General features: G+C 39.8%; 1 protein-coding gene and 2 pseudogenes across 15 annotated transcripts; 1 reads left to right on the plus strand and 2 right to left on the minus strand.

Annotated features, from left to right (window-relative positions):
• Nucleotides 1–19624: 19624 nt before the first annotated feature.
• LOC115489305 lies at nucleotides 19625–19743 on the minus strand (annotated as a pseudogene).
• An 18813-nt stretch (nucleotides 19744–38556) lies between these two features.
• On the plus strand, nucleotides 38557–77129 carry Eif2s3y (eukaryotic translation initiation factor 2, subunit 3, structural gene Y-linked). 14 transcript variants are annotated; one of them, XR_879402.3, is made up of 13 exons: nucleotides 38563–38680; nucleotides 39255–39318; nucleotides 39835–39962; nucleotides 40043–40164; nucleotides 41374–41468; nucleotides 42629–42787; nucleotides 44052–44186; nucleotides 44585–44679; nucleotides 45359–45503; nucleotides 47981–48150; nucleotides 51297–51469; nucleotides 62957–63187; nucleotides 74767–77129. XR_879402.3 is itself a non-coding variant. In XM_011248593.2 (13 exons), the coding sequence occupies exons 1-12, from the start codon at nucleotides 38612–38614 to the stop codon at nucleotides 62991–62993; spliced, it is 1392 nt and encodes a 463-aa protein (XP_011246895.1). In that variant the 5' UTR covers nucleotides 38563–38611; the 3' UTR covers nucleotides 62994–63023; nucleotides 74767–77129. The 14 variants fall into 14 exon arrangements, 5 of the variants coding, with proteins under 5 accessions (XP_030107429.1, XP_011246895.1, NP_036141.1 ...); XR_001782885.2 differs by lacking the exons at nucleotides 62957–63187; nucleotides 74767–77129 and adding exons at nucleotides 44986–45097; nucleotides 56183–56589; XR_001782886.2 differs by lacking the exons at nucleotides 62957–63187; nucleotides 74767–77129 and adding exons at nucleotides 44986–45090; nucleotides 56183–56589.
• Nucleotides 77130–83758: 6629 nt separating this feature from the next.
• Nucleotides 83759–86863, minus strand: Tspy-ps (testis specific protein-Y encoded, pseudogene; annotated as a pseudogene). The gene is made up of 4 exons (NR_027507.1): nucleotides 86812–86863; nucleotides 85161–85256; nucleotides 84500–84585; nucleotides 83759–83845 (listed from the first exon to the last, which is right to left on the minus strand). The product of NR_027507.1 is annotated as a testis specific protein-Y encoded, pseudogene (transcript).
• Between the last annotated feature and the right edge of the window lie 25713 nt (nucleotides 86864–112576).

Consider the following 112576-nt stretch of genomic DNA (forward strand, 5'->3'; position numbering starts at 1 on the left):
TTAGATTTTGTCAAATACTTTTTTAGCATCTGAGGTAATGATGTGATTTCTTTTTTTGCTTGTTTCATCTGAGGTAATTATGTGATTTCTTTTTTTGCTTGTTTATGTAGCAGAATACATTGACAAATATTCATATGTTGAGGTATCCCTGCATCTGTAGAATGAGTTCACTTGATTATGATGGATGATCTTTTTCTTTCTCTTTGCTTTTTTGTTTTATACATTTATTTATTTTATGTATATGAGTACAGCATTGCTCTCTTCAGATACACCAGAAGAGGGCATCAGATCTCATTAGTGGTGGTTGTGAGTCACCATGTGGTTGCTGGGAATTGAACTCAGGGCCCCTGGAAGAACAGTCAGTGCTCTTAACTGCTGAACCATTTTTCCAGCTGACAGATGGTCTTTTTGATATGTTCTTTTATTCAAAGATTGTGAATAGTTTATTGAATATTTTTGCATTAATGTGTATGAGGTAAGAATGCAAATAGATATCTATCACCCTGTACAAAACTCAAGCCCAAGTGAATCAAAGACATCAACATAAAACTAGAAACACTGAACATGATAGAATATAAAGTGGAGAACTATCTTGAACTCATTGGCACAGGAGACAACTTTCAAAACAGAACACCAATGGCTCAGGCTCTAAGATCCACAATGGACAAAATTGAAAAGCTTCTGTAAGGCAAAGGACACTGTCAATAGGACAAATAGTCAACATACAAATTGGGAAAGGATCTTCAACCAATCCTACATCTGACAGAAGGCTAATATCCCAAGTATATAAATAATTCAAGAAACTAGACATCAACAAAATAAATAATCCAGTTTTTAAAATGAGATCTAAACAGAATTTTCAATAGAGAAGTCTCAAATGGCTAAGGAACACTTAGAGAATCCTAAGCTATGAGAGAAATATAAATCAAAATGACTGTGATATTTCTGTAGAGGGAGGGTTCCCTAATTGTTTCTCGATTTGTTAATAAAGAACGCTGGGAGCCAATTGCTGGCCAGAAGGAGGAAAGAAGGAAGAGAGGGGCTTTTCTGCCATGCTTTGGAACAAGAAGAAAGCAGTAGTCATATAAGGCCTTGGGGCAGCTAGGGTCTGTAGCCTCCACTACTGACCAGGGCCAATAAGGCTTGTGGGAATTAGCTGATACAGTCTAGCTGATAAGGTCAGGAGAAATTATCCTGAGGAATTGTGCCTAGCTGACAAGTTCTAAAATAATAAAGCTGCCTGTCTGACCTTTATCCATGGATTCTAAGGCCTTTGGAGTGGGCTGGTGGAGCAGTTGACCTCTGGAGCATAAGTCAGGCAGAGAGAGAGCCAGTTTGTTCCTGATTGTGATGGACCCAGGAGCTAAACCAGGTAGAACAAAGGGAGCCAGGAGGGGCCAGATTTAAACAGTTTCCAGGTAAGCCAGATTAGTGCTGATAGTAGCAGATCTAGAGCTAAGCCAGGAGGGGTTGGTAGTGCAGTAGTAGCTCCTGGGCAACGAGGTAGCATGTTTTTTAAAACGACATACAACAGATTCTAACTTGCACTGATCACAATTGCTACATCAAAAATCTCAATTGTCAGCAGGTACTGGTGAGGATGTGCCTCAAGGGTGAATACTCTTCCATTGCTGGTGGGAGGGCAAACTTGAACTGCCACTTTGGAAATCAATATGGCAGTTTCTCAAAGAACTGAAAATACACGTCAAGACTCGGTTATACAACTCCTGTACATATTCTCAAAAGACATTTTCCCCTCCTATTACAAGGACACCTATTCAACTATGTTCATAGCAGCTTCCTTCATATTAGCCAGAAATTGGGAACATTCTGGACATCCCTCAATTGAAAATGATAAAGAAAATGTGCTATATTTACACAATGGAGTATTACTCAATGTCTTAATTAGGACTTTACTGCTAGGAAGAGACACAATAACCAAGGCAACTCTTATAAGGACAACATTTAATTGGACCTGGTTTACAGGTTCAGAGGTTTAGTCCATTATATAATCAAGGCAAGAACATGGCAGTGTCCAGGCAGGCATGGCACAGGAAGAGTTGAGAGTTCTACATCTAAGAGAAGACTGTATCCCAGGCAGCTAGGACGAGGGTCTTTTTTTTTTTAAAGATTTATTTATGATATGTAAATACACTGTAGCTGTCTTCAGACACCTCAGAAGAGGGCATCAGATCGCATTGCGAACAGTTGTGAGCCACCATGTGGTTGCTGGGATTTGAACTTGGGACCTTCAGAAGAGCGGTCAGTGCTCTTAACTGCTGAGCCATCTCTCCAACCCTAGGGCAAGGGTCTTAAAACCATGCCCACAATGACACATTTCTTCCAACAAGGCTACACTTACTCCAACAAGGCCACATCTGATAGTGCCACTCCCTGGGCCAAGCATATTCAAGCCACTACATTCTACTCCCTGGTTCCCATAGAATTGTTCAAACACACAAGTCTATACCTAGCCACAGCATAATGAAGAATACATAAGTCCAACTTCCAAAGTCCCCATAGTATATAACAGTTTCAATACTGTTAAAAGTCTTAAGTTCAAAGTCTTTTCTGAGATTTATCCAATCACTTAACTGTAATTCCCAAAGCAAGACAGGAAACCAGATAGTCAAACTCTAAACTCTGTATCTCCATGTCTTGCTAGTTTGGCTATCCATAGAGATCTGCAAGGGCTCTGGGCAGGCTGGAGCAGTCAAGGAGTTGCACTCTCTGAAGCAGTAAGCTAGCGTGAACAGGGAGGAGTACGATTGCTTGCACTGGTGTTGGAATGAAGTAGTATGAAACTACTACTTCAGAGCCTGTGGGGGCAGAGGGAGGAGTTGGATACCCATTGAGGAACAGAGGTTAGGAAACAAAGTCAGGTGGACAGTGACTGAAGTAGGCCTGGGCAGCTTCCAGCTGTAGAAACTTCAGGAAAGAACTCTCTTCCCAAGAGTATTATAGCTCTTTTATAATAGACTCTCTCAGATGATCTTTGGTGAAACAATTTAATACCTTTATTCCTTCATATCAAGTGCTATATACTTTGTTGTGAGTTGTGGTCTGGCAGCAGATGCTTTCTATTAGTTTGGTCTGAGATATTGATGCATGTAGAGGGGCTTTGGGACACTGCCCCTACGTAATTGATTATCACACGTTCTCCATGGGGTGCCATGGTCACATGTCAGGGACCTGGTTGGGAATAGGTGAAATGCCTACTGTCCTCATGAGGTGCCAGGTTTCTGAACCTACTCAACCTAACCAAGTATCCTGGCAAGGTCCACCACCCCACAATGTCTGATGTCAATGGGGTCTTCAGATATTCAACTTCTTTTTCATCTTTATTGACTACAAAAATACTTCTTTCTCCCAGGCAGGTTCTATTCCCAGTTAGCAGCTTTCCTAGGAAGATAGCCCACAGCTCTGGCATCTCAAACATCTTGGAATCTCCAAGACAACTTCAATGTTACAGTTTCTCGTTTTAATGTCTGGGATTCACACATGATCTTCTGGGCTTCTCCAAAGGGGTTGGGTCACATCCTCTTCATGGCTTCCTTATAACTCTAGGCTCTGGTTGACTCCACTCCACTGTTGCTGTTATTCTTGGTGGTCATCCATTGTACTGGCATCTCTAATACACTGGGGTCTTTTGCTGCAACTAGGCTAAACAATAGCCTCTCATAGGCTCTCTTCATGATGCCAAACCTCAACTTCTCTGCATGATCCCTTCAATCCTGGGCCATCACTGCAACTGAGGCTGCACCTTCACCAATGGCCTTCCCTGACCTCTCATTGTGCCAAGCCTTGGGTGCTCTCCATGACCCCTTCATACCTTCAAAACTGGTACCACCTGAGTGATTCTTACAGATTACCTAGTCCAGCAGCAGCTTTTGAGGAACAAAACACTTCCAGAATATTTCACCTTGGTGATACTGGTTTCTTCTTAATCACTGATAATTTCTTAGTCTGAGATAACCAGCATCAATTGTCCCAGTAGTCTCTTCCCTATTTGACTCTAAAGTCAGAGCCACTTGAAGTTGCCAAGATCTGCTGCTTGTTGGGGCTGGAACATGTCCCCTTTATTCTATTACTAGGTTTTTGTTTATCAACTCCCTCACTGCCTAAGCTTAGCTGTCCTGGAATTTGCTCTGTAGATTGACCTCAAACTCAAGAAATATGCATGTCTCTGAATCCTGAGTTCTGGGATTAAAGGTATGTACCACTACACCTGAATTTAAGCGTTTCTTTACCTAGAATTTGGTCTGTCCCATTCTGGCCTTGAGCTCAGAGATCTGCTTGGATTTGTCTCCTGGGATTAAAGGTGTGTGCCACCATGCCAAGACCTAAATTTAGCTGGGTGTGATCTTGCCCCAAAGTCTCACTCCCTTAATCTACTTATCTCTTAGAACATTGGATTCAGCTCCATTCTACTTCCTGGTATCCCTTTAATACCTGAAAAATCAATTTTATATTTTTCCTTTCTCATCTTGCTCCTTTTCATTAAAATGCTCTTGATAGAGGACATCATCCAGAGTGAGGTAATACAATCACAAAAGAACTCAAATGATATGTACTCACTGATAAGTGGATATTAGCCCAGAAACTTAGTATACCCGAGATATAAGACACAATTTGCAAAACACATGAAACTAAAGAAGAACGAAGACCAAAGTGTGGACACTTTGCCCCTTCTTAGAATTGGAAACAATCACCCATGGAAGGAGTTACAGAGACAAAGTTTGGAGCTGAGACAAAAGGATGGACCATCTAGAGACTGCCTTATCCAGGGATCCATCCCATAATTAGCCTCCAAACGATGACACCATTGCATACACTAACAAGCGTTTGCTGAAAGGACCCAGATATAGCTCTCTCTTATGAGACTATGCCGGGGCCTAGCAAACACGTAAGTGGATGCTCACAGTCAGCTATTGGATGGATCACAGGGCCCCAAATGGAGGAGCTAGAGAAAGAATCCAAGGAGCTAAAGAGATCTGCAACCCTGTAGGTGCAACAACATTATGAACTAACCAGTACAGAGGAGCTCTTGACTCTAGCTGCATATGTACAAAAGATGTGATGGCTTAGTCGGCCATCACTGGAAAGAGAGGCCCATTGGACACGCAAACTTTATATGCCCCAGTACAGGGGAACGCCAGGGCCAAAAAGTGGGAATGGGTGGGTAGGGGAGTGGTGAGGAGGGTATGGGGGAACTTTTGGGATAGCATTGGAAATGTAATTGAGGAAAATACGTAATAAAAAAATATTTTTTAAAAAAAGTGAATTTTAGAGCTGGGCGTGGTGGCGCATGCCTTTAATCCCAGAGGGTCCGGGCCAGCCTGGTCTACAAAGTGAGTTCCAGGACAGCCAGGGCTATACAGAGAAACCCTGTCTTGAAAAAAAAAAAAAAAAAGAGTGACCTTTAGTAAACACACAACAGAATTTATAGGAGGCTGCTTTGAGACTTCTTTTTTTAAAGCAATTAATCTAAATCTATTCACCTTAGCCTCAGGCAGACTCTTTCAACATGGGGAAAAAAGCAGCCACATTCCTCACCAAATTGCCACAAAAACAATCTGTATGCCAAATACTGAAATTCCTCTCCATTAAAAACTCTTGAATCCAGGCAGTGGTAGTTCACGCCTTTAATCCCAGCACTTTGGAGGCAGAAGCAGGCTAATTTCTGAGTTCAAGACCAGCCTGGTTTACAAAGTGAGTTCCAGGACAGCCAGGGCTATATAGAGAAACCCTGTCTCGAAAGAAAAACCAAAAAAAAAAAAAAAAAAAAAGAAAGAAAAGAAAAGAAAAGGAAAAAAGAAAGAAAAGAAAAAAGAAAAGAAAAAAAGGAAAGAAAAGAAAGGAAAAGAAAAGAGAAAAGAAAAGAAAAGAAAAGAAAAGAAAAGAAAAGAAAAGAAAAGAAAAGAAAAGAAAACTCTTCTTGGACCAGCTGGTATACACAGTTCAAATCACCCCCAGCACCACCATCTTCCATATTCCCCCCAGGATGGCCCATTAAGCCCCACTTAAAGCATTTCACTGCTTTCCAAATTCAATGTCCCCAAATCCACATTCTTTCAAACAAAAGCATGGCAGGGCCTATTACAGCAATACCCCAGTCCCTGGTATCAACTTCTACCATCTCTCTCAGTTATTAACATATGAAATTTGCAGGAAAATGAGTGAAACTAGAAAAAGCCATCCTGAATGAGATAACCCAGATCTAGAGATATAAACAAGGCATGTTCTCACTGATAAGCAGTTATTCGCTGTTAAGTAAAAGATCCTAAATCATGGTACAATCTACAGACCCAAAGAAGCTAAGCAACAAGAAGGTCTTAAGAGGAATGAACACAAGGATCTCTTGGTGAAGGGGAAATGGAATTGTCTTTGAGAATAGACTGTGGACTGTGTAGTTGGAAATAGGAGGATTCTTATGGGAATGGGAGGGAGGGAAAAATAATGGGAGAACTAACTAGAATTGAAGGGCATTTTGAGGATCAGATAGAAACTTAGTATAATGGAAGCTCCATGGAATCTATAAGAGTAACCCTGGCAAACACTCATAGTAATGTGGGACACAGGGCCTAACTGGCCATCTTCTGTAACTAGACAAGGTCTAAAGTGGAGTAACTTGTACACCAACCCAGTCACAAAACCTTGTACACCAACCCAGTCACAAAACCTTGTACACCAACCCAGTCACAAAACCTATAAGATTGTCCTCCCTGCAGAGTGTTTTGGGACCAGAGCCTAGTAGAATCATCATTAAAGAGAAGTGAGAGTCTTCTCCCAGCAACTGATGGGAGCACAAGTAGAATCCCACTGCCAAACATTAAGTGACTTGGAGCTTGGGAGTCAAGTGGAGGAGGGGGAAGATTGATAGAGGAAACAAGATGGGTCAGGGATAAGAATATGGCCCACAGAATCAGCTCACTGGGATTCACTACTCACTTGTAGAGATCAGGGAGCCTGCAGAAGTCTGACCTAGGTCCTCTGTGTATATGTTATGGATGACTAGCTTGTGTCCTTTTGGGATTCCTAACAATGGGAGCAGAGGCTCTCTTTGACACTTTTATTTATTTCTGGGACCCTTTTCCTCCTACTAGATTGCCTTGTCCAGCCTTGATGTTATGTTATACTATGTTATGTGCTTGATTCTATTGTAGCTTGTTATGCCTTGATTGGTTCATGTGCCCAGAGGCCTACTCTTCCATGAGGGGTGGAGGAGGGGTTGTTGCTGGGAGCCTGCCCAATCACCAGGTCTTTCTGAAAGGCAGCACTGAAAGGAAGGGGGTTAGTAGGGGAAAAAGCATTGTAGATTTTCAGTTTTGTGAAAGTAAAAGTTGTTTACTATTAATAATATTTACTTTTCTTGACTCTAAGTTATTCTGAGGCCAGAAGCCACAGGTATCTGGCAGTTAACATCCAGTCAAGCAGTGGTATAAAGTAAAGAAGTGATTCTTCTTGTCTTTGTCTCCCCTACCCCTGTAAGTTAATTGTGCCCTTGGTGAGAGGCTAGTAGTTCATTAACTCCCTGTCAGCTATAGAAAGAAGCACTCACTTTAAAAGGGAGTGCCTTTCTTTCTTTCTTCTTTCTTTCTTTCTTTCTTTCTTTCTTTCTTTCTTTCTTTCTTCTTTCTTTCTTTCTTTCTTTCTTTCTTTCTTCCTTCCTTCCTTCCTTCTTTCCTTCCTTCCTTCCTTCCTTCCTCCCTCCCTCCCTCCCTCCCTCCCTCCCTCCTTTCTTTCTTTCTTTCTTTCTTTCTTTCTTTCTTTCTTTCTTTCTTTCTTTCTTTCTTTCTTTCTTTCTTTCTTTTATTTTGAGACAACAGGGTTTCTCTGTGTAGCCCTGGCAGTCCTGGAACTTACTCTCTAGATCAGGCTGGCCTCTAACTCAGAAATTAGCCTGCCTCTGCCTCCCAAGTGCTAGGATTAAAGGCATGTGCCACCATGCCCGATGAGTGTTTATTTCTAAGGGAAAGGAAAGGGGGAACTCTCCATTGTCATCCTTAATTCTTATATCTTTTCTGGATACATAATCACATGGTGTTCCAAGTATCTTTTTTTTTTTCAAAAGTTCACAAGTTTAAAACATAAATTGAAATCATAAATTGAATAAGAAGTTACAACAGAAATGTATACATGTGTTTTCATTAAGATTAATTGTTTAATTAAACATTTATTATCTGTCAATAGCTCCAAGGATTCATTAAGAGTTTAAAATAATAATTCTTTTTTAAAAGATTTGTTTGTTATGTATATGAGGTTTATTTATTGTTATATGTAAATGCACTGTAGCTGTCTTTAGACACACCAGAAGAGGGCATCAGATCCCACTACGGGTGGATGTGAGCCATCATGAGGTTGCTGGGATTTGAACTCAGGAACTTCGGAAGAACAGTCAGTGCTCTTAACCGCTGAGCCATCTCATCAGCACTAAAATAATAATTTTTATGTCTTAAGTTGGAACAGTTTTGTCAAGAGGCAAATCATCTGCCCTATGCCCCGTTATTTTGGGGTTTTGAATAGAAATGTCTCAATATTTTATCTTCTGTACTTGCACCTCCAATAAATTGTCTATTCCTAGTTTATGACCTTAGATCAGATAATGGTTTTACAACTAGCCTAGAAGGGATGATTTCCCAGATCATAAATTCGTTTCAAGCCTGCTTTCTATCTTAGTGCAATTAGCTTGTTAGCTTGAAGGTTTAGAGAGCCCTAATTGCAGTCTTTTCTATAGGGGCCTCAAAATTACTAGTATAAACTTTGGAATTCTATAGAATAATTTTTAGTAATTAAGAAATCATCTATTGTCTATATATCATTACTACAAGTGATTGAGGGTGGGCTAATGCCCAGGAATTATCCTATTTTAGTAATGACAGGAAAGGCATGTCAGCTACAAGAAGCAAGCCTGAGATGAATTCTTGTTGGGCCTTGCCTCTTAGAGTTCACCCATCTCAGACCATGCAATATGGGCCATCTCCAGAAAGATCACATGCATGTCTTTTAGCCTATTTTAGATGGCTCCTGACCATCTAGAATCTGAGGAAAAGGAGATGGGGAGCAGCTTGGAGGAGAGGAGGGAGGAGAAACTCTGGCCAGGTTGTAATATATGAGAGAAGAATACAAAAGGTTTGTTTGTTTGTTGTTTGTTTGTTTGTTTGTTTGTTTAAGAATTAAATCTGGAGCTGGTGAGATGGCTCAGTGGTTAAGAGTGCTGACTGCTCTTCCGAGGGTCCTGATTTCAAATCCCAGCAACCACATGGTGGTTCACAGCCATCCATAACAAAATGTGATACCCTCTTCTGGAGTATCTGAAGACAGCTACATAGTACTTACATATAATAAATAAATAAAATAAAATAAAATTTAAAAAACCCTTTGTAAGAATTAAATCTGGGGCTGGTGAGATGGCTCAGTGGGTAAGAGCACCCGACTGCTCTTCCGAAGGTCAGGAGTTCAAATCCCAGCAACCACATGGTGGCTCACAACCATCCGTAACAAGATCTGACTCCCTCTTCTGGAGTGTCTGAAGACAGCTACAGTGTACTTACATATAATAAATAAATAAATCTTTAAAAAAAAAAGAATTAAATCTGCTGGGGGCAGTGTGGCACACACCTTTAATCCCAGCACTTGGGAAGCAGACACAGGCAGATTTCTGAGTTCGAGGCCAGCCGAGTCTACAGAGTGAGTTCCAGGACAGTCAGGGCTACACAGAGAAACCCTGTCTTAAAAAAAAAAAAAGAATTAAATCCAAGTTACATGTATGGTATATTATAGCAAATTAAGGTTTGCTGTGTATATATTTTTAGTTCTCAATCAATCATTTTGTTGTGTTTAAGTTAACAATTTGTTTAGATTTTATAGATATTTAACCATACCTAATAAACTTGCAAATATTGAGATATAGAAAGTTTAACTAATAACTTTTACAAATCTTGAAATAAAGCTTATATTTTAACAAAAGCCTTAGAGAATTAAAGGAAACAATAGTCTATTTTTTTTCTGTTCTACTATTTTGCTCTCTTTTTCATGTAACAAATCTGCAGGAGAAGCCATAGCCCAACTTGTCAAGGCCTGTATGAGAGAAACATAAAATGGCTTTAGAAGTCATGGAACTCAACTCACTGGTAAGCACAACCAAGATAGGTGTGCCTTGGATGAGCAGAGCTCAGAGAACTACATGGTCTTAGGAATTTATCCTGTTATAGCACATCATTCTGCTTGTTGTTTTCCTGGTCTCCACATCCTTTCTTTCTTCCTTCCTTCCTTTCTTTCTTTCTTTCTTTCTTTTTTTTTTTTTTTTTTTTTTTTTTGGTTTTTCGAGACAGGGTTTCTCTGTATAGTCCTGGATGTCATGGAACTCACTTTGTAGACCAGGCTGGCCTCGAACTCAGAAATCCGCCTGCCTCTGCCTCCCGAGTGCTGGGATTAAAGGCGTGCACCTCCACACCCGGCTCTACATCCTTTCTAACTTATGTGTTGTGTGAAGACATATAAGGGGCTTCCAGCCCTGGAGTGGACACTCACAATAATAGTGTTTGATCATTTTCAAGCATTGCTGCTGGGCAGATTAGTTATTCAATCACCACACTTCGAAAGAACTTAGAAATGTAGATTGTTAGCAATGACCACTGCACTTAGAAAATTTTGAGAAGCAGATTGTTATTCAAGTTAGGTTAAGATGTTTTTTGTCAGTGGCTCTGATGTAGAACATCTTAGGGAACTATTTGAAATTCAAAGTGACACACTCTTAATAGTTTAGCTGGGGTTTGTTTTAAGGTCAAGAACAAGAACAATGGCAGACTGAATAACACTGGCTGACACTTTAGTTGAAGCTGACCTGTTAGTCAACGTGATGATTAATTTCTTGTACCCATTTTTTCCCTCAACTTCCTGATATAATTTAATAAAAACTTGTCTAGGAAAAAAAAAGTGGGGGAAGTGGATCTTAAGAACATGAAACTGAAAAGCTTCTGAAAGGCAAAAGAGATTGTCAATAAGACAAATTGGATATCCTATGAATTGGGAAAAAATTTTCACTAATCCCACATCCAATAAAGGGCTAATAGCCAATATAAACAAATAACTGAAGAAGTTAGACTCCAGAGAACCAAGCAACCCAATCAAAACATGGGGTATAGAGAACAGAGAGTCACAGCAGAGGAATCAAGAAGTGTGTAAAGAAATGTTCAAAGTCTGTAGTCATCAGGGAAATGCAAATCAAAATGACCCTGAGATTCTACCTTACACCAGTCAGAATGGCTAAAATAAAACAAAACAAAATAAAACAAAACAAAACACCAACAAACTTAACAGTACGTGCTGGTGAGCATGTGGAGAAAGAGAAACACTCCTCCATTGCTGGTGGGATTGCAAGCTGGTACAACCACTCTGGAAATCAATCTTGAGGTCCCTCAGAAAATTGGAAATACATTTACCAATTTTACCACTCTTGGGAATATACCCCAAAGATGCCCCATCATGCCACATGTACAAGTGTTCCACTATGTTAATAGAGGCCTTGTTTGTGATAGCCAGAAGCTGGAAACAACCCAGATGTCCCACAATAGAAGAATGGCAACAGAAAATGTGGTTCATTTATACAATGAAATGATATTTAGCTATTAAGAATGAGGACATCATGAGTTTTACAAACAAATGGCTGGAACTAGAAAATATCCTGAGTGAGGTAACACAGATGCAAAATTACATGCATGGTATGTATTCACTGATAAATGGGTATCAGTCAAAAAATACTGAATACCTAGGATACAATCAACAGGACTCAACAAGGTTAACAAGCAGAATCATCCTAGTGAGGATGCATCAATCCCACTTAGGAGAGAGAAAGAAAATAATCACAGGAAACGGGAAGGACCTGAGTGGGAGAGGAGATGGGGAAGGGAAAAAGGAACAAGATCAGTTATGGGAGAGGTGGGGCAGGAGAGAAGCCCTGAGGGCCAACAGAATGAATAGGAATGTGCAACTTGGGAGATAGGAGGTGGGGAGGGGGAACCCTCTAAAAAGAACCAGAGACCTGGGAAGCAAAAGAAGGGACTAATGCTCAACAGTAGGGAGTCCACCTCCACAGTAGAAAGACAGGGCATCAAGAGGAGGGATGGGGTTGCCCATCCCATAATCAAAGATTGATCAGAATTGTTCCTGTTTAAAGAACTGCAGGAACAAAAATGGAGACGAGACTGAGGGAGAAGAGATCCAGTGACAGGTTCAAATTGGGATCTAGCTCAAGGGGAGGCTCCAAAGCCTGACACTATTACTGATGTTATGGTATGCTTATGTAACAACCCCCACTCCTCACCCTCTGTCAGTGGTACTTACTTTGAGACATGTCCCCACCCCGACCCCAAGTGAGACACAGAGATGCAGATCGATGCAAAAGCAAGAGGTTTATTTTCTGGTTGACCTTCATTTAGTCCCTCAGAGACTAGAAGATGCTACGCTGATGGCTATTACAAGCAGTTTTTATACTTTTTAGGGGAGCAGGTTACATCAGCAAGGTTACAGTTCAAACTTATTGTCTAAGCATATTGACCTTTAAATCTACTGGCTAGCAAGCATGACACACATTTGAACTCTGCCTGGGACTTTCCAGAGGGTCAGGTACATTCTGAGAATTTTTTACTGAAGAATGTTCCTGTGGGTGCAGAATGGATATTGGTCTAGCCAAGGCAGGAGGGGGAAGCTGTAAGGAGGGCATGGAACTGAAAAAGGCCCTTAGGGTCCCTCACTTACAGTCAGGAGCCTATCATGGCTCAGAGAGACCCAAAAAGCAGCTGACTGAAACTGAGTTTATAGACTCTTAAGACCTTTCAGACATAAGCCTTTAATCCCAGCACTAGGGAGGCAGAGGCAGGCAGATTTCTGAGTTCGAGGTCAGCCTGGTCTACAGAGTGAGTTCCAGGACAGCCAGGGTTATACAGAGAAACCCTGCCTTAAAAAACCAAAAAAACTAAAAGAACCAAAAAAAAAAAAAAAAGACAGTTTATACCTTGTGCTGTGTAAGCCCTGCTCCAGCTATAGCTATCTCCGGGCTCCCTGTTTGGCCTTCTACCAGCTCTAGTTAAGCCTCTCCAACTTGCCCTGCTTGTTCACAGCTTAGGACTGCATCCATGGGTATCTCCCAGTAGCCTCTGGATCATGTGCCCCTGCCATCTTTGGTTGTGGGGGCACCTTTCACCAGACAATGGGCTATGGACTCAATGGACCCAAACTAACCTGCCATTTTTCTCCATGGGCCCCAGCATAAGCTGTGTTTTTCCACCAAGCAGAGTGGTGGCTTTCCAGAGCAGCATGCAGTTGTCATCAATTTTATTTAACTAATAATATTAAATCAAGGAACAAGGTTTGCACAACAAAAGCTTGTAAACATGAGAAGTCATTTGTAGGCCTATATCTTCAGGTATAGAATTTAGCAACAGCACAAAGAATTTAGCACAGCAACAGACCAAACCTCAACATTTATCTTGAATTTTGTTTTTAACTGATGATTAGTATTCCATTGTGTAAATATACCACATTTTCATTATGTTGATGGAGATATAGGTTCTTTTATATTTCTGGGTATTAGTAAAAACAATGATTAACAGAGATTAGCAAGTGTCTCTGTAGAGGGATGTGGAGGCTTTTGGGAAGTGTCTTACACGCTTTCTCACGACCGGCCAGGAAGAACACAACAAACCAGAATCTTCTGCGGCAAAACTTTATTGCTTACATCTTCAGGAGCAAGAGTGCAAGAAAAAAAACCCAAAACCAAAAGCGAAACCCCGTCCCTCTTAAGGAGAGTTATCCTTCGCCTAGGACGTATCACTCCCTGATTGGCTGCAGCCCATGGCCGAGTTGTCGTCACGGGGAAGGCAGGGCACATGGGGTGGAGGACTACCTTTGGCACATGCGCAGATTATTTGTTTACCACTTAGAACACAGCTGTCAGCGCCATCTTGTAACGGCGAATGTGGGGGCGGCTTCCCACAGTTCCCCCTTTTCTATTAATAAGAGCAATAGGCCACCCATATTAATGAGAGTGGAGATAGAGGTCAAATCCCCAGTGTGCAGGTAAAGGAGCCGTACACATAACCTCCTTCCAGGCTCATCACCTAGAGGGGTCCTGGTCTGGTCCCGTGTTGTTTTTCCTGGAGGAAGGACACTTGAACACTCAACCTTCTTGAAAGATGACATGTCTCCCTAGAATAGGCTCATATATGCCGCAGAGCCCTTCTACTGCAGTGCTTAGCCGTGCAACTCTCTCGGGCTGCTGAAGCACACTCACTCTATCCCGTGCAATGAGACTAGCCTCGTGGTGTGCAAGAGCTGAGTGGCCAGCGACCTATTGCTTAAGCATAGATAACTATATATCAGGGGAAGCACCATGTTCTAGAGCTGCAAGTGCCTGGGCAATAACCACCTTGTCTCTCCTAGTTTGGGCCTTAAGCTTACAGACCAACCAGAGAAGCAACACTAATCCACAGCAAAGTGTATCTCCAAATAATATCAATCCCACCCATTCTTTAAAGAAGGAAAATGCTGAGGAGATCCAATTGGGTAATCCTTTGGTCAGGGACAGGTCCAAGCGCGTGGAGTTGACCTGAAGTCTCAATTCCCGAAGGGTCTGTTCAAATTCAGCCGTCCAATTCTGTAACATATACTGAGAAAGACTTTTTGACAAATTAGCTGCCCTAGTAAATTTCTCATACTGAATGGAAGTAATGGACAATCCCGGAAACTTTTGTTCACATCCCAGCTGAGTTATTTGCCATAATACATCTAGTTGTATCTGGACAAGATCTATGAGTTGATTAACCAGCATGAGACCTCTCTGTATCTTGACATTAGCTGAGGCCTGTTTATCTATGACTGTAGTCACTGAGGCTGACAAAGTGTTAATGGTGTCAGTCGTCTGGACCTGTCCAGACAGAGCCAAGGCTGTCTGAATCAAGGCCAAACCCAGTCCCTAGTTAGTGGTAAAAAGCAGGGGAATACTTGAGCATTATACATCACCGGCATTGGGAGTGGAAATGTCGACATTATCTCCCAACGCTGCTCTCTCTTTGTTATTGACACCCTGGACATCACCAAGACGAGGGACATCAGTATTCCCTTGGTCAGTCTGGATTTTTCGGGTGAGTCTTTCTGGTATCCAAAATGGGTTGTCTTCATTCTGTGGGAAAACACAAATAGCTCCCCTGGATCTTATCAAAATAGGATCCGGGCCATACCATTTATTATCAAGGACATTTTTCCATTTAACCATCTCATTGGGCCTATCTGGCTCTGAACAATGACGTTCAGCCGCAGTATGGCCATGAGCATCAATATTTAAAAAATTGAGTGTAAAGAGTGCCATAGATACAGACACTCTTGGTACTCGGGGTAGAGTCTCGACTCCCCTCTTCTGTTTTATAAGATAGGCTTTGAGGGTGCGATGCGCACGCTCAACAATACCCTGTCCTTGAGGGTTGTATGGAAGTCCAGTCAGGTGGGTCACGTCCATCTGACGGCAGAACTGCTGGAATTTTTGAGATGTATAAGCTGGTCCATTATCAGTCTTAAGGAGTTTGGGTTTCCCCCAAGCACTCCATGCCTCAAGACAATGTTGAATCACATGTGAGGCTTTTTCTCCGGTTAACGGAGAAGCAAACATGATGCCAGAACATGTGTCAATGGACACATGGAGATATTGAAGTTTTCCAAAGGAAGAAACATGTGTAACATCCATTTGCCAGACCTGTAGAGGTCGAATACCGCGTGGGTTAATTCCCACATGAGGAACTGGCAAGAACTCACAGCAGCTTTGACATTGAGTAACAATGTCACGGGCTTCTTTTCTTGTCAAGGAGAAACGACTGCGTAATGTTTCAGCCGTCACATGAAAATTGTTATGAAAATTTCTTGCAGCCTCTACCGGGGATGATAGGGCAGCAGCCACCACTTTATTTTTTTTTTCTTTTTTTCCATTTTTTATTAGGTATTTAACTCATTTACATTTCCAATGCTATACCAAAAGTCCCCCATATCCACCCACCCCCACTCCCCTGCCCACCCACTCCCCCTTTTTGGCCCTGGTGTTCCCCTGTACTGGCAGCCACCACTTTAGTGGCCTTATCTGCCAAATCATTTCCCAGAGCCATGGGGCCAGGTAGGCCTGAATGGGCTCTAACATGAGTAATATAAACAGGAAATCTTCTAGATAACAAAACTAATTGTATCTGCTGAAAAATATTGGCAACTCTACTGGAAGGCTTAATCACTCCAGCCACTTCTAAAAGATTTACTGCATTAACCACATAACAGGAATCTGACACAATATTAAGGGGTTCTAAAAAGGTTTTTAAAACTTCTAAAACCACTAAACATTCTACCACTTTTCTTGGGGCTATGGCCACTCGGCACTCCTGTGTGGCTTGCTCATAATCTCCAAAAATACGCTCTGCTGCCTCTGTCATTCTGGCCACAAAATCTGAGAAGGACTCCTGAGGTCCCTGGACGATCTTTGTTAGTTGTCCAGTGGCTTCACCTGCTCGGGAGAGCGCCTTCCAGGCCCTAATAGCCGTGGAGGAAATTTGGGCATAAGCTCCCCAATGGTAGTTTGTTTGATCAGCAGAATAAGCTCCCTGACCCGTTAACAAGTCAAAAGTCCAATCTCTCTGCTCTGGAGTCAAAGCAGCTGCGTTTGCTCGGGCCTGCGCTTGTGCAGCCTCTTGCCATAGAGCTCTCCATTCCATATATTTGCCCATACTAGGGAGAGCGGCTTTTACAATCGTTTGCCAGTCGGCAGGAGTTAGTGCCATGCCGGCAAGCCTGTCTAACTGCACCAAGGTAAAATTAGCATTGGTTCCATATTTACGGACCGACTCGGCAAGCTCTTTAATCTGCACGTATTCTACCGGAGCGTGGACACGCCCACCCTCGGCTCCTTCAAAGACCGGAAATGCCTGTTGTATTTTCCTTTGTTCCTCTCTGGGAATGAATGAGTCTGCGCATTGCCTCTCTGCGCATTGTCTCTCTGCGCAGGGCTGACGCACTACGCAGGGCGGGGCTCCGCATAGGGCGGAAGTGCACCTTGAAGCCGACTGCCCGGAGGCCAAGCAGCAAACTGGCCTTCGCCAGCCGCTTTTGGCTTTTTCCTTAACTGATTAGCTAGCACTTTATCTGGCTGGTACCCTTTTCCCTCATAATGAGCTGCTTCTTCCTCCCAGTCTGTTTCTTCAGAGGAGAATTCGTCATCTGATTCAGAGCTACCAAGAGCTGGCTCCTTGAGCTCATCTAGTGATGAGTATAGGCTCCTTCTCCTAGAGACCTCCGCTAATTGATCTTTTTTCTTTTCTTTTTTCTTTTCCTTCCTTCTAATCTCTCCCCAGGTATTCTTACCTGACCTTAACTTTTCCTCGGGTTCAAGACCCTTGGAAAGGCCTGTATACTTAGTTTGTGTACCATATTTCCTCTTTGCTCCTACTCTCTCTCCCCGCTTTACTTCTGATAGATTGCCCTGAATTTCATCCAGAATTTTCAGCCCTATCTTAATCACTTGATAACATGTGAAAAAGAACAAAAGGGCTCCTAACACTAGAAAACGTTCAAGGCCAAACATACCTTGTAAAGCTATTTCCCACTTTACTTCTGATAGACTGTCTTGAATTTCGTTAGAAAGTTCAAGACCAGACTTACCTTGTAAAGCTATTTCCCACTTTACTTCTGATAGACTGTCTTGAATTTCGTTAGAAAGTTCAAGACCAGACCTACCTTGTAAAGCTATACTTACTGGTACCCCTGTTCCCCAGCTGAAGAGTTCTGAATTCATGCAGTTGAATCCTTCTCAACAGTCTGTTTTACGGGAACACTTCATTACCACCATTCCCCAGCTGAAGAGTTCTGAATTCACGCAGTTGAATCCTTCTCAACAGTCTGTTTTACGGGAACACTTCATTACCGTGACCCGCAGTTCTGGTTCCGGAATGAAGAATCTTCCTTGCGCCGGTGATGGTTAACTCCCGTCCCGAGTTTTCTTGTCCCGGGTTTTTTCGTCCCGGGTTCTTTCTTCCCGGGTTTTCGGCACCAACTCTTACACGCTTTCTCACGACCGGCCAGGAAGAACACAACAAACCAGAATCTTCTGCGGCAAAACTTTATTGCTTACATCTTCAGGAGCAAGAGTGCAAAAAAAAAAAAAACCCAAAACCAAAAGCGAAACCCCGTCCCTCTTAAGGAGAGTTATCCTTCGCCTAGGACGTATCACTCCCTGATTGGCTGCAGCCCATGGCCGAGTTGTCGTCACGGGGAAGGCAGGGCACATGGGGTGGAGGACTACCTTTGGCACATGCGCAGATTATTTGTTTACCACTTAGAACACAGCTGTCAGCGCCATCTTGTAACGGCGAATGTGGGGGCGGCTTCCCACAGAAGTGTTGCCTTTATAGTGGCTGTACAAGTTTGAATTCCAATCTGCAATTAATAGGGTGTTTTCTGTGGAGAGCCGTGCCGAGAGCAATCGCCATTATAAGATGGCACGGGCCTCCGCTGTGCCTAACTAGTAAACAAGCCTTGTATGCAGGTGCGAGAGTGAACTCACTCCTAGTCACTCCCATTCTCAGGGTGTAATAGTGGGGTGATGGGCGAGCAACAAATCAGGAGCTGTCATGCCATATCAGGTGCTGAAACGTCACGCTGCGGGCTATAAAAGTGGCGCCATTTTCCCAGTTTCGGGGTCTTCCTGAAGAAGTAAGCAATAAAGCTTTTGCCACGGAAGATTCCAGTTTGTTGCGTCTTTCTTGCTGGTCGAGTGGGACGCAATAGTTTTCTTTTTCCAAATTCTTACCATCATGAGCTGTCATTTGTTTTATTGATCTTAGTCATCAGGAATAAGTAGGAATCTCAAAGTAGTTTTAATTCACATTTCATTGATGACTAAAGTGTTTGTGTGGGTGCTCTCTTCAGAGGAATCTTATGCTTGAAAATTGGAAAGAGATAGCCTTTTAGGTCTTTAAAGGACGACTTTCTATAATGTCAATAGAGCAGTTTCATATTAGGACAGTATTCATGGCTGCTAGACAATATTCCTGGATGATGCTTTTGCCTGCATCACTGAGGTTTTTGATTAGTTGTTAGGACTGTAGTCCTTTCTTTCCTCCTCATGCCTTACATCGCCTGCCCTTGATGTGAACTGGCAGAACAACACTACCTTTGCTCCCAGTGCAGGCTTAGATTTTTTTTTTTACGATTTATTTATTTTATGTATATGAGTACATTGTAGCTGTACATATGGTTGTGGGCCTTCATGTGGTTGTTGGGTATTGAATTTAGGACCTCTGCTCACTGCGGTCAACCCTGCTCACTCAGGCCCAAAGATTTTTTTATTATTATATCTAAGTACATTGTAACTGTCTTCAGATCTCATTATGGGTGGTTGTGAGCCACCATGTAATTGCTGGGTTTTGAACTCAGGAACTTCATAGGAGCAGTCAGTGCTTTTACCTGCTGAGCCATCTCTCCAGCCCCTCTTCTTCTTCTTTCTTCTTCTTCTTCTTCTTCTTCTTCTTCTTCTTCTTCTTCTTCTTCTTCTTCTTCTTCTTCTTCTTCTTCTTCTTCTTCTTCTTTTTAATTTTAAAGTATACAGCACCCTGTATTCCCAGGCAGTCTCCCATCCAAGTACTAACCAGGCCCGACCCTGCTTAGCTTCCGAGATCAGATGAGATGGGGCGCGTTCAGGGTGTTATGGCCGTAGACAGGCTTAGATATTTCTACCAAGTAAAACCTTCTGAGAACATATTGTAAGTGGTTGTTCTGAAGTTTAGGAATGGGGGTTGTGAGAGTGTCATTTGAGAGCCATCTTATCAGGATCTGTTGTGCTTTGCTGCTGAAGAGCCTCTGTGGCTGGTGAGCTTCTGTGATAGAATTAACCTGGGTTAATAAGGAATGCAATTAACCAAGCTGTGGTGTCAATAGTCCTGGGAATACCTCTCTCACACTTTGCCTCCTGGTTCCATAAGTGATTTTCACTGAAGCTGATTTCTCTGAACAGAGGTCTACCTACATTGCTTTAAACAGGCTCCTTCCTGAGACCTGTGTATATGTTCTGGTTGCTTCCCTGGAATTTTGACTTGAGGTTCAGAAAGATTCTCAAGAGAGAAATGTCTGCTCACAGAAATGAATTTGTGTCTCCACAGAGAACTGCAGATGAGTCAGCTGGGGAAAGACAAGTAAGTCATGGATAAGACTACTTATGATTTTTCTCTACAGATGCAGTTGAAGACATGTACACTACCTCATTTACATTTGAGCTCACAAATAGGCACACACTGACAATACACAATCTATGCTCTGTAATCATGCCCTTTGTTATCTCTCTGGTCTGGTCACAGAGAACCCTGCTCCTTGGATTCCCAGCTTCTTCCAGTTTCACACCCTTTGAAATGTGTCTCCTTGCAAAGGAGAATCACAACATTTAGAAATGTGAAATTATTTAGAAAATAATCCAATTTGTGAAATTGTATGTTAGCCAAGAAGTTGTTTGTTAGGCTGGCTTGGTACAGGGGGCAATAAATGGCAGTGGTATCTGCAAAATTCCTTAGAAGACCCTAGTAAATTCCTCCACCTTTCCATCTTCCCCTTACTCTTCACACTGTATTTGTCTCATGATAGAGCTGCAGGTAGCCCTTTATATAAACATGTCCCTTCTCCCTTCTGCATCAGAAGCTTTTCTCCTCCAGGTTGGGATCTCTGGTCCTCAGGAAGCAAGTAAATTGAGCAGCTCTTCCTTGATGTATGGCCCTCTGAGCCATCCCATTGAAACTATCATCTTGTAACACATTTTATGGTTAGATGTTTACACTGGTTTGCAAAATGTTGTGTGACAGACTTTTCCCGGGGAAATGTGAATGGAATAATACTAATGACAGAGTTATTCACACTGATTAAGCCAGTTACATTTTTGAGTCCTTTAATTTCTGGCCAGAACAAGAGCAGGCTCATGCCTCTAAAAAGTCTTTTGGTGCCCAAGATAAGCAGCACAACATTTAAAAAAACACAAATCCACAATAACATAGGCCTCAAAGTAGAGGTATGTTAGTGAGGGATTTAGGTAGCTTAGTAAAATCTGCTTTCTTTGTAAAGCTCAGTGGTTTCCAGACAATGAATAATATTTTTTGGACCATACTCATGGTCTTAGGCATTCCCAGAAGTATTGCCAAGGTGATAGTGGCTATTGGAGGATGTAAGACTGAGAAGTGACCAGAGAAGCATCAAATAACATTAGGACAGGATATATTAGTTACTTTATTATCCCATTTTTTGGTAACTTTTAAATCTTTGATTTTAGCTAAGGAGTAAATACTGAGTCTTCAAGATGATTAGCATAACCAAGGCATTTTTTTTTTTGTCCAGTGAACTTTAAAAGGCTGTTCTCTATACAAGATCCACATCAAGTCCTTGAAAATGGAGGAGTAAGGGGCTGGCCTGGCCTGTGAGGAGGCTTGTGAGCCATGAATTTTAATTACACATTTTATGTTATTAGGAAATATATGACTCATGCTCTTGTTGATTTTTATCTAGTTTATTTTGTATCTTTTATAAAGGTCTTTCTTAATGTTTTTACAGTTCTGTTGGAAGTTAGAATACATTTCCTATATTGTAACTTCTTGTCTAAAGATATATTTTAGCATTGGTAGTGGGAAAGTTTAAAAGTCTTCCAATATCAATTTTAGACTTAAAAGTTATTTGACCCTTTAGTGTAGTTAGTGTCTGGCAGGATTTTTTCCAGTGTGGAAGGAGGTGAAAGTAAAGGAATAGGTAGACAGTGTAACCATACTAACAGGAAATAAAGAGGAGTTCATATTTATGAAAAAGTCTGTGCCTGCATGGATCTGGTCCAGATGAGACAGTTTATTTCTTATCCTAATTTGGAACAAACTTGGAGTGGGAATGATGAATACAGATAGGATCCCACCACACTTGAATGCACTCAACAAATGACAAATTATCAAAATGACATCATGGACTCCTTTATTGACAGGTATCATTTCTTCTTTCTGAAATGTAATGATGTACACTTAGTCTCTCCTTGGAATGAATAACAAGGTACTACGGAGGGAAAAGGGACTGCAGTCTGGTTCTGATTAAAGAGGTTGGAGATACTTTAAAAGAATCTGACTGGTAATTTTCTCAATGATAGGGTCTCTTAAATGAAACAATATGGAAGATGACCTTTAAACACAATTTCTTTTTTTTTAAAAGATTGATTGATTGATTGATTACATGTACGTACATTGTAGCTGTCATACAGAAGAGGGCATCAGATCTCATTACAGATGGTTTTGAGTCACCATGGGGTGGCTGGGATTTGAACTCAGGACCTTTGGAAGAACAGTCAGTGCCCTTAACCACTGAGGCACCTCTCCAGCCCTTAAACACAACTTCATTTGGATGAATCTAGTCTTTAAAGGACACATCTTTCCCTAAGAAGAACCAGGAGTAAAAGATTGAGGTTGGGCCAGTTTTCACAAATTTGTAAAATGTATTTAGAGAGGGTGGACTCAATAGTATGGTTTATGTATTTGACATATCCTGATTGCTGAACTTGGTATGTATAGTGGAGTTTCCAATTTACCTTTAAGGCTAGGATATCTTAGCTATTGGTGAGGTGAAAGTACATCCCTTGTTTGATAAGATTGACAATGGATTGCTCTAACCTAGAAACAATCTTGTGTAAAAGAGACTTTGGGTCTCTCTTTAGTTGACAAATTTTCTTTCTACCCATGCTGACAAAGTGTCCACAAACATTAACATATATTTATACTCAGCATGATGAAGCTTTAATTTTGGAAAGTCGACTTTCTGTTTCCAAAAGTGTCACGGCTCCTCAGACAAATGCAAGTCCCTTTCCTTGGGTTGACATGTATAGAATATGGTATATGGAAGATAATAATTTAGTCATCCAGGTGTGATCCAGATAAGTAGTTGATGTACAAAAATGCAAAGGCCTCATGGGAGATAATTCTTGAGTCTGGCAAGATCCACCATCCATTCAGATCCTATTTTGAATCCTAGGAGCAGTCCTTGTTCTCCTGGAATCTGGTGGGCTGGAGAGAGAACTGCCCATCAGGAAAAGCAATGGGCAACACACTGTCTTATCAAAAAATAAGTCCCTTATCAAAGAGTTGGACAAGTTTTAAACCCTGGGGCAACCTGGTCCAGTCTACTGTAACCTCCTTCTGTACCTGTCTATTCAAAAGCAAAGATGAGTTAACTCACCTCTGCCAATGGGTGACTGAAGAATATATGGAAGAGGTTTCAGGTCCAAGACAGTGTACACCTGTTTCTCTGGAACCGTCAGATTCATAAAAATCCCTGTTCCAGGTTTCTTCAAGATGTCTTTTCAACTCAGGTGATATGGACTATAATTTCCTGCCATGCACTCCGGTGGAGTCAGTTTGACAAGTTGCTCATGAAGCAAAAAGAGTTTCACAGAAACTCACTCCTGGAGTCTGGCATTCTCTCTAACCTCTCTAACCCATACATTAATTTTTCATTCCTGCGTTAGTCTAGTGTATGGATCCACGTGCTCTCTATTAGTAATTACCCTATTATAAGTGCCTTTTAAGATTGAATTCTGACATAGCTAAACCCAGTGTTCCAAGATCCCAGAAAGCAGCAAGGAAGTTTAACCTAATCAGTAACTAATTAAGCATTACAATAAGACGGAGCCAGTGGCTCAACTGGTCTGCAGAAAGAGCCTGGGAATCTTACTGAGATAGAAATCTTTAGTACAGGCTACATTCCATACCTATAGCAAGTTGATATACTCTCCTGACAAATGGAGATTCTCCAGACAAGATAAGAATTAGCAAGGCCTAGGAATTTAGGGGTCCATGACACTACATTATTCTTGAGGCCTGCCAAGAGTGAAAACCCCCTGGTGCTATTAACACTAAAGTGTGAAATTCTTGCCTGTCACTAGGCTGATCCTAGGCAGGACTGCTAATCTCTATTGTAAACATTTATTTAGTCCCTACAATTCCTTTCACAGTCATTCCCTTGTATCTGGAAAACTTCAATGTACCTTGCCAGATGTGACTGCAATCCCTGGTATTTTCTGTATTATAAAAAAGTCCGATGCTCGACCTGACATTACATTCAGATTCAACACCTTTCTTGTGTGCATCTGTTTGTCAATTCATTTGACGCTTTGCCCACCTGCCCGAGAGACCCGTTCCACGTAGACACAGGGACCCAGAGGGTCTGCTGCAATTTCCCCTTTTCCACAGATATCTTTGCTGCTTGTTGGGCTAACTTATCTGCCTTTGGGCTTCAGGTGTGTGGGCTGTTTGATACTCCTTACAATGGATAACAGACTTGGAATGACAAACCACTTTGAAGAGAGTAAAAATTGTTTGAAACAGGTTTTTTCTTCAGCCGCTAAGGGGCTTCTCTCCTTATAAATCATGGGATGCACATGAAAGGTAGGAAAAGCAAACTGACTGTATAAATGTTTACTTGTCTGTCTGTCCTTTCCTCAGTGTAGGACTTGAATGAGAGCAACTAGTCTGTCTTTTGGGCCAAGATGCCCTGTTGCCCATATCTTAGTTAGGGTTTTACTGCTGTGAACAGACACCATGATCAATGCAACTCTTATAAGGGCAACATTTAATAGTCTTGGCTTATAGGTTCAGAGATTCAATCCATTATCATCAAGGTGGGAGTATGGCAGCAGCATCTAGGCAGACATGGTACAGGTAGAGCTGAGAGTTCTACATCTTCATCTGAATGAAGGTTGTTAGTAGACTGGCTTCCAGGAAACTAGGATGAGGGTCTTAAGCCCACACCAACAATGACACACCTACTCCAACAGAACCATACCTTTGAATAGTGCCATGCCCTGGGTCAAGAATATACAAACCATCACACCATTTTGGTAACCCATTGGTTAGGTACAGCTGATCCAGCTCTCCTGACTCCATTGGTAACTAGGCTGCTTCCATGACCAAGCTGAAACAGCTTCTGTCTAAAGCAGTTGAGTGTCCTGGAGGTCTGGGAACCTGGCCTGAGAAATATATAATAAATCCTCACACTCATGAAGGAGAGGATCTCGGAATCATACTCAGGCATCAGGGTCACAGGACTGAGACTGTACAGCAGCAAAAGTCAGACAGAGCTGATAAAACAACAGAGTCTGACCTTGAGTGATACAGACATTTGATGTCTGTCTGTTATTTGTTCCTTAGGAGTGTTTTCACAGTCCAAGGAGCTGTAGAAATCAGATTCTGGTGGAGGGTGAGCTGATCAGCTTCCCTTACTATTATAGCATTTGCAGCTATGGCACACAATCAGGATGGCCAACTGAAGGTCACTGAATAGGTGACTCCAGCCTGTATGAGGATCTGAGTGAAAACCTCCTTTGCCACCATGCTCATTGTGTCATGAATGAGAAGTGGGGGATGGTTAAGTAATATCTGGTAGGATCCAGTAATAACTGGGACTCCAGTTAGAAACTGCTTTAGTTACTGGATTTTTTCCCCCTCTGTTTCAGTGCATTTTAAAGACTATTCTCTCCCTCAGTTTGAAAAAAGGGGCTGGGCTATTTCAGCAAACCCAAAAATCCACATTCTGCAATATTCCAGAGATTCCTGGAATTCTCAAACCTGCTTCTTGGTTTGGAGAGCGTGGATGCTGAGGATAGCTTATGTCTAGGCAAGTCTGTGAGGTTAAGGTTTTATCTCAGAGTCTTCTATTCAGGAGAGCTAGTCCTTTTTTTTGTGTGTGCAGACATTCTACCCCATAGACTGGAGCAGCTAGAACAAGGTATTTTTATCTTTCAAATTGCTGTGTTAACTGCTGCCAGTGAAGAACATCTGCTATTGGAGAAGAAAAGAAGCATTTTTATGACACTCTGAATCCTGACAAATCTTTTTTGTAATGTTTCCTCCAAAGAACATCTCTGGGGAGATTTTGAACCCTGGACAGAACCTAGTCCTGTCCAGGATAGCTGGGTAGTTTCAAAGGGCATTGATAGTCTATTGTAAAGCAAATGTGAGTTGACTCACTCATGCCACTGAACAGAGAAGAAAGCATCCTTAAAGTTGAGACTTGTATACCCCTGGTGCTCTGGTGAATGGAGACTAAGCAAAGTATATGGATTTGAAACAGTAAAATGAATGGGTTTCCATATATTCATTTACTTCTCAGAGATCCAGAAATTCCCAGTTATCTGTTCCTGGCTTATACACAAGCAAAAAGAAAAAAATATTTCAAACTAAGTGGCATGGGTTAGCCAGGGCTATTCAGAGAAACCATGTCTCAAAAAACCAACCCAAACAAAAATAAAGAAAGAAAGAAAGAAAGAAAGGAAGGAAGGAAGGAAGGAAGGAAGGAAGGAAGGAAGGAAGAAAGAAAGAAAGAAAGAAAGAAAGAAAGAAAGAAAGAAAGAAAGAAAGAAAGAAAGGAAAAGGAAAAGGAAAAGGAAAAGGAAAAGGAAAAGAAAAAGAAAAAAAGAAAAAGAAAAAGAAAAAGGAGAGAACCGGACAGCTTCTGGGACGGGCAGAAGCACAGAGCCGCTGAGGCAGCAGCCTGGGCGTGCCGCAGACAACCGGCCACCATCCGGACCAGAGGACAGGTGTCCGCCTGGCTTGGGAGGCGGCCTCAGCCTCAGCAGCAGCGGTCGCCATCTTGGTTCCGGGACTCCGCGGGACCTAGGAAATTAGTCTGAACAGGTTAGAGGGTGCGCCAGAGAACCGGACAGCTTCTGGGACGGGCAGAAGCACAGAGCCGCTGAGGCAGCAGCCTGGGTGTGCCGCAGACAACCAGCCACCATCCGGACCAGAGGACAGGTGTCCGCCTGGCTTGGGAGGCGGCCTCAGCCTCAGCAGCAGCGGTCGCCATCTTGGTTCCGGGACTCCGCGGGACCTAGGAAATTAGTCTGAACAGGTTAGAGGGTGCGCCAGAGAACCGGACAGCTTCTGGGACGGGCAGAAGCACAGAGCCGCTGAGGCAGCAGCCTGGGCAGGCCGCAGACAACCGGCCACCATCCGGACCAGAGGACAGGTGTCCGCCTGGCTTGGGAGGCGGCCTCAGCCTCAGCAGCAGCGGTCGCCATCTGGGTTCCGGGACTCCGCGGGACCTAGGAAATTAGTCTGAACAGGTTAGAGGGTGCACCAGAGAACTGGACAGCTTCTGGGACGGGCAGAAGCACAGAGCCGCTGAGGCAGCAGCCTGGGCGGGCCGCAGACAGCCGGCCACCGTCCGGACCAGAGGACAGGTGTCCGCCTGGCTCGGGAGACGGCCTCAGCCTCAGGAGCAGCGGTCACCATCTTGGTTCCAGGACCCCCTGGAACTTAGGATTTTAGTCTGCACAGGTGAGAGTCTGCACCACAGAAGCTGACAGCTTCTGGGAACTGCCAAAGCAACACAGCTTCTGAGAGAGGCCCTGTTTTGGGCCTTCTTCTTCGACCAGGAGGAGGTCCAAAAACAAGATATCTGCGCACCTTCCCTGTAAGAGAGCTTACCAGCAGAGAGTGCTCTGAGCACTGAAACTCAGAGGAGAGAATCTGTCTCCCAGGTCTGCTGAGAGACGGTAACAGAATCACCAGAAGAACAATCTCTAAACAGAGTCAACTATAACTACTAACTCAAGAGATTACCAGATGGCGAAAGGTAAACGTAGGAATCCTACTAACAGGAACCAAGACCACTCATCATCATCAGAACCCAGCACTCCCACTTCGCCCAGTCCAGGGCACCCTAACACACCCGAAAACCTAGACATAGATTTAAAAGCATATCTCATGATGATGGTAGAGGACATCAAGAAGGACTTTAATAAATCACTTAAAGAAATACAGGAGAACACTGCTAAAGAGTTACAAGTCCTTAAAGAAAAACAGGAAAACACAATCAAACAGGTAGAAGTCCTTACAGAAAAAGAGGAAAAAAAATACAAACAGGTGATGGAAATGAACAAAACCATACTAGACCTAAAAAGGGAAGTAGAAACAATAAAGAAAACTCAAAGTGAGGCAACACTGGAGATAGAAACCCTAGGAAAGAAATCTGGAACCATAGATTTGAGCATCAGCAACAGAATACAAGAGATGGAAGAGAGAATCTCAGGTGCAGAAGATTCCATAGAGAACATCGGCACAACAATCAAAGAAAATGGAAAATGCAAAAAGATCCTAACTCAAAATATCCAGGAAATCCAGGACACAATGAGAAGACCAAACCTACGGATAATAGGAGTGGATGAGAATGAAGATTTTCAACTCAAAGGACCAGCAAACATCTTCAACAAAATTATTGAAGAAAACTTCCCAAATATAAAGAAAGAGATACCTATGAACATACAAGAAGCCTACAGAACTCCAAATAGACTGGACCAGAAAAGAAATTCCTCCCGACACATAATAATCAGAACAACAAATGCACTAAATAAAGATAGAATACTAAAAGCGGTAAGGGAAAAAGGTCAAGTAACATACAAAGGCAAGCCTATCAGAATTACACCAGATTTTTCACCAGAGACTATGAAAGCCAGAAGAGCCTGGACAGATGTTATACAGACACTAAGAGAACACAAATTCCAGCCCAGGCTACTATACCCAGCCAAACTCTCAATTACCATAGATGGAGAAACCAAAGTATTCCACGACAAAAACAAATTCACACAATATCTTTCCACAAATCCAGCCCTTCAAAGGATAATAACAGAAAAGAAGCAATACAAGGACGGAAATCACGCCCTAGAACAACCAAGAAAGTAATCATTCAACAAACCAAAAAGAAGACAGCCACAAGAACAGAATGCCAACTTTAACAACAAAAATAACAGGAAGCAACAATTACTTTTCCTTAATATCTCTTAACATCAATGGTCTCAACTCCCCAATAAAAAGACATAGACTAACAAACTGGCTACACAAACAAGACCCAACATTTTGCTGTTTACAGGAGACACATCTCAGAGAAAAAGATAGACACTACCTCAGAATAAAAGGCTGGAAAACAATTTTCCAAGCAAATGGTATGAAGAAACAAGCTGGAGTAGCCATCCTAATATCTGATAAGATTGACTTCCAACCCAAAGTCATCAAAAAAGACAAGGAGGGGCACTTTGTTCTCATCAAAGGTAAAATCCTCCAAGAGGAACTCTCAATTCTGAATATCTATGCGCCAAATACAAGGGCAGCCACATTCATTAAAGAAACTTTAGTAAAGCTCAAAGCACACATTGCACCTCACACAATAATAGTGGGAGACTTCAACACACCACTTTCACCAATGGACAGATCATGGAAACAGAAACTAAACAGGGACACACTAAAACTAACAGAAGTGATGAAACAAATGGATCTGACAGATATCTACAGAACATTTTATCCTAAAACAAAAGGATATACCTTCTTCTCAGCACCTCATGGTACCTTCTCCAAAATTGACCACATAATAGGTCACAAAACAGGCCTCAACAGATTCAAAAATATTGAAATTGTCCCATGTATCCTATCAGATCACCATGCACTAAGGCTGATCTTCAATAACAAAAAAAATAACAGAAAGCCAACACTCACGTGGAAACTGAACAACACTCTTCTCAATGATACCTTGGTCAAGGAAGGAATAAAGAAAGAAATTAAAGACTTTTTAGAGTTTAATGAAAATGAAGCCACAACGTACCCAAACCTTTGGGACACAATGAAAGCATTTCTAAGAGGGAAACTCATAGCTCTGAGTGCCTCCATGAAGAAACGGGAGAGAGCACATACTAGCAGCTTGACAACACATCTAAAATCTCTAGAAAAAAAGGAAGCAAATTCACCCAAGAGGAGTAGATGGCAGGAAATAATCAAACTCAGGGGTGAAATCAACCAAGTGCAAACAAGAAGAACTATTCAAAGAATTAACCAAACGAGGAGTTGGTTCTTTGAGAAAATCAACAAGATAGATAAACCCTTAGCTAGACTCACTAGAGGGCACAGAGACAAAATCCTAATTAACAAAATCAGAACTGAAAAGGGAGACATAACAACAGATCCTGAAGAAATCCAAAACACCATCAGATCCTTCTACAAAAGGCTATACTCAACAAAACTGGAAAACCTGGACGAAATGGACAAATTTCTGGACAGATACCAGGTACCAAAGTTGAATCAGGATCAAGTTGACCTTCTAAACAGTCCCATATCCCCTAAAGAAATAGAAGCAGTTATAAATAGTCTCCCAGCCAAAAAAAGCCCAGGACCAGACGGGTTTAGTGCAGAGTTCTATCAGACCTTCAAAGAAGATCTAATTCCAGTTCTGCACAAACTTTTTCACAAGATAGAAGTAGAAAGTACTCTACCCAACTCATTTTATGAAGCCACTATTACTCTGATACCTAAACCACAGAAAGATCCAACAAAGATAGAGAACTTCAGACCAATTTCTCTTATGAATATCGATGCAAAAATCCTCAATAAAATTCTCGCTAACCGAATCCAAGAACACATTAAAGCAATCATCCATCCTGACCAAGTAGGTTTTATTCCAGGAATGCAGGGATGGTTTAATATACGAAAATCCATCAATGTAATCCACTATATAAACAAACTCAAAGACAAAAACCACATGATCATCTCGTTGGATGCAGAAAAAGCATTTGACAAGATCCAACACCCATTCATGATAAAAGTTCTGGAAAGATCAGGAATTCAAGGCCCATACCTAAACATGATAAAAGCAATCTACAGCAAACCAGTAGCCAACATCAAAGTAAATGGAGAGAAGCTGGAAGCAATCCCACTAAAATCAGGGACTAGACAAGGCTGCCCACTTTCTCCCTACCTTTTCAACATAGTACTTGAAGTATTAGCCAGAGCAATTCGACAACAAAAGGAGATCAAGGGGATACAAATTGGAAAGGAGGAAGTCAAAATATCACTTTTTGCAGATGATATGATAGTATATATAAGTGACCCTAAAAATTCCACCAGAGAACTCCTAAACCTGATAAACAGCTTCGGTGAAGTAGCTGGATATAAAATTAACTCAAACAAGTCAATGGCCTTTCTCTACACAAAGAATAAACAGGCTGAGAAAGAAATTAGGGAAACAACACCCTTCTCAATAGTCACAAATAATATAAAATATCTCGGCGTGACTCTAACTAAGGAAGTGAAAGATCTGTATGATAAAAACTTCAAGTCTCTGAAGAAAGAAATTAAAGAAGATCTCAGAAGATGGAAAGATCTCCCATGTTCATGGATTGGCAGGATCAATATTGTAAAAATGGCTATCTTGCCAAAAGCAATCTACAGATTCAATGCAATCCCCATCAAAATTCCAACTCAATTCTTCAACGAATTAGAAGGAGCAATTTGCAAATTCATCTGGAATAACAAAAAACCTAGGATAGCAAAAACTCTTCTCAAGGATAAAAGAACCTCCGGTGGAATCACCATGCCTGACCTAAAGCTTTACTACAGAGCAATTGTGGTAAAAACTGCATGGTACTGGTATAGAGACAGACAAGTAGACCAATGGAATAGAATTGAAGACCCAGAAATGAACCCACACACCTATGGTCACTTGATCTTCGACAAGGGAGCTAAAACCATCCAGTGGAAGAAAGACAGCATTTTCAACAAATGGTGCTGGCACAACTGGTTGTTATCATGTAGAAGAATGCGAATCGATCCATACTTATCTCCTTGTACTAAGGTCAAATCTAAATGGATCAAAGAACTTCACATAAAACCAGAGACACTGAAACTTATAGAGGAGAAAGTAGGGAAAAGCCTTGAAGATATGGGCACAGGGGAAAAATTCCTGAACAGAACAGCAATGGCTTGTGCTGTAAGATCGAGAATTGACAAATGGGACCTAATGAAACTCCAAAGTTTCTGCAAGGCAAAAGACACCGTCAATAAGACAAAAAGACCACCAACAGATTGGGAAAGGATCTTTACCTATCCTAAATCAGATAGGGGACTAATATCCAACATATATAAAGAACTCAAGAAGGTGGACTTCAGAAAATCAAACAACCCCATTAAAAAATGGGGCTCAGAACTGAACAAAGAATTCTCACCTGAGGAATACCGAATGGCAGAGAAGCACCTGAAAAAATGTTCAACATCCTTAATCATCAGGGAAATGCAAATCAAAACAACCCTGAGATTCCACCTCACACCAGTCAGAATGTCTAAGATCAAAAATTCAGGTGACAGCAGATGCTGGCGAGGATGTGGAGAAAGAGGAACACTCCTCCATTGTTGGTGGGATTGCAGGCTTGTACAACCACTCTGGAAATCAGTCTGGCGGTTCCTCAGAAAATTGGACATAGTACTACCGGAGGATCCAGCAATACCTCTCCTGGGCATATATCCAGAAGATGCCCCAACTGGTAAGAAGGACACATGCTCCACTATGTTCATAGCAGCCTTATTTATAATAGCCAGAAGCTGGAAAGAACCCAGATGCCCCTCAACAGAGGAATGGATACAGAAAATGTGGTACATCTACACAATGGAGTACTACACAGCTATTAAAAAGAATGAATTTATGAAATTCCTAGGCAAATGGATGGACCTGGAGGGCATCATCCTGAGTGAGGTAACACATTCACAAAGGAACTCACACAACATGTACTCACTGATAAGTGGATATTAGCCCAAAACCTAGGATACCCAAGATATAAGATACAATTTCCTAAACACATGAAACTCAAGAAAAATGAAGACTGAAGTGTGGACACTATGCCCCTCCTTAGAAGTGGGAACAAAACACCCTTGGAAGGAGTTACAGAGACAAAGTTTGGAGCTGAGATGAAAGGATGGACCATGTAGAGACTGCCTTATCCAGGGATCTACCCCATAATCAGCATTCAAACGCTGACACCATTGCATACACTAGCAAGATTTTATCGAAAGGACCCAGATGTAGCTGTCTCTTGTGAGACTATGCCGGGGCCTAGCAAACACAGAAGTGGATGCCCACAGTCAGCTAATGGATGGATCACAGGGCTCCCAATGGAGGAGCTAGAGAAAGTACCCAAGGAGCTAAAGGGATCTGCAACCCTATAGGTGGATCAACATTATGAACTAACCAGTACCCCGGAGCTCTTGACTCTAGCTGCATATGTATCAAAAGATGGCCTAGTCGGCCATCACTGGAAAGAGAGGCCCATTGGACACACAAACTTTATATGCCCCAGAACAGGGGAACGCCAGGGCCAAAAAGGGGGAGTGGGCGGGTAGGGGAGTGGGGGTTTGTGGGTATGGGGGACGTTTGGTATAGCATTGGAAATGTAAATGAGCTAAATACCTAATAAAAAATGGAAAGAAAAAAAAAGGAAAAAAAAAAGAAAGAAAAAGAAAAAGAAAAAGAAAAAGAAAAAGAAAAAGAAAAAGAAAAAGAAAAAGAATGTTAGGTCCTAACAGCATCTTCATATAAGTAACAAATATCTAGTCTAGTCATTTGGGTCATTGGATATTGCTGGACACTTACAGATGTGACTCTAAGCCAAGAGACTAAGTTGGGTAGTGTGCTATATGAGTATATGTGTGTATGTGTCTTTCCACATTTTAGAAAACTGTTCTTATGTAAGTATCGGAGCAGGATTTCTGGATTTGGATTTGTTTTTGTTTTACAGTATAAAAGGTAGAAGTTATTCTTCAGCCAGAGGGCAGTTAAAATATCTTAATATGCAGATATATAAGAACTTTCAATTTCTTGAGGAGTAAAGGTGATGGTTCTAAAATATGTCCATGTCTCCCCAAAGTGTCATCTCAGATTTTTTTAACTGGCCCTATTGGAGTTTTTAAAACATAAAAGTTTGTACAACAACTTAACTAGATAGCCCCCTATTAATACTGAGATCATGGGTACTTGGAAGTCTAAGATGTTGAAACCCTATCCACTTTTTTTTTTTGTTTCCTATCCTTTCTTTTTATGGTCAGGAGGACCATTGCTTTTCTGGCTTTGGAATGATCTGGACATTCGTTCCTTTAATGTCTTTTTTTTTTTCTTAAAATATGTTCATTGGCCCCTTTCTAGTTAAGAAGTTTCTTATGTAATAGTTGTAATGGTGTCTCGTCATATTAAGAGAATAGTAAGATTACAGAGCTCATTGGGGCATAAATAAAAGCAAATAGCAAGCATGAAGCAAATGAATATCAAGAAAGAAATAAAAATACTTTTATTCAAGGAAACTTGGAGACATCTGGCAGAAACAGTTCACATTATGATCCTGTAGAACTTGCATCTCCAGCCTCCTGCCCAAGCAATATGATTTGTGTCCATCTGTTATAGCTGGTCACTGTTAGCCAGTTGTCTAGCATCTGAAAATCTATTTTATTAGGTTCTCCTTGGGATGTGTGATTTGTACCTGGGTTGATGCCAATTCGCAAGAGTTTTCCAGGTCCAGCCATTTCAAAGTATTAGCTCCCTCTAGTAAATTGATTTGGGTATGCTAAGAAGGACTTTGGCTATAGAATCCAAAACTACAGGTTAGGAAATAAGTATTGTGGTTGTATAGCTTCAGTAATCTCAGCACCTAGAAGGCTGAGGTAGGATATTTGTCAGCATCATAATAGTGTAGAATTTATATATAATTTGGAGCTATCATGCCAATGTGATGAGAGCCTGTGTAAACAAACAAAAAGTCAAGTTTGGAGAAATAAATTTTCATGATTCAGTAATATAAAAAGATGTTCATAAAAATAAAGATGTTCATAGAGTATAAACATAAGAAAAAGTAGAACGCATGAACTTTTATATATGCCAACATTAAACAATAATTTGGGGGATATAGTCTAAAACAAAAAAAAAAAACAAAAAGTCAACTTACAAACCCTAGAAATTAAGATCCAGTATGCAAGAAGGTAGAAAAAGGTTTCAAGTTGCTTAGCTTAGACCTATTATTTTAAAGGGCTGTTATCCATATAACTATAAAAATGTGGATGATATTTACTTGTAAGTAATTAAAAATAAACAAATTTAAACAAAATAATTTCTAGAAAATTAGGGTAAAACTAAAATATACAAACTTTTTTTCATTTTTATTGTTGTTTTGTTTTGTTTTTCAAACAGCATCACTTTTTATAGCTGTGGTCTCCATAGAACTCATAGATATATATACACCTATTTCTGCCTTCAGAGTACTTGAAGGCATATGATACTTTGTCTGGAAAACAGTTTCAAACTTTTAAATGTTTGTGTCCTAAGATGTGAGAACTGTTGTATAGAATAAATGGGAAAAAAATTAGTAATTGTTACAAGGAAACTTGATGCTAAGTAATATGATAGTAATTTAGGCTTAGTGATAAATTGTCTCCAAAAAATGTGAGTGATTAATATAAGAAACAATCTCTCACTGTAAAGGAGATAAAAGATAGTTTAATCTAGAGCTAAATATTTTATAGGAATGGTGCAGTAAAGAAATCTTTGAGACAGTCACCCCATGATTAGAAAAGGTTTTTGTTAGGATAAGAAAGAGAGAACATCCATAGCCATCTGGGAGAAATCAAAGCTGAGAGAAAAAGAAGCAGAGTAGACATGGCCAGAACTATTTGTAAGAGAAGAGGGAATAGAAGAGAATAACAGATAATACTGATAATATCAGGAAAGAAAATAGTAGAAGATAGTCAGAGCAAGGGAAAACCTTGCTATTACAAAGAGAACAGGGATCTGGAACAGCCTGCGTCCTAGCATCATGTAGAAGGAGTGGGGGAGGTGAGAAGAGCCTGAGAGCTTTGAGATGTAACCATTGATATAACAATGGAGAGCCATGTCCTTTTTGCTAGTCAAAACAAACAAACAAACACTCCTTTAGGTGGACAGGAACTACTTGGTATTGCATAAGCAAATTTGTTATGCTTTTTTTCTAGGGAAGACTATTTCTTTCACTCTCTGCCTAATTTGCCTGTAGTTCTTATGCAAAGTTTAGGCTTCATGAGCTTTTTCTCCTCCTTGTTCAGGTCTTATTTGGGTACCTATATTGGAGAGATTTCATGGGTGTCTTATCTGACATTTCTAGGAGAAAATCTCATAGAAAAAAAATCTGCTATAAAGCTCACCTGCTATTAGATGACTCAGCTTTTGAGTTGGTAGACAAGGAATGACTAACAGCTCAAAAAATAGGAGTAGGTGCAATTCAAGAAGTCAAATGACTTTGAGTTTACACAAGATTATTTTGATAGGTTATCAAAATGCTAATGCAACTAAAGCAATACAGTACACTTCACCTATATCTTCAAAAAAATAATTGACTGTATTATCAATATTTATAAAGTATACTGAGACAATAGTCAGTTATATTTCTTAATTTTCCAAAAAAATCTGTAAAATGCAAAAATATTGATTAATAACACTATCATAAAATAAGATCAAATAAGGTTTCTCTCTCTCTCTCTTTTCTTTTAGGATTTCATATATTCAAGGATGTCTCCATGTGACCACAAGTACTACCTTAAACTTCTGATCCTCCTGCCTCTACTTTTCTTGATGTTAACATCACTAGGAAACTAAAACTGCAAACAAAGCAAAGCACTTTAACCACTGAGGTATATTTTTAGTTCCAAGTATTCTTTTTTTTTAACATTTATTTATTATTATGTCTAAGTACACTGTAGCTTTCTTTAGATGCATCAGAAGAGGGCATCAGATCTCATTATGGATGGTTGTGAGCCACCATGTGGTTGTGGGATTTGAACTCAGGACCTTTGGAAGAGCAGTCAGTGTTCTTAACCACTGAGCCATCTCCCCAGCCAGCTTCAAGTATTCTTAAGCATAAATTTGCCTCTACCTTGTGTTTTGTTTCCTTGCTTTTTGCTATTTAGTTTTTTGAAATCATGTTTATAAAGTTCATGTTGCCCTGAAACTTGCTATGCAGATCAAGTTTGCCATGAACAAATAAATTCCCAGGACCCTGTATTAGGATTAAAACCATATTTACTTTAAAAAAAAAAAGGTTTACTTATTATTATAAATAAGTACACTGTTGCTGTCTTTAGACACACCAGATGAAGGAGTCAGATCTCATTACAGATGGTTGTGAGCCACCATGTGGTTGCTAGGATTTGAACTCAAGACCTTCAGAAGAGCAGTCAGAGCTCTTACCCAATGAGCCATTTCACAACCCTCATATTTACTTTTAAACAGATATTTGCCTCCTAAATTATTTCACCAAAATTAAATATCAAATATAGATGTATAAATATAGTTATTTCTATTAAAGCAGTTTTTTATTGTTGTTTTGTTTTTGTTTTTGTTTGTTTGTTTGGTTGGTTTTGGTTTTTCGAGACAGGGTTTCTCTGTATAGCCCTGGAACTCACTCTGTAGACCAAAAATCCGCCTGCCTCTGCCTCCCAAGTGCTGCGTGTGCCACCACGCCAGGCTCTTTTGTTTTGTTTGTTTGTTTTGTTAGTTGTTGTTGTTGGGTTTGTTTGTTATGTTTCCTTGTCCTCTCTCTCCCTCTTGACGCCTGCCTACCCTCCCCTTTTCTCGGTCTCTCTCTCTCTCTCTCCGTCTCTCTCTCTCTCTCTCTGTCTCTGTCTCTCTCTCTCTGTCTCTCTCGGTCTCTCTGTCTCTCTCTCTGTCTCTCTCGGTCTCTCTGTCTCTCCCTCCCTCCCTCCCTCCCTCCCTCCCTCGCTCTCTCTCTCCCTCCCTCTCTCCCTCTCTCTCTCTCTCTCTCTCTCTCTCTCTCTCTCTCTCTCTCTCTCTCTCTGTCTCTCTCTCGGTCTCTCTCCGTCTCTCTCTCCGTCTCTCCCTCCGTCCCTCCGTGTCTCTCTCTCTCTCTCTCTCTCTCTCTCTCGGTCTCTCTCCGTCTCTCTCTCCGTCCCTCCGTGTCTCTCTCTCTCTCTCTCTCTCTCTCTCTCTCTCTCTCTCTCTCTCTCTCTCTCTCTCTCGCTCGCTCGCTCGCTCGCTCGCTCGCCAGTTTTTGGATTTGTTTTTACAAGTTCTTTTTGTTATTATTCTTTGTCTTAAACGATGTAAATAACTTCTACCGTGTTGCATATTAATTGCAAGCTCTCCAGTTTTGGTATTTTCCCTGCTCTGCAGGTACCTAACTCTTCACCAAAAATCCACCAGCCGTCTTGTGTCCAGAAAGACCACAAAATACCCTTCAGTCAATCTAGATGTATTAAACTAAATTATCATCTGAGCAAATAAATTAGGGTTAGGGTTAGTAAAAGAAATCAGAAAGTAATCTGATCGCTCACATTAAAATTCAAGTGTCTGAGACACTAATGGAACCTAAAACAAGAGGCTACCTTTAATCCCGCCCCGTAGTTGGGGGTGAGGGTAGGGGTTGGGATGGAGGTTAGGATGGGGTGGGGCTTTCACTGGGGCTGCCCTTGACGTTGCCTGCACTAATAGTTATGAAGTCCATGGCAAGTAGCTGTTGAACTTTATATATTGTTTTTTAGTAAGTTTCGTACAACTCAATATACAAAGTCAGTCAGAGTAAAGTCCTCGTAATAAGGCTACACCTATGTTTACTGCCCGTTCTTCCAGGCCAGATTCTTAGTCAGCCTTTAATCCGCCATTTTACAGCCCCGCCCATAGGCTTGTGCGTTTTGTGACGCGACAGCGGAGGCCACAGCCACTTCCTTCTTTCGTGAGCAAGATGGCGGGCGGAGAAGCCGGTGTCACTCTCGGGCAGCCGCATCTTTCTCGTCAGGATCTTGCCACTTTGGTGAGATTTTCCTTCCTGAACTGCTATGTAAAGTCCATAGTGGGGAAAGCGTTGGGTTTAGGTTGTCCTGGCAGTTTTGGGGCGCGAGAAAGGAGACCGGTGATACCGACTGTATTTCAGTCAGTGACCAAACCCTGGAACCGAGAGCTTGTCGTTGAGGCTTTATTAATGTGGCTTTTTTTTTTTTTTAAACCTCAGACGGTTTGAGAGGGGATCATATGATAAACAGTTTAAACGTTAATCTTGTTATAAATACGTGAAAAAAAGTTTTTACCTTCGTCGAAGTCCGCGAGCTCTGATGTAGTGAAACTGAATTGATTTTGTACGGAGAATAATGTTCTTTTTTTAGTTTTCTCGACCGCTAAAATCCTTTAAAGATTGCTACGAAAATGTACCTCCAGAACATCTGTTTCTCTCCGTACATTTCTAAAAATAATTTAAAAAGTAAGATAGAGACAGGAAAAACCCCTTTAAAAATAGGATCAGGAAGGAGATGTGTATTGTAAACCCATGGGTTATAGGAAAACGTTGGTTTCTCCTGAAAGGCAATGGTCTTAAAAATGTCTCCTTGCAGGATGTTACCAAGTTGACTCCGCTTTCACGTGAAATTATCAGCAGACAAGCCACAATTAATATAGGTAAGAACAACTGTTAATTGGTAGTTGAAACTATTCTGATCTAATTGTTGATTATGGCAATAGATAATTCTGTATTTTCTTTGAAGTTATCAGACTCCAATTGTCCCAGTTAGAATGCTACAGATCTTGTAAAAGTAGTTACCTAAAGAATTCCCATCAGATATTCCAGAAATCACAGGAATCTGGAAGCTGACATCCTCGAGACTTGGGTGTTTTAAAAGGGAACTTTTGGAAGATAGATAGGATCTCACTTTGTAGTCTTGCTTTGTAGATTAAGTGAGTGTCTCAGGCTCACAGAGGTCTACCCGTCTGTGCCTCCAAAGTGCTGGTATTAAATGCTTGCATTTAAGTTTAACCAATAGTAAAAAAGTACTTTTCAGTTATATTTGAAAACAGGGTTTGTGAAAAGGTGAAATTAACATTATATCATTGTACGTTATATTTATATAAATGCATAATATAAAGTCTAAAGTACTTGCTGTAGTTATGTGCATAACAGCTTTTTGTTTTTTGTAGGCACAATTGGTCATGTTGCTCATGGAAAATCTACAGTTGTAAAAGCCATTTCTGGTGTTCACACTGTCCGATTCAAAAATGAACTAGAAAGGAATATTACCATAAAACTTGGATATGCTAATGCCAAAGTACGTAATATACTGTGGAAGTAGGAACTATTTAATTAGTAATTATTACAAAAATTCATTATTGTCTTTGAAATTTTCAGATTTATAAGCTTGATGACTCAAGTTGTCCTCGACCAGAATGTTACAGATCTTGTGGAAGTAGTACACCTGATGAGTTTCCTTCAGATATTCCAGGGACCAAAGGAAACTTCAGACTAGTCAGGTGATTATTTCAATGCTTAATGAAATAATTAGAATTATTAAGTAATTAATTAAAGGTCAGATTGATACAAATTTCTATTTTAGTAAACTGTGGGTTAAAAAAAAAAAAAACAACTTAACTAATATCTTTTCTCTAGGAGATGTGACAGTTGCTTAGTAGCCTAAATTTTTTTTAAGGGCTGCATCAACCATCTATAAACCACTTCAAAAAAAAAATTACTTATCTGTAAATATAATTTTAAAACCATTTGTTCAAATCTCCAAAACTAGTTTGTACAAATCATAAGATTTGCTATATAGGGATGAAGTCATTAGATAAAATTTTCTTTTTTCCAGATATCTCATGTTTTCCCCCTCAAACTTGATAGATTTAATAGCAGACAATAAAACAAATTACAAAGTCAAAGATGAAAGTGAAAATTGGGGCCATTGTTTAGTGGTGAATGTTTTAATCCCAATATTTGGGAGATAGAGGCAGATAAACCTCTCTGAGTTTGTGGCCAGCCTGGTCTACATAGTGAAACCTTTTATTAAAAAGAAAGAAATAGAAAATTAAGGCAGGTACCTCTGAAACAGTACTGTACAATTAGTGAAAATAAATACTTTGATTATTCAAGAAGCTAAAACTGTCAAAGACTATACAATATGAAAGAAATAATATGATAGACCTGTAACTATTAAATTAATTTGGCTGGGCCTGGTACTAGGGCATGTAATTCCCATTTGGGGGAGGCTAAATTAGTAGGTCCACAAGTTTAAGACCTTACAAGCTGCTTAGGTTTTTCATTTTGAAGTTCTGAAAGCATCCAAATTCTTAGCTACTCCTTTGCAGCAGAATTATTCCCAGTATGATTTAAATCTATATGTGGAGGGAGGTCCACACAGACATACATAAAAATGTGGAAGTTACAGGTGCCTATTATGTGTCTTTCTGTTATTGTGCTCTATTGTAATTTTGAGACTGTTTATTACTGAACCTAGAGCTTATTAGTCAGCCTGACAGGTCCAGTAAGCTTCAGAGATCATCCCCTTTCCACCTCTATGCTGGAATTACAGACTCAAGGTATAGGTCTTTTTATGGGTGCTGGTACCAAGGTCTTCCCATATGTATAAGTACTTTACTTACTAAGCCATTTCTCTAGCAAAAATCTAAAGAGTGTGTAATCTTTTTATTGGTTGATTTGAAGACTGATGATTATCTCTCCATTAGACATGTTTCCTTTGTTGATTGTCCTGGTCATGATATTTTGATGGCAACTATGCTGAATGGGGCAGCAGTGATGGATGCAGCTCTTCTGTTGATAGGTAAAGTCAGAATTGGTTTAGTTAAGTCAGTGTAAGTCTAAGAACTTTTAGAGTTGTTAAGGACCATAAGATAATATAAATGGAAAATTTCCAACAAGAAAACCAAAAATACTAATTCTAATCAGCTATCAAAAAAACAAACAAACAAAAAACACTTATAGTGAATACGCATAGACTTTTCCAGAAGCATTGAACTTGGTTATACTGCTAGATAAATTAATATCCCAACCTAGGGAGTATGATCCTAATTGTGCAAAACAAATTCTTCTTAATAGTACATTGTTATGTTTGTGTTTATTTTTGAAGGTGATTTTTTAAAAAAAATTTACTTATTTATTCATTAATTATGTGAGTACACTGTAGCTGTACAGATGGTTGTGAACCTTCATGTGGTTGTAGGGAATTGAATTTTTTAGGACCTCTACTCGCTCTGGTCAACTCCACTCGTCGCTCAGTTCCTGCTTGCTCAAGCCCAAAGATTTATTTATTATTATGCATAAGTACACTGTAGCTGATTTCAGACACACCAGGAGAGGGAATGAGTTCTCATTATGGGTGGTTGTGAGCCACCATGTGGTTGCTGGGATTTGAACTCAGGACCTTCAGAAGAGTAGTCAGTACTCTTACCTGCTAAGCTGTCTCACCAGCCCTTGAATGTGATATTTTTCCATTTTGTTGATACTTAATATTTTTGTTTGTTGCTATGTGTAGGAAAGTACTTCAAATCAAAATGTATTAATTGGAACTACAAATATAAAGTTTCTTTTGTTCAGGAATTTGACATCTTTGCCTCAAGACTTTTTCAGACTAAAGAACAGTACAAACAGAAAGTTATATTTATACAGGGTAAGAGCCCATAATACCTAAGAATCACCTTGATAGACAGTAGATGTACATTAAATATGGTACTGAGAGTTGCCGTTATCCTAAGATTTATGTGCATCAGGGTAAGTTTTTAAGACCTCTTGGGTCTTGGTTTCACCTCTGCTGAAGTAACTTAAATGTTTTTTGTTTTTAATGACAAATTCTGTTTTGAGGCATTATATCCTAGAATTGGTCATGAGTAAAGCAATTTAGTCTATTTTTATTAGGAAATTAAGTCTTAATACTTGGTTTCTTTCAATTGTTTAAAACATTTTTTTCCTTTTAAATCAATTTAGCTGGTAATGAATCTTGTCCTCAACCTCAGACTTCTGAACACCTGGCTGCCATTGAAATTATGAAGCTAAAACATATTTTGATTCTGCAAAATAAAATTGATTTGGTGAAAGAAAGCCAGGCTAAAGAACAGTATGAACAGATACTTGCATTTGTACAGGGTAAGATCTCATAATACTTGAATGTTTGAGTCACTTTGGTAGACATTTAATTTAGTATCTTACTCAATGTACTAGATCATCCAAACACAGAATTTATGGTGTTAGTCCACTATCTTTTCATACTTCATAAAACTTATTTTTAAGCTTGATGTATTGTTTCTGACTTAGATGTAATGTACATACATTTAGTCAAAACATTATATTCTAGAATCATCAGTTTTAAAAGATTTTTTAATTTGATTGTAAATGTGGTGAGGGGTGGTATGTACCACATTGTGCATGAGAAGCAAGCTGATTGTATTTTCCACCATGGGGTTTAAATGCATATCATCAGGCTTGGCAGCAAGTGCTCTTAGCCACTGAGCATATTGAATGCATACAAACCAGACTTTTTATTTATATATATAAACAACAACCAAGAGTACAGTGAATGAAAGTATTGTCAGAATTTTTCTTTAATGTCTTTTTGAAGTTTCCATTCTTTTTATTAAATACTTATCAAAGTAGCACCTGACAATGTTTTTTCCCTTTAAAAAGTATAGTAACAGGGATTACATTTGGGGGAGAAAAGTATTAAATTTTTATATGTGAAATATGATTTCTTTTTTTGTTACTTAGTAAGATGTTGGCTAAAAAACCCTGTTACCTGGTAAATAAAAGAATAAATCGTGGTCCTCAAATCTCACTTTGTTTACTACAGGCCATTTATCAGTCAACTTAACATTCAGTTAATAAGCAAGTACTGCCAATAGTCTTTGATAAATAATGCTTGTAATTTTTATTTACTAAATGGATAAATTGTGATTTTTGAAAGCTTTTACAATTATCAGTGTTTCCTTGCTTGCAGTACATATATTTAATCACTTTTATTGGTAGTATTTAACATATCTTAATAACATTTTTACCTAAAAGGACTTGTTATTTAAAGGTGAAAATGTCATAAAGAGTAATCATTTCTATTTGTTGGCTAACATGTGTGGGAGTACATAAGAATATATTTTTAGTATATTTAAGTTTTTTTAAAAATGTATTCATTTGTATTTTATGTGCATTGGTGTTTTGCCTGCATCCATGTCTGTGTGAGGGTGTCAGATCTTGGAGTTAGTTATGAGACCCCATGTGGAAGCTGGGAATTGAACCAGGTTTCTCTGGAAGTGCAGTCAGTGCACTCAACCCTCAAGCCATCTCTACTTCCTAGCCATGTCTCCTGCCCTACTTAATTGTTTTATGAAGTACATAAACATGTCTGAATTTTGCCATGTAGGTACAGTAGCCGAAGGAGCTCCTATTATTCCAATTTCTGCTCAGTTAAAATACAATATTGAAGTTGTATGTGAGTATATAGTAAAGAAAATTCCAGTACCTCTAAGAGACTTTACTTCAGAACCCCGACTTATTGGTAAGGACTTCACCTTTTGGCCCTTGATTGAGTTTTTATTGTTGGTTTTTGTTCTCTCTTTTTCTTTTTCTTTTCTTTTTCTCTCTCTTTCTCTTTCCTTTTCTCCTTCTCTTTCTCTCTTGGTTTTTTGGTTTTTTGAGACAGGGATTCTCTGTGTAGTCCTGGCTGTCCTGGAACTTACTTTCTAGACGAGGCTGGCCTCAAACTCTGAAATTTCCTCTGCCTCTGCTTCCTGAGATCTGGGATTAAAGGCATGCACCACCACACCCTGCCAAACAGAAGGAAGATTTTTTTTTTTTTCCTGTTTTTTGTTTTGTTTAGTTTTTCTTAATACATTCATTTCTCTTCATTGATATTTGTTGTTTGTTCAAGGACTAATTCTTCTCTTTCTTGGCTAGTTATTCGGTCTTTTGATGTTAACAAACCTGGCTGTGAAGTTGATGACCTTAAAGGGGGTGTAGCTGGTGGTAGTATTTTAAAAGGCGTATTAAAGGTAAATTATATTCTAAACTTTTTATTGCAACTCCTATTTCCCATAAAGTAAGTTAAAATCTATAGGTTTTTTTTTTTAAGGAAAAATTTTACTGTATATTGTGTTCTTTATTTTTAAGAAGTTTTAATGGATATTTTTGTATTTATGAATGTTTGTATGTATATATGAATACCATACGTGTACCTGGTACCAGAAGTTGGATCTCTCTGGAATTTGAGTTAGTCTGTTATGAACTGCCATGAAAATGATGGGAACTATATTCTGGCCCTCTGCAAGAGCAGTAAAATCTACTGTTTTTTGTGACAGGGTCTCTGGTAGCCCTGGCTGTCCTGGAACCCAAAGAGACCTGCCTGCTCTGCCTCTGCCTCTAAGTGCTGGGATTAAAGGCTTGTGCACCAATACCATCACTAGGCAAGCTGTGAGGACTTTTAACCACTGTCTAGTGCTATGTATTGTCTTTTAAATGTTGCATATATATTTTGATAAATTGGTTAAAAGTAATTGTGTAAATTGAGTTGTCATTTCAAAAATCTGTTTATGTTCATTTTATTATTTTTAGAATGTACAAAATTATTTTTGCAAATGGGATAGATAATAGTTTAGTAGTCTTCCTTTTGGTACATACTACATTAAAAGGCTATTGCTAATCTCAAGAATGTCATTTATTTGTTTGTTTTAGGTGGGACAAGAGATAGAAGTGAGACCTGGTATTGTTTCTAAAGACGGAGAAGGGAAGCTTATGTGTAAACCAATCTTTTCCAAGATTGTATCCCTTTTTGCAGAACACAATGATCTTCAGTATGCTGCTCCAGGTGGTCTTATTGGTAAGAATTTTATACTCATTGATAAATATTTGTTCTTGGGTATTTGATTACTTTCATGGAAGGTTAAAATGTATTCAAAGGGCTATTTGTCCATATAATTAGATAATCTTACTCAGTATGGAAAAGTGTGACATGCAAATAAATAGTTGGTTAAGATTTTGGTTTTATAATATATGATATATGAATATGAGTATATTCATAAAGCAGAAGGCATTTTGCTTATGCATGGGTTGACTTTTCTAATCTGTGGATATGCTTGTATATATATTGTGTGTTTGTGATATAAACAGAAGTACTGTGGCATGCATATAGAAAACAGAAGATAACCTTGGGTGTTGGTCTTTAACTTTCATCTTGTCTGAGACAAGAAATCCTTTTATTTACTGCTCTACATACCAGGATAATTGGCCCACAAGCTTCTGGGGATTCTACATCTGACTTTCATCTTGAAATAGGACTACTGTAATGACAGATATCTACTACTGTCCCCAACATGATATGTATTCTGGTTTTCTCAAGTTTGCAGTATTTCCTCTGCCCACATAGTATAATTTTTCAGCAATAACAAGTGTAATGGCTTAGCAATTTAAATGTATTGTTATATTTTTAATTTTTTAATTTGGGCTTATATATAGTCAGGGTTTTTAAGGATGTTTTAAAAAATATATAGACAGGTATGAGTATTTCTTTGCATGTATTTATATGTACCACTGTATGCTTGATATCTTCAGAGGCCAATAGAGGGCTTTTGGATCACTGTCTTTTCCTTTAAAGTGGTATCTTTCTTTAAGGTTTATTAAAAAATATATAGACAACAGAAAGATGCTTTATCTTAGTTTTATGTTTTAATCTATCCATTCAGCTTATATCTAGTGGTTTGCAGTGTTATAATTGTTATTGAAAAGAATGTAGGTTGCAGTTTTTTTGGTTTTGTTTTATGTTTCAATTTATTATAGTTTACTTGTATTTCTTCTATATTGTCTATTTATGTATGTTGCATTCATTCATTCATTCATTCATTCATTCATTCATTTTTCGAGACAGGGTGTCTCTTTGTAGCTCTGGCTGTCCTGGAACTCACTCTGTAGACCAGGTTGGCCTTGAACTCAGAAATCTGCCTGCCTTTGCCTTCCAAGTGCTGGGATTAAAGGTGTGCATCACCACCACCCGGATATATTGTCTTCACTTCAGTCCTAGCTATTGCTTTCCTGTTCTGTTCAAGGGTTGATCTGTTGGATAAACGTTTTTAAAATCTGTTTGTATTGTGAAAAGTTTTTTTTTCCTTCAATTAGTTTTGCTGGATATATTACTTTAGGTGACTGTCATAGTCTTTTAGGACTTGGAATGCATTACTCCAGGCTTTTATAGTTTCCTTTAAGAAGTCACCTTATATTCTGATAAGCTTTCCTTGAGTATGACTTTAATTCTCTTGCAGCTATCAATACATTTACTTTGTAAATATTTTTAGTGTTTTAACTCTGATTTGCCAGAGTTTCCTCTCAAGTCTTATCTGTTTAGTGTTCTCTGTGTAGCTTATATTTGTATGAATGTGGCTTTACATGGTTTGGAAATTTTTCATTTGTGATCTCTCAGTTTATGCTGTTGACCTGGATTTTTTTCTTTCCCAGCTCTTCCTGATTTCCAGGGATTGTTCTTTTTGCATTTCTTACGTGTTCTTGTATTTTAATTTTCTTGCCATATTCATTGCTTATTTTGTCTAGATTCTCTACTTTATCTTTGATTTTTGTTTGTATCACCAGGGCTAGCCCTGGAGGACAGATGGATATTAATATCTATATATGTATATAGGGAATGAAGTTTTCCTAGAGTCAAGAAGGCTCATCAGGTTAGGCTGTTATACAGGGTGTAGGATGTGACCAATACTAGGAGAGTGGGAGTAGTGGAGATTGGTTAGGTTTGAACTACAAGGAGAGGGTGCAGCTTGGGCTATAAACACTGGAAGAAGATACAAGTAGATTATGATCTAGGAAATTCACAGAGTGTGGGTTCTAGACAGGGCCTGGAGGTTGTATATGACATTGACAACTAGGGGGAAGAGTAAGAGAGTGTAGTTGTCCTGTCTGCCTATATGTTGTGGCTATGGGGTCTCTGGTAGGAAGCTAGACTTGAGACTGCTTTAAGTCCCAGAGGAAAGGAGGTTAGCTGGTGGGAGGGGATGTGCTGAAGTATATGGTGACAGAACTAGAGGGACTCAAAGAGTGCAGGTAGTATACTTGGGTCAGCACTACATGTGATAGCTGTGGATTTATTGGTAGGAAGTGAGTTTGAAATCTACAGGGGACCAAATGAGTTAGTTTTAGAGATCTTTGGAGATATTAGTTTTATTTAGGTAAAAGGCAAATAAAAATGTATGTATTACTATGTAGGATTTATGTTAGTCTATATAGAATTATTGCTTCAGTTTTTTTATGAGTTTTAAACAAAATATAAAGTTATGAATACCTACATTTTATTAGGAGTTGGAACAAAAATTGACCCAACGTTATGCCGAGCAGATAGAATGGTTGGGCAGGTCCTTGGTGCTGTTGGAGCATTACCTGAGATATTCACAGAGTTAGAAATTTCCTACTTCCTACTGAGACGGCTCCTAGGTGTACGTACAGAAGGAGACAAGAAAGCAGCAAAAGTGAGTTCATTTTATAGTAACTGTTTCAAAGCAATGAAATATTTTGTTTAGTGTTTCAATCTTTTTTAGTTAAAATGGAATTGTAAAAGAAGTAAATAAATTGGAACTTTCTATAAGGAATATGCTGGGAATTGAACTCAGGACCTTTGGAAGAACAGTCGGTGCTCTTAACAGCTGTGGTATCTCTCTAGCCCCTCGATCAAGATTCTTTTTGGTTTTTTGCTTTTTAAATAATTACTATAATTTATTTATTATTATACTTCAGACGCACCAGAAGAGGGCGTCAGATCTCATTATGGGTGGTTGTGAGCTACCATGTGGTTGCTGAGATTTTTAACTCTGAAGCTTCAGAAGAGCAGTCAGTGCTCTTACCCACTGAGCCATCTCACCAGCCCCAGATCAACATTCTTAAAGTCTTTATGTTTTGTAAAATGTCATGTGAGTGTGAATAAATAATATTCCTACCTCTGGATTAAATCCTTGACAACAACGTCAACAAAGTGGCACAGTAAGAAGTCTGTATTAAAGCTCAAGTTCTAGTACCCACAAAAGGTCACTCACAACCACCTGTTACCTTAACTCAAAGGGACTTGAACTCTCTTTTAGCCTTCATTAGCATCTGGAAACGTAAACACACATAATAAAGGAGGAAAACATAGCATAAATGGGTATTTTACTGAGCTTCTGGGCAACATAAGACTCCTTTTCACAAAGGCCAACAGTTTATACAGAAACTCATATGTGGTCAAAGTGATAAAACTTAAAACACTTGAGTGCTTCTGCCTTCTAAATGTTCTTAGCCAAGTTCCCATCTCACAGAAGAAATGAGAATTTAAAAATGGTCTATAGGGAGAAGTGCTACAAACATCAAAATGCAGAGGCACAGTATTTGCAATCCTGAAAACACGGCAGCAACAGATACTTGCACAAACTGAGACATTCAAAAGTCAGTTGTGGATAAAAGAAGTGTCCATTGGATCCCATCACTTTCTAAGGAGCTAATGACTTAATTCCTGTAGAAAGGGGTGTCATTCTCTACACCAGTGAAGAGTCATATTGCACTAGTTGGGTAGAATGTGTTCAGGAGGAAAAAGAAGGGTGAGGGAAATAGGAGAGGAATAGGGGGGAAATAATATGTTGAATACATGCACAAAACTGTCAAAAAAAAAAAAAAGAAAATACCTAGACTAAAATTCACAATTTACTCTTTCCTTGCTTTTTTTCATTTAATTTTAAAAATACAGGTGACAGCTTATGGCCATATTAAAATTACTACTACTGCTGCTAATATATTCATTCACAGGTTACAAAAATAACAAGACAGAAAAATTTTTAAGCTCCAAAGCAACTAATAGTAAACAAAGATCAAAATCTGGAGAACAGAATTTGGTGGGGATTATGTTACAGAAAGACTTACCTATGTTCTACTAATAAAAACGTTGGATATAGTGGCTCTCAAAAATGCTAAAAACCAGCAGTGTACCCTTACTCAGTGAAATACCTCATCAGTCCTAAATTACAAAACAGAAGGGGTTCTGAGGTGGTGTCCTAGAACAAGTACTTGTCATGCAGCATTAGGAACTAGACTTTAGATCCCTAGCACCCATGTAAAAGCTAAATCTAAAACTACCTTAAGATAAAGTCGTGGGTTACAGTTCTAACTGAAATATGGTGTTAGACACTGTCTATAAATGAGTGAATAAATGGATGGATAGACAGATGGATGAAATAAAAGAAGTCTAGGGGTTGAGGTGGAGATGTAGCTCAATGATTATGGTGATTTATTTAAATACTTGGTTCCCAGATCATAATCTGTATTATCTGAAGAGGTTAATATGTGGTCTTGCTGCAAGTAGTATGTCATTGTGAGGGTAGGTTTTAGGTTTTAAGGCAACATGCCATTCCCAGTTATCTGTTTCATTCCTGCAGTTCAAGGTCTGAACCCTCAGTTTCTGTTTCTACCATCATTCAATGATTTCACCATTATAGACTAAGCCACTACAATTATAAACAAACTCTTTCTACAATTTCTCTTGGTTGTACTATAGCAATAGAATAGTAGCTAATACAACAATACTTACTTGCTGTTCAGGCGCCAATTCTGCCGCAGACCCTCTGGGTCCTTTTGTCCGTGTGGAACTGGTCTCTAGTTGCAGGTGGGCAAAGAGTCGGCGGAAATGACAGACAGATGCACACAGGAGATTGTGAAGAATTTGAATGTATTGTCACAAAGTGAACACCAGTCTTATATAGTACAGAAAATAAAAGGGGTAGGGAGTCACAGCAGGCAAAGTACATTGAAGTTGCCTGACCAAAAAAAAAAAAAAAAAAAACAAAGGAATGACTTCAAAAGGACTTACAGGAACCAGGTAATAATTACAGTAAAGATAAAACAGCTCTGCCTAATGACAGGTAAGGATTTCACCCTAGTCAAAATTAGTGTTACTCCTTTGAGCCTTGTGAAAGCTAGCACCAGGGGGTTCTGCTCTAGCAGACCTTCTCATGAATAACGGAATACCACAACCCCCCTATTTCCTAGGCCTTGATAAATTCTTGTATGAGTGTAACTTTTAAGTATCTGGAGAATCTCCATTTGTCAGAATAATTCACCAACTTGCTTCTAATATGCAATGTAGCCTGTACTGAAGATCTCAGTGGGATTCCCTAGCTCTTTCATGGTAAACCCACCTATTAGGCCATTATGTTTGGGTAAGACTGGCTAGTGCCTCAAGTAAACACTGCGGACCAGCCCTGAGCTATTCTGGCTTGGTTCTTTTGTAATGCCTAATTAGTTTCACTGTCTCTACTAAGCTCTTCGGCTTCAAGCACTTTCTAGGACATTGGAACATTGGCAAAGGCTTAGCTATGTCAGAATTCAGTCTTAAAAGGCACTTATAAAAAGATAATACTAAAAGAGAACACGTGGATCCATACACCAGACTAACACGGGATAGGGTATGAATATATGGGTTATGAGAACACCAAAGGTCCAGGAGGTGAGTTTCTGTGAAACTCTGCCTAGTGAGTGCTTCCAGGTCTCTTGGCCTGCCAAGCAAACTTCACTGGAGTGTGTGTAGCAACTTGCCTATCAATCATCACCTTGGGAAACTTTTCAGTTAATTTTTTTTTTTTTATAATTTTCCTAGGTTCAAAAGCTATCCAAGAATGAAGTACTCATGGTGAACATAGGGTCCTTGTCTACAGGAGGCAGAGTTAGTGCAGTCAAGGCAGATTTGGGTAAAATTGTTCTAACCAATCCAGTATGCACAGAAGTAGGAGAAAAAATTGCTCTAAGCCGACGAGTTGAGAAACACTGGCGGTAAGTTTCTTGTTCAATCAAGAAAAAACAGCATATATGTTTTCATGTGGGACTTTGCTGGTTTTATTTTAGTTTAGTTTTTATTAATCCTCTGGTCTTACATTTTGTCTGAGTACTGTACTACTTAGCAACTTCTATAGCTTTCTTTTTACTTTTTATTTTGGGACAGGTCTTCACTTTGCAATCTGGTCTAGAATTTGTGATCCTCTTCTGCCTCCTGCACTATCTATCACACATAGCTTTAACATCATTCAGTTTCATAGCTTTAATTTTCAGCTGTATATTCATTTACATAGTGTTAAAACTGTGACAGCGATTTTAAATTGTATAGTTTATTGGTAATAAATCCATTCACATTTACTGTACTCTTACTAATCATTCTTTATGAAGCCTCAAAAACAAATATTAATTATCAACCATAACTGAATGTTACATTTTTAGTTCAGTCTTTGTTATATGTTTGAATGTCCTAATATCCTAAATAGCCTTTTATTTTTTTTTACAAATTATATAATTTAGTTTTTTTCTAATACTTTTCTTGGTGTAGGGTTCTTGAGATTAATCTATTTATAGTATGTATCAGAATTACTATTGAATATGTAACTAATGAGCTTTTTTCCACCTGTCAATGGACATGGGCTACTTCCATTTATGGTCTGTATTCAGAAAGCTGTGAATGTTACTCTCTATCTTTTTCTTGCAAAACTACACTTTCAGTTATTTAGGTTACTATAAAAGGAGTAGTTTATATGTGTGTATATTTAATGTGTATATAGACTCTGTGTTCTAAACAAACAAAACCAGCCAATGTTAAAAAGAAATTGAGACTTCTAATTGGTCTTTTCTGACTTGTATATTCTAGATTATTGTTTCTTTTAAGATATCTTTTGTGTTTTAATCTCCTATTTTTACTCTAGTGGGTTTTTGTTTTTAATACTTATTTAAAAAGGACAGCTTTTTGGAAAGTAAAAGGACAACTTTTCACTCACTGGGTACTGAGATGTCAAACTCAGGTCAGGTTTGGTGGTAAGAGCCATTTCACTAGCTTAATGAAAGTTCTCTTAAATAAGCAAACAACTTTAACCAAATTGCTGGAGATAGTTATAACTCTACACATCAAAATACTTACTTTGTACCACCATTACCTGAATAAGCTATTGGTAATTCATAGTTGCTGGAAGAGGGAGAGATGGTTTTCTTTAAATGTGTAGCCTGCTGATAACATTAATATGCTTCAGTAAATGGCCCCACACCTGTGAACATATAGGTAACAATAATTGGGTTGGATGGGATTTTTTAAAAGTGGCGTACATAAGACACAAAGCTCACTGGGTAAGGAGGCAGGGGATAGATCCGGCAGAAGACAAAGAATGGATGAAAAAAAAAACTTACTTTGTTCTCATTGTGCAATGCTTTCTCCTAAAGCACTTGTATTGGCTGGTTCTCTTTTTAGCATTATATTACATGTACCATTGCCCTCTGTTTCTTGCTTTGCTTAAGGACTTTCCTCTTTTTCAACTACCTTACCAGTTTTACAATTTTAAGTTACATATTCATAAAATTCATGTATGTGTGTATTCCTTTTAAGAGTTGCAGTATTGATCTATATCATGTTTGTAATTGTCTCTTCCTGTTGAATCATTACACAACACACTATGATAGTTTCTTGATACTTTAATATGAAAATACAGCTACCAATGTCTCAGGTGCCTTTACAGTACATGTATTTTCCTATCATTTATTTGATCAGTGCATTTTTAGATTTAAATTGAGTCTCTTAGGAAGGAGAAAAGTTAAAAACAAACAGAAAAATACTGGTATAAATATTTCTGTGGTGTCATTTATGTTCTGTATGTATACAAGTTTTCCCTTATGATTTTTTTTGTTTGTTTTTTGGTGCCATATTTTAAATTAAAAAAGAAAAATTGTTAGTTTAGTGGGCAACCCTATGGAGTTTGTACTGAGTTCTATTACGGGTCTCAGGAGTGGAATTTGTGTTACAGAGTTTTAACTTTTCGATAGAGGGTTGTGATTTGCTGTGTTTATTTTATAGACATCTAATTATAGTTTTTGTATACAACATCTTAAAATTGTGAAACCTATATTAAAATGAAAGCTTTTTAGGAGCTGAGGATGTAGCTTTGTCACAATTCTTTTGAAAATTGATCTATTCTTCTACCTCGTTGAGGCAGGGTTTCTCTCATTTTGCTGCTGTGTTGTTTACTTTTACATTAGTTGGCCTGTGAATGGCTAACCAATTTTTCTGGCTCTTACTGTAGGAGTGCCAGCTTTAATTATTTTTATTCTATGTGTATGAGTGGTTTGCCTATATGGTTGTCCACCACAAGCATGAGCAGAGGGCAGAAGATAGAATCTGATTTTCTAGAACCAAAGTTACAGATAATCTTGGGAACAAAACCTAGCTCCACTACAAGAAATAATCATTGAGAGACTGCCCAAGCCCCTCTTTTTAGTATTTTTAGATGAGCAGGTCCAGTCATAATAGACTTCTTTTGCTTTAATTTATTGGGAAACTTTCAAGTTACTTTTTTATTTTATGTTTGAATAAAATTTATTTTCATTTTGTGTATGTGTGTTTTGTCTACATGTATGTCTGTGCAGTGCCTTCAGGAGAGAATATTAGATGCCCTAGGGCTGCTGTTACAGAAGGTTGTGCCAACCGTGCAAGGGCGGGAAATAGAACCCTATTTCTCTACAAGAGATTTATTGCTCTTAGTTGTTGTACCTTCTTTCCATCTCTAAATTTTCATTTTTGAAAGATAGTTTTATCAGATACTGCAATCAGTTTGCTAGGATTTTGCTTTTGGGTTTTTTTTAGCACTTTAATTATTTTACCCTACTTCCTTCTGGCTTCCAGAATGTTTTCAAACATGAATAAAAGAATAATGTCTGTAGGTACAGTCTTCTCTACCTAGCTTTTAAAGATATTTTTATTTTCCCAGGAGCCTTACTTTGTTTTTTGAACCTAGGCAAAATCAGTGCCTTAGATACAAGATCTCTTGCAGATTGTTTTATCTTCCAGCTTCTGACACAACTCCTAGGTCAGGCAAGATAGAAATTAGTCCTTTGGGTAACTTATAAGTCAGAACTTTGAAAATAATTTTCATCCTTCTTATTCAAAACCTGCAATTTGGTTGACATTCACTATATATAGAGAGAGAACCCTACATCTAGGGATGGAATTCACTTAGAAAAAGTAAGAATCTTGACATTTCCTATGATTTTTGAGAACAAAGTTTTAAAATTTTATTTATTTGTTTATTTTAAATATTCCCCTGATCCTTTGACTTGGTGTCAAGGATCTTTATAACTTTGGTTTTCTACTAAACTTGTTTAGTCAGTATGCTTTTAGGTATTTGGTATTTATATAGGGGCAACAAATTTCTCCTGAAGCTTTCATATTGTGGATTTTCTTCTTTAATAGTCTTGTAATTGTAGACTTGAAAACTACTTAACTCTTGACTAAGTGAGAAGCTCAACATCAAAAAGAGCAAACTTTAAAAAACAAAGCAGTGATTCCCTGACGTGTTACGAAAATCTTTTCCACGAGTTTGATCAGCATTAAAAGCATGCAGGAAGCCAGGCGTGGTGGCGCACGCCTTTTATCCCAGCACTTGGAAGGCAGAGGCAGGCAGATTTCTGAGTTCAAGGCCAGCGTGGTCTACAGAGTGAGTTCCAGGACAGCCAGGGCTACACAGAGAAACCGTGTCTCGATAAAAACAAAACAAAAACAAACAAACAAGACACACAGGAAAGAAAGGAGAGAGTGAGTCAGGCACAAAAGAAAAGCCAGTGGTGGTGTTGGCGGTGGTGGTGGTGGTGGTGGTGGTGGTGGTGGTGGTGGTGGTGGTGGTGCAGGAATGAAATTTAACTTGTTTTTATTTAAAACCATTATCATGTATTTGTTGAGATGCAAACAAAATTTTTAAAGGACTTTGAGGAGAAAATATTTTGTTATTTTTTTAGTCTACTGAACTCAAGGAATCTACTGGATTCCTTTAATCCCAGTACTTGGGAGGCATTGGCAGGAGGATCTCTGTAAGTTCCAAGACAGGCAGGACTACATAAAGGCTCTCTGTCTCAAAATGAAATAAAAGCTACCATATTTTCATTTATTAGCATGCTTCTCAGAGTATTTTGATCACCTTTACAAACTCTTTTGGATAGGTAGGCATATTAACTCTGGAAGAATATTTACATTTGAGTTCTAGAATTGTATTGTTTTTTGTTTGTTTGTTTGTTTGTTTGTTTGTTTTTTCCCTTGTTTCTGAAGAGTTGCTCTGTTACTCAACAGTACTTTGTCTACTTTTACTTAAAAAAGCGGGCAGGGAGATAACTGGAGAGGTAGGTGGCTTGATGATTACAAGCAATGGCTGCTTTAGAAGATCCAAGTTCCATTCCCAGAACTTACTTAGTGGCTGATAATTGTCTGCAACTAGTCTAATACCTTCTTCTGGCCTCTACCGGGATTGCCTAGACCTGATAGCCAGACATAGATACACTCATACACTTAAATAACTCGTTAAGGCTATAGGAATCAAAGGAAATTAGGCATTCCTTTATAGAGAAGTGTACTATAAGAGCCTGCTTGAACTTAGAATTAGGTAAAGTAAAACTGTTGTAAAGTGATTATGTGATAATGCTGATGAAATGGATTTAAATACATGATTTCCTTCTATTTTAATTTTGCAGTTTAATTGGTTGGGGCCAGATAAGAAGAGGCGTGACTATCAAGCCAACAATAGATGATGAATGAGATGATACATTTGGATGAAACCAGGAATTTTTTCATAACAGTCTTAGAGATATTTTCAAATCTAAAAAGTAGGACATCTAAAGAAGGAAATAAATTTCACAGCTTATTATTATATTAGTAAAAATTGCCAGGTTATTTTCATTTTCAGTAGAAAAAAATTGATGTCTGTAAAAAAAAATGACAAACTTCTTGATACATTTAATCTGCAATTCAACAAATAGTATTATTGTTGTAGCTTGATAGTTAACAACTGTTGCTGTGCACCACTGAACTTACAGTAAAGAAAGTTTTTCTTATGTTTGAAGGATTGTTACTCTAATAAAAACTTGAAGGCTGGATTCAATTTTGCCTCATATTTTACAGTGCTTTAAACTTAACACAAATTAATTGGTTCAAAATTGTATTTTTGAGCATTGAGCTCATTTACATGGAAAATGTCTCTGTAATTTTTCCTCCTCTATTCCTACAAAACAGTTCTGTATTTTGTCCCAATTATTACTCCTAAAAACTAACAAGTCTCGAATGTGCAATTACATGAAATGCTTTTAAACACGTATGAATGTACATACACACAAAATTAAAGAATAGCAAAAGGCTTAATATGTTGATATTCTTAAAACAAAGACTCTACTTAGGTTTTTCCCAAATATGACTTATAGCAAGGATTAAATAAAGACAAAAAGGCAAAGCAGAAGAACCCATTTTTAAAAAAAAAGGCTGTTGTTTGTAATAAGTAAGAAGTAAGATATTTATTTGACCTGGACCAGTGCTTTTAGTAGCAGGGTCCTAAAAGGGAGGATAGGATCAGTTTTAGGTTACTTTGGGTTTTGTTTAGGAAGTCCTGCATCTCATAAAGTTTAAGGGAGTAATGAATGAAGCCAGCAGAAAACTTAATTGCTTAGTGCAGTGTTGTGCAAGAGGAACACAGTATCTCAAGGGCAGCTAAGACCATACATCATACTAAGTAGCCTTGGAACTGGTAAGTCCAGACTGGTAACTCCAGACCTAGGAGTTTGCTCCCTGGTTTCCAAGAACCAAAACTTAAATTCGTTTGAAGCCTTGGGAAGGGCATACTAGGTTCCCATAGTCCTTTATACGAGCTCTTTAAAGAACTAGTATTAAACTGATTCTCAACATTTATTGACTCATTTTATAGTCAAAGTTGGAAAGTTGGTTAAAAACATTGTGACTTACATTTAAACTCTAGGTAATGTCATGCTGAAGAATAACACTAAATGTTCTTTTAAAGGAAAAACGTCAGTTTTTAACATTCACATGACATTTAACAACCTTCTGTGACTCCAATTTCATAGGATTTGATGCCCCTTTCAAGCATGTACAGCTACTGCATAAACTTAATACAGCATCAATACACATCAAATAATTAAATTGTGGAAGGCTGGGAAGCTGGCACATACATTTAATCCTAGCCTTTGGGAAGCAGAGACAGGCTGATTGTGAGTTTGATGCCAGTTTTGTTCACCTAGTTCTGGGCTTCTAGGGATGCCTAGGTACTGTCATCAAAATGTGTAAAGTATTTTGCAGTGTGATAACGATTTGTGCAAGCATGAATAGTGTACATATGAACATATGTAATAGTGAACATTTAGGCTTTTGTATCACAGTTAACAATGCTTTTCTTGTCAGGTAAGTACATTAAAGCAGCATTACTTAAGTATCAGCACATGTGACTCTGAATCCTCCCATATAATTTAGTTATTTCATCATAGAGATACCAAAATGTCATTTAAAGATGTGGAGTTTAACCTGTGAACAACATAATTTTAAGTCTCCCTGAAATCCAAACATTACTACTTTCCCTCTCAATCCCCCAATAATTTTAATTTTTATTCACTTCACATGATCACATCCCCACTGCCTCTCAGTTCCACCCTTACAAATCCCTCCCTCCATTGCCCTTCCCTCAGAGAAGGGAACCACCCCATCCTGGAACATCTTGTCCCAGTAGGACTAGGCTATCCTCTCTCACTTGAGGCCAAACCAGGTGGTACAGGTAGAGGGAAGGGGATCTAATGGGCAGGAACAGAGACTGAGACAGCTCCCACTCTACTTGTTAGGGGAAGCACATGAAAACCAAGCTGCATATTACTACAGATGTGTTGGGGGTTACCACATCTATTCCAGTGGAGTTTGCATGACAAGTCTAAAAGCTTGGCCTCAGTCTTTTTTTATTTTTTTAATTAGATATTTTCTTCATTTACATTTCAAAGCCCCCTATACCCTCCCCCGCCCTGCTCCCCAACCCACCCACTCCCTCTTGGCCCTGGCATTCCCCTGTACTGGGGCATATGATCTTCCACAAGACCTCCTTCCATTGATGGTGAGGCTTCAGTCTTGAGACACAAATTTTTATGGAAACTGGTCTATATTACTCTATTGCTTCAAGTTTGGGATGGTGATTTCCTCCAGAAGTTCTTTTATTGTACAGGATTGTTTTAGCTATTTGTTTTTCCATGTGAAGTTGCTTTTTGTTTTTCCATGTGAAGTTGAGAATTGCTGTTTCACTGTTGGTTACAAAATATGTTAGAATTTTGATGGGGATTGCATTAAATCTGTAGATTGCTTTTGGTGAGATGACCATTTCCATTATGTTATGATTCCATTACGCTATTAAGATCTTTGCATCTTCTGATAATTTCTCCATTTTTGCAGGGTCTTTAAGTTCTCATATAGATCATTTCCTTGCTTGGTTAGAGTTACACCAAGATATTTCATATATTTGGGGTTGTGACTATTTTGAAAGGAGTTGTTTTCTTTCTTTGCCAGTTTATCATTTATTTCAAGGAGAGCTAATGATTTATTTGAGTTAATCTTATATCCAGCCACTTTATTGAAGGTGTTTACCAGCTGTAGGATTCCCTAGTAGAATTTTTGGGAACACATACATACACACACATTTATATATAATAATATAAATATTATCATCTGCAAATAACGATACTTGAACTTCTTCCTTTCCAATTTGTATTCCCTTGATCTCCTTTAGTTGTTTAATTTTTCTATCGAAAATTTCAAGTACTATATTGAATAAATAGAGGGAAAATCTACAGCCTTGTCTTCTCCCTGATTTTAGTGGTATTGCTTTAATTTTCTCACTGCTTAATTTGATATTGGCTATTGGCTTGCTGCCTGTTGCTTTCATTATATTTAGGTGTGTATCTTGTATCAGTGATCTCTCAAAGACTTTTACCATAAAGTGGTGGTGGATTTTGTCAAAGGCTTTCTCAGCATCTAATGATGTGGATGGGGTTTTCTTTCAATTTGTTTATATGGTGGATTACATTGGTAGATTTTTGTATATTAAGCCATCCCAGCATTTCTAAAATGAAGGTTACTTGATCCCGGTGGATGATTGTTGTTGATGTGTTTTTGATTTTGGTTTGCAAGTATTTTATTGAGTATTTTTATATCAATGTTCATAAGAGAAATTGGTCTGAAATTACCTTTGTTGAGTCTTGTATGACTTAGATTTTTGGGTGTCTGTAGCCTCATAGCATAAGTTTAGCACTGTTCCTTCTGTTTCTATTTTATGGAATAATTTGAGGAGTATTGGTATTAGCTCTTTTTTGAAAGTCTGGTAGTAAGAAATCTGTGATAAAATGACCCTGGACTTTTTTTTTTAAATAGTAAAAGCACATGTTTATTAACAGATAGGTAGAAAACCAGGACCTTTACTTAGTAAGCATTAGGAAATGTGAAGAGGAAAAAATGCAGATGCTCAGAACCCATCCAAAACCTAGGGTCAGGGATTACAATTTTAACAAGTCCCCAAATATAAAGCTGACCCACAATAATTTGAGAACCCATTCATCATACCTGGGCAAGTAAACTGTGGGCAGGATAATGCAGACCTAGCAGAGGAAGGTTCAAAGATAAAACTAGAACAATCCTTAAAGGGCCTGTAAGATGTGGAAGATGAGGGAAAACTGCCATGTGTCCTAAGGGATTCCTAACAGCTAGCTGCATTTTTGCATATTATCTTACTTAAGATAAGTTTATTATCTGGGAAACTTGGCCTCAGAGGTGTGAAATAATTTTTCTGAGGTCACAAAACTAGTTAAATGACAGAACTGGAATTAGCAGATATTTTCATTTTCTAGATGAAATCAAGTTTAGTATTTGGTCTGGAGTAAGTGGCCCAGGTGAATAAGTTTCAACTTTATTTCATTTATTCATTTACTGTTACTTACATATTTTTCTTGGTGATTTCCTGTTTTAAATTTCCTGGCTAAACAAAATGAACTCTTGGAAAGTCAGACGATCTTCTTCTAATAGCTCTAAATTCAGTCCAGTATTTTTAATTGAGTAACTTTTTTTAAAGTAGAGAACTCTTGATTGCTAATCAGCAAGCTGCGTGATTACTTTCAGTAAGGACCTGTTGTATGCTGTCTTCTCACTGAAGTATGCAGGGCTCATTTTTGAAGCCCAGGCTGATTCAGTCTAAGCTCTCAGCCCTCTTACAATAGAAAGCTCAGCTCTGAGGGTGGGTAGTAGGCTGGGGGAAAAAAAAAAGCTCTGATTTGAAGTTAGAGGATGCAGCCTTCAGTCTCAGGTCTGACAGTTTAATGTGCAAATTTAGATACACTGTTTCCTTCTGGCTTAGTTTTCTGTCTCAGAAATATTCAGGAATACTCAGGAGAGGTGGCTCAGCGGTTTAGAACTTGAACAGCTCTGGCAGAGGATAGCAGGTCAGTTACTAACACCCACATGAGCTGCTTTACCACTTCCTTAAACTCCCTGGAATTCCAGCTCAAGGGAATCCAAAATCTCTTCAATCCTCAGGCATCTGCATTTCTCCCCCAACCCTGTACCAACACACACATCATTATAATAATAAAAATAAATCTTTAATAAAGTGACAATACAAAGAAGCTGCATGTTAAATCAAACTACACGTGTAGAGCAAGACTGTTAAAAGAAAATTTCAGAAAGAACTCAAGAAGGTGGACTCCAGAAAATCAAATAACCCCATTAAAAAATGGGGCTCAGAGCTAAACAAAGAATTCTCACCTGAGGAATACCGAATGGCTGAGAAGCACCTGAAAAAATGTTCAACAGCCTTAATCATCAGGGAAATGTAAATCAAAACAACCCTGAGATTCCACCTCACACCAGTCAGAATGGCTAAGATCAAAAATTCAGGTGACAGCAGATGCTGGCGCGGATGTGGAGAAAGAGGAACACTCCCATTGGTGGGATTGCAAGCTTGTACTCTGGAAATCAGTCTGGTGGTTCCTCAGAAAATTGGACATAGTACTACCGGAGAGTCCCGCAATACTTCTCCTGGGCATATATATGCAGAAGATGTTCCAACCGGTAAGAAGGACACATGCTCCACTATGTTCATAGCAGCCTTATTTATAATAGCCAGAAGCTGGAAAGAACCCAGATGCCCCTCAACAGAGGAATGGATACAGAAAATGTGGTACATTTACACAGTGGAGTACTACTCAGCTTTTAAAAAGAATGAATTTATGAAATTCCTAGGCAAATGGATGGACCTGAAGGGCATCATCCTGAGTGAGGTAACCCAATCACAAAAGAACTCACACAATATGTACTCACTGATAAGTGGATATTAGCCCAGAAATTTAGAATACCCAAGATATAAGATACAATTTGCTAAACGCATGAAACTCAAGAAGATCAAAGACCAAAGTGTGGACACTTTGCCCCTTCTTAGAATTGGGAACAAAACACCCATATAAGGAGTTACAGAGACAAAGTTTGGAGGTGAGACGAAAGGATTGACCATCTAGAGACTGCCATATCCTGGGATCCATCCCAGAATCAGCTTCCAAACGCTGACACCATTGCATACACTAGCAAGATTTTGCTGAAAGGATCCAGATATAGCTGTCCCTTGTGAGACTATGCCAGGGCCTAGCAAACACAGAAGTGGATGCTCACAGTCAGCTATTGGATGGATCACAGGGCTCCCAATGGAGGAGCTAGAGAAAGTACCCAAGGAGCTAAAGGGAACTGCAACCCTATAGTTGGAACAACATTATGAACTAACAAGGAGCACTTGACTCTAGCTGCATATGTATGAAAAGATGGCCTAATCGGCCATCAGTGGAAAAAGAGGCCCATTGGACTTGCAAACTTTATATGCCCCAGTACAGGGGAACTCCAGGGCCAAGAAGTGGGTGGGAGTGGGTGGGGGAGCGTGTGGGGGACTTTTGGGGTAGCATTGGAAATGTAAATGAAATAAATACCCAATTTAAAAAAAAAAGCAAAATTCAGTTTAAATAGCATTTGATGAGCATGCTCTTAAAAGGCCTGGTCCGATGCTCATCGTCACCATCACACGCTCACCGTCACACACTCACTGTCACTCTTGCTGTGCTGCATGAAGGTGATGTTCAAAGATATGTAAGTTGTCTGGGTCAAGGTCCCTAAACACAGCTCTTTCTTCCTCTGGTTTCAAATGAAGACGCCACTCAGGTGATGTGATTAATCAATTTTGTTTAGAGTCAGGGATGATATTAACACCACTCTCCCACCCTCATGACGCAGGCACAGGGCATGTATGAGCCATAGCAGACAGAAGTAGCTATGTTACTGTTTAGGACACACAGAGATTCACATGTGTGAGAAATGATGAGTATATCATTTATTGTACAATGCTTTACATTTTTATTCCACTTTAATCTATCTACTTAGCTCTTTGCTTCTTGACTATGCAGGACTGTGACCAGCGACTTCAAGCCCCTGCTGCAGTGACGTCCCCAGGAGATGTACTAACCTTAAACTGTGAGTCACAATAAACCCATTCTTCCCTGCACTGCCATTATCAGGGCATTTTGTTACAGCAACAAGAAAAGTAACCAAGACAGATTCTGAAAGAAACCTAAGCATCCCAAATCCGAAGCGGACTGACACCGTGACAGAAAGCCACCTCTGAGACAAGTGAACATGTAAGGCAAACAGGGGCATACTATGCAACACTCTTATTAAAAGGCAGGACACAAACCACATCCTAATAGCACTTTACTTGCCTCTATATGCATGCACCGCCCCCTCAGCTTTTATTGATCCTAGGCAGGGTGACTGAGAGACAGGTATAGCATGAAGACTCATTGTGCCAAGTCTGAGCTATGTACTACTCAATTTAAGCAGTGACTTTTGACCAGCAAGACAGCAGTGTAGGTTGAGATGGACGATGTCCTTAGTGGTAGTCTGAAGAAAGTATCTGCAGGTGATGTCCCAACTATAAGGGACTTTCCTCGAGCTATTTATCTGCTCCAAACTTGTCACTGTATAGATGTTCCCAGGGCACCAAATTTAAACAACTTGTATGAAGTACACAGCAAAAGAGACAGAATTAGATATCAGATACTCCAGTATCTACTCAGTGACTCTTATTTTATTTGCTCATTTGGGAAAAAGGAACCAGGTAAGTGTGGATGCATTATGAGATATCAGCTGTCTTAGGGTTTTACTGCTGTGAACAGACACCATGACCAAGGCAAGTCTTATAAAATCCCCAAAGCAAGGCAGGAAACCAGCTGGGCAAACTCCAAACTCTGCATCTTCATGACTGATGTCAAAGCGGTCTTCAGCTCTCCACTCCTTTCTCATCTTTGTTGACTGCAACAAACTGCTTTCTCCTGGGCTGGTTCCACTCCCTGTTAGCAGCTTTCCTCAGTGTGTATCCCATGGCTCTGGCATCTTTAACATCTTTGAGTCTACAAGGCAATTTCAATGTTTTAGTGTCTGGGATTCCACTTGATCTTTTGGGCCCCTCCTAAGAGCTGGCATCACTTCTCCAGCTCTGCCTTCTGTAGTTAAGCTCAGGTTGATCCACTCCACTACGGTTTCTGTTCTTGGTGATGTTCATGGTACTCTCATCTTTAATACACTGGGGTGTTCCACTCCAACTAGGCTTCACCAATATCCTCTCATAGCCTCTCTTCATGGTGGCAAGCCTCAAATCCTTTGCATGACCCCTTCAGTCCTGGGCCATCAACTTCAACTGAGGCTGCACCTTCACCAATGGCCTTCCAAGGCTTCTCACAGTGCCAAACTCTTCATAACCCCTTCATGCTTTCAAAACCAGTACCACCTTAGTGACTCTTACACATTACCAAGTCCAGCTGCAGCATGAGGTACAACCTTGGCTATCTCTGGATCACAGCTTCTTTGTGCTCCCAGAAAACACTTCCCAGATTTCAACTCAGTAATGCTGGTCTCTTCTTAATCATTGCTAATTTCTTAGCTCCAGCTAGCCAGTATCAGTTGTCCCAGTAGTCTCTTCTATTCTGGATTCTAAAGCCAGATCCACATGACCAAAGCTGCTCACTTCTGCTGTTTGCTGGGGCTGGAACATGCCCCCCTTGATCTATTACATTATCACCAGTTTTGTGTTTTCCAACTCCATCACTGTCTAAGCTTGGCTGTCCTGGAACTTGCTTCTGTAGATTGACCTTGAATGCAGAGATCGGCATACCTATCTCCTGGGATTAAAGGTGTGTACCACCATGCCTGGATCTTAATTCAGCTGGGTAGGATCTTGCCCCAAGGTCCCACTCCCTTAATCTGTTATTTCCTAGAATGCAGGATTTTGCTCCATTTCACTTCCTAGTACTCCTTTAATACTGGAACCATATATTTTATATTTTTCCTTGCTATATTTGCTCAAACTTCTCTTCATAAGACTTAACCAGAGAACAAAGCCTCTGCTGGGCTTTCTTGAAATTTCCTTTGACAATGCAATTAATGTGAGTCTGTTTACCTTAGCCTCAGGCAGACTTCAGACAAGTGTAAAAAGTAGCCACATTCTTCACCAAAATATCACAAAAACAGTCTTCATGCCACATTCTGAAATTCTTCTCCTTTGAAATCTCTTGGGCCAGGTCAACACAGTTCAAATTGCTCCCAGCAACTAAGTCTTCCATATTTCTACTAGGATGACCCATTAAGCCCCATTTAAAGCATTCCACTGCTTTCCAAATCCAAAGTCCCAAAATCCACATTCTTTTAAATAAAAGCATAGTCAGGCCTATCACAGCAATACCTCAGTCCCTGGTACCAACTTATGTATTAGTCAGGGTTCTCTAGAGTCACAGAACTTACAGATAGTCTATTAGTAAAGGAATTCATTGATGACTTAACAGTCTGTAGTCCAGTTCCCAACAATGGTTCAGCAGCAGCTGTGAATGGTAGTCCAAGGATCTAGCAGTTGTTCAGTCCCACATGGCAAGCAGGCTAAAGAGCAAGACTCCCTTCTTCCAATGTCCTTATATGGTCTCCTGCAGAAGGTGTAGCCCAGATTAAAAGGGTGTGTCAGTGTGAGTGCCACCACACCTTTAATCCCAGATGATCTTGAACTCTGAGATCTTCCTGTCTTCAAGATCCAGAACTTCTATCTCCCAGCCTCCAGATTAGGGTCACTGGTGAGCATTCCAATTCTGGATTGTAGTTCATTTCAAATATAGTCAAGTTGACAACCAGGAATAGCCAGTACATCATGTAAGTTTATTTAAAAGTTTTGAGTACAAAACAATTCCTTGGAACATACAGTCTTTGGCTCTGCATATCCCAATAATTATACATAAGAAGCATGTTACCCACATTTAACTCACCTGAATTCACTGAGAACAAATAATGCCTCAACTTAATTTAAACAAATGCCTTGCACAAGAGGACTTGCCAAATATAAATATAAGCTGATAATTATTTTACTAAAAATCCGAGTTGGGAATGTAAAAACTTACAGTGGGGCCTGGTAGAACAGGACTTTAATATCAGTTACTCAGTGCTGGTGACACCCCATATTAAACTCATTATGCCTGGGACTCCTAATGACAAGGAAAAAAACCTGCCGGAGGTACTGTGTTTCAGAATGTGAGACACTGTCCTCTTGTGGACCCAGTATGAGTACTGAGAGGACCCAAGGCCTGCTTCGTTGGTGCAAGCACCTTGTGATGTCATTTTTGCCAGTGTTCTTAGTACTTATCATTCTTATCTATTTGCTGCTCCTTCTCTTTCCTTCTTCCTTGATTAAACCAGTATTTGGTGACCTGTCAAGACCTAGTAGGAGACAGCTTAATATCCAGATATTAGATGTTGCCAATAATATTAAAGTGAAGGCTGCCCATGAATTCAAGAGAAATATATGTTATGGTCACTCCACCCTAGGTAGAAAAGAAAGTAGCCTAGCGACACATGCAGAGATGACTTAATCTACAGCTGTTTCCCCAGTCTTAGCTTCAATTCTGTATAATAAAAATGTGACATTTTTATTATAAAAGTGAGGATGTAATAATATACCAATATTTCCCAGAAAGTCAGCAATGGGTTCCTTGGGTTCAGGGACGATGGTGCCAGCCCTCTAGGAATTCTTACAGAAAAAGTGAGGATGTATTTGTAGACAGACAAATGGGGTCCTGGATGTTTGAACCAGATTGGAGATGCAAAGACTGCAAGGTTAGCAATATGATCTCATGTTTGCCCTTTTATGAAACCATTAAGTCTTACACATGTCTGAAAGGTAATGACTTTGTAATTGCAATACTGCTGTCCCTGATCTCACAGGATACTGGTAGTCAGGAGATATTAAAAAGTTGTGCTTGCTGTAAAACTTTTACTCTTGAGACGGTATAGTTCCCCCCCCCCTTTTTTTTTTCTGTTCTTAATCTGTACTACTCTGAATCACAAGAAAATGTTGGCAAAGGAAAATAGGAGAAGCATTTACCCATCCCCCTATGAACTTTGTAACCCAGCTTCCTTGTATGATTTCAATAAAAGACTGGGACTGAGTCAAGTCTATATGAGCATTCTGACCTGAGTTCAGAAAGCTCTCATGGCATGAACAAGCTTGTCAGTTTCCTCAATTGATCTGTTTTTCTTAAATTAAAAAAAAAATTATTGGTTATTTTTACATTTCAAATGCTATCCTCTTTCCTGATTCCCCCTCTGAAAACTCCCTATCCCCTCCCTTCTCCTCCTGCTCAGCAGCCTGCCCATTCCTTGTCCTGGCATTCCCCTACACTAGGGCATCAAGCCTAACAGGACCCAGAACCTCTCCTCCCATTGATATCCAAAGGCCATCCTCTGCTACTTATGCAGGTGGAGCCGTGGGTCCTTTCATGTGTAGCACTCTTTGGTTTGTGGTTTAGTCCCTGGGAGCTGGGGGATGAGGGTGGTGTTTCTTGTTGGTTGATATTGTTGTTCTTCCTATGGGGTTGCTCCTTCAGTTCTTTCTCTAACTCCTCAATTGGAGACTCCGTGCTCATTCCAATGGTTGTCTGTGAGCCAACCATTTGTTAGGCTCTGGCAGAGTCTCTCAGGAGACAGCTATACCAGGTTCCTGTCTGCAAAGCACTTCTTGGCATCAGCAATAGTGACTGGGTTTGATGGCTACATATGAGATGGATCCTCCAGGAGAGCAGGTCTTTCAGGAGTGCTCGCCTACCAGGTATCCCTAATCCTTGATGACCCCCAACTAACCACCAACTATTGACACTAATGATCTTCCTTTTATTTTTTTCTGCCTCATTTTTTGGTGTCAGGGTCTCTAACTGAATCCAGGCCACACAGATTTAGCTAGGCTAAGTGATTAGTGAGCCTCTGGGATCCACATATCTGCACCTTCCCAAAGTGGGACACTAGGTACTTTTCTGCAGTCCAGTAAGTTTTTAATGAGACCAGAATACACAATCACAGCACGGTTTGATTTTAAGGCAAGTCTCAAATCCGAAGGGGCTCATTTGTTATATAGCCCAAGCTGGCTTCCACCCAAGGTCCCCCTGAGTGCTGGGATTACAGCGGTGTGCACCATACCTGGCTTAGAGGTAGCATTTATATCCCAGGTTGATGCTAAAGGTTTGTTTTTGAAAAACCCCGAGAGGAGCCCCTCACTCAAGCCTCAGGACAATAGCGAACCCCCAAGAACTCACGAGAGACTAAGCTTGATGCAAACCAAGGATTTATTTGGGGAAAGCCAGACCTCTGGGGACGACTCATATCCCACGACCTCAAGGGGAAAGAAGTCCCAGTTTTTATAGGCCCTCAGGGGAGAAAGGAGAAGGGGGGCGGGGGGAATCAAGGATTTCCAGATCTAAACAATGTCTATTCTCAAGAAATGGGTATGGGAGGGGTACAAGGAAAGAGTCCGGTGCAGGTGCAACAACTCTGGATTGGCCCGGCTGTAGTTGCTGGGGAGATTTTTCGACTCTATCCCAGTAACCAATATCACAAACACCTGGCAATGAGGTGCAGCAGTGGGCACACACTTGGGTTCAAGGAACAGTCAGAACATTGGCAGACACACGGGTTCAAGGAGTGGCCAAACCATTGTGCACCTCTATTTTTCTAAATCAGTAAAGATAATTCTGCTAACAATGAAATCTATTTTGCCAATTTCAGGGCTTCTGTGACCTTTTACATTCTGTCATGATCTTTCATTTTCAGTTAAGAAATACAACAGAAAAAAGAACAAGAGCTCACAAAATGATCTGCAGAGCACTGTATTCCTATTACAGCTTAATTATTAACTAAATAAAAGCTTCCACCTGAATATGAATTTCTAAGTGGAAATAGATAAATGTGGCCTGGAGAGATGGCTCAGTGGTTAAGAACACAGGCTGCTCTTCCACAGGTCCTGAGTTCAAATCCCAGCAACCACATGGTGGCTCACAACCATCCATAATAAGATCTGATGCCCTCTTCTGGTGTGTCTGAAGACAGCTACAGTGTACTTACATATAATAAAGAAATAAATCCTCTTTTTTTTAAAAAAAAGGAGAAATAGATAAATATACTTTAACCTGCTGAGGGTAATTATACTTTCTTTGAGACCGATTTATATAAAAACAGGCACTCTGAATACAGTAGAAGGAATACACAGAAATGCATGGTAACTTCTCACCTGGGGACTATTAACCTGAAGTAAATAGGGAATTTTCTTTTTTCCCTCCATATTCCATCTTTATTTTGTTTTTCACTATTAAATTTTTCTGACCAAAAAATTTGTTTTAATAAAATTTTCATTAAAGACAGTAATAGTCAATTTTTATTTAATTCTAGTAGTTTGTGGATGATGCTTTACACCTCAAAAGTCTGGTTACATTTTAACTGAACCAATTAGATTGTTCACTTTATGAGTTGACATTCAGCAACTGTTTTTTGGGAGGGGAAGTGTACTACACTCTAAAAATGGAAATAGTATGTTGAATAAGAAAACAAGTGATTAATCTTGGCTACTATTTCAAGAAGAAATACTTTCTCCAAACTCCATAATCCATACAAAAAGAAATCTAATTAGTTTGACCTTACAACAAATATACCAGTACACTATGTAGTGTAAATGCAAATATAAATTAAATTTAAAAAGCAAAATCTAATAAGTCTATTCTCATCCTGAGGGAGAAAAAAAACCCTAACAAAGTCTCTGTTGGCCCACTCAGTGATTTCAATTTCTAAGTACCACAAACTGAAATTCTTTTACTGAATAATTTCTCCCTATAGTGGACTTGTTTTCCCTATAGCAGGATACCAAATTTATCAGTATTCTGCCAGAACACAGTCGTTTAAGTCCACTAATGAAACCATACAGAACTGCAATCCAAAATGCCAGTCATGATTCCTATAATGTCCAGAAAAATCCCAAATTGTAGTCCCAGGCCATGGAAACAGTCCATGCAAAGGACTCCAAGAATAGGATGTACTCATGGACACGGTCAGTCACGACCTCCCTGACACCACATGACCTTTCTACGAAGGCAGTTATTAAAACTTAGCAACTGATCTCTCCCCTCTCTCTGAAGTTAAAGGAGGCAGGGTGGCTGCTGAGATGCGCATGTCGGCTGCTCGGTGCCGCCCAGAGTCAAGTACTTATCTTTCGATACACCCCTTACCATGAGCAGATCAGAGAGGGAAGAAAAGGTAAAGTGGCCTCCAAGGATGGGTTTGGGGAAGAAGGGAGGGGCAGATGCAGGACGAGTTAAATAGTTTGCTTGACCTTGATTTAAAGTGGTATCTGTCTAGAAAAATCATCGATTTCCTTTAGATTTTCCAATTTTGTAGAGTAAAGGCTTTTGTGGAGTAAGACCTAATCATTCTTTGATTTATTTTCCTCATTATCTGTTGTAATATCTCTTTTCATTTCTGATTTTCTTTATTTGAATACTTGCTTGGCACCAGCATTGGCAGAGTGCCTGCAGGGTCTGGAAAAGAGCTTCGAAGAGAAAGAAAGATCAGAAAAGGGACTGCATTCGCTTTATGAGAGACAGGACAGATAGGAAGCACATCTCCATATGGCTTCTCTTACTCTGACAACTTTTGTCTCTTTCAAACTTTATTTATACACAAAATCATTTCCTCAGACATTATGTACACAGCTTTTCAAAGTACATTTACTTCTAAAATCTTCCTTGAGTATAATAAGAGTATTGAATAAGAGTATTGAAAAAGGAACAAAGTGAGCAAATAGCAATTTTATGACAGAAAAATAACATAAAATCAATTTTCTTAAACTCAGTATCTTCTTCCTTAAGATTAGTGTCATATAGTAGCCTTTCAATTACAGACATGCTAGACAGGATTGCTCTATTTGAATTTGATTCTGTTTTAGTTTGGCATAAGATTAATAGATCTGTATAGCCCTGGCTGTCCTGGAACTCACTCTGTAGAACAGGCTGGCCTTGAGCTCAGAAATCTACCTGCCTCTGCCTCCTCCCATGTGCTGGGATTAAAGGCGTGTGCCACCACCGCTCAGCCCAATTTCTTTATGAAGGCACTTAGTGCTGTTAACTTTCCTCTTAGCACAGCTTTCATTGTGCCCCATAAGTTTGGGAATGTTGTGCCTTCATTTTCATTGTATTCTAGAAAGTCTTTAGTTTCTTTCCTTATTTCTTCCTTGACCTAGAGATCATTGAGTACAGAGTTGTTCAGTTTCCTGAGTGTCTGAAATCCAGCTTTAATCCATGGTTGTAAAAGATATGACTCATTAGGATCAACATGAAGATCAAGTTGCACATCTGTTACATATATGCAAGGAGGCCTAGGTCCATCCCATGAATATTTTCTGGTTGCTAGTTCAGTCTCTGAGAGACCCAAGGGCTCTCTGAGTTGACTCTTACTTTATCTTGGTTTTCCTGTGGAGTTTATAGAAGTTATCGGAGGGAACTGGGTGGGAGAGGGGATGGGGAGGGGAATGAAGAGAATTCAGGAACATGTATTTTATTTCACCTTCTAAGTGAGATTCAAGCTTCCTTGCTTCAGTTTTCCTTTAGCTTCTTGGGAACTGCAGAGCAAAACATGGTTATCCTGTATTATATGGCCAATATCCACTTATATGTAAGTACATAGCATGCATGTCCTTTTGGGACTGGTTTACCTCACTCTGCATATTCTCAAGATCCATCCGTTTGCCTGCAAAATTCATTTTGTTTTTGTTTTTAAGAGCTGGATAGTATTTCCATTGTGTAGATATACCACAATTTTTTTGTCCATTCCTCAGTTGAGGGATATCTAGGTTGTTACCAGTTTCTGGTTATTGTGAATAAAGCTGCTACAAACATACTTGTCTTTGTGCGATAGAGCATCTTTTGGGTATATGCCCAGTTGAATAGCTGGGTCTTGATGCAGAACTATTTCTCCTTTTCTGAGAAAATGCCATAGTAATTTCCAAAGCAGTTGTACATGTTTGCACTCTCACCAGCAATGTAGATGTGTTCCCCTTGCTCCACAGCCTCACCAGCATGTGCTATCAGTTGAGCTTGTTTTTTATTTTAACCATTTTGACTGACGTAAGATGAACTATCATAGTTGTTTTGGACTTTGAACATTTCTTTAAGTGCTTTTTGGTCATTTGAGATTCCTTTGTTAAGAATTTTCTGTAGCTCTGTGCCTTATTTTTGTGTTGGGTTACTTCGGTTGTTGGTATTTAACTGATTGAGTTCCTCACAACTTTTGGATATTAGCCTTCTAGCAAATGGAGAGTTGATGAAGATTTTTCCCAATGTATAGGCTGCCATTTTGTTCTTATGACACCGATCTCTGTCTTACAGAAGCTTCTCAGTTTCATGAGGTCTCATTTATTAATTGTTTATTTTAGAGCCTGATGCAACAAGCTATTTCCCACTTTTTCTTCTATTAGATTTAGTCTATTTGGTTTTATGTTGAGGTTCATGATCCACTTAGACTTGAGTTTTGTGCAGGGTGATAAATAGGAATCTATTTTTATTCTTCTTTATGTAGACATCCTGTTAGCATCATTTGTTGAAGATGTTTGCTTTTTTTCCATTGTATGGTTTTAGCTTCTTTATCAAAATCAAGTATCCATGAATGTTTAGTCAGGGTTTCCATTGCTGTGAAGAGACACCACTGACCAAGCCAACTCTTATAAGGGCAATATTTAATTGAGGGTGGCTTACAGGTTCAGGGGTTCAGCCCATTATCAGCAAGGTGGGAACACGGTGGTGTCCAGACACATGGAGCTGGAGGAGCTGAGAGTACCCCATCATGTTCCAAAGGTAGCTAGGAGAAGACTGGGTTCCAGACAGCTAGAATGTCTTAAGTTCTTAAAAGCCATGTTCAGAGTGACATACCTAATCCATCAAGGCCACAATTCCTAATAGTGTCATTTCCTGTTCCAAGCATATACAAACCATCACAATGAGTCTGTTGGTTTATTTCTGGATCTTCAATTCCATTCCACTCATCAATGTGTTTGTTTCTATTTTAATACCATGTAGGTTTTATTACTATTGCTCTGTAGTACAGCTTGAAGTCAGGGATAATACCTCCAGAGATTCTTTTATTGTTTAGGATTGTTTTAGATATCCTAGGTTTTTGTTTTTCCATATGAAGTTGAGGATTGCTTTTTCAAGATCTGTTAAAAAATGTGTTGAAATTTTGCTGGAGATTGCATTAAATCTGTAGATTGCATTTTTGTAAAATGGCTATTTCCACTATGTTAATTCTAGTGATCCAAGAGCATGGGAGATCTTTCCATCTTTTTATGTCTTCTTCAATTTCTTTCTTTCTTCAGGGACTTGACACTCTTGTCATACAGGTCCTTAACTTGCTTGCTTAGAGTTACATCAAGATATTTTATATTATTTATGGCTACTCTGAAGGGTGTTGTTTCCCAAATTTCTTTTGTGTCTCATTTTATTCCTCTCACTATTTCATATATTCCCTATTTGACCTAAAAAGCATAAATGCAATAACCTCCCATCTCTCCTTATCCATTTCTTTTTCTTCCCAGAAAGCATGCTTTCCACACACCCCCTTTCTTCCATATCTTTCTCCAGTCCTTTTCTAATAAATATCTGTTTATCTTCCCAAGCACAACTTAAGTAGTTTCTTCTCTATGTATTTTTCCTTACTATTTGGTCAGAATAAATCCCTTCTTCAGGGGGCTGGAGAGATGGCTCAGAGGTTAAGAGCACTGACTGCTCTTCCAGAGGTCCTGAGCTCAATTTGCAGCTACCACATGGTAGCTCACAACCATCTGTAATGTGATCTGATACCCTCTTCTGGTGTCTCTGAAGACAATGACAGTGTACTAACATAAAATAAATATAATCTTTAAAAAAAACTCTCTCAATTCTTCTGCTAGCAGTTTGAATTTCTAATCAGTACAAACAATATTCTACTTTGCTTGATGGAATCTTGTTTACTCATCTTCTTCCTCACTGCCTGGTTTAACCTCCTTAGTGTCTTATCAACCACCTGTCACACAGTGCCTGGCACCAATGTCAATGTCATGTTTACTTCGCATATGAATGGATCCATTACCTTTTCCCAATTACTACTGAAGGCTCATAAGAACTCCTGGTTCCTATGTTGCAAATTTTCTTTACTCTTCATTCTACAGCTGCAGCCTTGTATTTATGTCCTGACCCTTGTGCTTCTTTCTCTATTCATCTTATATATGGCCCAAAGGTATGAAATTGTATGTACCACATGTATGGAGGTTGTCAATTGTATGCTCATATTTTCACAGGATCTTGAAACTGAAAAATAACTTAGTGAATTACATCTGTCTCTTCCTTAATAAAGAATTGATGCCTACAAAAGTAAAGGGTTTAAGCATTTGTATCATGTACTAGTCAGAAATAGAATTCAGGAACTTCTGGAATAATAATCACTCCTAACCTCAAGATGTACTATGGAGCAATAGTGACAAAAAAACAAACAAACAAAAAACCAGCCCAGTATTTGTATAGAAACAGACAGTTTGATCAATGGAATAGAATTCAAGATCCCAAAATAAACTCACACATTTATGAACACTTGATTTTTGACAAAGAAGCCAAAACCATGTCTTAGCCAGGGATTGTATTCCTGCACAAACATCATGAACAAGAAGCAAGTTGGGGAGGAAAGGGTTTATTCAATGTATACTGCCCACACTTCTGCTCATCACCAAGGAAGTCAGGTCTGGAACTCAAGCAGGTCAGGAAGCAGGAGCTGATGCAGGGTCCATGGAGGGATGTTTCTTACTGGCTTGCTTCCCCTGACTTGCTCAGCTTCTTTCTTACAGATCCCAAAACTACCAGCCCAGGGATGGTACCACCCACAATGAGCCTTCTCTGCCTTGATCACTAATTGAGAAAATACTTTACAGCTGGATCTTATGAAGGCATTTCCTCAGCTGAGACTCCTTTTTTCTGTAATAACTCCAGCTTGTGTCAAGTTGACACACAAAAAACCAGCCAGTACACCATGCAATGGAAAGAAGGAAGCATCTTCAACATATGGTGCTGGTTTAACTGGATGTCTGCATGTGGAAGAATGCAAATTGCTCCATTTTTATCACCCTGCACAAAGCTCAAGTCCAAGTGGATCAAGGACCTCAACATAAAACCAGATACACTGAAACCTGTAGAGAGAAAGTGGGAAAGAGCCTTGAACTCATTGGCACAGGAGAAAATTTCCTGAACAGAACACCAATAACTCAGGCTCTAAGATCAACAATTGATAAATGGGATTTCATAAAACTGAAAAGCTTCTGTAATGAAAAAGACAATGTTAATAGGACAGAATGGCAGCTTACAGATTGGGAAAAGATCTTTACTAGCCTTAAACAGAGAGCTAATATACAAACAACAAATTAGGTTCAAAAAACAAAACAAAAACACAACCCAAAACAAAACAAATCTCAAATAACCTATTTAAAAAATGGAGTACTGAGCTAAACAGAGAGTTCTCAATAAAGGAATATCAAATGACTGAGAACCACTTAAAGATATGTTCAAGAAGTACTTAAAGATATAGTCAACATCCTAGGTCAAATCAGGAAAATGTAAATCAAAGTGACCAGGAAATTCCACTTTACAGCCTTATTCATAACAGCCAGAAACTTGGAAACAACACAGATGTCCTTCAACCAAAGAATGAATACAGAAGATGTGATTCATTTACACAATGGAATACTTTCAGGTATTAAAAACAAGGACATCATGAATTTTGCAGGCAAATGGTTGAACTAGAAAATATTCTGAGGTAAACCAGATCCAAAATGACATGTATGGTATATTTTCACTGTTAATTGAATATTAGCCAATCGGTACAGAATATCTATGATAAGCCCACAAACCCAAAGAAGTAAATTAGAAGGAGGTCTGAAGTCTAAGTGAGGATGCTTAAATCCCACTTGGGGACAAAATAGTCATGGTAGGCAGAGGTGGGGGGGAGGGATTTGGATGGGAGTTTGGAATGGGATGGCAAAAAGGGGACAGGAACAATATGGGGAAAGATAGGAGAGAGATCCAGAGGGTCAGGAGAATGAATGGAAATGTGTGAGTGCCAGGGTCACGGGTAGGAAGTCCAGAGACCTGGGATAGGGAAGACTCCTAGGAATCAATGCAGGTGACTTTAGCTGAAATGCCCAACAGTGAGGATATGGCACCTAAAGAGACAACCTCCAGTGGAGGGACCAACCCACCTACAAAACTTTTGATCCAAAATTGTTCCTGTCTAAAAGAATTCTAGGGACAAAAATGGAGTAGAGTCAGAAGGAATGGCTGACCAATGACTGGCCCAACTTGGGATCAATCCTATGGGCCGGCACCAATTCCTAACACTATTACTGATGCTATGTTGTGCTTGCAGTTAGGAGCCTAGATGTCTGTCCTCTGAGAAGCCCAAGAAGCAGTTAACTGAGACAGATGCAGATACCCACATCCAAGCACTTGAGGTGGTCAGGGACACTTTTATGCAAGAGTTGGGGGAAGGACTGAAGGTCCTGAAAGGGATGGTAACCCCACAGGAAGACCAACAGTCTCAACTAACCTGGTCTCCCTGAGAGCTCCCCGAAACTAAGCCACCAACCAAAGGACATACAGGAGTGAATTGGAGTCACCGGGCACATATATAGTGGAAGTCTACCTTGTCTTGCCTCAGTGGGAGAGGATGTGCCTAAATCCTCCTTGATTTGGAGGGTATACAGGGTGGGCAGGGTAGACACCCTCTCAGAGATGAAGGGGTAGAGGGATATGGAGACAAACTCTGCAAGGGGGGAATGAGAGTGGGGCAGCATTTCAGATGCAAATAAAATCGTTTTTAAAAATTATCTTATTTAGTTACATCCTCAAAACTGCCCCCTCCCAGTCTCCCCCTTAAAGAGTCCCTCTCCCATAACTCCCTCCCCTTTTTCTCTGAGAGGGTGGTACCCCCTCCCACCAGGCACATCAAGTCTCTGCAGGGATATACACATCTTCTCCCACTGAGACCAGATAAGACTCTGTTGTCTGCTACAAATGTGCTGGAGCCTCGCTCCAGCCCATGTATGCTCTTTGGGGGTTCAGTCTCTGAGAGCTCCCAGGTGTCCTTTCTTTCTAATGCATCTGTTTTGTGCAGATGATCGTCTATGGAATAAAGTAGTGTACTAATATTATTCATTGATATTGGCTTGGTGTCTAATTTCTTTTTTTTTTTTTTTTTTTTGGTTTTTTGAGACAGGTTTTCTCTATATATAGCCCTGGCTGTCCTGGAACTCACTCTGTAGACCAGGCTGGCCTCGAACTCAGAAATCTGCCTGCCTCTGCCTCCCGAGTGCTGGGATTAAAGGCTTGCGCCACCACACCCGGCCTAATTTCATTTTATGATGATGCTGTTTGTGAATAGTTACAGCTCTCTAGAGTCACAGAATTTATAGAATGAATTAGCAACAACATTGGGATGATTTACAGGCTGTAGTCTAGTTAAACTAATACCCGTTAGCTGTGCACAGAGTCTAGATAACTAGTATTTATTCAGTTTCACAATTCCAGAAGTCTCAAATGGTCTTCCTAAAGAAGTAAATTCCAATGCCAGTAATGGAATGGAAGTGCTAACAAGGTAAGGGCAAGCAAAAAAAAGCAAAAACTTTCTTCTTCCATGTCCTTATATGGCCAGCAGAACACGTGGCCCAGATTAAAAGAGTGTCTATCTTCCTACCACAAGATCTGAATTAAACCTATGCGTTTTCCCACCTTAAGATCCAAATCAAAAGTCTGTGTGTTCCCCCCTTAAACGTCTGAACTAGAAGTGGATTTACCCACTTTATCCCAAGCAGGTATCAGTTTCAACACTCTCTCTCTCTCTCTCTCTCTCTCTCTCACACACACACACACACACACACACATACACACACACACACACACACACACATGTAAGAAGCCACCCTCACATTCGCCGTTGCAAGATGGCGCTGACATCCTGTGTTCTAAGTGGTAGACAAATAATCTGCGCATGTGCCAAGGGTAGTTCTCCACCCCATGTGCTCTGCCTTCCCCGTGACGACAACTCGGCCGATGGGCTGCAGCCAATCAGGGAGTGACACGTCCTAGGCGGAGGATAATTCTCCTTAAAAAGGGACGGGGTTTCGCCATTCTCTCTCTTGCACTCTTGCTCTCTTGTGCTCTGGCTCCTAAAGATGTAAGCAATAGAGCTCTTGCTCTCTGGCTCCTGAAGATGTAAGCAATAAAGCTTTTGCCGCAGAAGATTCCGGTTTGTTGCGTCTTTCCTGGCCGGTCGCGAACGCATGTAAGACACACACACACACACACACACACACACACACAGATGATGGCTATTACAGCCACATCCCTATAAATAATCCCAATAAAACTAACTGCTTCACCAAGCTGCAATTTGGCTGTATTCATTCTTTTGTCTGTTGTGGGTTCACTATTTTGGGAATATAGAAGGGTGTGTTGAATTTCTTTGGGAAATGTCTTGTCACACAACACAATTGGTGACTGAACATTTAAATGAATTAAAGATGAGTCGAGAAGAAGTAAATGCATAATCATGGATAAGGATAGCAAAACATGCAACTGTGACTAAGCAACCCAAGGAAGAAACATCTGCAGAGAAAATTTTGATACAAAATTTTCATTTTCTTTGTGGTATAGTGTCCCTTTGTTTTATAACAGCAGTTGCACAGATCATGCTCTGGGTAGTACCACATAAAACTAAGACTGAGCCATCAGAATTAGGAGTGCCTATAGGAGATGCATTTCTAACTGCACACAGTAGTGATGTGCAGTTAGGCTAGAAGTTATTTATGTAAAGGAGAAATTACAGGCTGGAGAGATTGCTCAGTGGTTAAGAGCATTGACTGCTCTTCCAGAGGTCCTGAGTTCAAATCCCAGCAACTGCATGGTGGCTCACAACCATCCATAATGGGGTTTGGTGCCTTCTTCTGGAGTGTCTGAAGACAACACCAGTGTACTTACATATAATAAATAAATCTTTAAAAGAAAAAAGAAATTACAACAATAAAGGAAGATGCAGTAGCATCCTCCATGTTAGCCTCTGATTTGACAAGTAAATGAGAGAATATAAGAGGTGGTAAAAGCAGTAAAAGATACTCTCCAACTTTGATCTTTGGTGGGAATAGAGGGGAAATCTGTGACTCAGAATACAGATAGCAGCGTTTAAAAGGTCCAGTACAAGAAACTATGGTAGTCAGGGAATGTTCAGTACCTGAGCTGCTGGAATTGAAGAAGACTTTTAAACAAGCAAAGAAAGAGCTCATCTCAGCCTGGCTTGTGAAGCTGTGGGGCATGGGAGCAGGTGTGGGGACAGAAAAATTGGGTGATGTAACTTCCCATCCATCCTAAAGGCTTCAAAAACCTAAGTTGATATTAGTGAAATCAATTCCTCCCTGATGGACTGTTTTTTCAGAGCCATTAGGAACACTTGGTTATACAAATCTGAAATCCCCATAAATGTCTGGGTATGGAAAACAATAGATGGGGAATATACACTATCAAAGGCATTAGAACAAGTGAATCCATGTTTGAAGCCCAGATCACTGTACCAGATAAAACCATGTTCTTGATTCTGCAGCTTGCCTCTGTATTTTCCCTCAGAAGCTCTTCTTTCTCCTACCCTTACACCCACAACCTCCCCACCCCTGACTTGCAGCAAACTCTAGGGTTCTTTCTACCTCCCTGGTCACTCCAAGAGGATTCAAGGAGTCACAGGTGTCAGCATGAGTAAGACAAATCACAAAAACTCCCCAGATTCAGTGGCACTGAGACTAGCACTCTCCCAGATAACCAGGTGCAGCTCTATAAGGATCAAATGCATACTTACATCAATGAGCTGAGGCATTTGTAGCCCCATCACCAATATTATGCTGGCTGACCTAGGACTAGTGTATTTAAATCACTGAATACCCCCCCACTCCCAGCAATTGAACTGGATAAAGTACTGGAAGAGATACCATAAATCCCCATAGATGACTGATCCACATATAGTATGAATTAGGCACACCAACCAAGAATTGGTAGCATAGTAATACAAATGAGTATAAACATCAAGAGACTATAAGGAAAAAGTAGGAAATGGGATGAGTTAAGGACAAGATGAATAGCAGTAAGTGATGAGACTTGTCCTGTGAAAATTTTGACTATATTAGAGGCCTCACTTTAAATAGGGTCCAGTGGAAACGGAAGACTGGCTGGTACTGGGATGGCTACTAGGGAGCAAGAAATGTAGAAAGAAATATATAACAGAGTTCAACAGAAATCCAAATCATTTGTAGTTTTCCATATGGCAGCCCACATCCACTAAGCCCATATGGAAATCAGGAAGCAAATACTTTTACTAAGGTAGACGCCATTTCTCCCCCTCAGGTATTCTTGGAAGCTGCCCACTGAATTCACATACAATCTGGAGAGCCAAAATATGTTGTCATTCCTATAAAATGCATTGATATCTTTGCATTCTGTCCAAAAGTGAGGCCTGCTCCCAATTACAGTCTTAAATTGATAAGACATGAAAATAAATCAACCTGCCCCATGAAAGATTAGCAGGACTTTTTTTCCTATGCCTGTGAGTGAGGGATGCAAATATGACCTACCCTGTTTGGATACTGCCACAAGTCTCTTACAAGCATTAATATGCAAGTGAGCCATAGGTGAAGCCATTCAGGGTCTTATCCAATTAAATTCTGTATATGAGCATCCACAAAGAATCAATAGGGGGTGGGTGGCTATGGGGGACTTTTGGTATAGCATTGGAAATGTAAATGAGCTAAATACCTAATTAAAAATAGAAAAAAAAAGAATCAATACTGACAGTACCTTTTACTAGTATTGATGTGAAGAACTAGACTGAAAATAACAATATGAAGAGCTGTCATCAATATTCCTGCTCAAGAAAAGAACCTACATGCTAAAAGACTGACATGCTAGGCAAAGATGTGCATGTATTACAATAATGGATTGCCTTTGAATAAAATTTAAGGCCTGCTCCAAAAGAGGCGAGTTCACATCTAGTATCAGGACAAAAACCTGTAGAGATTTTTGATCCCAATGTGGAAGCAACTTCTTTTTTTTTTTTTTTTTTTAACTAGATGGCTATGAAATATTTTTCTAAATATATATTCTTGCACCTTTAGATAACTGTTGTCATTCTCAAAAACTAATCACAGATTTAAACTCTTGAAACAAATGATTGTTGTGGTGGCATGATGGTCTGATTCATAGTCCATAGGTGAACATCTATAGTCATCTCTCTGAGTTTCTGGGATCATTGAAAAAGAGGGGGTAGAAATAATGTTAAGAGCCAGAAGAAGCAGTGCAATATTGTGTAGCAGGTTTCTTTGGGGCTAAAACATCCATCTCCCAGTGAAGCTTCTTAAGACAACACTCAATACAACAACTCAAAACAGCTTTAGAAAGTCCCTGAAACTGACCAGATTCACTAGGCCCCTTCTCTCCAAGAATAAGTAATACAGACTGCCGAGAGAGTCAAATTTAGATAAGCCAAGCTACAAAAAAGCCTCTCAGACCAGACTTGAAATATACATCCTGTCTCTGTCTCTGTCTCTGTCTCTGTCTCTCTCTCTCCCTCACACACACACACATACACACGCACAGGCATACTCACATGCACATACACACACACATACACACACCCTGAAAGAATCACATGAAATGGATATTTTCCAACCTGTTGAGTTACCTGCAAGATTTGCAGTGTGCTACAGTTCCCAGGTTTGTGAGCTGACACAATTCTGGGCTGGGCTTATGTGACACAGATTTCTGCTCTTGAAGGTTATCACTCACACATAGTCCTGAATCAATCACAATCAAATTATTGGTTCGTTAAGTTAGACTTTCATAGTAGTTTGATTTTGGTCAGTTGTAGGCTGAAGTGCATAGATGCATGAATAGCATCCACATCTAGACAATGTAAAGAAGTTGAGATCCCTCCAGGATCAGGATTTTATATGGAGTAGGATGATTTTTAAAAAAGAGTTCAATGTAGGGCATGACTCCAATAGAATAGCATCTTTACCTCACAATGGGAGTTATATACATATAAACTCAGAGTTTATGATAATACCCAGAAACCAGTTCAAAATTCCAACATTGTAAAGGGAAAGTAGACACAAACCCCAAAAGTTATTTGCAATTAATATTTCTGGAAAAGGATAAAATCAGTTTTCTGCATTGTACTGTCACTGGGTCTATCAACAACAACCCAGGGCAGAAGATGTCCTTCTGGAGAAGATGGAAAACATAAACCAGCCTCCATGGTTTTTGTACACAAATTTTTCTTGTTGCTTCTTTTTTTTTTTTTAAAGATTTATTTATTTATTATATGTAAGTACACTGTAGCTGTTTTCAGACACTCCAGAAGAGGGAGTCAGATTTTGTTACAGATGGTTGTGAGCCACCATATGGTTGCTGGGATTTGAACTCCAGACCTTTGGAAGAGCCGTCGGGTGCTCTTACCCACTGAGCCATCTCACCAGCCCCTTGTTGCTTCTTTTTAAGTTTGTCAGAGAGGACAGGAAGATTCACGTAACCAGCAGTTCATGTTCCTGCTACTTTTCAGATTTGCAAGGGAGCTGTATAATAACTGAGTCTCCTAAGTAGGAGTGCAGAGACCATCATCCTGCTTTGATGTGAAGTCAGTATTGTAAGAAAAAATACTATCCCCATTCTTCCTACATAAAGGCCATCTCTTCTCCAGGCCAGATGTTTCAAATACATGACACCTCATGCCCCTAGGAACTTGGGAGAGGGATTACCTTTGCACTGTAACAGCCCTTAATATGAAAACTGTAGTGTCACTGCTGATATCAAGTCCCACTCAGTTTTGAGCTGATGTTTGAAGTGGAGGGTTGCTGGAAGTTACTGTAAGTGTTGGAGACAGCATCTCCAAGGGATCTGTTCAATGCATGGGCATCTCAAACAAAAACATGGAGACACTCAATGTAATACCTACCCACTGAATCTGAAGCTTGGGGAAAAGAAACCCACTCACTGGTGAAAGGTGCTTCAAGAAAGAGCATCTGTACTTTCTAGAAAGATCTCTCCTTCAATACTTCCTCAAGGCAAAGCTAGGCTTTGGGCCCTAATGAGTCTTTCCACACATCTGCAACATAACAATCTCAGAATGAATCAACACAGGAAGGGATCTGTTTCAAGAGACTGGGGGTCCTGGGGGGCACCCATCTTGCCAGTGGTGACATTACATGACAATTCCCTCAGACAGAAATTGAGTTGTACTAATAGTTTCATACTCCTTTAAGGCACTGTCACCCTGTACTGGCTGACATACAAGCCCTAAACTATCTATCTGAGAGTTAATGAAGTCATTTAGTGCAATTCTTATAGAACTGGGGAAATGATGAGTATGAAAGGGGTACATTTGCAAAATATATTTTACCCGTGTTCCTACTTTCCTAACAAACTTGCTGTTTAACCGGATACATGTAAAGCTATACCAACACAAAGACCAAGGAACTCACTGGGGACAGGGTCTACTTTGTCCAACAATGTCTACTCTTGCCTTAGGGGATCTCTCTGTTCCTGAAAGACATGTTTAGTACTATCTTAGTGGAAATTGGCCCTATGTTTGTGAGGAATGTGGCCAATGCAATGTATCCATCTCCTGTTCAACCCTTATTCTTCAAGTCCTTAGTCTGGTCAGAGAATCTGAATGAAGAGAATTTAGCTCCAGGGGCTTGGATATTACTTCCTGTGAATAGCCACACTCCACAAATAATCAACAGAAAATGAGAAGACCTTTGCCAGTATTTATCTCAGTCAATTCCACATGTGGTGTATGGTCATTAATGGCCTACAGTCAGAAATGCTCTGCTCTGTATCCTGTAAAAAAACATGAGAAACATGGTAAATATTCACCATCTTTGCTTCCTAAAAACTTCCTAGTTTTTGGTGAATGTTGCCCCAATTCTGGTGATTCTCAAAATTCTACAGCACTTGGGTTTAAACATCTATACACACTGACAAGACACATACATATGAATCTACATCTACATATGAATACACACTGGGACATGTGGAAGTGGTCCCAGATCTTTTAAAAGGCAGATTTCCTTTTTGTGATGCTTTTTTTTTTGACTATCTAATATTATTTCCCTGTATCTCCAAGGTATTTATTTAAACAGTCAGGTTTGCTAGGTTTGGATTAGTAGAAACTCCTGGAGGACACTTGGGATGTCACCACAAAGGAGCACACTGGAGAGAACCACGTTGGTTTGAGATGGAGAAGTGTGAAGTTGAAGGCAAAAACCTGGGTAAGCCACTCTGATCCAGGATTGTTAAGAATAATGAAGAGCCCAAGGAAGTTCTCTTTAATCCATCACCAAATCACATAGTAGGGGTGGAATTATCACCTCCAGAGGTATGTAAAGTCTACTCGTACTTACAACTTTCCCTCACACTTAAATGTTCATGGTCATTCTCTCATTGTCCACTGAGGCCCCAGAACACCCTTTCAGGATATAATTGTCTGCTCACCTGACAAGGTCCTAATTCTCCCTTCATGAGTGCTCTTCCTTATGTTAACAGTAAAGAGGATTTGGCCACAGGTCATCCATGATTACCTGTGATTGGAAGCGGGGCAGAAGATGGAAATCTCATTCCCAGGACTAACCTACCTAGGCCTTGAGGATAATGGATGGTCAGAGAAAGCCAACCTCAGCAATCCTGTTGGAGCCAGGGAATTTGTGTGCACACAACCAGTTGAAGAAAGTGAGTCTAGTAGTTTCTTGCATGCAGTTAGCATAACCATGCTCTGCCTGTCCAATCAACTCTATTATACTGGAATCTGACTCTTTGTATACTGCAGAAAAGGAGTGTGGAATAGCACAGGGATCACCATACCCCTGCCCATGCAACACCCCATAACCTATGACCATACATTCCAACCATGCTGAGCTGATAGTCCTTCGTGACAATATCATTCTGGAAGTATGGGTTTTCACTAAAGAAAAACATTATCCTGCACATCCTCAGCCCAGTGTTGTACTCTTCCACCTATCAAGATGTGGAGGAAATAAAAGGGAAATCTCTATGTGTGTTATTAGGGCCCACACATGATAATAAAATGTAATACTTGCCCACATTTGTTTTTCCAGAAAACACCCTTATGCTCTGCCCAGACACAATTCCAACTCACCTCAAGCTCAACATGTAGTTCAGTAAGTCTTCATCTTGGTTGCTGATGATGGACGACATCTGTGGATGGAACATTGCTATACTATGGGAAGAGGAGCTAGAAGCAAATGAGCCACTGTGTAATGAGAGCAGTCCTTGGAGTGGGACCCCACATAGACACATGGACATAAGGTCTTTCCTTTGTTGCCCTATGTCCTTTCCTATACTAAGATGAGTAAGATGTTCTAAGTCTCCTGTTATGTGAAAATCTGAACCTCTGTAGGAGGAGGAAATTACAATCTTTGGAATATGGGAATATACTGACACCCTGGAAGATGATGGGTAGTCAGAGAAAATCAATATAAGCAGTCCAGGTGGAGTCAGGAAACTTTTATGCACAGTTGAAGAAAGCAAGCTAAGTACCTGATAAAGTGGCTGTTGATCTAATATTCCCCAGCTACTAAAGGCCAATGTATACACAAAGGATGACAAGAACTGGGCTGTATCTGCCTCTCCTGACCTTGTGCAAGAAATGTGTATGCATGCCTGTGTGTTAGACTGGCATGCTTTTCACATGCAGGCAGCATCTATATCAATAGGAAGAGAATAGTGGAGAAAAGGGATTGGCAGTGCCTGGGAGACTGATGCTATCATATTGCCTCAAAAGTCACAGAATATTTCTTCAGTAAATATGCATCCAAATGCACAATCTAAAGCTTCTGAATTATCATGAAACTGAGATCAACAGTGGTTGGTACTAAAGGGGACCACTTTGTTTCCCATACAAAAGGGCAGGCAAATCATAGACTTTATATAAAATGTTCCTGTAACTATCCCATGACAGGGTACTCACAGTAGTGATTGGTGTCCCTGGCCAAAGTCTTCTTTCCTGATCACACATTCCCTGCTGCACAAGGGTCCCACTTACTTTCTGGACATAACACCATGAGATTGGTCTCCATTGTCTAAACTTCAGAGTTCTTTCCCCAAACCACCCCACAGTTCTCCATAACCAATTCACCCTCTTTGCTACCAGTGCTCAGAGAGAACACTTAAGTATACAACTTTAGCCCAGAAGCCTGGGATGCCCTGGATTATGGTCTTTCTGCACTTAAAGTGAGATTTGCGCATTTTGGCCACCTTTGCTTTAATCCAGGCAAAAGCTCCACTACAGCGGCCGTTCACAAAGCTGAGCTCCTGTTGAAGAAGTTCCAGCTTCTCCATTTTAGATCTGCATTCCACAGGCCTACCATCTGACTGTGGCAGCCTTTTTATCCCATACTGGTCTTTAGAATCACAGGCCTGCTCTGGGTCTTTTTCCAGATTAGCCTGCTGATCTTGTTCACCTTTCTGCTTATGCTCCTTTACATTGTCACTCTCATTTTTGACATCCACCACCTCTGTAACTTTAAATAGCAGCCTTGTCCCCCTCCTCACACATATCAGGGTGATGTAGCACCTCTGCAATGGGTACCCAGTCTTCCACAGGACCACCTATTACCAAAAGCCTTCACCATCTGATTGTTCCCAGCAGGAGTACCTGGGCTCTGCTCTGATGCCTATATTGGGGCCTCTCCCTCCAGAAGGCTGCTTTCCAGGAGGACCAGGTCCCAGAATTCCTGAGGGGCCATGCCCACACTCTCCTCCTCTAGAGTCTCCATAGGATACTCAACCTGTACAAGGATGCCTGAGCCACAAGTCAGCAGGACCTGACAATCTTCTGAGTCGCAAACCAGCCTCTGAGTTTTTCTGGCAGCTCCTGGTAGCAGACTCTGTTGCTATTGGGACTGAGTGGGCTATTGTGATGTCAGCAGGACACAGGACTCAAACTGTCTTACATTAAGAAGTACATAGATAATCACATAGATAATCTTGCTCACCTCTAACCAGCCTACCTCCGACCAGTCTGGTGATCACAAGCACAACCGTCACCTAGTCCTGTGGTTCTGGTCCTGTGCCACTTGTCCAGGTGGCCTAAAGCTTGTGCTTGTGACCCTAAAGAGGTCACAGCTTCTTTAGGAGAGTGGGTAGAATGGAAAATCCAAACACCCACAGAACCCATTCCGTTGTGTCATTTCTCCTTAAAACATACAGGTTTGCAATACTTGGAGTGCCGTTGTACTTTACTATCACTGATGCACTTTTACTTATTGGTCAGATGAACAAGTAAGTGCTCTTCTACAAGTATATCTATCTATCTATCTATCTATCTATCTATCTATCTATCTATCTATCTATCTATCTATCTATCTATCTACCTACCTACCTACCTACCTACCTACCTACCTACCTACCTACCTACCTACCTACCTACCTTTGGTTTTTTGAAACAGGATTTCTCTGTGTTGCCCTGGCTGTCCTGGAACTCATTCTGTAGACCAGGCTGGCCTCAAACTCAGAAATCTGCCTTCCAAGTGCTGGGATTAAAGGCATGTGCCACCACTGCCCAGCAGGATTATTTTTATTAACAGTTATTTTGTTTCCACAGACACATTCTTGAATGCCTGACACTTTAACTGAGATCCCAATATCACAGGCTATGTATCAAGGAAACAAACTATAGTCATAATCAGCCAAGGAGTTAGTGGATGAGTGTCTTGAGGTCAAGTGGGAAGTAATGTTGCCTGAGTTGGAAGTCCAATAATTGCTGTTCTTGCTCTTCCTTCAATTGCTGTGCCTTAAACCCATAAAAGTAAGATTAGAATAGATGATCGTTCCCACCCATACTTCTTTCCTGCCAATCAGGAGAAATATTAATGATTTAAAAGGATAAAGGATTTGCTTCTTTTCTTGATTAGAAATTGAAATACATTCTGATAAATGAAACAAATAAATTGATAATCAATTTTACCCTTTATGTGTATTGCAGGATAAGTGTGTTTGTGGACTTAACTCTCCCATCAGGGATACAGCCCATGAGTGTTCATTACTTAACATTTCAGTGATTTTTTTTAAAGATAGGCATATTTAGGAATGAAGATGTTATTGTCATGATTATGTCATAAATATGTATCCAGTTTGGGTGTTTCCTGATGGAAATTTTTAATTCTTATTTTTCTTATAAGACTCTTGCTAGTTTAGTTTCACAGTGTTATTTTGAAGAGGTCCAGGCCATTTTGGAGGTACGTTAAGGTACACAGCTTGTTGAACAATACGATACAAAGGTGCATTTGACCCACGGTTTTCAGAGTACATACATAGTATGAGACTACTGGGTTTAAGCATACTATGATGATATCTATTGTAACAGAGCTGTACAGTTACTAATGCTGCTCTGCCAATGAAAGGAGTGAAAAGAAGAAAAGAGATGTTAGGCATGAAAAGCTCTGCAATATATCCTGGCACTGCTGTCTATAACATTTAAGGGAATTCAGTAATTGTCAAGTCCCTTGATAATGACAGGTATGACAAACATATGGGCAGCAACAAGTATTCAAATTAAGTCACCAGTAATAAAATTCATCCAAATTAGGAGTTTTAGAACCATTCCTCTTATGTCAACTTAAGCATCAATTCACAGGTCTCAGAATCTGTGAGTTGAAGTCTTTGTTGGGAACCATGAAAAAATAAATGAAATGAATATCTGTGTGGAAATGCTCACCAAACATTATACTGAACTTATGAGAGAGGGTTAAATGAGGTGTAGTGACAAACAGATTTACTCCTGGCACTCAAGAAGCAGAGTCTCTGTGACTCTGAGACTAGCATGATCTATATAATGAGATTTAGCACATCCAGGGACATATATCTAGTACTACATCTATCTCACTTTTAGAACCAAGGATAGTAATCTCAGAGAGGTAAGAAGGCCAGGAAGAAACTGCAGGTTATTCACTCCCATTTCATATCTTTCTGCTAAACTGTACCTGCTTTTAAAAGGCCTGCAGTTGATGTCAGTTTGTAAATCTCCTGAAGGGCCACAGCTAATCTCCACAGCATTTTGCTGGGGTTCTTGACACATTTCATGGGTCACCCAGAACCAACTGACCAAGTTGGTATGGAGAGTCAGGACTCAAACCCAATCACAAAAGAACACACATGGTATGTATTTACTGATAAGTGGATATTATCCCAGAAGCTCAAATACCCAAGTTTCAACTCACAAGCCATGTGAAACTCAAGAAGAAGGAAGACCACAGTGTCTTCACTGTGATACATTCAGTCCTTCTTAGAGGGTGGATCAAAATACCCATGGGAGGAGATAGAGAGACAAAATTTGGAGCAGGAGCTTGGCCACCATTACAAAAGATATTAGCCTCCATCCCTTAGGTCAATGAGACTTGACAACATTTTGTGGACATACCAACTAGAGTAATGTATCTTGCAAACTCTTTAAACACTCTTTCAGTTCAGCTTCCTTTATTTTGTTTTTGAATTCTTACACACACAAGAATTATGAGAATTTCTCACAATTTTCTGCTTTTCCTGTATAGATACCACCTTTTTCTGTGAGTTGAACAGAAGGAGCTAGAGGGGGGACCGGAGATGGGAACAAGAAATGGTAAACTGATCTTTAAATTTTTGACAAATCTAAGAAAAGATCCTAAGAATTGTACTAGTCATGATAGCAAATACCTCTATTACAAGCATTTGTCAGGGGTGGGGGGTGGGAAGTGGGGGATGGTAGGAAGGTAGGTGGTAGGGCCAAGTAGTTCTTTGTGAGTTTGAGGCTGACCATGTAGATAAAGTCCACTTGGTAAGTCTTAGCCCAACTGAGCCTAGTGAATACTAACTTGTATCGATAACAACAAAAGTGAAATGTAAAATAAAAGCAAACGAAAATTTGTTTCTGAGATTTGGTTCACTCTTCTTGTTTGAGCCTCTGGGTGGTGTCCTGCATATTGTGTATGAACTATAAGCTACAGGAAGCCAGTATGAATGGAACTCAATGTTACCCAATCCATACAAAACAGGATAGTCCCAAGGAAAAGAGTTCTCATGTTTCCTCACTAGGGAGATAAAGACTACAAGAGGCCAGAGAACTATACATAAAGAGTATTGTGTGAACTATAATTGGGAAAGAAATGGTTTTTAAAGGCATGAAGATGACATTATAATTGTCTTTCCAAATAAGAAACTTCTGGGACTGAATTTGCCTTGTGGTCTTGTTCGTACAACAATAAAATAGAAGTTATAGTGTCTAACTATGATCTGTTTTAGAAGTATGACATTTGTGAAGATTGATGATTGGATTTTAGAAGGCATCACTATGCTTAGTTCTAAGGATTCCTATTTAGCCACATAGACCAAGTGAAGGGAATGGTGCAAAGGCAAAGCCACTCAAGGTTAAATCTTTCTACGCTTTGTTAAAACTTGTCAGATTTCTATGTAGATTTATAACCAATTTTCAAATTGGGTTATTTGATTTTTTTATATCTAGTTTCTTGAGTTCTTTATAGATTTTGAATATCAGCCTTCTGTCAGGCATTTTAGATATTAATCACCTATCATATATGTAGTTGGTTAAAATCTTTTCCCATTCTGTAGGCTGCTGCCTTGTCTAAATGATGTTCAAAAGCCTTATTGAAGCTTTTTAGTTTCATAAGGTCCCAAGTATTGTTAAAGGACAAAATTCACAAATCTTAGTCCATGTGCTAATGGTGTTCTCTTCAGGATGTCTTTTTCAGTGCCAGTGAGTTCAAAGCTGTTGTCCACTTTCTTTTCCAATAGTTTCAGTATATCTGGTTTAACATAAAGTCTGAGTCATTTGGAATTTTTTCAGGATAAGTGCGGCTCTATTTGGATTCTTCTACATGTAGCCATCTGGTTTGACCATGACTCTTCACTATCTCCTCCCCCACCCCCCACCCCAGTTTGTTTTTCTGTATTCGCTATGAAAAAGTCAGGTGTTTATGTGTATGTGGCTTTATGTTTGGGTCTTCAATTCAAATTCACGAAGATCAGGCACTATTAACAGATTTCTATTATGTAGAATTTTTTTCTTAGTATTCCTAATTATCATTCTTATAGTTGTCCAATCTCTCTTTCCCTTAGTAGTTTGGAAATTTTTTATATTTGATGTTAGAAAAGTTTGGTATAGAACTCTTGCCCTATGGCATGGAACACTCAATATGCATTAAATAGTGTATTTGTGAAGGAATGCTGTACGATTTATATATGGGATTCAAGAGATGAAGATCTATACAAAGGACAAAATGTAGGACTTTTATGCTAAACAAACACCAATTACTATGTACTTTCATGTTGGCTACTTGGGAATTAATTCTAGCTTCATTTTTTTTTCTTTGCACCCTCACTCCTTTAGGGTACCTATGCTGCTCCTATGATTCCACATGGACTAAGATTTGTAAATTTTGTCCTTTAACAATACTTGGGACCTCATGAAACTAAAAAGCTTCAATAAGGCTTTTGAACATCATTTAGACAAGGCAGCAGCCTACAGAATGGGAAAAGATTTTAACCAACTACATATATGATAGGTGATTAATATCTAAAATGCCTGACAGAAGGCTGATATTCAAAATCTATAAAGAACTCAAGAAACTAGATATAAAAAAATCAAATAACCCAATTTGAAAATTGGTTATAAATCTACATAGAAATCTCAACAAAGGAAACCCAAATAACTGAGAAACACTTAAAAGAAATGTTCAACACCATGAGTCATCATAGAAATGCAAGTCAAAACTACTTTACGATGTCATCTTTGTAGCTGTCTAGCAGCATGGAGAACTGGGTTAACTGAAAGAAGGGCTGGAAATGAAAAGGACAGGGCTCCAGAGAAGGGTGAAGCCAAGACAAAAGTTCTGATCAAGGCTCAAAGTTTAATTCTGCAGTTCTAGCTTATAAAGGGAAAACCATAAAACCTATCCTTTGTTTCAACTGGATTATGTTCCAAAGCAAGTTCAGTGGGCAGTCTATTCTTCTAAGTTCCTATAGGAAATTCCAGGGGCAGCAAGGCGGAAGACTCCACCAAAGTCTTTAAGCCCACAAGTGGCAAGCACTCAAGGTCTGTTTAGCCTGCTTAAGGCTTGGATCTTACATGCATCACATGCATCTTACACACTTCAGAATGCCTAAGATAAGTAACACAAATAATAGCTCATAATGGTTAGGGCATGAGGCCAGGAGGCCAGGAGGACACTCTTACACTTCTGGTGGGAGTGCAAACTTTTATGGCCACTCTGGAAATCAATTTGGTGGTTTCTCAGGAAGTCAGGATCTATCTCCATCAACTACATTCATAGAAGCTTTATTCATAATACTCAGAAACTGAAAACAACCTAGATGCCCCTTAACTGAAGACGGATACAGAAAATGTGGTTCATTTGCACAATGGAATGCTACTCAGCTATTAAAACCAAGGACATAATGAACTTTGCAGGAAAATGGATGAAACTAGAAAATATCAACCTGAGTGAGAGAACTCAGACTTAAAAGGAAATGCATAGTATGTACTCACTGGTCAGTGGATTTTAGCTATTAAGTCAATGATAATGAATCTACAATTCATAGAACCACGGAGATCAGGTATATAGTAGGAGAATGGAGGAGTCAGATTTCATTAGGAAAGAGAAATAAAATAAATATTTAAAAATAAATCAAGTGGGGACTTGAACTGGAGGATCAAGTTGAGAGGAAGAAGGGAAAGAAGGATGAGGAATGGAACACTGTGAAAGAACTAAAATTAAGGGCAATTAAGGGGAGGTATGGAAACCTAAAACAGTAGAAGCTTCCAAAAATATGGATATATCCAAAAATATGGATATATGAAGGTGATCTAAGTGAAACTTCCTAAAAAATTTACATACACACACACACACACACACACACACACACACACACACACAGACACACACACACACACACACACAGACACACACACACACGATTTAATGAAATCACCAATTAATCAATTAATGAGGGAGACATAGTCCCCCCACTGGCCATCTCTTCTCAACAAAGGAAGCCTCCTTTACTGGGACTGGGTTCTATCTAATTGAGTTACAGCTCTAAGGAGTCCCATGAAAATCCTCAAATAACCAAGGCTGTTGCAAAGACTATAGACTGGGGGGAGGGGGGGGCTGAAGAGATGGCTCAGTGGTTATGAGCACTGACTGCTCTTCTGAAGGTCCTGCATTCAAATCCCAGCAACCACATGGTGGCTCATAACCATCCGTAATGATATCTGACACCCTCTTCTGGAGTGTCTAAAGACAGCTACAGTGTACTTACATAAAATAATAAATAAATCTTTTTTAAAAAAAAGACTATAGACTGCTCTCCACAAACTGACAGCAACCCCATAGCTGAAGACCATATCTACACAACTCACTGAACAGGCAGAAGTTGATCTGTGGGGTGGTGGGCTGTGCACAGATAGCCTGATCCCCAGCCGAGCAAAGGTCTGGAACCCTGGAGCCTTGCCAGGTTGTGATTTCCACCTGCACGGTTGGCCATGCATTCTGGGAACCTGGCTCCTGTCACGTGCCCACTACAGCCTCCCACCCCCCCCCCACCCCACCCCCACCCCCACCCCCCTTTCAGAGAGGTATACATATATCACTAAGTAGCTGCACCAAGCCCTCCCACATGCAAATAAGGTTTCCCCAATCTCTCAGTTCGAGCCAATGAGAAGTACCTGCTGTCAAACCCTGAATATCCCCTAAACTGTATATAAGTCCTATCCAGGGAATAAAAGGTGTGAGAGAACTATTCCCTTGTCCAAGCCTTTTGTCCTAAGAGCTGTAGCACCTGGGAGAGATGGGCTCTGCCTAAGCTCTCCCCTGAGGGCCTGCCACACTCCTCACTAGCTTGTTGGATCCTTCTTGGATCCTCATTGGCCCAGCCCTATCCAACTCAGTGCAGGGTGGGACAGACAGAGGTGGAGCCTACTGGTGTAGCAGAAGCTTTCCTGCCAGCATTCCCTTCCCTTCACCAGAACCCTCACACCAGGCCTGGCCAGAGATTTCTGTAGAAAGCCTCTGATAGTCAAGCCCACATTGATCTGGTACCAAAAGGAAGTCTTCACTGCTATATTCTAGTTTTGTTTGTTTGTTTTTTACTACAGGAATGTAGTAATATTTTATTAATAAATCCAGATTGTTTCCCATCTCAATGGTTTATGTTCCCAGATAAAAGACACACATACTGCCTTTCTAATTTATAATGCCTAAATTTTTTAATTAATTAATTAATTTTTGGTTTTTGTTTTTTAACTCTTGAAGTTAGGATAGATGATAGAATACTTAATCTAAATTGCCAAATATGATAGACTGGATGTTATTAGTGTATATCATACTTTACAATTTACATAATTGTTACAATTATGGTCAATGGATATCTGGAGAAAAGAGCTTTTTTACTTGGAAAAAAAGGGGGAATTGAATAATGAATGCTAATTCTCATTTCAAAGGCAAACAGGAGAAGACTGTTTATTTAATAATTATTATAACACAGGAAGGTACTCAGCATACTGCCAAAAGAAAATATATAACAAACAAAGCACAAATCCTTTGATTTGCAATGCTAACGTGCCTGAAAGCTATGCTAGAACAGTGTTGAGGTGTAAACAACCATTATCAGATTTGACTTAAGGCCTACAACAGGATATTGAATCTATACCTGATACTGATTGGGTTACCAAGAACCAGATACTAGATAACCTAGGAACCTATGGTAAAACCAAATACTACTTTTGTTTAAAAAAAAAAAAAGCAATAAAATGACTCCTAATGACATTCAGGTATATTCATAGATAGATGCTATTTTAGTGTTTTACTGCTGTGAATGGACACCAAGACCAAGAAGTCTCTTATAAGGACAACATTTAATTAAGGCTGCCTTACAGGTTCAGAGGTTCAGTCTATTATTGAAAAAGAATAACATAAAAAACTAGGCTTTAGGCCCAGGCTTGAGAATGTGACCTTTGTGACTCAGTGCTCTGAGGTATGCTAATCATGAAACGGATGGCGACATTCCTCCACCCACCCACTTCCTGGGTTTAGGGAATGTTCTTCAAAGAAGTTCACCCTGACCCACCTTGACCATTGCTGGAACCCCCTATGCAAAGGTGCTATTGCTAGAGGCTCATTGTTACTGTCTTGACTTTCCACTTCCTGTGACTCTTAACTGGTATTTTTGGTGTTTCTCACCAATGCCCTCCCCAACCACCTTGAGTTGTAGTTCCTTCCTTTAAATATCCCCTTACCCAGCTACTTGGGGTCCACAGTCCTCTAACCTTGCATGGTGTACAACTGTGGGCCTCGGAGCGCTCCAGAATAAAGAGTCCTCTTGCAGTTTGCATCAAGACCATTTCTCGTGAGTGATTTGAGGTGTCACCTCTCCTGAGTCAGAACGTGGGGAAGTCCTCACATTGTGGGTCTTTCATTATCATCAAGGCAGGAGAATGGTAGAGTCCAGGAAGACATGATTTGGGAGAGCTGAGAGTTCTATATGTCAGTCCAAAGGAAAACATAAGAAGAGTGATTTCCAGGAGCCAGGTCAAGGCTCTTAAAGCTCTCACCCAAATTGACACACTTCCTTCAACAAAGCTACAGCAACTTCAACAAGGTCACATCTCCTAATAGTGCCACTCCCTGAGCCAAGAATAATCAAATTACCACAGTCCACTCCCTGCCCCCCCCCCATAGGCTTGTTCAAATACATGAGTCTATGGGGGCCATCACTAGCCATAGCATAATTAAAAATACATTTAGTAAAACTTCCAAAGTTCCCATAGTCTATAGCAGTCTCAGAAATGTTAAAAGTTCAAAGTCTCATGCTGGGTGTGGTAGCGCACGCTTTTAATCCCAGCACTTGGGAGGCAGAGGCAGGTGAATTTCTGAGTTCGAGGCCAGCCTGGTCTACAGAGTGAGTTCCAGGACTGCCAGGGCTACACAAAAAAACCCTGCCTTGAAAAACCAAAAAAAACCAAAAAAAAAAAAAAAAAAAAAAAAGTTCAAAGTCTCTTTTGAGATTCATCCAGTCACTTAACTGTAATCCCCAAAGCAAGACAGGAAACCAGCTAGGCAAAGTCCAAACTCTGCATCTCCATGTCTGATGTCAACACAGTCTTTAGATCTCCAACTCCCTTTTCATCTTTGTTGACAACAACAAACTTCTTTTTATTGGTTCCACTCCCTATTAGCAGCTCTCCTTGGCAATTAGCCTACAGCACTGGCATCTTTAACATCTTGGGGTCTCAAACTCAACTTCAACTTCACAGACTCTTGTTCTAATGTCTGGGATCCACACATGATTTTCTGACCTCCTCCAAAGGGCTGGCATCACTTCTCCAGCTCTGCCCTCTGTAATACTCTAGGCTCTGGATGACCCCACTTCTCTGCTGCTGCTGCTGTTCTTGGTGATCATCCTATGGCACTGGCATCTCCAATACACTGAGGACTTCTGCTGCAACTCATAGGCTCTCTTTATTGTGCTTACACCTCAATTTCTTTGCATGACCCCTTCAGTCCTGGTCCATCAACTGCAACTGAGGCTGCACTTTCACCAGTGGCCTTCCATGGCCTCTCAGTGTCAAGGCTCAGCTGCTCTTCATGACACCATCATGCCTTCAATTCCTGTATCACCTAGGTGATCCTTAAGCATAACCAAGTCCAGTAGCAGCACGAGGTATAACCTTGGCTATCTCTGGAACACAGCTTCTTTGTGCTCTAAGAAAATACTTCCCAGAAGAATTCACCTCAGTTCTGCTAGTCTCTTCTTAATCACCACTAATTTCTTAGCTCCAGCTTACCAGAATCAATTGTCACTGTAGTCTCCTTCTCCTCTTGACTATAAAGCCAGAGGAGACACCTGGCCTCCCCCAAAGCTGCCAAGTTCTACTGCTTGCTGGGGCTGGAACATGGCACCCCTTACCTATTAGATTATCACTAGTCTTCTGTTTTCCAACTCCTTCACTTCCTAAGCTTGGCTGTCCTGGAACTTGCTCTGTTGATTGACATTGAACTCAGAGATATGCATATTAGATATCTCCTAATTACTGGGATCAAAGGCATGTGTCACCAGCCTTAGATTTAAGCTTTTCTCTGCTTGGAGCCTGCTCTATACCAGGCTCACTTTGAACTCAAAGATCTGCTTGCCTCTGTGTCCTGAGATTAAAGAGATGTACCACCATGCTTAGACCTAAGCTTAGCTGGGTAGGATCTGGCCCCAAAGTTACCAATCCCTTGATCTGTTTATTTCCTTGAACACAGAATTTAGCTCCATTGCACTTCCTTGTGCCCTTTTACTACTTAAACAACACAGTTTGTATTTTTTCTTTCTAAGATTGCTACACTTCATCTTAACACTAAGACACAGCACAAAGTCTAGACCGAATTGCTCTGAGACCTCCTTTGCAATTAATATAAATCTCTTTAGCTTAGCCTCAGGAAGACTGGACAAAGGCAAAATGCAGCAACATTCTTCACCAAAATATCACAAGAACAGTCAGTTTCTCAGCTACATACTAAAATTCTCCTCCTCAAGAGCCAAATTTCGACAGTTCAAATCACCCTCAGCAACAAACTCTTACATATTCCTACTAGGACAGCCTAGTAAATATTCACTTAAAGCATTCCACTTCTTTCTAAATCCAAAGTCCTCAAATCCCCATTTTTCCAAACAAAAGCATGGTCAGACCTATCACAGTAAACTCCAGTCACTGGTACTTGTGGAGAGCCGGTACGTGCTGCGAGCAATCGCATGTGTGCCGCCAGTAATCTCTGAGGAGAGCCGTGTGTGTGCCGCGAGCAATCGCCATTATAAGATTGCGCGGGCCTCCGCCGTGCCTAACTAGTAAACAAGCCCTGTCACGCTGCGGGTTATAAAAGCAGCGCCATTTTCCCGCTTGCCACTGTTGCTTCTTTCTTGCCAGTCGAGCGGGAGGTACTGACTTCTTTTTAGGGTTTTACTGTGACACAATGAGCAAGGCAACTTTTTTTTTTTTTCTTGGTTTTTCAAGACAGGGTTTCTCTGTATAGCCCTGGCTGTCCTGGAACTTACTTTGTAGACCAGGCTGGCCTTGAACTCACAAATCCACCTGCCTCTACCTGTGCTGTGATTAAAGGTGTGTGCCAACATGCCCGGCTTGGCAACTCTTTTATTTTTAATTTTTTATTATTACTTTTTTTTTTTTTACAGTCCAGTCATTGCTCCTCTCCCAGTTCCCCCTCCCACAGTTCCTCATCCCATTCCTCCTCTCACCCATGTCTCCAAGAAGATGTCCCGCTCCTCCTCTCCCAAACCCCAGCCAGACCTCCCCACTCCCTGGGTCCTAAAACACTGAGAGCAGACCAGGCAATCCTCTGCTGTGTATGTGTTGGGGACCTCAGACCAGCTAGTGCATGCTGCCTGTCTGGTGCCTCAGTGACTGAGAGATCTCAGGGGTCCAGGTTAGTTGAGTCTGCTAGTCTTCCTATGGAGACACCTTCCTCCTCCAATTCTTCTAGCCTTTCCCTAATTTAACCACAGGAGTTTCTGACTTCAGTTCAATTGTTGGATATAAGTATCTGCTTCTGTCTCAGTCAGCTGCTTGTTGGGACTCACAGAGAACCTCATTTAATTGAGGCTGGCTTACATGTTCAGAGGTTTAGTCTATTGTCATCAAGGTGGGAGCATGGCAGCATCTAGCCAGGCATGGTGCAGGCAGAACTTAGAGTTCTACATCTTCATCTAAAGGCTGCTTTCAGAATATTGACATCCAGGCAGCTAGGGTAAGGGTCTTAAAGGTCACATCCACAATGACACACTTCTTCCAACAAAGCTAGACCTACCCCAAACAAGGTCATACCTTCTAATAGTCCCTGGGACAAGAATATTCAAACTACCAAAGGTGCCTTCTTAGCAGATATACATACAGAGACCCACAGCCAGACAAATTTAAGAGTGAGAAATCTTGGAGCACTCAGCTCTGGCTGTACTGTATCTTTCTACTAAATATTTCTCCTCAGAGTTCAGGGAATCCCTCAGAAGAGGAGAGGCAGAAGATTGTAAGAGTCAGTGGGGATAGAGGACATGAAGGAAACAAGGCCCACTAAATCCACATAAGCAAAGTGCATATGAACTCATAGTCTGAAGCACCATGCACAGGGCTTTCATGGATCTGCACCATGTCACCTGTGTATACACTATGGCTTTTAGTTTAGTGCTTTTATGGGATTCTTTAGTATGCAAATGAGGGTGTTTCAGGTTCTTAGCTGTTGAGTCGATGATAGTCAAGTTATAATCCATAGAACCACAGAGGTTAACATGAAATGAAAGACTAGGGGATACAGATTGATCTTCTTGGTAAAAAGAAATAGAATAGATAGTGTTTTAGCTAGAACAGGAAGATTAAATGTGAGGAGGATGGAAAAGGTGCATAACAAAGGAAATATGGGGAAAGATAGTTAAAAATCAAGGCTGGATCCATCCATTTGCCTGTGAATTTCAAGAACTCATTTTTTTATTGGATATTTTGTTTATTTACATTTCAAATGTTATCCCTTTATCCAGTTTCCCCTCCAGAAACCTATCTCATCCCCTCTTACCCTTGCTTTTATGAGGGTGCTTCCCCCTTCCACCTACCCACTCCCACCTCCCCACCCTCAAATCCCCCTACACTGAGGTATGGAAATTTCCCAGGACCAAGGGCCTCTCCTCCTATTGATGGCCATACTCTGTCTGCTACATATGTAGCTGGAGCCCTGGATCTCTCCATAGGCTTTTTCGTTGGTGGTTTAAACCCTGGGAGCTCTGGAGTGTCTGCTTGGTTGATATTGTTGTTCTTCCTATGGAGTTACTAATCACTTCTGCTCTTTCAAACCTTTCTGTAACTCCTTCATTGGGGTCCCCGAGCTCATTGCAATGGTTGGCTTCTAGCATCTGCCTCTGTATTTGTCAAGCTCTGGTAGAGCCTCTCAGGAGATAGCTGTATCAGGCTCCTGTCAGCAAACACTTCTTGACATCAGCAATAGTGTCTGGGTTTGATGGCTGTATATGGAATGGATTCCCAGTCTCTGGATGGCCTTCCCTTCAGTCTCTGCTCCATTCTTTGTCCTTTCATTTTCTTTATACAAGAGCAATTCTGGGTTAAAAATTTGGAGATGAGTGGGTGGCCCCATCCCCCAATTGGAGGCCTTGCCTAACCTCTGGATATGGTCTCTACAAGTTCTCACTACCCTTTGTTGGGCATTTCAGCTAATCTCATCCCCATTGGATCCTGGGAGCCTCTTGCTTTCCTGGCTATTTGGAATTTGCTTAAGGAAACATTAGCAGATGACAAAAAGGCCTTAGGTGCCCAAGAGGTATCAGATTCACCTCCACATGAGCAGACTCCATTACTACAATCTCACTCAGGATCTAGGAAAAATGTTTATTCCTCAACAGAAAAGTCTGAGAAAAGTAGTTCAGGAGAGAGTAGTGGTGAATCAGAAGATGAAATATCAACCTCAGAGGAGGAATCTAACTCTGAAAAGAAAGTAACAAAATATCACAAACATTAGTGGCCCTTAAGAAATGAAAAAATTGAAGCAGCTACTCTTCTGGTGGAAGAACAACTTCAATAGGGCCACATTGAGCCTTCCACTAGCCCTTGGAGTACTCCAATTTTTGTTATTAAGAAAAATTCAGGTAAATGGAGACTATTACAGGACCTTAGAAAAAGAAATGACATCGTAGAAAGCATGGGAGCACTTCTACCTGGTCTGCCATCACCTTCGGCCATTCCAAAAAAAAAAAAAAACGATATTACTGTTATTGATCTTCAAGATTGCTTTTTTACCATACTACTACATCCTTGTGATTGTCAGCATTTTACCTTTAGTTTACATTTACCCAACCTCCAAAGGCCATGCGAGAGGTGCCAGTGTAAAATGCTCCCCCAAGGTATGAAAAATAGTCCCACTCTTTGTCAGAAATTTGTGGATATTGCTATCCTGCAAGACAATAAAATCTATTCTGACATTTATCTTGTTATATGGACAATATTCTACTTTCTTATAAAGATAGAGCATATTTACATGAGGCACTACAATTTTTGGTTGAGCAGTTAAACTCATATGGACTTCAAATGGTTCCAGAAAAGGTTCAGAGATAGCCCCATTCTCATACCTGGGTCCTGTTATTCAGACAGAACTTGTTTCTCCTCAGCCCATTCAGCTAAGGGTTGATCATCTAGAGACTTTAAATGACTTTCAAAAACTTCTTGGAGATATCAATTGGATTCATCCTTTCTCAAAAATAACTATTGGGAACCTGAAGCCTTTATTTGATATCCTCCATGGAGATGCTATTCCAAAATCATCACAAAACTAACCCCTGAGGCTAAAGCCTCACTTGCCCTTTTGGATCAAAAATTAATTCTCACAGATTTCTTTGTGTGGACTAGACTTGTCTTAGTCAGGGTTTCTATTCCTGCACAAACATCATGACCAAGAAGCAGTTGGAGAGGAAAGGGTTAATTTATTTTACATTTCCACATTGCTATTAATCTCTAAAGGAAGTCTGGACTGGAACTCAAGCAGGTCAGGAAGCAGGAGCTGATGCAGAGGCCATGGAGGGATGTTCTTTATGAGCTTGCCTCCCCTGGCTTGCTCAGCCTGCTCTCTCATAGACCTAAGACTACCAGCCCAGGAATGGCATCACCCACAAGGGGACCTCCCCCCTTGATCACTAATTGACAAAATGCCTTACAGATGAAACTCATAGAGGCACTTTCCCAACTGAAGCTCCTTTCACTGTGTTAACTCCAGCCTGTGTCAAGTTGACACAAAACTAGCCAGTACAATACTCAACCCTGGAGCCTGTCCTGCTTGCTACTGTACATACTCCTACAGCATGTTTATGGCAGTAGGGTATATTAGAATGGTTACATTTGCCAGTGGCACAAAAAGGAATAGTCATTGCTTATTCCTCCCTGGTAGCCAAATTATTAGGTAAAGGGAGAAAAGGGGTAAAGAGAGATATGGTTACTCCTTATACTGCAGACCAACATAACATTTTCTTATGAATCTGAGCAATGGCAGATTGCACAATTAGGATATACAGGGACCTATTCTTATCACTTGCCTAATCACCCCTTATTATATTTCATTATAGGACATCAAGTCATCTTTCCTCTCAGAACTAAGTCAACTCCCTTGCCTTTCCCAAGCAGCACTGGTGTTTACTGAAGGCTCAGCTTCAGGGCAGGCTGCTTTGATGGCAACAAAGAATCTTTCCCAACCCTAGAAACTTATGCTGAGCAAGTGCAATTAATAGCAATAATCATTGCCTTTAAAATACTTATAAACAAGTCCATTAACTTATATACAGACTCTCAGTATATTGTCAGATTATTTCCTTATATTGAGGCAGCTCCACTGCCATCTAGCCACTCCACAATCTTAGCTCTACTTTCAAAACTACAGGTGTTAACTCAATCTAGAGAGTGTCCTTTTTTTGTAGGTCATGTTCGAGTTTATACAATGCTTCCTGGTCCTATTCATGAGTGTAACTGTTGGTTGATTCTCTGACAAAGGATGTTGCTCTCTCAATGGAAGCAGTAGAGAGGATAGTTCTTAGCTCTGAAGCAAAAGATATTGTTTTAAAACAACTGGCCTTTGAGAGTGCTGCACCTACTTTTCTATCTCTTCTAAAGTCAATTAAAAAAATCTGGAAATGTATTTAAAGATTTAGGTTGCTACTTCATATTTTCAAAGTGTACCCATTACAACAACCTCACAAGGTCAGGGCACTATCCAAAATCGTACTAATCAAGGACAGAAAACATTTAATAAATCAGACTTGGTTCGAAAAAGTTATTCAAGTAACAAATAAGCCTGGACTTATCAGCAAACAATGTCCTGGTAAAGCAGGAGGTGCCATAAATTTTAACGTTCCTGGCCCCACTCAAAGTGAAAATCCAATGGGGTGACATAGTTGTCTGAAAGACTACCACTGGCATAAGGAATGTCAAACTAACTTTCATAAAAATGGTACTGCTTTATCTGGTGCTACTATAATCCTTAATAATACAGAAATTTTATCAAACCAGGGAAACTGTGAGGGACCTACCTCTGGTCCCTCAAACAATAGAGGTAATTCAACAGCCTCAGGTGACCAAGCCATTTATCAAAGAAAGACTCTCCAACAGCTGCAGGTAGCACAGGACTGTACCTCTTCCACAAAATATTTACTCACGACTTCGACTCAAACAGCAGTTTATCTTAACTTTTAAGATCCCTGTGTTTTTTTGTTTTTGTTTTTTGTTTTTGTTTTTTTGTTTTTTAAATGGATGGAACACAGGGGCCCCAATGGAGAACCTAGAGAAAGACCAAGGAGCTGAAGGGGTCTGCAACCCTATAGGTGGAACAACAATATGAACTAACCAGTACCCCCAGAGCACGTGTCTTTAGCTGTATATGTAGCAGAAGATGGCCTAATCAGCCATCATTGGGAAGAAAGGCTCCTTGGTCTTGCAAACTTTATATGCCCCAGTACAGGAGAAGGCCAGGGCCAAGAGGTTGGAGTGAGTGGGTAGGGGAGCAGGGGGAAGGGAGGGTATAGGGGACTTTCGGGATAGCATTTGAAATGTAAATGAAGAAAATATCTAATAAAAAATTGGAAAAAATATAATTTTTTTGGGGGGGGGATAGTTTCAAGACAGGCTTTTTTTGTATAGGGCTGTCCTGGAACTCACTCTGTAGTCCAGGCTGGCCTCGAACTCAGAAATCTGCCTGCCTCTGCCTCCCAAGTGCTGGGATTAAAGGCATGTGCCACCACTGCCTGGACAACTTTTAAGATCTTAAAAGAAATTTTTCTTACACAAAAAATCTTTGCACAACCAATAGAGCTAATGACAATAGCCATTGTCTTTGAAATATGAAGGACAACCCTCCTTTTAAAAACTTTGTAACTGTTTTACAGGTATTTTACAATTTTAGCCCCAACTTTCAGAATTACAAGTCTTGCTTCAATTTAGAAATTGCCTTTTCTCTATTGGACACATTCAAGTTCATTCTATGCTTCCTGGTCCTATAAGTGGAGGTAATCATTAATTTCTTAACAAAAGCTTGTTGCTGGGGCTGGAGAGATGGCTCAGTGGTTAAGGGCACTGATTGCTTTTCCAGAGGTCCTGAGTTCAATTCCCAGCAACCACATGGTGGCTCACAACCATCTGTAATGGGATCTGATGCCTTCTTCTGGTGCATCTGAAGACATCGACAGTGTACTTACATATAATAAATAAATAAAAAATCTTTTTAAAAAATGCTTGTTGCTTTTCTTAAGAAGGTAACTTAGCATGATCTTAACATTACAAATCACCATTGAGCTCAGAGAAACTGGTCCTGCATTCCTGCAGAGCTGTCAGTTAAGCTTGAGAATTAACCCCTGATGAGCCTTGTGATTTAAAACAGACAAATGTTACATATGTCCTGTCTTTTGGAAAGTTAGCGTTTACTCCTGTAGGTATGTACACTTAATTCTCATTGCTATTTATGTCTTTTCCTAACTTGGGAAAACTTTTACTGTATCAAAGATATGATACAGTATTTGTTTCATTAGTTTATAATACCAAGGGCTTAAAAATCAGACAATGCCTTTGCCTAAACTTAAAAAGCCCTGAAAAATTGGTGTTTGACTGACTCTTAGTTTCTCACTGACATCACCTTTAATTCACAGGGGGTATTATACTATTGTACAGTGAGCTCATCAGACATCTAAATTACAAAATACAATTATAATCATCTCCTTATGATACTTTATAGAACAATAAATAAGTATATTTTTCAACTTTCCTAGCCTCTACAAAATACAGACATAATAACTGAATAATAAAAAAGAATGGATGTTTTTCCAGAAGAAGCTCTGTTTATATATTTACAGGACCCTGTAGATTGCCTGACCAGCTGACTGTGCCAGTCCTTCTCCATGGACAGAGACTTCTACACCTACTACTTCATTCAAGCCTACTTCAGAGCATTTCCTTCAAGCCTACTTCAGAGGGTGAACTAAAATTTTCCTATCTGAAATCTATCATCATTTGCAGACTCTCCACCATGCCAGAGACCCCAGCAAAAGAAGACACTGAAGGCCAGGCAGTGGTGTTGCACGCTTTTAATCCCAGAACATGGAAGGTAGAGGCAGGCCTATTTCTGAGTTCAAGGCTAGCCTGGTCTACAAAGTGAGTTCCAGACAGCCAGGGCTATACAGAGAAACCCTGTCTTGAAAAAAACAAACAAACAAACAAAATAAATAAATAAATAAAAAGAAGACACCAAAGATGTGTTTCCTGATTGCATCCGATTGGACTTTTAATGCTATACCCAAGGGATACAGGGGATATAAAATTGTTAATGTATCATTTCCTACCAGAATGCTATTTGATAAATTGTATAACTTCACCATGGGTCTTAATGCTTTTTCTCATTGTATCCTAGCTACCTTATGCGTTGTCAGCAATTACTTTCTCAGTCTTGATGTAATGCTTTTGTTTTGTTTGCCTTGGTACAGACTGTTAATTCTCTTTCATGAACTAAGAGATTTACCTAAACTGAAGTTACCTTAGACATTACAACTTTAATTTCTATCTTGGGGTCAGTTGCAGCTTCTGCTGCCTCTCTAGTCCAACAGGTACATACTGCTAATCATGTTTATTCCTTGACAAAAAATATTTCTTTAGCACTGTTTATTCAGGATAGAATTGATAGAGGTTTGACAGATAGAAAATGGTTGTCATCCTTTACATAGGAACTCAGGTTCATAATTTAAAAACCCATTTAACTATCTCATGTCATGCCAATTTTAAATGGATTTGTATCACCTCTCTGCCCAACTATGGGTCAGAAATGTTCTGGGAACAGATACAAGCACATCTACATGGTGTGTGGAACAATTCACAACTTGCTATTGATATATGTGATGGTTTGTATATCCTTGGACCAGGGAGTGGCACCATCTGAAGGTGTGACCTTGTTGGAATAGGTGTGACCTGGTTGGAATGGGTGTGTCACTGTGGGTGTGGGTATAAGATCCTCACCCTAGTTGCCTGGAAGTCAGTCTTCCACTAGCAGCCTTTGGATGAAGACATAGAACTCTCAGCTCCTCCTGTGCCATGCCTGCCTGGATACTGCCATGCTCTCACCTTGATGATAATGAACTGAAACTCTGAACCTGTAAGCCAGCCCCAATTAAATGTTGTTTTTTATAAGACTTGCCTTGGTCATGGTGTCTGTTCACAGCAGTAAAACCCTAACTAAGACAGAACTTGGTACTGGGAGTGGGGTATTGCTGTGATAGGCCTGACCATGCTTTTATTTGAAAGAATGTGGATTATTGGACTTTGGATTTGGAACTCAGCGGAATGCTTTAAATGGGGTCATCCTAGTAGGAATATGGAAGACTTTGTTGCTGGGAGTAGTTTGAACTGTGTTGACCTGGCCCAAGAGATTTCAAAGGAAAAGAATTTCAGTATGTGGCATAAAGACTGTTTCTGTGGTATTTTGGTGAAGAATGTGGCTACTTTTTACCCTTGTCTGAAAAGTCTGCCCGAGGCTAAGGTGAAGAGACTTGAATTAATTGCATTAATTGCATTGACAAAGGAAATTTCAAAAAAGCCCAGCAGAGACTTTGTTCTCTGGTTAAGTCTCACAAAGAGAAGTTTGAACAAGCATAGCAAGCTTAGAAAGGCAAAATATAAATAAATATATGGTTCGAGTATTAAAGGAGTACCAGGAAGTGAAATGGAGCAAAATCTTGTGTTCTAGGAGATGACAGATTAAGGGAGTGGGACCTTGGGGCAAGATTCTACCCAGCTTAATTAGATCCAGGCATGGTGGTACACACTTTTAATCCCATGAGACAGGCATGCTGATCTCTGCATTCAAGGTCAATCTACAGAGCAAGAACCAGGATAACCACGCTTAGGCAGTGAAGGATTTAGAAAACATAGAGCTAGTGATAATGTAATAGTACAAGGGGATCATGTTCTAGTTCCTGTAAGCAGCAGAACTTGGCAGCTTTAGCCATGTGGCTCTGGCTCTAAAGTTAATGGAAGGAACTACTGGGAAAATTGATGCTGGTTAGCTGGAGCTAAGGCATTTGCAGTGATTAACAAGAGACCAGCATCACTGAGGTGAAATCTTCTGGAAATTGTTTTCTGGGAGCACAAAGAAGCTGTGTTCCAGAGATAGCCAAGGTTGTACCTCATGCTGTGGCTGGACTTGGTAATGTGTCTGCTTGTGCAGGAATAAAGGGATCATGGAGAGAAGCTGAGGCTTAACACTGTGAGAGGCCAGGGAAGGCCACTGGAGAAGGTGAAGCCTCAGTCTGTAGTTCATGGCCCAGGACTGAAGGGGTCATGCAAAGGATTTGAGGCTTGGCACCATGAAGAGAGCCTATGAGAGGCTATTGGTGAAGCCTAGTTGGAGTGGAACACCCCAGTGTACTGGAGATGTCAGTACCATGGGATGATCACCAAGAACAGCAGCCATAGTGGAGTGGATCAGCCTGAGCTTAGAGTGCTACAGAGGGCAGAGCTGGAAAAGTGGTGTCAGCCCTTAGAAGGATTCCAAAAGATCAAGTGGAATCCCAGACACTGAAACAAGAAGCTGTAACATTGAAATTGCCTTGGAGACTCAAAGATGTTAAAGATGCCAGAGCCATGGGATACATGCTGAGGAAAGCTGCTAACAGGGAGTGGAACCAGCCCAGGAGAAAGCAGTTTGTTGCAGCAGCCATGGAGATGCAGAGTTTGGAGTTTGCCCAGCTGGTTTCCTGCCTTGCTTTAGGGATTACAGTTATTAAGTTGAATGAATCTCAGAAGAGACCTTGAACTTTGGACTTTTATTAAGCCATAGTGGCTATGGATTCCAGAAGATTAAATCTTTGAGTTCAAGGTCATCCGGGATTAAAGGTGTGGTGGAACACACCTTTAATCTGGACTACACCTTCTGCTGGAAATGCATTTTGCATTCTGCTATGTTTAAGTATGGCCCCCATAGACTCATGTTTTGAGCAAGTCTATGGGGACCAGGGAGTGGAATGTGACGGTTTGTATATCCTTGGACCAGGGAGTGGCACCATCTGAAGGTGTGACCTTGTTGGAATAGGTGTGATCTGGTTGGAATGGGTGTGTCACTGTGGGTGTGGGTATAAGATCCTCACCCTAGTTGCCTGGAAGTCAGTCTTCCACTAGCAGCCTTTGGATGAAGACATAGAACTCTGTGCTTCTCCTGTGCCACGCCTGCCTGGATACTGCCATGCTCTCACCTTGATGATAATGGACTGAAACTCTGAACCTGTAAGCCAGCCCCAATTAAATGTTGTTTTTTATAAGACTTGCCTTGGTCATGGTGTCTGTTCACAGCAGTAAAACCCTAACTAAGACAATATGGATACTTTACATTCCCAGATCAGTGCCATCAGTCACTCCAGACTGAAGAGTTCTTCAGTAGCAGAGTTGGCTAATTGTTTTTCAAATTCAATCACAAACTTTGTTAAAAATAATTCTTTATGGAATTTTCTTATAATTTTGGGAATTATTATAGGATTGGTTATTCTGCTTCTGTTTCTTCTTCCAGTCATCTTCAAGCTCTTAGGATATGCTATTAGTACTGCTCAAAGGGAGCAGTACGCTTCATTTATATTATTCTAAGGGAAGAGTTGTCAGGAGCCATAATGGGACAAGCTAATAACTAGCAGATGATCATCATGAAGTGGCCTGCCTCAGAAAATTATATAATCTGTTACAGGTGAGCCCTCATTAAGCAAGGCTGTGAGGGACTCATTTTAGGAAAGATTCTTGGTATGAATATGCTTTTCCTGTTATTACTGTAAATATATAACAATCACTAAGTAATAGCACACCTCTTTGGAGCAGATCTCTGCAGATCCATGAATGTGTACTCTATTATAGTTATGCTATATAGACAAATAGATGAGTTAAGTTTTAATGATGATCCTATAAGAATTCCTAAAATTATATTTGTGATTATTAAACTTTTTTAATTAATGGTACTGCTAGTAAGTCCTTTTCTGGTAATCAAAGCTGCAATGAGAACTCTGTCAGTCTCCCAAGGGTCACCAGTTAATTGCTCTTAGATGGTAACCAGACCTTCTCCTACTCAGAGCACATTCTAAGAGTTTGTAAAACAATTAACCAAAGGTCATTAAAAGGGAACTAATGATTTATTAGAGGTGTTAGGACAGAAGATAAAGTATTGACTGGGTTTATCTCTACAAAACTTCACTAATAACTTACGGTTTTGAACCTTCAGTGAACCTGTGTAACTGAGACAGGTGATGGATATTTAGCTAGATAATTACTCCTAATGGATATGCATGTAAACATTCTCTGTTGTAAACTTCTATTTCAATTTATGATTTGATTTTCTGTGTGAACTTGTGATGAACTTTGTAACATGTGATCATATATTCTGAAAGACGTATAAGAACTGAGGACAAAGAGATGAGAGAGATCAATAGATGAGACTTTTTTTTGCCTTTTCCCACTTAGGCTAGAATCTTTTCCCTTTCCCCACTAAGAGAATTTTTCCTTTTCCCTACTTAGGGTCTTTTCACGTTTCCCCTTAGATAGCTTTTATAGAATACTTTTACAATTTAGTAATAAATTATATAATCACTTTTCTAAGTGTCTTCTCTTCCTGTGACTTCTGACTAGCAGGCTGAAAGTTAGAGCCCAGCAGTTCCTGCTGAAATAGAACAAAGGCTGCATTGCTTAATCCTCTGCTGTTAGTCTACAGGTGTTAATCGCCTAAGCCAGCAGTCTTTTACCATAAGAAAGAGTAAGAAAGTTTTTAGGGCTTTTTAGGTGTTATCCTCAGCATTTCAGTACAATTAGAGAGCTAGAAAGCCTTGAGACAACCCCCCCCCCCCTGATTTTAAAGCCATCACCAGAGTCCTACTCTGTGACTCCACCACTACCCTGGCCTGGGGCCCAGAGTTTCCCGGTATATATCCCATGAGACCAAGTAAGCAGGAAAGAGGCATTGCCATTTCCCTATCCAGAAATGTGTGTTGATTGTACACACTTGCCATTAGTTGGCTAAGTAGAACTTCACTATACTTCTCAAGCCATTGTGCTCTTTTACAAATTTCCTATCTGAAATCTATTATGTGAATCATTTATTGGAATCAGATGTTACAGTTGAAAGAATGCTAAGGAGAGATATGCCCTGGTATGGTAACCATAACTAGACTTGAAAGAAAATCAGTACTGGAGATGCTCCCTACCTGGGTATTAACCTGTAACTTAGGGCATGGAACAGGAAGTCAGAACAGTTTTCAATCAGAGATCTGAAAAGAATAGCTATGTTAAAGGAGAAACTCATATTCCCACAGCTTCTTATAGAGGAGCCCACACACATTTAAAATTAGGACTCTTGTTTGAAACTTTGGTTTCTGCTCTAGGTTAGCGACACAGCTATTGAGTGTCATGATGTACTGAAGAAGAAAGGTATAGAGAGGAAGGTTTTTCAGTGGACATTATAATGAAAAGATCATGTGTAGCTTCCTGAAATTCTTCTCAAAATTTTGGCCACATACCTGAAGAAAAGGGGTAAGATATGTGGCTGTGAAAAATTGTGGGGAAAGAAGTATAGCAGTTCTTAAAAGAAGTAAGAAACTATAGACCTGAGTTCATAGCAGGGCATAAACATCTGTATTTTGTTATTTGTGAATATTTCTAAAGTTGTCTTATTTATTAGTCTATAATTAAACCCTTGAAGGGTATATATGTCTCACAGTCCACAGCTCAAGTTGAGGAGAGCCCCAGTCCTTGTTAAAGGAAATGAAAAGAGCCTGAATCTTTGAGGTTTGTAATACAAAATATAAGAATATGTTGGATGATAGTAAAATGAGATGAAATGTATTCTCTGAGTACATAAAGACCCTGAAGTCACAGGTCTTTTAGGCAGGTACCTGCAGAAAGGTTTAGGGAGGTAATTAATGCTAGGTAAGTGTATTGCTGCCCAGATCAGGGCAAGGAGTGGTTTCTTTCATGTGTTTTTTCCCCAACTATTTAAGATGTATACAGTAAGTATACATACAGCCTGACATCTCCAGCTAGATTGTTTACACCTTAGGAGCTGTATCTCTGATTTTCTAGCCCCAAGTAACACTTTGTGTATTGACTAGTATATCAACTTGAATTTTATAATGTTATTCCCTCATATGAAATCATTATTGATATTATTATATAAGGTTAAATATTTTACCTTACATGATATAAAACCATTCTACCAGGCCTCTGTTTGTTTATATTGCAACCAAAGGTTCCTGACTCACTTCAGAAATGGGACACTGCTGATTGACTGGACTATATTGGATCTTATGATTAATCTTGTCTGGTCATGTATCCCCATGGGGGTGAGGACATGGGCCTTGGACTGTGACTTGTACAAATAGGAAAGAGTTTTTATCATTTACCATACGTCATCTCTCATTGTAACAAACAGATTATCGTCAGCCAAAACGAGAAAGGGCTATGACAAAGTGTGTTGACAAAAGAAAAGGAAGTGCAAATAGCAAGAATGAGACCTTTGACAGATATTAAACTGGGAGTGGAAGAAAGGCGAAGATACCTGGGTGTTAGTAAAAAACAAGTGAGCCATCTCCTCAGCTGTGGCACATTTCTGGCGCTCAGGATTTATACTCATACTGATAACTTATGAAGTATGTCAATCACTATTTCATGCCTGTCAAATTTTATAGCATCTGTAACATAGACTATTATAAAAATACTCTGATCCCTGTTAAGCTGAGATGAATAATCTTAGCTGCACATCCCTCTTTAGCCACACAGACATCTCCACCATGAAGGACTATATTAAGTATAGTCCCTCTATATTGGAACACATAGATGTGGAACTCTATATGGACATATATTGGAACTCCATGATGTGGAATTAATTGCTTTCTTTTTTTGTTAATTGCTGTCAGGTATTTGTTCATAGAAAAGAGAAAATTCATTATACATCTACTTAATCCTTTCAGCTACTGAAAGTCTGGCTGCTCTGTATACACAGAAAGCCTCCTTTCCTGAAGTAAATATAACCAACTAATGACTTTTTCCCAAAGGGGGAGGCTTGTGGTATCAAGAAATATGTACCAGAGGCAGTAATTATAAGCCTATGCAATCACTAGTCACCTAAGGAAGGAAAATAAATTATCTACCTATGGTATTATTGTGTACCAATTTCTGGGTCAGTTTCCAAGATCCATGGTGTAAGAGAAAAGGTAAATATTAGAAAATATATGTGGCTCCAGGCAGAAAGTAAGTTGCCTAAGATGGCTGATGCACTTAAGAAATTAATGAGAGTTTGTCGTATGTAGTGGGTTACCTTGTAATAACCAGTCTAGGCTCACTGCCCATTCTTGACACATTAAGTGTTAGAGAGGTTCCAATCAATGCTGTCCATATATACTGGGCAAATATAGCCCTTGATGCATCAGTTCTCTTAGAAAAATTATCTGTCTTTTTAACCCCCCATA

Source organism: Mus musculus, chromosome Y (assembly GCF_000001635.26).
Source record: "Mus musculus strain C57BL/6J chromosome Y, GRCm38.p6 C57BL/6J".
Lineage (NCBI taxonomy): Eukaryota > Metazoa > Chordata > Mammalia > Rodentia > Muridae > Mus > Mus musculus.

Coding starts and splice junctions, on each gene's coding strand:
- Eif2s3y (NM_012011.2), top strand. CDS start 38,612: ATGGCGGGCGGAGAAGCCGGTGTCACTCTCGGGCAGCCGCATCTTTCT. Junction 44,680..45,358: donor TTTTAAAAGGCGTATTAAAG/GTAAATTATATT, acceptor TGTTTGTTTTAG/GTGGGACAAGAGATAGAAGT. Junction 51,470..56,182: donor CGAGTTGAGAAACACTGGCG/GTAAGTTTCTTG, acceptor TTAATTTTGCAG/TTTAATTGGTTGGGGCCAGA.